The 137,716-nt window shown below is 37.5% G+C and overlaps 17 protein-coding genes and 2 pseudogenes across 36 annotated transcripts; 7 read left to right on the top strand and 12 right to left on the bottom strand.

Annotated features, from left to right (window-relative positions):
• Positions 1 to 22,005: 22,005 nt before the first annotated feature.
• LOC148692210 (uncharacterized) lies at positions 22,006 to 24,271 on the top strand. Its single transcript, XM_088681647.1, has 2 exons — positions 22,006 to 23,858; positions 24,016 to 24,271. Exons 1-2 carry the CDS (start codon positions 22,006 to 22,008, stop codon positions 24,269 to 24,271), a joined length of 2,109 nt encoding a protein of 702 aa, XP_088537773.1.
• Positions 24,272 to 27,666: 3,395 nt separating this feature from the next.
• Positions 27,667 to 29,395, top strand: LOC148692209 (uncharacterized). Its single transcript, XM_088681645.1, has 6 exons — positions 27,667 to 27,733; positions 27,867 to 28,078; positions 28,187 to 28,405; positions 28,487 to 28,579; positions 28,686 to 28,787; positions 28,895 to 29,395. Exons 1-6 carry the CDS (start codon positions 27,667 to 27,669, stop codon positions 29,393 to 29,395), a joined length of 1,194 nt encoding a protein of 397 aa, XP_088537771.1.
• Positions 29,396 to 32,469: 3,074 nt separating this feature from the next.
• On the bottom strand, positions 32,470 to 34,440 carry LOC137744231 (putative WRKY transcription factor 54; annotated as a pseudogene).
• Positions 34,441 to 36,779: 2,339 nt separating this feature from the next.
• LOC137746303 (putative WRKY transcription factor 54) lies at positions 36,780 to 39,679 on the bottom strand. The gene is made up of 3 exons (XM_068486381.2): positions 39,108 to 39,679; positions 37,610 to 37,714; positions 36,780 to 37,497 (listed from the first exon to the last, which is right to left on the bottom strand). Exons 1-3 carry the CDS (start codon positions 39,545 to 39,547, stop codon positions 36,993 to 36,995), a joined length of 1,050 nt encoding a protein of 349 aa, XP_068342482.1. The 5' UTR covers positions 39,548 to 39,679; the 3' UTR covers positions 36,780 to 36,992.
• Positions 39,680 to 50,806: 11,127 nt separating this feature from the next.
• Positions 50,807 to 53,168, bottom strand: LOC137744203 (WRKY DNA-binding transcription factor 70-like). Its single transcript, XM_068484066.2, has 3 exons — positions 52,652 to 53,168; positions 51,710 to 51,817; positions 50,807 to 51,605 (listed from the first exon to the last, which is right to left on the bottom strand). The coding sequence occupies exons 1-3, from the start codon at positions 53,086 to 53,088 to the stop codon at positions 51,149 to 51,151; spliced, it is 1,002 nt and encodes a 333-aa protein (XP_068340167.2). The 5' UTR covers positions 53,089 to 53,168; the 3' UTR covers positions 50,807 to 51,148.
• Positions 53,169 to 61,854: 8,686 nt separating this feature from the next.
• On the bottom strand, positions 61,855 to 64,015 carry LOC137744041 (WRKY DNA-binding transcription factor 70). Its single transcript, XM_068483904.2, has 3 exons — positions 63,509 to 64,015; positions 62,795 to 62,899; positions 61,855 to 62,656 (listed from the first exon to the last, which is right to left on the bottom strand). The coding sequence occupies exons 1-3, from the start codon at positions 63,916 to 63,918 to the stop codon at positions 62,185 to 62,187; spliced, it is 987 nt and encodes a 328-aa protein (XP_068340005.2). The 5' UTR covers positions 63,919 to 64,015; the 3' UTR covers positions 61,855 to 62,184.
• A 4,627-nt stretch (positions 64,016 to 68,642) lies between these two features.
• LOC137745621 (phospholipid-transporting ATPase 1) lies at positions 68,643 to 76,173 on the bottom strand. 6 transcript variants are annotated; one of them, XM_068485602.2, is made up of 11 exons: positions 75,588 to 76,135; positions 75,246 to 75,348; positions 75,027 to 75,099; positions 73,120 to 74,954; positions 72,443 to 72,782; positions 71,378 to 72,200; positions 71,066 to 71,189; positions 70,619 to 70,838; positions 69,832 to 70,290; positions 69,433 to 69,731; positions 68,643 to 69,052 (listed from the first exon to the last, which is right to left on the bottom strand). In XM_068485602.2, the coding sequence occupies exons 4-10, from the start codon at positions 74,840 to 74,842 to the stop codon at positions 69,536 to 69,538; spliced, it is 3,885 nt and encodes a 1,294-aa protein (XP_068341703.2). In that variant the 5' UTR covers positions 74,843 to 74,954; positions 75,027 to 75,099; positions 75,246 to 75,348; positions 75,588 to 76,135; the 3' UTR covers positions 68,643 to 69,052; positions 69,433 to 69,535. The 6 variants fall into 6 exon arrangements, with proteins under 6 accessions (XP_068341703.2, XP_088537552.1, XP_068341704.2 ...); XM_088681426.1 differs by lacking the exon at positions 75,246 to 75,348 and having other exon boundaries at positions 75,588 to 75,727; XM_068485603.2 differs by lacking the exon at positions 75,246 to 75,348 and having other exon boundaries at positions 75,571 to 75,692.
• Positions 76,174 to 78,933: 2,760 nt separating this feature from the next.
• LOC137744142 (uncharacterized) lies at positions 78,934 to 79,979 on the bottom strand. The gene is made up of 3 exons (XM_068484006.2): positions 79,409 to 79,979; positions 79,256 to 79,324; positions 78,934 to 79,162 (listed from the first exon to the last, which is right to left on the bottom strand). Exons 1-3 carry the CDS (start codon positions 79,907 to 79,909, stop codon positions 79,043 to 79,045), a joined length of 690 nt encoding a protein of 229 aa, XP_068340107.2. The 5' UTR covers positions 79,910 to 79,979; the 3' UTR covers positions 78,934 to 79,042.
• A 922-nt stretch (positions 79,980 to 80,901) lies between these two features.
• LOC137745878 (uncharacterized) lies at positions 80,902 to 83,469 on the bottom strand. 2 transcript variants are annotated; one of them, XM_068485912.2, is made up of 7 exons: positions 82,799 to 83,469; positions 82,606 to 82,686; positions 82,433 to 82,510; positions 82,108 to 82,152; positions 81,935 to 82,024; positions 81,689 to 81,790; positions 80,902 to 81,304 (listed from the first exon to the last, which is right to left on the bottom strand). In XM_068485912.2, exons 1-7 carry the CDS (start codon positions 83,429 to 83,431, stop codon positions 81,119 to 81,121), a joined length of 1,215 nt encoding a protein of 404 aa, XP_068342013.2. In that variant the 5' UTR covers positions 83,432 to 83,469; the 3' UTR covers positions 80,902 to 81,118. The 2 variants fall into 2 exon arrangements, with proteins under 2 accessions (XP_068342013.2, XP_088536842.1); XM_088680716.1 differs by lacking the exon at positions 82,108 to 82,152.
• Positions 83,470 to 84,562: 1,093 nt separating this feature from the next.
• On the top strand, positions 84,563 to 88,829 carry LOC137744832 (serine/threonine-protein kinase AtPK2/AtPK19). The gene is made up of 7 exons (XM_068484641.2): positions 84,563 to 84,898; positions 85,806 to 86,742; positions 86,953 to 87,035; positions 87,121 to 87,241; positions 87,328 to 87,501; positions 87,838 to 87,942; positions 88,286 to 88,829. Exons 2-7 carry the CDS (start codon positions 86,071 to 86,073, stop codon positions 88,571 to 88,573), a joined length of 1,443 nt encoding a protein of 480 aa, XP_068340742.2. The 5' UTR covers positions 84,563 to 84,898; positions 85,806 to 86,070; the 3' UTR covers positions 88,574 to 88,829.
• A 144-nt stretch (positions 88,830 to 88,973) lies between these two features.
• On the top strand, positions 88,974 to 91,580 carry LOC137744831 (serine/threonine-protein kinase STN8, chloroplastic). The gene is made up of 5 exons (XM_068484640.2): positions 88,974 to 89,697; positions 89,920 to 90,093; positions 90,242 to 90,646; positions 90,802 to 91,164; positions 91,278 to 91,580. The coding sequence occupies exons 1-4, from the start codon at positions 89,008 to 89,010 to the stop codon at positions 91,147 to 91,149; spliced, it is 1,617 nt and encodes a 538-aa protein (XP_068340741.2). The 5' UTR covers positions 88,974 to 89,007; the 3' UTR covers positions 91,150 to 91,164; positions 91,278 to 91,580.
• Positions 91,581 to 91,702: 122 nt separating this feature from the next.
• LOC137744833 (mannan endo-1,4-beta-mannosidase 6) lies at positions 91,703 to 94,419 on the bottom strand. 4 transcript variants are annotated; one of them, XM_068484642.2, is made up of 7 exons: positions 94,279 to 94,419; positions 93,547 to 93,790; positions 93,181 to 93,463; positions 92,904 to 93,098; positions 92,664 to 92,786; positions 92,355 to 92,566; positions 91,703 to 92,265 (listed from the first exon to the last, which is right to left on the bottom strand). In XM_068484642.2, the coding sequence occupies exons 2-7, from the start codon at positions 93,696 to 93,698 to the stop codon at positions 91,830 to 91,832; spliced, it is 1,401 nt and encodes a 466-aa protein (XP_068340743.2). In that variant the 5' UTR covers positions 93,699 to 93,790; positions 94,279 to 94,419; the 3' UTR covers positions 91,703 to 91,829. The 4 variants fall into 4 exon arrangements, with proteins under 4 accessions (XP_068340743.2, XP_088538165.1, XP_088538163.1 ...); XM_088682039.1 differs by having other exon boundaries at positions 92,402 to 92,566; XM_088682037.1 differs by having other exon boundaries at positions 93,547 to 93,639; positions 94,279 to 94,396.
• Positions 94,420 to 98,524: 4,105 nt separating this feature from the next.
• On the top strand, positions 98,525 to 101,946 carry LOC137744882 (receptor-like protein kinase FERONIA pseudogene; annotated as a pseudogene). The gene has a single exon (XR_015954449.1). The product of XR_015954449.1 is annotated as a receptor-like protein kinase FERONIA pseudogene (transcript).
• A 1,145-nt stretch (positions 101,947 to 103,091) lies between these two features.
• Positions 103,092 to 106,400, bottom strand: LOC137746053 (thioredoxin H9). 2 transcript variants are annotated; one of them, XM_068486106.2, is made up of 6 exons: positions 106,105 to 106,400; positions 105,659 to 105,768; positions 105,470 to 105,535; positions 104,928 to 105,050; positions 103,656 to 103,778; positions 103,092 to 103,432 (listed from the first exon to the last, which is right to left on the bottom strand). In XM_068486106.2, exons 3-6 carry the CDS (start codon positions 105,488 to 105,490, stop codon positions 103,280 to 103,282), a joined length of 420 nt encoding a protein of 139 aa, XP_068342207.1. In that variant the 5' UTR covers positions 105,491 to 105,535; positions 105,659 to 105,768; positions 106,105 to 106,400; the 3' UTR covers positions 103,092 to 103,279. The 2 variants fall into 2 exon arrangements, with proteins under 2 accessions (XP_068342207.1, XP_068342206.1); XM_068486105.2 differs by lacking the exon at positions 105,659 to 105,768 and having other exon boundaries at positions 106,105 to 106,399.
• Positions 106,401 to 112,462: 6,062 nt separating this feature from the next.
• Positions 112,463 to 114,337, bottom strand: LOC137744793 (ubiquitin-conjugating enzyme E2 28). Its single transcript, XM_068484591.2, has 5 exons — positions 114,095 to 114,337; positions 113,823 to 113,951; positions 113,344 to 113,471; positions 113,138 to 113,242; positions 112,463 to 112,882 (listed from the first exon to the last, which is right to left on the bottom strand). The coding sequence occupies exons 2-5, from the start codon at positions 113,890 to 113,892 to the stop codon at positions 112,739 to 112,741; spliced, it is 447 nt and encodes a 148-aa protein (XP_068340692.1). The 5' UTR covers positions 113,893 to 113,951; positions 114,095 to 114,337; the 3' UTR covers positions 112,463 to 112,738.
• A 1,133-nt stretch (positions 114,338 to 115,470) lies between these two features.
• Positions 115,471 to 119,386, top strand: LOC137745861 (uncharacterized). Of its 6 annotated transcripts, none has more exons than XM_088682068.1 (12): positions 115,526 to 115,995; positions 116,173 to 116,214; positions 116,303 to 116,374; positions 116,487 to 116,549; positions 116,666 to 116,728; positions 116,882 to 116,944; positions 117,129 to 117,191; positions 117,285 to 117,347; positions 117,742 to 117,801; positions 118,063 to 118,200; positions 118,482 to 118,577; positions 118,727 to 119,386. In XM_088682068.1, exons 1-12 carry the CDS (start codon positions 115,744 to 115,746, stop codon positions 119,174 to 119,176), a joined length of 1,425 nt encoding a protein of 474 aa, XP_088538194.1. In that variant the 5' UTR covers positions 115,526 to 115,743; the 3' UTR covers positions 119,177 to 119,386. The 6 variants fall into 6 exon arrangements, with proteins under 6 accessions (XP_088538193.1, XP_088538194.1, XP_068341994.2 ...); XM_068485893.2 differs by having other exon boundaries at positions 115,529 to 115,995; positions 116,312 to 116,374; positions 118,485 to 118,577; XM_068485892.2 differs by having other exon boundaries at positions 115,537 to 115,995; positions 116,312 to 116,374.
• A 593-nt stretch (positions 119,387 to 119,979) lies between these two features.
• LOC137746099 (KRR1 small subunit processome component homolog) lies at positions 119,980 to 123,096 on the top strand. Of its 4 annotated transcripts, none has more exons than XM_068486162.2 (8): positions 119,980 to 120,727; positions 121,438 to 121,651; positions 121,772 to 121,848; positions 121,925 to 122,038; positions 122,126 to 122,218; positions 122,327 to 122,371; positions 122,483 to 122,521; positions 122,640 to 123,096. In XM_068486162.2, the coding sequence occupies exons 2-8, from the start codon at positions 121,495 to 121,497 to the stop codon at positions 122,844 to 122,846; spliced, it is 732 nt and encodes a 243-aa protein (XP_068342263.2). In that variant the 5' UTR covers positions 119,980 to 120,727; positions 121,438 to 121,494; the 3' UTR covers positions 122,847 to 123,096. The 4 variants fall into 4 exon arrangements, with proteins under 4 accessions (XP_068342263.2, XP_088537712.1, XP_088537711.1 ...); XM_088681586.1 differs by having other exon boundaries at positions 120,002 to 120,545; XM_088681585.1 differs by lacking the exon at positions 119,980 to 120,727 and adding an exon at positions 121,130 to 121,288.
• A 206-nt stretch (positions 123,097 to 123,302) lies between these two features.
• On the bottom strand, positions 123,303 to 127,357 carry LOC137746098 (putative inactive receptor kinase At5g58300). Its single transcript, XM_068486161.2, has 3 exons — positions 126,939 to 127,357; positions 124,322 to 125,648; positions 123,303 to 124,156 (listed from the first exon to the last, which is right to left on the bottom strand). The coding sequence occupies exons 2-3, from the start codon at positions 125,574 to 125,576 to the stop codon at positions 123,501 to 123,503; spliced, it is 1,911 nt and encodes a 636-aa protein (XP_068342262.2). The 5' UTR covers positions 125,577 to 125,648; positions 126,939 to 127,357; the 3' UTR covers positions 123,303 to 123,500.
• A 2,083-nt stretch (positions 127,358 to 129,440) lies between these two features.
• Positions 129,441 to 133,086, bottom strand: LOC137745866 (uncharacterized). The gene is made up of 5 exons (XM_068485901.2): positions 132,466 to 133,086; positions 132,032 to 132,137; positions 131,195 to 131,315; positions 130,121 to 131,053; positions 129,441 to 130,012 (listed from the first exon to the last, which is right to left on the bottom strand). Exons 1-5 carry the CDS (start codon positions 132,644 to 132,646, stop codon positions 129,602 to 129,604), a joined length of 1,752 nt encoding a protein of 583 aa, XP_068342002.2. The 5' UTR covers positions 132,647 to 133,086; the 3' UTR covers positions 129,441 to 129,601.
• Between the last annotated feature and the right edge of the window lie 4,630 nt (positions 133,087 to 137,716).

The raw sequence follows: 137,716 nt of genomic DNA, 5'->3' as shown, positions 1-137,716 counted from the left end.
ACCAAAGGGCATTACCTTGTAGCAGTAGATACCTTTTGGAGTACGAAAGGCTGTTAGTTCCTCGTCTTTGAGGGCCATGCGAATTTGATTGTACCCAGAAGAGCCATCCATGAATGATAATGCCTCATGGCCAGTGGTTGCATCCACCATGATTTCAATGATTGGCAAGGGGAAGTCATCCTTTGGGCAAGCATCGTTGAGGTCCCGGAAGTCTACGCAAACACGTATTTGTCCTGATTTTTTAAGGACAATGACGATGTTGGAGATCCACTTGGGGTATTGCACTTCTCGAATAAAGCCTGCTTCGATTAGCTTGTCGATCTCGACCTCGATTTGTGGGATAAGCTCAGATCGATAGCGTCTTTGAGTTTGCTTTATCGGCCGTGTTCCAGGCCTGACCGCAAGATGATGAACAGCGATGATAGGGTCCAGGCCGGGCATTTCTTTGTAGGTCCAGGCAAAGACGTCTTTGTACTCTAACAACAACTGATAATACTCCTCTATCTCATATGTACTTAATAATGCACTTACGAAGATAGGTTTTGGTTCCTTGCTAGTACCTAAGTTGAGTTCCTTGAGATCATCGATTGTGGCTTGCCCCCCATCTTCGAGCTGTGGTGGTGCAGCAGTGACATCTTCCTCGGGGATTTCGTCTTCTTTACCTTCTTGAACCGTGACGTGGAAAACATCTTGGATCTCCTCTTCGGTGCTGCCTTCTCGAGCTTGTCGGCATAAGGATTGTCTGGTGTTCTGGGAGAGGCGTTCCTCGCAATCTTCATAGGAAGGAGCCTTGACCGGGTAATTGAAGAAGTCTTCTGGGAAGAGGTCGCACATTGTGATGGGGATGGACGATCTTTGTGTCGAAATTTCATTATCTCCAACACTTTCACATTGTTCTGGAGGTTGACAGGAGCTGCTTTGCCCCCTTTCCGATTGGTGAACTTGTGGACAAGATGGTTGCTGCTTGTCCAATTTCTTCGAAGCGATCTTCGAAATGCATTCCTCACAATCTTCATAACAAGGAGCCTTGATCGAGAAATTGAAGACGTCTTCGAGGAAGAAAAGATCCCGCATGAACGATCTTTGTGTTGTAATTTCATCATCCTCAACATTTTCATGTAGCTTTGAAGGTTGACGGTAGCTGCTTTGCCCCCTTTCCGATTGGTGCACTTGTGGACAAGACATATGTTTCTCGTGCAGCTTCTTCGGAGTGACATGAATCCATCCTTCATCTTCACTTGACTTGACTGACATGGTTTTGGAGCATGCCCCCAGCGGTTGAGGTGAAGACTTTGAGTCGAAAGAGCCAGAAGTGACATCTTTCTTAGGGATTTCATCTTCAGTGCCGTTCTCTTGGGTTTGTTGGCATGAAGATTTGCCAGTGTGGACGATGATGCGCCTCCTTACCTTTAATGGTCCTTTTGTGTCAACCTCTAGGATTGCTTGGCGCTTCATCCTTGAAGGAATCAAGCTTCGAACGTCGTCTTTTCCTCCTAACCCATCGAGCTTTTCTCCCTTTGGTGTTGTCTTCCTCTTTCCAAAAGGCTTCTCATTATCTTCAAATCTTTCTGAAGCTGATCGTTGCAGAGGAGAGATAACTGTGTTGCTTTGTTTCTTAAGCTTTAACAACCTTTCAAAAACAGAGCTTTGGGATGTCGGCGCTTTAAGCCTCTTGAAGACAGAGGTTCGGTCTTGACCACCAATGCGATTAAACACTGAAGTTCTGGAGCTTGACTGGCTCATCCTATCGAACACCGACGTTCGATGGGAGGGTTTAGGCTCTTCTTGGTCTTGTTCAATGCTCATGCTGACATATTGAGTGCTAGTGTTTTTCGCTTGGCTTGAAATCATCACAGGTGCATTTGGTGTGAAACCAAGTCCGGCTTTGTTGTTGTCAACTCCGTAACCATGCTCCTTCAACTTCTTTTGAGTTTTGGTGAGGTTACGTTCTTCGTCGTTGACAGTGTTTGAAACCTTCTTTCCAGCCACCGCAGAAGAAGCGAAGTCGTACCCGGCCTTTGACATGAGTTTGTAGGCGTTAGGGTCGAAACCTTCCTCGGTCCTCTTGGTTGGAAGAAAGCTTGATTCCACCTTCTTTGGTAGAGCTTTTATGAAGCCTTGTGGTAGTCTTGCGACCTTAGCACCCCCGAGCTGTGTCAAAGGCAAAACTGCATTTGTCTTGAGCAAGTTCACATTATCCGTGTGCCACTGTGTATCGGCTTTTCTAGTTTCGAATGGAGATTGACCATTCTTTCTTCTTGACATTGGGATATACCGGAATATGGGTGCGTTCGGTCCTTCTGACGGCATCCTACTCCCTTTGGTTGTTGCAGGTTTAGCAAGCTCGTCATCGTCTTTGCTTGAAGATGGCACGGCCTGCTCTTTTTGCTTTTTAGGCATGGCTTGCCACTCCTGCTTTTTAGGTGCTGCTCTGCCAGTGGATTTGATCTCTTCCGGAAGGGCTTCGGGTACCGTCTCTTCATCCATGTAGAACTTGGCATCTGCAAAGTGTGATTCGGCTTCGGTGAATGGCTTGGTATCACCTTGGATCACCTTCACTCCTTCTCGGTAAAATTTTAGGCATTGGTGAAGGGTGGACGGCACTACCCCATTTGCGTGGATCCAAGGTCTTCCTAAGAGCAAGCTATAGGAAGTTCTTGCATCAATTACGTGGAATATCGTGCTTGATTTGAGCTCACCCATGGTCATCTCTACTCGGATCATGCCTATCGCCCTTTGTCCTCCTTGGTTAAAACCCTGGATCAGCAGACGGCTCAGGGATAGTTCATTCACCTTGATGCCGATTATGGTCATTGTTGATTTTGGCATGATGTTTATGGCCGACCCACCATCCACAAGCATGCGGTTGACTTTGTATTCCTTTATGTACCCGGAGACGAAGAGGGGACGGTTGTGAGGCTTTGATCCCAACAGTAGGTCTTCGTCAGTGAAGTTAATTACGTCATGGGTGGCACAACATGTGGCACATTCATGTGGCTGAAGCTTCGAGCCTTCGTCGTTACTTTCTTGCTCTTCGTGGTCGTCGGGACCTGCCAAGACTGCTGCTAGTGCTCTTCGCATCTTTTTTGGCAATGGTAGCGCTTCCTCGATGCTAAAGTGTGTTGGCAGACCTTCTCCAGGTGTAAGGGTCTTTTCTACCTCAGTGGCGATAGCTTTGCCTTTTGAAGGCTCTTCTATTTCTACTTCAACCATGTGACAGGCCATGGTAGTGCACTGTTGGAAAAAGTCATTCGGGAAGTACTCACGCAAGGAAACGGGAATGCGTGGCTCCTGCTCCATAGGTTCCCTAGCATATGTTGTTTTATTATGCTTTATGTTTCTTTTAGGCTTCGCATTGTTGCGGCCCTGGTGATTTCTTCTTTGTTCCACCTTTGGCTGTATGACTTGTGGTCTTGGTTTCCTTGTCTTTTTGTAGGTTACCAATATCCATCCTTCTTCATCATCAGCATGTGTATCTTGGTCGCTTCTCTCCAGTGATGGTTGTGTAGGAGGTGCCGTGCAACTTAAGCATTCACGGGAACGGTCAGGTGTCATTTGGAGAGGCACAGGATTAAACGATCCAAACGCAATTGTAGTGGTATGCGTTGCGGCCGTGTCCTCAAGGTCGAGCTCAATTTGCCCTTGTTGTGCTAGCTTCATGATGAGTTCTTTGAGAACGAAGCACTTGCCAACAGGATGGCTCACAATACGATGGTACTTGCAGTACCTAGGATCGTTTGTGCGATTCATTTCTTCAGGACGCTTGCATTCGGGTAGCTCAATCACCTTTTTTTCCAGCAAGTCATCTAACATGGCAGCCATGTCAGAGTCAGGAAAAGGGTACGTTTTCTGTTCCAACTCTCTCAAGGTGCTCTTGTATCTGTCTTGGGTGTGAGAAGGCTCACTTGTCTTTATCTCCTTCGCTTTCTTCTTGGAGGAGATCTTGATGGGCGCTGAGGAGGTCTTGATGGGCGCTGAGGAGGTCTTGATGGGCGTTGAAGAGGTCTTGATGGGGGTAGTGTTGACGGTGAAAGCTTCCTTAGCGGGCTTCTTCCCGGTCTTGTCTACATTTGGGGCGAATACTTTCTCCTTATTGAAGTTAGTAATTGGCTCCTTTTTCCCATGATTAGCGATACTCAGCTCCATGTCGTGGGAACGAGTTGCTAGCTCTTCGAATGTTCTTGGTTTTATGCCTTGGAGGATGTAATGTAACCCCCAGTGCATGCCTTGAACGCACATCTCAATGGCAGAGGTTTCAGAAAGCCGATCTTTGCAATCCAGACTTAAGGAGCGCCATCTATTTATGTAGTTGACGACAGGTTCATCTCTCCACTGTTTCGTACTGGTCAGCTCTAGCATGCTTACAGTACGACGAGTGCTGTAGAAACGGTTGAGGAATTCCCTTTCTAGCTGGTCCCAACTGTTGATAGACTCAGGTTCGAGGTCAGTGTACCAGTCAAAAGCGTTACTTTTCAGCGAACGCACGAACTGTTTGACGAGGTAGTCTCCCTCTGTCCCAGCATTGTTGCAAGTTTCAATGAAATGGGCGACATGTTGCTTCGGGTTGCCTTTTCCATCGAACTGCATGAATTTTGGGGGCTGATAACCTCTTGGCATCTTCAAAGCATCAATCTTCTTGGAGTAAGGCTTTGAGTACAGTACGGAGTCATGCGAGCTTCCTTCGTACTGTGTCTTGACAGTGCTTGCGATCATCTCCTGTAGCTGCTGGATAGAGAGAGATCCCATGAATGCCGTTGATTGGTCTAGCTTCAGCTTCTCTTCAACTTTCTCCACTGGTGGCTCCTCTTCTTCGTCGTCTTCTTTCTTTAATAGGCCAATATTTGGGTCGACTTTCACGTCGGGCAGCGCATCTAGTTGGTTGACAAGTGCGGCAATCTGCAAGTCCTTCTCTTCCACAGTCCGTGTGAGCTTTGCGATTGCTTCATTCATCTGAGCTAGCTGCTCCTCGATTGAAGTTGCTCCAGTGGTCATGACTTGCATGGTTGTACTACCGCTCGAATCAGCGTCGGAGAGTAGGGACTCTGAGTATTTCCTCGGGCTTTCCCCCCTTGATGCCTTTAGCGAGGCCAGGGTGATCACAGGCTCGTACTTCAGGTGCTCTTGTTCCTTTGACAGAGTCAATGCAGGGGCAGAAGCTGCAGCAAAAAGAGCTCTTGCCTTACTTCGGGTTATGATGCCCGAAATATCACCACTTGCGGCGATGATGTTCTTGTTCTTTGCTTTGATTGCAGGAACAGCTTGATCCTTTCTTGATGCCATTTGCGTTTTTCGATGATTTGAGGATAGAGATGAGAGGTAGAGAGGTCCCACTGGGCGTGCCAAGTTTGTAAACACGAAAAGTTCCTGAAACAAGAAACAAGAATACGTGTACAAAATATATTTTATGTTTAATGATTTTGGGGTTACAATCTCTTTGTAATTTGATCCTCTGATTCTATCTTCGTAGGGTGTAGGTTTGTGGATGAGCTGTTGATCCAAAGGGCCGTCGGGGCTTGATCTAGGGATGAACAGTTGATGAACGGATCTTCGAGGGCTTTTGAGCTTGATCTTGAAGACTGGGTGTATGGATTTCTTCAAGGGGGCCGTCGGGGCTTGATCTTGAGGGTTGATGAATGAGCGGATCTTCAAGGGCTTTTGGGCCTAATCTTGAAGACTGAGTGTATGGATTTCTTCAAGAGGGCCGTCGGGGCTTGATCTTGAGGGTTGATGGATAAGCGGATCTTCAAGGGCTTTTGGGCCTAATCTTGAAGACTGAGTGTATGGATTTCTTCAAGAGGCCGTCGGGGCTTGATCTTGAGGGTTGATGGATGAGCGGATCTTCAAGGGCTTTTGGGCCTAATCTTGAAGACTGAGTGTATGGATTTGTTGAGGTTGTTGATCCAAAGGGCCGTTGGGGCTTGATCTTAGGACGAACGGATGATGAACACTTTCTTCAAGGGGCCGTCGGGGCTTGATCTTGAGTCGGTGGAAGTTCTTCAAGGGCCGTTGGGGCTTGACCTTTGAAGGAGGATTTGACGAAGAACGAAGAGTGTTTTCTTGATCCTTCGGGATTTGCTTGAGAGCTTTAGAGTTTCGAGGCTTCAAGGTTTTGGTGTGATGTAAATTCCCTTCTTTCTTTCTCTTCTTCCTTTCTTTCTTCCTTTTTTTTTTCTTCCCCCCTAAATGAATGCCTTGGCCTCCTATTTATAGAATTCCAAAACTTGATTTTTGGATTTAAATAATCAGATGAAATAAATCATTTCTGCCAGATATTGACACGTGTCCTATTTGATGACCTTTCCAATTTATTTCGATTTTTCGTTGAGTCACACGCTACATGTAAAATTTATGTGACACGTAAGCGTTGAAATTTTAATTATTGGTTAACATTCATTTCACCGAAATTTCGATGTCTACAATTCCTACCAGAAGTACTCTTCGGATCATCCTCTTTTCTGCCAGAAGTACTCTTTGGATCATGCCTTTTAAATATATATGTTCATCACTTCTTTATTGACATAAACATATATACAATCACATGACCAACTCATAATTTTCACCTAAGATTAGTTAAATTACAAATGAGAATTGTCACATAGATTACTATAAACCTCATTAATTTGCATAATGTTCTGTTTGCTGCATGCTTTCTGTTATTCTCAGTTGTTAATCAACAAGTTATGCCTCAGTTCTTCATTGTTAACTAGTCATGCATAATTAAATGACCAATGAGAAAAACAAAATTGTAGACAAAAAACCAAATTACAATTTATCTTATGCCAAGCTCACGGCAATATTAGATAAAATATATATGCCACCTTACACATGCTTGAACCAAAATAGCCATACCAATAGTGCTACACATGCCATTTGTTTAATATATATGTTGCCAAAATTTATATTGACTTACTTTCATTTATTTGGAAATATATTAAATTCATTGACATGCATGTATTGATATATAACTAGCATATGTATCATTGCAACACAATTTTAATACGTGTTATCATAATCATATATTTACACAATATCAAAAATAATTTTGAGAAATTCCATAAGAGAATCTGTTCTATCTCCAATCTCATTCAGTTAGAAATACGTCACACTATATGCGAATTCTTATGCTCATCATTTCTTAATTGCAATAATTTGGTTGCAGTCAAAATTGGGTTCTGAATAACAGCTGCTTATGTCAGTACGAAAACTTTTAAATGCCACCACCACAATAAAGAACTGAGGAACAAATAGTCAAGGTAAGAAAAAAAAGGATCGTCTTTCGTTGCTTGCTTCATCTTCACACTGCTTTAAGGTAAGAAAAAAAAATTAATTTTCCTTGTCTTCTCAATTTTTGGGAACATTAGGGCTTGAATTTGGCTCGATGGGGGTGCATGAAAAATTGGCTGGGAAGCCACAGTAAGGTTGTTGCCATGTGTGGCTTTGACTTGGGTCTGGGCACTAGCAATGGGCCAGGGAGGCGCGGGCCTCCCTTCTTTACCTTTTTTTTTTAATTTTTTTATTTGAAGGTTGGGCTCGGGCCAATGCCTGGGAGAAAAGAGCAAGGAGGTTGAGAAGCTTTTTGGGCCAAGGAATCGGACCAAGCTGCGGGGCCTGGTATGGTCACTAGGTTCTTATTGCTTAGGCCACGGCTTTGGGCCAGGGAGGCCTGGTGAGCTGGTTACTGCCTTTTTTTTTTTTTTTTTCCTTTGCTTGGGCCCGCACTGGTATAGGAAGAAGGGAAAGTGGCCGAGACTTTGGCCTGCTTGAAGCTTAGATCGCGAGCTACCTTTTTTTTTTTTTTTTTTTTTTTTTTTTTTTTTTTTTAACTAGTAGCCTTCTAATGAATTTCCTTCGCATATTCGCAGGATTTCTTCAAGCATGTCTTTCTCGAACTGCAAGAATGATGATGGTGTGCCGCCATTGTATCGTCAAGGCAAGTCTTTAAGCAAGGTTGGTTATTTCAAGGTTGCTCACTTCAAAATTAGCTCCGATGATTTGTTTAGAAACTTCCTTGAGGTATATAGGCATGTTATCCCTTCGGAAGTGCGTGTGAAGCGTGTCAAGGATGGTAGCAGCCGTGAGCCATGTGGTAGGGCTCGGAGAGTCATCAAGTTCCACCCCTACTATTTTGTGTTAAGGTTTACTTTTCCTATGCCGTGTTTCTTTCAAGAAGTGCTCTACTCCATGAGATTTGCCCCCACTTAATGTTCTCCGAATACGATCCAGGTGATGGTGAGGTTCCTTAATCTAAGCCAATTCTTTGACTTAGATCTAACTGTCAACGAATTTTGGTACTTCTTTGACATAGGCCACATCGAGGAAGTCAGGCAACTGTGATCTCACACCATAGGCTTTTCAATCATTCAAGCAAAGGAGATGATAACTGGGCCAAAGAGACTTTGGAGATAAGTGGAGAATGGAAGTCTGATTCTTCCCCCGAGCTGCGTGTTTCAACGGTCATCATATCCGGTAAATAAGCTACTTTGTATTAGTGCTAAGCTGCTCTTTAATTTTCTAATAGTATCCCGCTGCTTTTGTAGATTTGGAGTTTGGCTTAACTCCTAAGGCTTTTCCATACATGAAGAAAGTGCATGTCGCTCTGCGTATCCCTTCCGAGTACCATGAGTAGTATTGGTTGCTCAGTTCTTTTCGTTAGGAGAAATGTGGGCTACCCCCAAGAGAGGAGGTAAAAAGAATCAAGGTAGAAGCGTTGGCTCGCTTGATCACCGTTGTGGAGCCTACTGCAAATGAAGGTGGGAAAAAAAAAAATCTTCCCCACCTGCACAACCAGTTGAGAAAAAGCCTAAGACTTCTTCCGCTGCTCGCGAAGGTTCGCCGGTTGCTCCCGAGCTTGTGATTGACTTAACTTCTCCCAATGCTGAGAATGATGAAGTTGCTAGATCCGTGCCGGTGACATCTGCTGCTCCAAAGATGAATAGTTCGATTGCTGATAGGATTGCTCAGCGTAGAAGTTCCTTTGTGCCTCCAGCGTCGAAATTTGTACCAAAACGTTCGTTTGGGGTTCAGTCTGGTTTACCTTTGGAGAGGCTTGCTACTATGAAGAGTGACAATATGCCTTCGCTTACTAGAATGGTGCCAAAATATGTTCCCTCTGCTGCTAAAACTGACTCGTCTGCTAAAAAGAATGAGGCTGCTCGTGTGGACAGCTGTGAGAAATCCACCAAGTCTGTTTTCAGGGAAGCTGTTGAGATTTATGCGTTTTTTGGACCAAATATGCTCGAGGACATAGATATGTGTGCCCAATTTGTTGATGGCGTCAAATAGGTTGTTGGCCCGAGTTCTTTTACGAAGCATACGACTGTATATGAGGACTGCTCTGCTGGCTGTGATGCAGAAAATGACGATTTTGGCAGCCGAGTCTATGTTCCTTGATCAAGAAAATACCAAGGCTGCGAATGAGGTGGCAAGAACTATGGCAACTAAAGTTTACTCCTCGGTCGAGAAAGTCAAGAAGATGGAATCTAAGCTTGCTGCTTTGAAGAGGTCTAATATTTCTACCCCCACTTCTCTGCAGCTTGAGACCACTAGCCAAAAGATCATGGATTTGGAGACTAGGCTTGACGCGATCCAAGTAAGTATGAAAGTTTAGAAATGGAGATCGGGTGTTACATATCTCAGATTCAAGACCTTGAGCGTGCTGTCTTTGTGCTCCACTCCACTGCTTACGCAAAGGATGAAGAACTGATTGCTGCTTACAACCAAATGATCCACTTCAAGAAGGTTGTTGATAGGCTTGAGCCTTAAGTGTTGGAACTCCAAGGTGCTTTGAAAATCAACGATAGTCTAAAGAAAGAAGTAGAGGAGCTGCAGCGGGTCTGTGCTTGTTTGCTCGAGGAGAATGAGCAGTTGAAGAGTGAAAAGGCTGGGTTTAAGGCTTCGTTTACTCAGAGTCAAGCTAACTTCTACAAGCTGGGTTATGTAGACCATCTATTTAGGCAGCCGTTTAACTTTGAGTTTTCTGCTAAAAACTTTGAGACCTTCTCTATTTCTTCAGAAGACTTGCTCGCCTTCACTTTTGAGATTTCTATTGTAAAGTAGTCGAAGAGGTTGGTGCCTAGGCTGGGGTAGCTGAGGGTAAAGCGTTGGATGGTGTCGCTGCTGAGAGTGTCATAGCTGCTAAAGGTGTGGCGACCGAGTAGTTGAGGAATGTCTAAGCTGCTGAAGAGTAATCTTCTAGGTAGCCTTTAGGATTTTCTTTGTTTTCCTTCTTTCTTTTGCTTTGCTTGACCTTTTTCGGTCTTTTGCTAGTTGTTTATCAATTTTGCTAGAAAATTTAATAAACTTGTTTCCTTCGCTTTTCTCCATCTTTGCTTCTTTTGTTTATGCTCTAACCTTTAGACTTTATAAACCAGTGGTAGGCGTGTTACTTTTCTGTAAGCACAGTCCCACGTAGCATATGTAGTCGTAGGCGTTGGTGTAGAACCTTACAAACTTATTTGCCTTATTGACAGAAGCAGACAAGTCCGCGTAACCACTAGGCTGTTAACCTTGGTTTTCTCCAATTCCATAGGTTGTGTAGCAAGTATCACAACACTTTAGGACTTGGTGTAGGTCGTTCCACGCTTGGCAAAGGTGAAGCTTATCGACTACGTAGCATGTCGGCAGTGGATAAAGCTTCTTATATGCATGTTATCTTGTCTAACCTTTCACAAAAATATGCGGTTGTATAAGTCTAATGCGGCTTTACTGCTCAAGGGCAAGCCGTAGGCAGTCTTCCAGAAACCGTAGGCTACCTTAGTACGAAGTATTAGCTTTAGGGTTCCAGGGCAGCCGTCCATAGAGAATACTGCATTATATGCCCCCTCCGTCTCTAAGGCCCGGTTCCCCACGAATTAGACCAAGAGACCAAAATCCTTCAGTTATCTAAACCTTAAAAAAGACCATTATGGTTACTTCTAGGAATCCTAATGCAAGCCATCACACATCTAGTTACACTAGAGCAGCCCAACTCATCAATGTCTAGATATTAAGAGTGTAAAGTTTATCCTCCTGCTTTGGAGAACAGACCCATATGGGTGTCAAGGAATTGGTTTACCCTCTTGCACTAGAGAGCATGGTTGGTCCCTCGAAAGGTGCACTTCCTGCAGTAAGTCCCTAAGAAGGGTGCGGTCTTCTTTTGAAATGCAGGAGTAATCAATTGTTGTAGACATGTAGTCGAACCAAGTTGTAAATTACTTATGAATTCCTCATTCAAAAATAAGTGAAACAAACAAAAACTTAGTTGCAAAGTAGAGACTGCATAACAACTAGATAATCATAGGCTTACGAGGTGGTGCCCGTTAAGCTGCTTAAGTTCTTCGGGCTTTGATGTAGCAAGTGGTCACACATGGTACTTCCTCATATTATAGGCATTCCACTGTTTTTCAATCTCTTTCTCAGTCATGGTGGCGAGGGTGTAATTACCCTTGTCGCCTACTCTGCTGATCTTATGCGAACCTTCCCAGATGAAATCCATCTTTTTGGAGCCTTCTCTGCAAACAGTGATGAAGGCTTTTCTTAGGGCTAGATCTCTGGGTTACAACTGCCGAATCTTGGCCCTTTTGTTGTAGCTGGAAATGAGCTACTGCTAGTAGGCTGCGATGCGGATGATGGTCTGCTCTCGCTTATCCTCTGCCAGATCTAAGTTTGTGGCTATCTCCTTACTGTTCTATTCAATGCTTGGTTGTACAGTGCTAATACTTTGCATGATAATGTTGGGAGGAATGATTGCTTCCGAACCAAATGCCAAAGAGAAATGAGTCTCACCAGTTGCTTGTCTTTTGGTGGTGCGATATGCCCATAGACATCTGAGGAGTTCGTCTGGCCATTTTCCCTTTTTGTCGAAGAAGGATTTCTTGAGACAGTCGAGGATCATCTTGTTGGATGCTCTGGCCTGCCCATTGCTTTGAGGATACCTCGGCGTTGACATGTGCTGTTTGATGTCATAATTATGGAAGAACTTCACCAAATCTTTACCCACAAATTGCGGGTCGTTGTTGGTGACAATAGACTGAGGGATGCCAAATCAGCAAAAGATGTTCCTTCATATGAAGCGTTCTATGTCCATCTGAGTCATGGTTGTCATGGGCTTTACTTCTACCCATTTGGTGAAGTAATCGGTTGCCATGATCATCATGCCTCTAACTCCAGTAGCGGACGGCATTGGCCTTACCAAGTTGCTTGCCCACTGCATGAACGGTCAAGAACTCATCTACAAGTGTAGTTCGCTGGTAGGCAGTGCTGGTACCAGCTTGTAGCGTTGGCAGCAGTTGCACTTTTATACTAACACATTAGCATCTTGGTGTATGGTAGGCCAGTAGTAGCATGCGTTAAGAGCCTTCTGTGCTAAAGATCGACCTCCAGAGTGATTTCCACAAACACCTTTGTGGATTGAGCTTAGAACCTTTAGGTCATCGAGATGCGCTAGGCAGCGGAGATGTAGTCTGGTGTAGGATCATCAGACGAGAATGTCATTCCACATGTAATAGTGTGCTGCCTTTATTTGGAGCTTTCTAGGCTTAAATCTTTCAGTGGGGACTGTGTCATTGACCACATAGTCTATAATAGAAATTTGCCAATTGGGAGTTATACTAACCTGTGACACTTCAGCTGCTGGCTTAGATTCTATGCTCGGCTTATCCAGATACTCCATCATAATAGAGCGTTTGAGTTAGTGGTCGAGGGCGGAGCCTAGGCTGACTAGCGTGTCGGCATGGGTGTTGTTTGCTCGCAAAACTCAAGTGATAGTGTAAGTCTGAAATGCCTTAAGTTGCTTGCGTACCTTCTCTAGGTATTGCGTCATTGTCAGATGTTTTACCTTGTACTTCCCAGTAGTCTGGCTAGTGATTAACTAAGAATTAAAATGAATTGCAAGCTTTCTCACCACTAAGTTTTTTGCCATTCGGAGGCTTGCTAGTAGAGCCTCGTACTCTACTTCGTTGTCGGATGCTTTGAAGCCTAAAGTGATCGCCTACTTGAGCATTGAACCATCTGGGGTGACAAGGATCATGCCTACTCCTGAGCCTTTGTAGTTGGATGCGCTGTAAACATGCAAATGCTAGAAGTCTTCATCGGGTAGAGTAGGGGCAGCTAAAGTGTGCTTCGCTGCTTGCGAGGTGTCGTTGGACCACTTAGAAGTGAATTTTGCTATGAAGTTCGCTAAGGCTTGGGCTTTTATCGCCGTGCAAAGCCAAAAAACTAAACTATATTGGCCGAGTTCCAATGCCCACTTCATTAATCGTTAAGAAACGTCTAGACCATGTAATACTAACCGCAGAGGATCTTGAGTCATGACGATGACTGTATAAGGTTGAAAGTATGGTCTGAGCTTCCGAGCCGCAACAACTAGTGCCAAAATTAATTTTTCGATCCTTGGGTATCTAGTTTACTCATCGATAAGAGCTTTGGAAGTGTAGAATACCGGCAGTTGGGCCCCTAGCTTTTTTCATATGAGGGCAGAGCTTACTGCTACTTCAGAATTTGCCAAGTAAATGTATAAGTCCTCCGCTGCTTTTGGCTTGGATAATAAGGGAGGTAATGTAAGATACTTTTTTAGGTCTTGGAAGACTTTTTTGCCCTCATCATCCCATTTACCTTGTTGTGCCCTTTTGATGGCCTTGAAAAATGGCTTACATCGATCGGTGGACCGCGAAATGAAGCTGTTAAGGGCGGTTGCTCGTCCAGTCAAGCTTTAGATCTCCTTCAAGGTAGTTGGGGATTTCATCTCTATGATCGCTCATATTTACTTAGGATGTGCTTCAATTCCTCGTTGGGTTACTAGGTACCCTAAAAATATGCCTGAAGATACTCTGAATGTGCATTTGGTGGGGCTGAGCTTCATCCTGTACTTTCTGAAGATGTTGAAAGTTTCTACCAGGTTGTTGATGTGGTCTGACCGCTGCTTGCCCTTTACCATGATGTTATCGACATAGACCTCCATGGTTACCCCAATTTGCTTCTTGAACATCATGTTTACTAACCTTTGGTAAGTGGCACCCGCGTTCTTGAGGTCAAAGGGCATAACCTTGTAGCAGTAGGTGCCTCACTTGATCACGAACGTGATTTTCTCCTTGTCAGGCTCGTACATGGCTATTTGGTTGTAGCCCGAGTATACGTCCAAGAAGTTAAGCAGTTGGTTCCCAGTAGTTGAATCTACCAATAAATCGATCTGGGGAAGTAAATATGGATCTTTTTGGGTATGCTTTGTTGAGGTCAGTGTAGTCTACGCAAACCCTCCATTTACCTTTCTCTTTCTTCACAACTAGCACGACGTTGGCAAGCCATGTTGAGTGTGCTACCTTTTCTATAAATCCTGCATCCAGTAGCTTGTCAATTTCTGCTTCGTTGATCGTAACTCGCTTAGGTGCGAAATGTTTCTCTTTTGGATCACCGATTTGGCAGTAAGGTTAACGTGCAGCTTATGGCAAGCTATCTTAAGGTCGATGCTGGGCATGTTGAAAGGTGACCATGCAAAGACGTCACGATTTTCCCTAATGAAAGTCGTGAACTCTTCCTTCTCGGCAGGGCTTAGACGTGAGCCAATTCTAGCTATCTTTTCCGGCTGCTGGGGATCAAGAATGATGTCATCAGCATCTTCTTCGGGTTTCCATCCTATTTCTTCTGTTTGGGCACCATTTTCTTGATTCGCTTGTTGTAATTGTTATTGGGTAACTTGTTTGTCCATTCAGACCTCGGTAGCCTCTACAGGGGTAAAAGTTTTCTTCTTTGATTCCTTCAATACTTACACGGTGCATCGTCAAGATGTGGCCTAGTCAGACTTGATTTCTCCGACTCCTTCTCTCGGGATGCGAAATCAGATTTTTTAGTACTTGACGAAAGTGACGGCATCCAGCTTAATCAACCAAGGTCTCCTAAGAATCTCATTATAGGGAGATGGGTCGCTTACGATTGTGACCGTCTGCTTTGAAACAACTGGTGGTGTTTTCACGTCAAGTATAATGTGGCCGATGGCAGTCGAGGTGTGTTCGTTAAATCCGCTGAGTACCTTCGCTCGGCGAATGATTATGTTTTCCATGCCCATCTTTGAATTACTAAGTGCTGAAGTAAGTTGACCGCACTTCAGTTATCAACCATCATTCTGTCGACTATAGCATGGGCTAGTTAGATAGATACTACTAGTGCGTCGTCGTGTGGGAAGTCGACGTCTTCTGCATCCTGCTCGTTGAAGCCAATGATAGGTCCAGGTTGGGTGTCGACTGCTTGGACTTGTAAGACTAGTAGAACCTGGTGGATCTTTCTTTTTTTGGAGTTGCTGGTGACCCCCAAGTGCTCGAATTCGACGAATATAACATTGATTCGAATCATCTTGGTTGGTGGCTCTTCGTCATCGTCTGCGTTCCTTCTAAGCTGCGCAGCTGGCTTATCTAAGTATATGTCAACCTTGCCTTCTTTCACGAGCTTCTCTAGGTAGTTCTTCCAAGTGTAGCAGTCGCCGGTTGTGTGACCAAGACCTCGATAAAATGCACAATACTTGGTGTGATCTAACTTGGAAGTATTCCCTTTTGATTGTTTTGGCAGCTTGAACCATGGCTCGTTCTTGATGTCGCGAAGGATTTGGTTGATCAAGATTGAGAACTTAGTGTAGTTTTTTGTCGTTGGGCCTTCTTTGGTTATGGGTCAATCCCTATGCTTGGTCTCCTGCCTGCTTTTGTTGTACTATTTCCCTTTTTTTTTCTTTTTTTTTTTTTGAGTTACTGCCGAATCTTTTCAAGGCTGCTCAAGTGCCTTGTCTGTTCGTTGAGCCTCATCACAAAGTGCATGTTTCTCTGCCAGAGCGAAAGAGTCTACCAGAGTTAGATCTTCTTTCATGATCAATTCTTCGAACAATAGGTGGTCTATTGGGAGTCATTTTGAAAGGCTATACTTGCTATCTGCTGTCACATCCGACAATCTTTGCCTTTTTTGCTTTGAACCTCTTCGCGTGGTTGCGGAGCGACTCTTTTGGGTTCTTCTTCATGTTGAACAAATGGTCAGACTTTTTCTTGATCGAGCGGTAGAATGATTATTCTTTGGTGAAAACCAAGGAAAAATCATCAAAACTTCAGATGGATTGTGGCGGCAAGGTATGGAACCAATCTTGTGCCTCACCTTGCAAAAAGGTGGTGAATATCTTGCACATAAGAGCATCATTGTTCCAGTAAAAGACCATTGTGCTTTAGTAATGCTTTAAGTGCCTCTTCAGCAAGGTTCTAAAAAACGCTAGGCCTAGTCAGGCGGCAGACTGGCGCTTAGCGCCTAGGCGGCCTAGGCGGATTTGTATTTTTTTATTTATTTAATTAAATTTATTATAACAAAAACGAAGTCTACTTAATACAATGGGCTGTTTTCTTAACCCTAATTCAAAAATGAAAAAGATGATAAACATATAAAAGCTTGGCCCAGCCCAACCCACCCCACCCCATATTTTCTTTGTCACAAGTCTTCCCTCCTTTATTATAAGAATGCCTCGTTTCCATCAAATCATCCAGATACCTCTCTCACTTTTATTAAAGCCAACCTCGTTTCTAATTCCTCATTCAACCCCTCGTTTCCATCACCTTCACTATTTTTTAAACAAAGAGAAGATGTTTGCTTTCTTCTCTTAACAGGCATTTCCTGTGTCTTTTCTCTCTTTTTGTCAAATCGTAGTGAGATGGAAAATCATCGAGGTTCTCACGAGGCCGTCTACCATCGCCTACCACCGCCTAGATAGAGCCTAGGCGGCCGACTAACTCCCACCCAATTTGATGAACGATTTGGCATAAATCCCAGCGGCACTCCACCGCCTAGAGCCTAGGCGGCTGCCTAGGCCGATTTTTAGAACACTACTCTCCAGATCTTCATCTCCTTTGATAGATGTGAAATGTGTCATGCTAAACTTGCATGGAGGCTCTGCTTGCTCGATCTCGTTCGTGAAGGGTAACCTGTTCATGTTAGTTATGTCATGTCATAACGCTTCATCGACCACTTCGTTGTGTTAGAAATCACGCAATCGCTCGTTTAAGAGTCTCTCTACCTCTTCCTGAATTTGCCTTTGTTGGGGGTATCAGAGCTCTCGGCTGCCTCCAGTCTTGACCTGCTAGTCTAGGTTGCTTTTCCACTTGCTCGGCTCGTCTATGCCGCGGCAGCGGTGTATGTGGTTCGTTCCTGGCAGGCAAGGAAATCTTCATAGATTGTCGGTTGAACTTGAGCAGGATCAAGTAACTGATTCTCTCTGTCTGTCGTGCTACTTGCTCCGATGTGATGTGGAAGATGCTCCTTGCGAGCCTAGTCGCGAATAAACGCTTTGCCTGGAAGGCTGCTCATGTTGATTATCGGAATGTGGCCCCAACCGTGAGTGTATGTTTGTCCGCAGACCTAGTCAAGAGTGCACGCTCCTCCTCGCGCTAAAACGGAAATATACGTTATCTCGGGGGCCCAATCGGGATTGTACACTGCCCGAACGCTCAATTCATGGCTGGTCGAGTGGCTGCTTGCCGAGACGCTGTTGAAGAGGTTTTTGGTCTGCCCTTGTCCTACTTTGGGACACCTTGTCTAGGGCACATTGAATCTCGGTGCGTTGCAAGAGCTGATTCACCAAGGTCATCTATTGTGCAAGAGCGCTCATCAACTCTATGACTTGTCAAGACAAGTATTGTTCGCCATTTGGATTGGAAGAGCTTGGAAGGAATATACCTCCTTGAGCAGTGGAAGTATGGTAGACTCCGGGTGCGAGATTTGAATTGGGGAATGTCAGATCCACAGAGAAATATGATGAAAATGCCCCCGGTTCAATCGTAGGTCTTGAAATTTGAAGTCGGGATGGTTGAACTAATCTTAGGCCAACTTGGGCTACTTGGAAGGCCACGGGAGTGAGCTACTCGATGTGCAGAGCACGCGGGTGCGAAGCTTGGGCTCGACTTGGCAACGTTTTGAGCTCGCATTGGGTTTGGGCGGCACGGGCATGCTCGGCTAGGGCATGAGCCCTTGAAGGTTGAAATGGCACGGCTTAGGCTGTGGCCTTGGTGCCGTGGGTTTTGCCGAAGGTGGCTACCATAGTGGTTGCCACGGTGTTGCCCCGTGGGGGTTGTGCCGCTCCACTCACCGTTATGTTTAGCCTTGTAGATCTCCGCGGTCCTAATTCTTGAACGTTGGAATTTTTGTTCGTCGAGGTTTCCGGATCCCTTGCCCTTGTACTTTTCTTTTACGTTTTACCAAAGAATTTTTAGAAATAAAAATTCTAAGAATAAGAATGTATGAAAAATCTACAAATGAACAAGAAAATGAAAACCTTAGATGCGAGAGTCTTTTACGAGTGTATGACTCAACTCTCAATGAAAGCACCAATTTATGGATGCAAATTTCTTCCTTCTTGTTCTTGGACAAATTTGCACCTACGAAACAAATAACACCTTAGGTCAAGGCCGAGAGCCTCACGCGCCCACGATGAATTTTGGAGGAGGGGGGGTTTTGGCCAACGAACCTCTGATGCCAAAGTTAGAATTTTGAGGGAAAAGTGTTTGAAGAATTTAGAGAATTTAGTAAGAGGATTCAACTTGGGTATTTTGAGAAAATGGGGTGATATTTATAGGGATGTGACCGGCACCTTTGGGAGAGATATGGACCAGCCACTTTGGTGGTTTTTTTGGTGTGATTCACAATTTATTAGCTAATTAATAAATTAATTGAGTAATAAATCAATTAATTAGCTAATTAATATAATTTGAAATGAATGATTTGGGGTTACCTTGTGGAGAAGATTTGATGATGATGGATGAAATAGGTTTTGAATAATTACCTATTTTGAGCACTTTTGACCTTGATTGAGTCATGACTAGTCCACTGCTCGCGCGTAGGAGTTTCGGTATTCCTCGTGGGTAATTTTGTTCTTTTTACCCTATAATCCACATATTGCCTCCATATTTTTCTCGATTATTTTTGGCTCCACATAGCGAACCAACTATTCATGTCTTTCATTATATCAAAACTGAATACGAGAAAGAAGAATCTGAAGTCCAGGGTGTTTACTTCGAAACTCAAATAATTTTGATACAATTAACACGCCCAAAAATTATAATAGAAGGTATAATCGTTAACTACCACTCGAATTATTGACGTATTGATCAGCTTTCTTGCTTACTACCCTAAACTTGTATTGGTTTTAATCATGTTATCAAGTGCTCTGATACCACTAGCTTGTTAGCCTTATGTGGTTATAAAAAACACAAATGAAGGAAGTGATTGACCTGATCAAAGCGGCAATCAAGGAAGTCAAACATGAGAAGATGAAGGCAGTAGCAATACCAAAATTTTCTACAAACACCTAGCCAGATATAACTACTTTATGAGAAGCGTTTGTTGTGGGTTTAGAGTTTGCAGGGACCTTAGTATTTATACTAGCTAAAGCATTAGGGTTCCGTTCATAAGAGAATCCCAAATCTCCCTTTCTTAACCTACCAGTTAGGTATCATAATTACATATTTATCAATGATTCGATCAGACTTATTTGATTCCAAGACACACATTCATAAGGCTGATATAAAGGGATCAAATCACAATTTTAACATTAATCTCTATTATTTCATTCCTATTACGGTGTAGATTATTTAAAAGTTGATTTATATTGGACTTACACTACTACAAAAGGACCTAATAGTGTCAGTTGTTGCGTCGGTTTAATATTATATAGTGGCGAAAAAGAGATTTGCGACACTCACTGAAGATGACGTCGTATTTACTGTCGCTTATAAGCGCCATAAAATTTAGTGTCACTTATAACCGACATATATTTTAATATTTTTAAGTACTGGCGTCGCTTTAAATAAAACAGTGTCGCTTTTAAGCGACATGAACTATGGGTGTCGCTTCTAGGCGACACTAATTATTATTTTTAATATATGGGTGTCGCTTCTAGGCGACACTAATTATTGTTTTTAATATTTTAAATCCTGCGTCGGTTTTGAGCGACATATATTTTGAAAACCAGTGTCGCTTGTGAGCGACACATTGATGGTCTTTATATCCTCTCCCCCGTGTTTTCTTTTTCTTCTCTTGCACTCTTGTTCGTTCTTCCAATTTTTACAAAGTCTCCCGTGTTCTCTCTTTCAGCTTTCTCCTTTGGTTTTCAAACTTCATTTGTTCCTCTTCACAACAGTAAGTTTTTCTTGCTTATAATAATTTTATTTTCTCCTCTTATGTTTAATTTTTAGTTACAATTTATTTTTGTAGGAAATTTATTTGAGTTGGTTGAGTACATAAAGAATTGTTGACGTCGAAATTCTTCAACAAATCAGGTATGTATCACTAACTTCTTTAATTTTTAAATTGTATAATACACAAGTTTATTTATTTAAAAATTATAATTTAAGCACTTAGATAAAATTCTACTATTTTTGTTAAATTAATAAAAATTTAGTCGAATTAATTAATTTTGTCACTCTAATTGTTATTTTAATTTGTTGTTATTTTGATAATTTTTTGTTGTTATTTACTAGAATGGATTAGATGAACATAATTTGAATTGTTATGAGAAAATGGAATGAATAATATTTATAAGCATTTATGTTAAATTAATAATATTAAATATAACATAAACTTATAATATTGAGAGAATATATTATGTTAATTTTTTTTTTTTTTTTGCACTCTAATTGTTATTTTAATTTGTTGTTATTTTGATAATTTTTTGTTGTTATTTACTAGAATGGATTAGATGAACATAATTTGAATTGTTATGAGAAAATGGAATGAATAATATTTATAAGCATTTATGTTAAATTAACAATATTAAATATAACATAAACTTATAATATTGAGAGAATATATTATGTTAATTTTTTTTTTTTTTGCACTCTAATTGTTATTTTAATTTGTTGTTATTTTGATAATTTTTTGTTGTTATTTACTAGAATGGATTAGATGAACATAATTTGAATTGTTATGAGAAAATGGAATGAATAATATTTATAAGCATTTATGTTAAATTAACAATATTAAATATAACATAAACTTATAATATTGAGTAATATAAGAATATATTATGTTAATTTTTTTTTTTTTTTTTTGCACTCTAATTGTTATTTTAATTTGTTGTTATTTTGATAATTTTTTGTTGTTATTTACTAGAATGGATTAGATGAACATAATTTGAATTGTTATGAGAAAATGGAATGAATAATATTTATAAGCATTTATGTTAAATTAACAATATTAAATATAACATAAACTTATAATATTGAGTAATATATGAATATATTATGTTATTTTTTTTTTTTTTGCACTCTAATTGTTATTTTAATTTGTTGTTATTTTGATAATTTTTTGTTGTTATTTACTAGAATGGATTAGATGAACATAATTTGAATTGTTATGAGAAAATGGAATGAATAATATTTATAAGCATTTATGTTAAATTAACAATATTAAATATAACATAAACTTATAATATTGAGTAATATAAGAATATATTATGTTAATTTTTTTTTTTTTTGCACTCTAATAAGAATATAACCTATACTTATAATATTTAGGAATATAAGAATATAACCCTTCATAAGAATATAACCTAAACTTATAATATTTAGGAATATAAGAATATAAGAATATAACCCTTCATAAGAATATAACCTAAACTTATAATATAAGAATATCCTTTCATATAAGAATATAACCTTTCATATAAGAATATAACCTAAATTTATAATATTTAGGAATATAAGAATATATTAATTAATTTTTTTTGCACTCTAATTGTTATTTGAATTTGTTGTTATTTTGATAAGTTTGATAACTTTTGGTTGTTATTTATTAGAATGGATTAGATGAGCATAATTTTGATAACTTTTTGTTGTTATTTTAATTTGTTTTTACTATAATAGGTGTTGAAAATTAAAAGATTGCAATCGTGATAGAATTCGAGGGGTGAAAGATAGAAATTGAAAATTTTGATAGTTATGCCTACATGATAGGGATTGAAAGATTGTAGGCATCTTAGTGTCAACGTAATATTTTACCTTCGTAAAGTGGTAAAATATGGACAAGAGTTGGTTGACAATACCCCGCAATTTTGAAGCGTATACAACTGGAATTAATTTGTTTTTGGATCAAGCAGTTGCAAATGGTGTTGGTCCTGATAAGTTTAGATGTCCTTGCAAAAGATGTTGTAATCGATATACTTTTGTTAGGAACACCATTGTTGAACATCTCATATTGTATGATATGGATAAAGATTATAAAAACGCTTGTTGGCGACATCATGGCGAGCAAAACATTGGAGAGCAAAATGTGGGAATTGGAGAAGAAGAAACAGGAGATGAGGTGATTGGCATGCATGATTTTCTTAATGATGTATTTGTCCAACCATTAACAGAAGAAGGTGTTGGGCCATCTACTGAACCCCCTATTGGGGAAGGGCGTCCAGAAGAGGTGCAGACTTTTTTTAAGTTGCTTGAAGAGGCAGATCAAGATTTGTGGCCAGGTTGTAAGGAGTTTAAGAAATTGGAAGCAGTTGTAAGATTGTATCAGATCAAGTGTTTAGCGGGAATGCCTGACGAGATCTTCACCACTTTACTGGAGTTAATTAAAAGAATGTTGCCTGAAGGGGATTGTTTGCCTGAATCCTGTTATAAGGCCAAAAAACTTATAAATGACTTGGGGCTGTCGTATGTGAAAATTAATGCATGTCCCAATGATTGCATGATCTATTGGAAAGATACTTCAGATTTGACCGTGTGCTCAGTTTGTGGTAAATCAAGATATAAAATTACCAATGCAGAGGATAGCTCGAGGAAAAAGGTCGCAGCTAAGGTTATGTGGTATTTTCCTTTAAAACCACGATTGCAACGATTTTTTATGTCGAAGCATATGGCTGAACATATGAGATGGCATGCAACTGAATGTCCTAAGGATGAGTTTATGAGACATCCTTTAGATTCTCCCGCATGGAAGCATTTGGATAATTTATATCCGGATTTTATGGAAGCACAGAAAGCACCGCATGAAATTCGAAATGTCCGATTAGGGTTGGCCAGTGATGGATTTAATCCTTTTGGGAAAATGAGGAATGATCATAGCACATGGCCTGTGGTGCTTTCTGTTTATAATTTGCCACCTTGGATGTGCATGAAGCAACCAAATTTGTTATTGTCTTTGTTAATACCAGGACCGCGCAGTCCTGGTAAAGAGATTAATGTATACATGCGTCCATTGATTGACGAGCTGAATGAGTTGTGGGAGGTGGGCATTCCCACTTATGATGCGTGTTCCAACCAAAGTTTTACGATGAAGGCTGCCGTGTTATGGACTATAAGTGATTTTCCGGCTTATGGAATGTTGTCAGGATGGAGTACACATGGCTATAAAGCTTGTCCACATTGCATGCATGATAAAGAATCTATTTACTTGCCAGCGAGTCGCAAGATTTGTTATATGAGGCATCGACGTTTTCTTGAAGATAATCATAGGTTTCGAAGGCAAACCATCACTTTTAATGGTCGTCGAGAGCATCGTAGTGCACCAAGGCAGTGGACTGGTTTACAATGTCTCGAAGAACTTTCTACATTGAGATTTACTTTTGGAAAACCAAACAAAGATGCTTCAGTTGGCCAACGCAGAAGAAGAGCTTCGAGCAATACAAGTAGTAACAGTCAGTGGAAGAAGAAATCGATTTTTTATGAACTACCTTATTGGAGGCATCTGTTGATTAGACACAATCTTGATGTTATGCATATCGAGAAGAATATATGTGACAGTGTGGTGGGAACATTGCTAGATATAGAAAAGTCTAAAGATGGATTGGCGGCACGTGCAGATCTTGAATTCTTGAACAAAAGACATAGTCAACACCCACGTAGAGAAGGAAATAGAACATTTCGACCTCCAGCATTGTTCACATTGAAAAGAGAAGAAAAAACTACGTTTTGTAAAGTATTGTCTACTATTCGGGTCCCAGATGGATATTCATCAAATCTGTCGCGATGTGTGCACGTGAATGAACGAAAAATACATGGGTTGAAAAGTCATGATTGCCATGTTTTAATGCAGCAGTTACACGATTGAAAAAGATTGGCACGTAGTTGTTCGAACTCAGCCAAGAGATTTATTTGACGTATTAGAGGATAGTGATGCTATTGATGATTATGCCACGCCGAACTTGGATGATCGAATTCTTGATAATGAAAATTTCCATACAAGGGTTGGCGTGGAAGAGACTCCCTTTCTTGAATCATTAGTGTTGCCTACCGGGTTCGTTAATCATGCCAATACCGACGAAGAGCTAACAGATGATGACAGGGAATAAATATATTAATTATTTTTTGTATTAATTAGACTTTATTTTATTTTGTATGCTATGATATCGTATCATAACATATAATCCTTTTGGCTTTGTTTTATTCTGTTTTTTTTTTATTATTATTCTGTTTTATTATGTTCATCTAATTAGACTTTGTTTTATTCTGTTTTTTTTTTTTTTTTTTTCCCTTGGTTTCTGTCGCTTTTAACCGACGCAATATGATGTGTCAGACTTGGCGTCGGTTTTAACCGACACAACCCTAGCCTATTTCGACGCAATACGACATGTGTGTCAGGCTTGGCGTCGGTTTTAACCGACGCAATCGTAGCCTATTTCGACGCAATACGACATGTGTGTCAGACTTGGCGTCGGTTTTAACCGACACAACCCTAGCCTATTTCGACGCAATATGAGACTATTTCGACGCAAGGTACTTGTTGTCAATCATATGTATTACCCCTAATCTTATTTTGACGCAAGGTACATTAGGAGAAAAACGGCTGTCTCATGTGTCTGGGAGTGGAAGATTTAGGTGTCGATATGAGTTTTGGCAGAATGGATGATTCGTGCCATAAAAGGTAGGGACCTAAATATATATAAAATTCACTTTACAACATAACACGATGCCTTAAAAGAGAAGGAAAGTACGTCGTGTAAATTGTTAAATACGACACACAATGTTTACGCCGTAAATATTTTTATTTAATAACTTGCACAAAAGTGATGCCGTGAATGCTAGATTATGTGCAAGTATTATGACATGAACTTTACGAATGTTGTGAATAATATCATTTAAGGCATGCTAGTATTGTACGCCATAAATTTCAAGTCGTAAAACACCCAAACTGTTAATTAATTGACTTGATTAAAAACTGATACAACAAGTGTTTTATGATCAGTGGAGTTCTATAAGGTAAACATGTGCTTTAGGTAGACATCTTATCTTACATATATCTTATAAAATAATTAACAATAACATAATTAGTACAAATGAATAGGCTGCGTTTCCTGAATGTTACATTGCTCTTAAGTCTTAGTGAATCTATCGTTTTGATGGGATACGCATTCTACGAAACTAATTTCAACGATCCAACCGTCAAACATGTTTGTATATAATTCGAGATCGTATACGAAAAAAATCGCAAAAAACAAACATTCTGGGATGAAGTAACGGGACAAAAAATTTCAACGGTTATCAACGAAAAATGACGATTTAACGGTTATTTTAAGTCCGATTTTGATGATTTTTTGCAGCTACACTCCTTGAACCTATATGAATACAATGAATGAATTCGATCTTCAAATTAAAATATTTATACTAGTGGATACCACAAAATCTTACGTTATACTTAATGAAAGTGTGAATAAACTCTTAAGTCTTAGTGAATCTATCGTTTTGATGGGATACGCATGCTACGAAACTAATTTCAACGATCCAACCGTCAAACATGTTTGTATATAATTCGAGATCGTATACGAAAAAAATCGCAAAAAACAAACATTCTGGGATGAAGTAACGGGACAAAAAATTTCAACGGTTATCAACGAAAAATGACGATTTAACGGTTATTTTAAGTCCGATTTTGATGATTTTTTGCAGCTACACTCCTTGAACCTATATGAATACAATGAATGAATCCGATCTTCAAATTAAAATATTTATACTAGTGGATACCACAAAATCTTACGTTATACTTAATGAAAGTGTGAATAAACTCTTAAGTCTTAGTGAATCTATCGTTTTGATGGGATACGCATTCTACGAAACTAATTTCAACGATCCAACCGTCAAACATGTTTGTATATAATTCGAGATCGTATACGAAAAAAATCGCAAAAAACAAACATTCTGGGATGAAGTAACGGGCCATGCATGATCGACGGTTATCAACTAAAAATGACGATTTAACGGTTATTGTAAGCCTGATTTTGATGATTTTTTACAGCTACACTCCTTGAACCTATATGAATACAATGAATGAATTCGATCTTCAAATTAAAATATTTATACTAGTGGATACCACAAAATCTTACGTTATACTTAATGAAAGTGTGATGATCAATGAAAATTGATGATTTTGTAAAAGGAATAAAATGCAAGCTTTGAATTACATTGACAAGGTTTAAACTTTTAAGAAATGCTCATCTAATCCATTATAGTAAATAACAACCAAATGTTATCAAAGTTAAACTTTTGAGAAATGCTCATCTAATCCATAATATATACTTATATTACTAAATATTATAAGTTTATGTTATATTTAATATTGTTAATTTAACATAAATGCTTATAAATATTATTCATTCCATTTTCTCAAAACAACTCAAATTATGTTCATCTAATCCATTCTAGTAAATAACAACAAAAAATTATCAAAATAAAAACAAATTAAAATAACAATTACAGTGCAAAAAAAATTGATTCAACTTAATAAATTTATTTATTAAAATATTATATGAGATAACTGATTACTTTTTAATTTTGGATTAAAATTTTTTAATTTTTTTGTTTCTATTTTTATCCTTCTTCTCTTTTTTTTGTAACTTAAAACTTTTTTTTTTATGTTGGGAGGGAATTTTCCTGGTTTTTTTTGCACGGGGGAATGGGTTGGAAGACTTTGTCAGTCATTATCATATCAAATTATGCTTATAGTGGCTTTAACCGATGCAAAATTATACAATTTCGAGAGTATCTGCTACAATGGATTTTCTGTCAGAGACACTACACAAATTTGTTCTTTTTTCGACGCAAATTTTATCTTATTTCGACACAAACTTGTTCTTATTTCGATGTTATAAAAATCTGTCAGTCTAACGTCGGTTTTAACCGACGCAATGTGGCCTAATTTCGACGGTACTGACATAGTATGTCAGCCTATAATGATGGTTCAGTCAGACGGTACTGTCCTCAGTCAAAAGCTATAAGACATAGCGACACAATGGGTCCTTATTTCGACGCAATGGGTCTTTATTTCGACGCAATGTTTCCTTATTTCGACACTATGCCACATAACGTCGGTTTTAACCGACACAATGGTCTGAAAATTATGTCAGGCTTTCTGCCCAAAGTATGTCAAGCCCAAAGTATGTCAGGTCTGTAGTTTCTGCCCAAAGTATGTCAGGTCTGTGTAGGCTTGCTGTCAAAGTCAGACGTTGTGTCGGTTTTAACCGACGCAAAGTGTTCATATTTCGACGCTATGCAATTATCCACATTTAATCTTCTTGATTTCCTATCTCTGTCTCTCGTCTCTATCCCCCACTTCCCCACCCACTTCCCCATCTCTATCCCCACTTCTGTCTCTCATCTCTATCCCCCACTTCAGCCATATTCCTTCCAGTTCTGTCTCTCGTCTCTTTCCCCCATTTCAGCCATATTCCTTCTCCTTCCATTAAATTTTGCTATGGATAGTTCTCGTGAAGATCAACGTTCTGAAGAACGTCACTTGGAAGAGGACGAGGGTGATGCTGGTTCTTTTTTTAATTGTTATTAATCTCAGTTTTTATTTTTATTTTTGTGTGTGTGTGTTTGAACTATTATTATTGCTAAACTGAAAATATACATTTGTTTCCTGGTTTTTAATTGTGTGTTTGTATTAACAAGGTACATCTCAACGGAGGCGTGGACCCTCAATTCCTAAATGGACGAAACAGCTTTGTTCGTTTGATTCGTCCGGAAAATGCATTAGTGATAATGCTAGTGCTTTTTCAAAACATGTAGCAGCGGAGGTTAGGGACTATAGAAATCTGCCGTTGGAGAAAGATTGGCGTAAGGTTACGGAAGAAGATAAGGAAGCTTTCTGGAATAGAATAAAGGTATATATAGATGTTTTTATTTTTAGTTGAAAATAGAATAATAGGTCAATGATTGTATTAATATTTGACTAGCGTGATTTTTTTTGTTTTTTGTTTTTATGTATGTAGGGAAATATTTTTTTTGAAGATGCAGATATAGTAAAAATGCCTTTGATCCGTCATATGACGCTTAAGATTGCAGAGCATGCGCACAAAGAGTTTAGAAATAAGTTAAAAAAAAAGTATTATACTAAAAGAGCAGAAGAGGTGCGCAGCGAGCCTCCTCCTGGTGTGATTCCTGCCCAGTGGGATGATTTGTTGGCATATTGGAATAGAGACAAAACAAAGGTAAACCTTACACGATTTATTTCGTTATAACTTTAAAGTTGCCTAATATAATCTTTTTTTTTTTCGTTCGTTTTTTTTCAGGAGGTTGCTGAAAAAAATAAGATTAATCGGGGATTAAAATCAATGAACCATACTACTGGTACAAAATCCTTTGCAAGAGTGCGGGAAGAATATGTATGGATTGTACATTTTGAAGAGATGATGAATTTTAAATAATTATATTTATTTTTAGTATGAGGTTTGCTTAATTTGTTTGTGTGAAATTTTATTTTTGATAAAGCGGAAGAAGCATGGGAAAGAAGCAGATCCTGTAACCTTTTTTCGTGAATGTCATACACGAAAAGATAAAACATGGATTGATGAAACATCGGAGCATACAGGGGTAATTGATTTTTTCGTGTTAGTATTTGATTTTATTAGTATTTATTATCTATAGCTTATATTTCCGTTTTACGATTGAATTTTTGTTTTTAAAAATTGTAATGCAAGTCAACAATGGATAGCAACCTGCAAACATTGATTGAGTCGGGCCAAGACGATAATGAAGATCTTAGGACCCAAGTTTATGTTGATACTATGGGTCCTGAGAGGTATAATAGAGTCAGAGGATACGGTCATGGTGTGACTCCTGATATGGTGTCTTATGCATCTTCTTCATCTTCTACATCAATTTCCTCCAGGAGATCATCTAAGAGTTCAATGGCGTTGCTGATGACTCAAAATAATGAGTTGAAAATGAGGGACGAAAATAATAATAAACGGATTTCGGAACTAGAGAACAAGCAAAATCAGTTGTTTGCATGGTTTTTTCAAAGATTTCAGCCACAACCACCGTATAGCCCGGGAACCCAACAATTAGGCCACAGTCAACCTCCTCAACAGTCGGGCCAAAGTCAGCCTCCCCCTGCATATCCGTATGCTGGCCATAATCAGCAACCTCCATATCCTGTGTATCCGATGCCTGCGCAGCCCATGCCATACATGCAGTAGCCGCCCATGCCATACATGCAGCAGCCACTTTGTCAAGTGCCAGTATATCGACCTGAGATGGCTGCTCCTAGTGGATCTTTTCCTGAAGTTCCAGTTGGGGGGTTTTCTGGAATGCTTGCAGGTGTTGGATTTGATGTGGACTTGTCGAGGATTTTTGGATCAGATGGAGGATCTCAAGGAGGAGGATCTCAAGCAGAAGGTTCTCAAGCAGAAGGATCTGGACGACGTTCAGGCGCAGATTCGGTTGGGTAGTTTAATTGGTTCTTTTTCTTGTCGGTTAAATACGACAGTATAATTGGTCTATCTTTTTGTTTTTTTATGTTATGTTTGTAATGTCGGATTTAATGTTTGTTACGACGGACGACTTTTTGGATTTTATGTGAAATGTTAGATGTACAGTTTGGCATTATTGTTTTTGTTATTTATTTAGATCTTAAAATTTATAATTTTGATTATATAATTTACTTTAGTTGGAATTAATTGAAATTGCATGCAGTTGTCCATCTATCTTTATTATTATTAACAAATATAGTGTCGGTTAAGACCGTTACTAGATTTTATATTTTATTTATTTAATTGTTATCTAACGTCGGTTTAAGGAATATTTTATTTATTTAATTTTAATATAATGTCGCTTTAAAGCGACAGTAGACTGCATATTTATAATTAAATGGCTGATGCACGTGTAAGTATGCGTCGCTTTAAACCGACGTTAAGGTTAGTGTCGCTTTAAAGCGACACTGTGTAGTGGCGGATTAAGCTCAAAAAGCGACACTGAAGCCCTTTCGCGACGCTAGCAATAGTGTCGCTATTGAAAAGCGACATTACATTGTTTAATGTCGGATTTGTGCCAAATTTTCGACAGAAATTTGATTTCTCGTCGGTTTGTCCTCCGCCGGTGATAGCATATATTGTAGTAGTGTTAATCCAACATGCATTTCATTTCTGTTAATAAATCGTATCGAATTTTATCAAGTCTCTACATATCAGACAATTGATTTGATTAAGAAATATCATTGCATTGTGTATTAAAAGGGTATATACGTTAAACGCTCAACAAGACGAAATAGAAAAGATTGCTTCTTGTTATTTTTTTCGATAATCAACTGTTTACATTATGTTGTACACCAAGAAAGTAATAAGTTTTTCCAAAGAATCTGGACATACTATTTAGGCCCAAAATAATATTATTGGGCCAAGTGTAGGTTTATGTTCGGCCCAATGCTTTTCCAAATATACTATGGGCTGTCTGGTGGTCTCGGGCCGTTCAGTAAAGATGGTCGAGTCCTATTACAAGAAAGAGTAGTTTGGATAAGCAGATGGATCGAAGAAGTCCTAATACGATAAGGAGGCCTAGTGCAATACGGATTCTCGACCGGCAATGAATATGGCCTTAAAAGGGGGGGTGAGTTCAAATTCCTAATAGGAATAGGATTAGTCGAGATAAAGTTGGAACAAGAAGTCCTAGTCCGAAGATGGTTTCAACTTGATCTTAAGGAGGTTTTGTTGATATAAATAGAAAGCAGAGTGCATCATTCAAGCCCTCTCCAATTCAACACATAATTGCCCTGCTCAAACCTCTCAAACAACTTGAGATTTTTATTTTCTTTTCTTGTCAACACATCTTTAGTTTGGATAAACAGCACTGTGAAGGCAACCGGCAAACACCTTCAGTTTGATAAACAGCATTGTTGCCGTAGAATCAGACGACTAATGAGCACCTTCAGTTTGGATAAACAGTATTGCGTCGAGGCCGACTGGTTACCTATCCAAGTCTCGATCGAGAAGGGTTTCCGAATCCTTATTGGCAGAGGTCATCTTATTAGCCTTCTCGGCGAAGTAAGGTGTTACGAGTTATGAATTTCGGCATATTGAACGCCGAGTGATTTTACGATTGCATACTCACAAGTGAGTTTCAGAGTTCGGCATTCTGACGGATGAACCATATTTACCATCAAGACATACATCACATTTGAGTACTTGTGCCCATATAGTCTGGTGTCGATTCGGCGTGCTTGCTCTCACGAATATAATCACTATGACCGAATCCGGCACCGACGATTCGTGAACTTCGCAGAATTAGCAGCCTTGTCTTCAGGCTTGAGAATCCGTTGGCCGAGATTTGTTTTTTTCCTCGGCCGCAATTGCAAGATCAAGAAGTCAGCAACGCGCTCAACGCAACATCAACAAATTTTACTCCTCGGCCAAGCTCAGCCGACGAGTTGGCACGCCCTGCATTAACGGAATGACGTAGTTAGCTCATTAGTTAGTCGGCCTGTGTGCCATATAGGCTTTGTAATTTTTAAGGTCAACACATACATACGATTTTCCTAAATTCAATTTACTACAAGGAGTACGCTAGCTACTAAACACGTACAAATAATCAAAACTCAAATAGAAAATTAGATTTTAATCCATAAATAAGATTAAGTTTAAAAAAAAATGTCTTATACAAAGTCCATAGACTCAATTTAATGTCAGCATTCAATGCCTTTTTTTTATTATTATTATTATTATAACTTATGGTGTCCATGAATTAAATTTTAAGAAAAATGTTGTAAATTATAATACTCATTTGAATCTAAATGAATTAGCTTTTATTTGTTGACATTTTGCATCACCAATTTATGATAAGTATCTTATATAAGAAAATATTTTGGTAGAGATTTTTTGGTACACTTATCTTTTTGCATATTTTTTTATATGCCACTAATTTATTACAATATATTTAAGTATGGACATTTTGGTACATTAGTTTAGTATTATGTTTAGGTACGGATATTTATGTACACTGGTTTTGTATAACATATTTAAGTACGGACATTTTGGTTCACTAGTTTTGTATAATATGTTAAAACAAAAATAAGATATTCATGTGGATAAAAATAAATTTATGTGGAAACTTTAAATAAGATATTCATTGAATATTAAAACAAAAATATAATATAAATTTGAATTAAGAACAAATTAAAGACAAAAATCAAAATGTAATTTAACACCAATTTTTTACTAAATTTTAATCTTCTTCAAGGATTAAAGTTCAAAAATCTCAAAACTCAAAATTCAAAATCCGTTTACCAAACTTCATTATACATATCAAAGTACTCGGCAATCATCCTCGAAAACACATCGTCACCATCATACTGATCAATGCCTGATGAAAACCTGCTCATGGACCCAGAGGACTCGAATGCCATCAGATCATCATGCGACACCAGATCATCACTCGGTTGCCAATGGTTATCGTGGCTTGTCACCGTATGATCACTTGTTGCCTTAACGATCAGTTCTTCTTTAACTGATGATGAAGCGAACGATGCGAAAAATGGGTGCTCTTGTTTGTTATTCAAACAATTGGCGCTATCAAAACTAATAAATTCTGAAGAATCTCTAGGACTTGTGCAATCCAAGACCAGTTCAGAAGTTTTGAAGTAGTCTCTGCAAGTGTGGGTGCCATAACATGTGGTTCGAAACATTGGTGGATGATCCTGAACCTGCGCACGTGCTTTGTTGCTTTGCACGCTTGATCGAATTTGTGAGTGCGTCTAAAGTAGTTCCTGAATAACATATAACATAGCCACATGGTCAACTCCTTTCTTGAAATTATTACCACTTTAATTACTGAAATTTGTCACAATTTCACAAGCTAAATCGTATATATGTATGTACCTTGGATGCTTGGCATTGCGGATATTTTTTGCATATTTTCGTCATGCATGACCGTCATCAATCAAAGCAGGAGTGTCTCTAGTCCAACAGTGTGAAGTGTTTCTGTAAGGAATCAACAAGTCGTAACTCTAGTTAGAACTTTTAAATCATTAAATTAGGCAGAATTCCCATCTATTTTTGATAAAATTACAGTTAACGTTAACTGGTAATGCTAGCATTATGCTTCCACGGTAAGAAGGATAGGAATGCATATTTAGATCATTAAATATAAGGAAACTAATAGAAGCATCCAAATTTTGGCCAGAATATGGCATAACTCTGGTATGGTAGTCTTTCACTCTTTTGTCTCAATAATTTCTATGCATTATTGAATAAAATAAAAAACAATTATACTCATTCACAGGAATCTAACAGTTGTTGTAAAATGTATGGTTAACATTATGTGGATGTTTAGATCATTAGATAAGGAGCAATAGAAGCATCCAAATTTTTTCAGAATATGGCATAAACATGAATATATGACAGCACTCTTTTGTCTCAATAGAAATTTCTATTCATTATTGAATTAAAAAAAAAAAAACAATTATACTCATCCACAGGAATCTAATAGTTGTTATAAGTAAATTAATTTTAATTACAGTTGTTCACACATCCACATAAATCTAACACCTATTAGAAGCAAATTAATTACAGTTATTCATCACACATGTGGATCATTATTTAATTGTCAAAGTAAAATATTATTTAGTGTTAGGTTTATTAAACAAATGTTTGAGATTGAACAATCAATTAATCATACATGGAAAGAGCAATTAATTGGGTTAAAAAAAAATTATTTGGAACAACATGTTAGTGCAGATGTTGATGAATTATACCTAGGTAGTAATTAATTAGAGAAATATAACTAATTACCTTCCCTTGTAATAACCTCTTCGATCCTTGAAGGTTGAAGTGCTCTTCCAATTGATCTTGATCTCCCCCTCAGTATAATCTTCAGACTTAATAGCAGCTACATGATCATGATTAGCATCCCAAGATGATGAATCTGCACCACCACCACCACCACTAGCACCGTCATTAACACCACTACCACCATCACTAACATCACTACCACTGACACCACTGCTATTTCCTTGAATCTGATCAGAAACAAACTCCTGATCAGACTCCTTCCCATTCATAATCAAAAGGGTATTCACAACTGACCCCAAAATCTCATTAACAGTACCTTCAGCCGATCCCCCATCATCACCATTAACAAGTGATCTATTATCAACAGCCGTACTAAGTTGACTTGCCAGTTCACGCCCATGGATCAACTCCTCCATCACCCTCTCCCTATTTGAGAGTACACTTTCCGACCACGACCACTGCATTAATCCTAATCTCCTGATTAACAACTAACTAATGTAGCGATTAAAAAATTAATTAATCTCTCTGTAGACGGTTTGTGGTTTTCTTAGCTGTGGCCAAATTAAGTGATATGGGAGGTATCCGTTTATATCCGTCAAAAGAATGTCCTCTGACATTGTAATTAATCGTAAGCTGATGTATGACATTGCAATTAATCGTAAGTTGATATGGCCAATTGAATATAAATGTTAAATCTTTCTTCATTTTCATGGGTAGAGAAATTTTTTTAGTATGCCGTAAATGCAATCCGGTACACCAAGTGTCATAATAAAATTATTGAAAAAATTTGTTTTTAAGTTTCCAACCAATTGTATTATTACACTTAGTGTATCAGTCTATCAGACTATATGACCAACAAACTAAACTATCTTTCCAATAAATGTGTCAAATATTTATTTTATTAATATATTGGTGCTATAGTTGCAATAATTATTCAAAAATAATCAAAATTGTCAATAGGACTTATGCATTAAAAAAATTAAATTAAAAACATTTAACTTCATCTTTATTTACTGTGAAAAAAACAAATAAAAAATAAATAGTCGAATGACTTATCTATCAATTTGTACTCAACATCTCTCTCGAATACTATCTTGATATATTTTAGTTTTAGCAGGCGTGTTTGACATTTCCTTTAAAATCGCATGTTGAGGGAAGGAAAAGTGACAGCCCAAGATTCACAATCCGAAACCACGCACGCGTTTCAAGTCTATATTTGGTTGATTGTTCCACGCGCGGTTGTTGCATACTTGTTGCTATCGTACGACATGTTTACGGCGTCATTGCATGAGGTAAGCTAGTGTCGTCAGCCACATGTTCCTATTTTTTAATAATATTAGCAAACCAACAATATAAAAATCAGTAGTTGTTGGGCCATCTATATTATCAAATTTCTTCGGCTTATCTTAAGGATTTAGACTTTGAACTTGCTTTAGATTTAAGGCTTATCCATGACAACATGAATTACATAGATATATTTGTTGGTTTCAGTAGTGGTGGTTCAGTGAGATGGTGGAAGTGGTGGTAGCCATAGTAGATGTGTGATAAAGGTGGAGGATGTGGTGGTGGTGGCATAAAAGATTTTTTTTTTTCCTTAAATAAATGCTGTGCATTTTCTATTAATATAGACTCTATTCTTGAAAAACAGGATATATTAATTTGATGTTTTACAGAACTTAGGCTAAATATTGTTTTCTGTATTTTTTTTTTTTTTTTTTGAGTTTATTTTCGGATAGCAATGTTAGATCACACATCGCATAGGATAGTGGATCTTCTATGCCTTATATGTACATGCCCACCTTCATATAGCACAAGGCATTTTGGGAACTCACTGGCTTCGGCTTCCATCGGAACTCCGAAGTTAAGCGAGTTCGAGCGAGAGCTGTCCTAGGATGGGTGACCCACTGGAAAGTTCTCGTCTGAGTTCCCAGAAACAAAACCGTGAGGGGGTGGTCGGGGCCTAAAGCAGACAATATCGTGCTACGATGAAATTAAGCCCGAGATGTGGTTGAGCCCAAGACTGGGATGTGACATAATGGTATCAGAGCCACTCTGCCATTCAGTGCTAGTGTGGACGAGAACGTTGGCCCTTAAAGGGGGTGGATTGTTAGATCCCACATCATCCAAGGGAGTGGATCCTCTATGCCTTATATGTACATGCCCACCTCCATATAGCACGAGGCCTTTTGGGAACTCACTGGCTTCAAATTCCATCGGAACTCCAAAGTTAAGCGAGTTCGGGCGAGAGCGATCTTAGGATGGGTGACCCACTAGGAAGTTCTTGTCTGAGTTCCCAGAAACAAAACAGTGAGGGCATGGTCAGGGCCCAAAGCGGACAATATCGTGCTACGGTGAAGTCGAGCCCGGGATGTGGTGGAGCCCGGGTCGGGATGTGACAAATGTACCAAAGAAGCCTGTATTTTTTCTAGAGAATCTTCTAATTGTCCCCGAGAAACTAGAAATAGATTCTTTAACCATAAAAAATTCAGTTCAGATGTAGGATACCTATCCAAAAGTGGATCCGTTTTTGGTATCTTCAAAATGGAAAACTGTTTTGGAAAACGTTAAAGAACACACACTAATTGAAACAACTAAAATATAGAGGGTTCTTGTTGTAAGATCATCGTAATTGTAAAACTATACAAGGAAAATTCTAAAACTATAGGGTTCTTGTTGTTTTATAACTTTGTGCATTTCGTTTCTATTCACAGATCGTATCGAATTTTATGATCTCTACGTATTGGAGAATTGATTTGATTATGAATTGTGTCATGCATTGTATAAGAAAAAGGTTTAAGCATAATTAAGTTTCCATTAATCACTTAACAAGAAGAAATAGGAAAGACTGCTTCTTGTTTTCTTTTTATTCTTCCAATAATTAACTGTGTTTACACGATTTTATACACCGAGAAAGCAATAAGTTTCTTCAAAGAAACCGAACATACACACAATTCTCCTAAATTCAATTTACTACAAGGAGTACGCTAGCTACGTACTAATCATCAAAACTCAAAATTCAAAATCCATATTGCAAAACTTCATTATATATATCAAAGTAAGACTCGGCAATCATCCCCGAAAACACATCTTCATGATCATACTGATCAATGCTTGATGAAAACCCGCTCATGGGCCCAGAGGACTCGAACGCTGTCAGATCACGCGACACAAGATGATCGCACGGTGATGAATGGTTGTGGTCGCTTGTCACCATATGATCAGTTGTTGGCATATCTTCTCTGACGAACACTTCTTCTTCAACTGATGATGAAGTGAAGGATGCAAAAAATGGGTGCTCTTGTTTGTTTGTCAAACAATTGACGTTTTCAAAACTAATGAACTGTGAAGAATCTCTAGGACTTGTGCAATCCAAGAGCAGTTCAGAAGTTTTGAGGTAGTCTCTGCACTTGTGGGTGCCATAATATACGGTTCGAAACACTGGTGGATGATCTTGAACTTGTTGCACGTGCTTGGTTGCTTTGCAAGCTTGATCGTATTTGTATGTGCATCTAAAGTAGTTCCTGCATGTATATATAGCATAACTGTGGTTAACTTCATTTATTGATATTATTACCATTTTAATTATTGAAATTTGTTACAATTTTACAAGGTAAATCGTATATATGTATCTACCTTGGATGCTTGGCATTGTGGATAATTTTTTGTCCATACTTTCTCCATGCATGACCGTCGGCAATCAACGCAGAAGTGTCTCTAGTCCAAGAGTGTGAAGTCTTTCTGAAATGAATCAACAAGTTGAAACTCTTCGTTATTAAAACTTTTAAATCTCATTAGGCAAAATTCCCATCTATTTTCTACGAAGGATAAGGAACAAATGAAACATTCAAATTTTGTCAGAGGATGGCATAACATGAACATATGAGTGCAAGTGGGTAGTCTTCACTCTTTTGTCTTTCCAGAAATTATATGCATTATTGAATAAAAAATAATTATATTCATCCACAGGAATTTAACAGCTGTTGTCTGAGTATATTATTTCTAATTATAGTTGTTCACACATATATATAAATCTAACAGTTTTTATGTGCAAATTAATTAACAAGTTGCAACCCTTTGTTATTAAAACTTCTAAATCATTAAATCAGACAAAATTCCCATCTATTTTGTATGAAATGTACAGTTAACGTTCAGTGGTAATGCTGCCATGGTAAGAAGGATAGTAATGGATATTTAGATAATTAAATATAAGGAACAACTGGATATTTGGATAATTAAATATAAGGAACAACAGTAGCATTCAAATTTTGTCCGAATATTGCATAAAATGAACATATGAAAGCAAGTGGTAGTCTTCACTCTTTTGACTCTACAGAAATCATATGCATTATTAGGGAAAAAAAAATATATATATATATATATTTATATATTCATCCATATGAATCTAACAACTATTGTGTGAGTAAACTAATTACAATAGTTGTTCACACATCTACATAATCTAACAACTATTACGAGCAAATTAATTAACAAGTTGCAACTTTTTGTCATTAAAACTTTTAAATCATTAAACCAAACAAAATTCTCTTCTTCTTTTTTTTTTAATGAAATGTACGGTTAACGTTAAGCAGTAATGCTGCCATGGTAATAAGTATAGGAATGGATATTTAGATAAATTCAATAAATTCAATATAAGTTACAACGGTAGCTTTCAAATTTTGTCAGATATGGTATAAAATGAACATATGAGAGCAAGTGGTAGTGTTCACTCTTTTATCTCTACAAATATTCTATGCATTATTGGATAAAAAAAAATAATTATTATATTTATCCACAGGAATCTAACAGCTATTGCGTGAGCAATCTAACAACTTGTGTTAAATTAATTATAATTGTAGTCGTTCACATATCCACATAAATCTAACAACTATTATAAGCAAATTAATTATAGCTTTCCTTATCACGCACTAGTGGATGATTAATTATCAAAGTAAAAGACTCTTTAGTATCGTACATTTCATACACAAATGTTTGAGATTAACAATCAATTAATCATACATGTAAAGAATCTTTAACTGGGAAAAAGAAATCATTTTGAACAATATGCTAATTAATGCAGATGTTGACGAATATTACCTAGGTAGTAATTAATTAGAGAAATATAACTAATTACCTTCTCTTGTAAGAACCTCTACCATCCTTGAAGGTTAACGTGCTCTTACAACTGATCTCCTCCTCAGTACAATCTTCAGACTTCATAGCAGCTGCATGATCATGATTAGCATCCGCAGATGATGAATAAGCACCACCACCACCATCACTACCACCGTCACCAACACCACTACCAACACCGCTACCACCGCCACCAACACCACTACCACCGCCACTCCCACCGCCACTAACATCACCACTATTTCCTTGAATCTGATCAGAAACAAACTCCTGAACAGACTCCTTCCCATTTATAATCAAGAGGGTACCAACGAATGACCCCAAAATCTTATTAACAATACCTTCAGCCGATCCCCAATCTTCACCATTAACAAGTGACCTATTATCAAAAGCCTTACTAAGTTGACTTGCCAGTTCACGCCCTTGTATGAACTCCTCCATCACCCTCTCCCTATTTGAGAGCACAATTTCCGGCCACGACCACTCCTAATCCCCTGATTGCCAATTAATTTATAAATTGATTAAAACTTAATTAATCTCTGTGTTTGTGAGGGTTTATGGTTGCTTAGCTGTAGCCAAAGCGACGGGAGGTATCGTTTTATATCCATCAAAAGAAGCTCCTTAGGTTGAAGGAAGGAGAAGTGAAAGTCCAGGAGTCACAATCCGATACCATACACGCGATTCAGGTATATCTTTCCAACCAAAGGCCGGATGAGCCTCCACGTAATGCTATATTTGGTTGATTGTTCCACACGCGCTTGTTCTGTGCTTGTTGCTATCTGAAAATAAACTCAAAAAAAAAAAAAAAAATGCAAGAGTGCTACTAGAGAAAAATCACCAGTTGTTGGGCCATCTATATTATCGTATTGTCTCATTGTAATTCGGAAAGACTGTTACTGTATCCACTTTATTGTTTTATTTTTTGACTTATTATAAAAAGTTAAAAAATTAAAATACTATTTTTCCACCTATTATTTCTAAAATTACCTCTAATGAACTTCAATAAAAAAAAAAAAATAAAAAAAAATAAAAAAAAACCCCTTGATCTCTTTAATCGTATCGCCACACCTTCATTATAGTATAGCCGCACCAACACATGACTTTCAATGAAACTTTGGATTTGGGTGGTGGGTCGAGGTCCGGCTATTGTGGACTAGTTGGTGGTTTGTATTTTCTCTGCAGGTCGTTGGTTCTCTGAAACTTTGGATTCAAAACAACCCACCAATGACTTTCAATGAGGTTGTGACCTTCTTGGTGTTGGAAAGATGAAAGCATTTGAGGGAAAATCATGAGCTGCTTTGTTGTTGCCTCTCTTAAGTTTGAGTGCATCTTGTCGAACCCCAGCCCCATTTGACACCCAACCACACCTAAACCCCTTATATACTTGCCTCAATTTCAGGCCATACCAATATCCACTTTTGCAGATCGGTGCTGCCGAGGACGATGAGAGGTGATTACTTGTTAGTGGCAAGTCACCCGGTTTTCTCTTTTTCCCCTCTCTTATTTTGCCAGTCATACGATCAAATCCACTCAATCATGGCCATTACAAAATAGTACCGCAAACTGCTATGTAGTACCACATAGGGGTCTAAAAGTCTTTTTATAAAAGGATAAAAAATTTCATTTAACAAGTGCGTCGAGAAATAGGACAACTGAATGAGTTTTGTGAAGAATGAGTCTCATATTGATGAGAGGAGAGACATTGCATGGGTTTATAAGTTGGCTACTTCCCATATTGCCAATTTGTTTTATGGTGAAATCTCAACTTTCTTCATGGTATCAGAACAAGTTGTTTCATATGTGAAGCTCAACGGCCACACACGCTCCATGTCACCCTATTTGTGTTCACGTGTTTGGCTTGAAAAATCGTCACACGTAACATAGCGTGTTGAGAATCCCACATTGATAGAATAAGAGACCTCACACGGAACTCATTCTCAACAAGTTAACAGCATTCGTCTGAAATAATATTCGCTTCCCAGTTGGGCAAATTCCGATTGCATCCTTTATGATTGTGCTCTTTGAGCCTTTGAGAGGTGGATATTTTAGTTATATATGGCAAAAAGTGTGGCGTTAAGGTGGTAGTTTGCATCTCCAGCGTCCTTGTTCTTCTATATTTACTGTCATGATTCATATTATCATGTACCGCAATTAAATTCATCATTTCACATCTAAATGTCTCACGTGTAGTTATATAACCCTTTAATATCAAAGGATCTTTGTATTCAACAGTTTTCCCATCAAAGTGATACTACGAACTGATCTTTAAAATATGATTTCAACTTTTCCCGCGTTAGAAAACTCATGATGTTAATGTCTCTTATATTGAGTGATTTTATTATTGAATTTCACATGTAGTTAAGTTATACAGCTTTTAATAGTGCAAACGATAAATATAGTACGAATAGTTAAACTTGGTAAAAAACTTCTGAAGTTCTCGGATCAAATTTTGTTGACTTGTATTATTTTCTCTAGATGATTTTTAGCATTTTGACACAAAATAAATCTCCCCTCTTTAAGTGTTTATAGGGTGAAATAATATATGGATCCAGATTCCACTTCTTGTAACTCGTGATATTAGTCCTAACAGTAAATTAGGCAAACCCGATCTGCATCAAACTCGAGTGCTTATTGTATTATAAACCCTCCCCACCCCCCCTCCCCCCCCCCTCCCCCCCCCCCCCCCCCAACAACAAAAAATAATAAGAGCTAGAGCACTAGCTAGCCTATACTGCATGTGATTTTAAACATGGTAATATTAGAGAGATTAAATTTTTATGTCAAATAATATGGTAGTTGATGATTTATTACTCAAGTGTTGATTAACGTGCTTAATTTTTATTTATTACACATCATTTAATTTGCAAATTTGATTTTCTTAACATTATCATTTTAGACATATGTTGGAGGTCACGGCAATGTGTGCATTGTCGACCCAGATGCATCTACTCATGAGTCATGACTTCAATACTTCAATTTTTGATCCCGTAATTTTAAGTTTTCTTCTACTCTTGAGCAGGGCCGGCCCTGCCGTTCGAGGATCAAAAATTTGGGGCACCAAAAGTAGTAGGACATTTTATATAAGTTTATGTTATATTTTTATAAGGGGAATTGTTATTAGCACTTCAAAAATCATATTCTACATTCCAAACTTTCTATATTAGGAAAGAAAAATACACTTGTGAGGAGTGTAAAATGAGATTTTTGGAGTACCAATAACACTTCTCTTTATAAATAGTAAATAGTTTGATTCATCATTAAAGTGTTGTTTTATCAATTGCTGGTATGTGTTGCTTTTTGGTATGCATGAGGTTGCGTGTTCGATCCTCGTTAGTGTTTTGTAATTCAATTAGGCTTTGGTTTTAAAAATTGAATACTAAAAATCAAAGAGGAATCAATTTAGCTAATCAACGAATAGAGAAGATAGAGTACATTGCTCCTCTTGGATTGGATTACTCAGCAAATAGGAATGAGCAAGATGACCGTTGCAAACCCACCCACGCCTACAAAATGACTGAACTCACGTGCACAACACATATACAACTTAAAACACACAACTACTATAACAATTGTCGTCCATATAGCCTATGGGCTAGTTCTAATCTTAGCCGTTCATTACAAACAATAACATAAGAACAAATACACCCACAAATTCAACATTTAAATAGAGTGTAATATGCACAAGTGCTTATATCTTTTGTCCAATTTTAGGGTTTTGAGTGTTAGATGGTATTCATATAGCTTTCCAATTTATTATTATTTTGACTTTTAATCTTGGCATCGTTTATGTATTCAGTTGTGCTCTCTAGATCGCATAGGTTTCCTCCCCTCCAGCTGTAATCCTTTTTCAATCCACATATTATCTTCTATCAAGATATTAATTTTATCGTTGTTAATAAAATTAATTAGTTTGTAAAAAGAATATCTATTAGTCAATCTACAAAGAGCATCATTTGAAATTTCATCCCAACATTTGAAAACTTCGGACCGGCCGTGCTCACGAGTCATGAGTTACTTCAATGCTTCAACTTTTGGTATGAAAGCTAGGGCAAATCAATGTACATAATTTTAAGTTTTCTTCTTTTGGCAAGTTATTTAGGAAGAAATATTGGTAACATGCATGGTTATGTCACTAATCTACCTCAGTATATATGACATTATGGTGTACTATTTGTAGATATACTTAATTGATTGATAATGCTACATGTCGGTTCTACAATTACGCTGAAAGACTAATCGTCCCTCACTATTTTGTATGGATCAATAAATATGCTTGGAGTTGGATCCCACATCCATTATTAAGAGGCGGCCGGGGGCACATTTCATCCATATCACTAAAGTTTTCTACTTTCATTTAAAGAATTTAAAAACTTAGTTTATTGCTAATGCTACTCGGGAAGAAAAGGAAAAGGTAAGCTAATGGATCTAGTTTATTGCCTAGTTGTAAGAAAGATACATTATCATTGGATATATTTTATGGAGTTGGAGGAATGCGGTCAGCACCACGACGTAATCTTGAAATGGATTTCATAGTCAGCAACTCAGGAGCAATCAGCATATTAACAAAGATCTGTTCCGGTGGTGATATTACATGGGATGCGTTATAAATCTGTTCCGTCTGCCGTCTTTGTGGTGAATTTGTACTGACAATGCTTGTGCTAGTACGTGTGCAGTTGTGGTTACTAATTTGGAGGTTATTATTAACTCTAGTTTGTGCGAATTACCTTCAGATCAATTTATTTGGTCACTAAAAATTATACCCATGTGATAACTTGTAATTGTTGTGGACTCTTTGTAATTCAGTAATGAAATTTTTTCTTGTTTCAAAAAAAAAAAAAAAAGCGCCAAGAGTCGTTCACACTATGTTGCCACCCTAGCCCATAAAGGAGTCAACACACGTGTACTAATAAAATTATTTATTCATTAATTCTATTATTAACCAAGATTAATCATAAAAGAGCTGAGCACACTTGGGCTTAGCCTGTTGGTTAGGGCGTCATCTTCTTTGTCAGTATATAAGTAGGCTAAATTTGAATTTATTTTTTGTAATATAGATAAATTTAATATAAAATATAACTTGTATCAAAAGAAAAAAGAGGTGTAGCGGGATATAGAACACTACTCAAAATATTAATCAAAACTCAAGCAAGAGGTCAACAGTACTGAAAGATTGCACGTTAATTGTCATTGCTTCCACAAAATGGGTTTTTTTTTGGTAACACGCCTTGTCTTTTTTTTTTTCTGTATTTTTTCGTAAACGACACGCCTTTGTCAAAGGAAGTAGTTTTCTTGCTTTGTGAAGTGGACCAGTGTAGGGTCGACTAATCAAAGGAAGTAGTAATAATCCAATCACATACAATTTTTCTCTCCTTAAACACATTTTAATTTGTAATGTGTGCTCTTTTTATTTGATTTAATGGAGGTTATTTTTATTTAATTTATTAAATTTGTTGGTAATAAATAAAAAAAGTGTGTAGAAAGAGAAACTTTTGCAATTGATAATGTTATCGGTTTAAATTGTTAGTTGTTAGGCAGGAAGGGAACACGCACTAAAATGCATAAACATAATTACTTTCCACTATTACAGTAAAATGTCATCTGCGTAAAAAGAGAAAACTAAATTAAATGGAAAAAAAAAAAAAAAAAAAACAACAACAACAACAACCCACGCGCGTTCATTTTCGATTCAAGTTTTACCTTGAATTTTGATTGCAGCACAGTAACTCCAACAACCCTTTAACAAATTGCAATGATTGATGGTGGTTGTATTCCGTTTATTGCACGTGTAGACTGTAGAGTGTGATATTAACAAAGTTTCATGATCCTTCAATCTGAAGACAAAAACGGACTAGAAATTTGGACAAGTTGCAATTATATATTGCAATGAGAAGCCACGTTTGTTGTTGAAAATTCTGGCCACCCTTGAATCAACGTTCACATTGGGAAGATTTTATTTGGTGACCAGCAGAAGGGGATGTACCAAATGTCATAAAAGATAACAGGAGATCGAAAAAAAAAATGCACGAAAATGGGATCAAGTATATAAGTTAATCTAATCATATGAACGAGAAGAGACGAGTGGTTGCATGCCACTTGATCTATTAATATTGGAAGGAATGGTATGTGACAGAATGCCAAAAATTGGTCAATGCAACAGATCATCCAATACCGTGTCTGCTAATTTGTTTAGGAGATTTATACAAACTCACTATTAGGCTTTAGTTGTTACTACCAAGGTATGCTCGCACGATACTGCGAAATTGAAAACATACAAATTTTTTTTATATAGTATTATTTATGTACAAAAGATAATACTTGATGTGTATGTACATACTATTTACATACAACTGATTTGGTACATAGTCTAGAAAACCTTACAAAATCTGCAAACAATCAGCTTATTTTGCCCAGCCATAACCAAACTGTAAAGTTATAGCAAACCTTAAGTTGTCAATCAATGTCTCAAAAGAACCAAAACCTCTATTAATTAGTTCCATGTTAACTACATCAAAATATTTGAGAATCGAAAAGAAAATGGTGAAGAAAGAGTAACTGAGAAAGATGAGTACTAGAGAGAATTTAGAGGGAAAAATATGAAACTTGTATATTGACTTAAAAGAATGAAGATTACATACTCTATTTTTATACTAGAAAGCCGAACAACTCTAACCAAATACTAACAAACTTGCTAACTGTATTTCTAAATGTATTACTTACTTGTACCCTTAGTACTTAAGTGATCAATCAATCTCTCAAAAGAACCAAAGCCTCTATTAATTAGTTCTAGAAGTTCCCTAGATGGCTTTCCCCACCACCTGGTTTCATGGATTCCCAAAAAAAGTCATGGTTCGAGAATGCAAACAGGTATTAAAGGAGTAGTTAGTTAACATAATGGTATCAATATATAACTAAACACTGTACACTTGGAACAAATTGTCAAAGACACGTCAGGTGGATGTAATCAGTATTTACCTTAACAGTGAGATACACTTCCCCACACATCCAGAGTATTCTTGACTCAAACAATTCAAAATCGTGACAAAGAGCAGCTAAATAGAATGAAAATCATAATTCTTTAGTTAATTTCATCAGCCACATAAGCATGCACATTACAATAAATATCATTACAATCTTGCGGCAAAAATGGACAAATACTATTCACATAAGCATTTAAACAAAATATGTAGCATGCGAATAAATACAATATTCCATAAATATATAATCGACCTTTGTTTACAAAATATGTAGCATGCTACATATTGTATTTGATCTCCTCTATAGACTCTATGATCGGAGTTGGTGGGCTTTGATTGGCATTTTCTAATGAAATAATTTTAAACATAAGAATTTTAGACGATTAGACAGATTGCAATAGTAATCTGTCTTGGCCTATTTAGAAAATGCTTCCTCCACCAGTCTGAGTTAGCTACTGCTTTAACAAAAAAAGAAGCAAGCAAACTTTTGGTCCAATTGTGTACTTAAGATGATTTGCTTAGCCCATGCAATGCATATTGTTATTGGATTTGATTCCAATGGTTACTGCATTCATTTCTTCTTCGTTTTCTTTTCTTTTTGAGTAGCAGCATGTTCACTTAAAAATTTGAAGTTTAGGAAGCCTTTCAAATCACCGGATATGAGATGTAGAGCTTATTTAAGAGGGATTCGTCTATTATATGTACATGCCTTAGATTTACAAGTAATTCCTGCCAAATCAGACGTTTGATTTTCAGTGTTACTAATTCATTGCATACATGATTTCTCATCGATAACTCAATTATTTGTTAGCCTGACCATGATTCAGTTACTATTAGCTGCAAGTTATTCTAAAATTTCAGTCTTAAAATTTAGGCTAAGATTTAACATTGTAGTTTTGATCGTAAAAGACAGTAAATTGAGATGGTTTGAATCACTATTGGTAATGGTTTGGTTTTGGAAACTTTTTCACTTTGTGTCAATATACAACTGTTTATGAGTATTTAATTATTATTATTTTTGGAAAAGTATTTATGAAAGAAAAGTGTTATTAGCATTTCAAAAATCTCATTTTACATTCCTCACAAGTGTATTTTTCTTTCTAAATATAGTAAGTTTGGAGTATAGAATAAGAATTTTGGAGTGCCAATAACAATTCCCTTATGAAATTATGAGTAATTAATTTACACAGTCAATAATAGAAATAGTGATGGTATATATTCATTTCACACAAGATTACCTATTACCTGTAAGGATGAAGATTTGTAAAATCATTTTACCAACCCAAGAAACCTCTTCCTATATTGTGGAGCCTAAAATAATCCTAAAATTCTTGAGGCGACACGTGAATTTTTGCTCAAGAAAGACAAGATTGCCCTCAATAAATGGGCATGCTCCTAAGATACTCTCATGTGCAACTCACATCCTTGAAGGTCTCAGCAGCTGAATACGACTGCCCACAGCTCACCTGCCCTTGGCAAGGAAAAGTCAAAGCATTAAAGATAAGGATTAATTACCCAAATCCTATCCTTAATACATTCTCAATTGAAGATTGAGTCAAGTAAGTGATCCCAATTTAAATCAATTAGGGATAATTACTCCATTATCTCAAGATATTACTTCCTATTTAATATCTTGAGAATATTTCTCCATAAACTTTGGTCAATAGGATGCCGTGCCATGTGTAGGGTAAAACCCTAATACTATGGCCAGCCCTCTCCCCTATATATACCCCATATTCTACCAAATTTGAGAAGCTTTTGGCTACCCTAAAAAAGCCCTAAACACTTTACTCTCTCAGAGAAACTGACTTAAACATCGGAAATCCATTGGCCTAATCCCCTCACCTCATGGGCGCGTGAGGCTTAGGTCTTTGATCACAGGTGTTAATTGTTTTGCGCGTGAGGCTTAGGTCTTTGATCACATGTGTTAATTGTTTTGCAGGTGCATTTTCGTTAAGACAGACAACATAAATTTGCATCGACAATGATTTGTAACTTAACATGGCAGAAGAAAAAAATGATGATGACCTAACTGTGCCTATATGCTTATTTCTCTTTCTTAGACGAAATTATTTGTATGACAAACAAACCAATGTAAAAGCTCATTTTACCATAATATGAGTGTAGTAACATCATCAAAATAACTTTAAAACCATGAGACTTTATATCTGAAACATAGGACCAATCTGACTAAAAAGTCATTCAAAACTTGATCGAAGAACTAGCATTTGTTGAAGAAGCTATAGTAGAGCATAATTCAAATTTTATTTGTGAAAAAAAAATAATTAAAAAATAAAAAATAAAACTTACAATAATTCAGCCTCCAATCGTGAGGTACTTCTGCTCAAAAAGCCAAATCTAAATGCGAGTTTTCTGCAATTTTCCAAAAAAAAATAAAAAACAAATAAAAAGTCAAAACTCTAGTAAGAAAATTAACCGAAATTTTAGCTTTGTAAAAAACTCATATGACAAAATCAACAAAATAGAGTGGAAAATATGACCTACACTTTTAACGCCTGCTGCAGGCCCAGGACTTCCCATTTGCTTGTCATCATTTTCTAATCAAAAACTAAATTTTCGAAAACCAAACAATCTGTGAAATAATTAGAACTTAGCACAACGCACGCACAAAATTCATATTCGGAAAAACCCTTAATTCCCCATGCAACCACTTAAACCAATTAAACTAGTTCAAAAGAATCGCTTTCCACAACCACTTCAAAAATCAGCAAAAACAAAATCGAAAATTCAAAGGTATTTCTCAAAACATTAACTCCCACAACTTCAAATTATTCTGAGCCAAAAACCTTTTTCAAAACCCTAGAAATCACATATTGGAGGTACTTAATCGTCGTATGGTTTATGGTGACCCGAATTAAAGCATCAGAGAAAGGGTAGCGGTGAGGGAGTTCTAGAGAGAGAAAGTGGTTCAGAGGAGGTGAAAGAGTAGGACTTTTAGAGAGAAAACGAAAGAAACGCCGGTGAATCAGACTTCCACGTTCCCACTAGTCATCTTCCCTTCATCTCAGGAACCAAAAACACTAGTTACATGCCTCGATACGTTATAGTTCTAGCAAGGAGAGGCTTTTTGGTTGGTTTGGGGGTCCATCGTCACCAACTAAGTCGTGGGAAGAAGAGCAAGAGGGAATAGGGTGTTCGGGCAAGAAATCTCATTGGGACGGGTCCCTGGCTCGAGCACACAGCTCCTCGAGGAGTTGCCACTTTGGTTGATTGTCGGGCTCCTGCTTGCCAAGATGCTGCAAGAGGAGGACAAAGTTAGTTCTGAAATGTGCCTTTGTGGAGCCTTAGGTGTAGGCTTTGAGGCTCACAATCAAAACTAACTAAGCGTTTAGGCGTGCCACTGCCATCTCAGTATGGCAGATGTAGAACAAGTGTGTTTAAGCCGATTACTTACGCCCTAAGTTATTCTGACTTCTTGTTATCAAAGGATTGTCGTAGATGAGTTAAGTCTACATTAAGTTCTTTTCTATGCCTTGAGATCAAGGACTTTTAGTTGGTTATCTTGTATGCTTAAAGGGTGGAGGTCCAAATTTGATCAAGTCATCAATTTAATTCACATTTAGTCTTCTTATGATAGTAAAATCACTAAGTGAACTAGATCTAAGAACTAATGGAACTTTTGGTTCATCAAAAGACTGGAAATGACTTGAATGTATACTGGGGAATACATCATAATACCAGATTTATTAACTTAAAGACAAAACAAAGAGAGTTGACAAGATTTCACCTTGTTGGGCAAGGTTTAAACGTCTTGCAGTCTCTTCTCTTTGTAGTTACAGGGAGTTGAGTACTAAAGCAGGATGAGTGGCGACAAGTTTACACAAGAGAATCGATACTATAGCATTTAGAAAATGTAGCAGAGCTTTTACACTTAGACAAAAGATGTCTTTTTGAGGTGAGTCTACGGCTAAAAGGGTACAGAATCTGGACAAAGCACAACTTTTTGGGTATTTGCTTGATTGAGAGGCAAGTTGTATGTTTGTTTGATTGGTTGAGTGTCTTTGTCTCTGGGCCCTCTTCCCCCTTTTATAGGCGAATTAACCGGACTGTATTGCTTCTGCTCTTGCTTGAAAGCAACTGAAGGGTAGTGAGTCATCAGCATTTTTACATATTCTGCCATTCAGAAAGTGCTTTTGGCCCTGGAGTAGGTGAATTTCCATCGGTTGTTACTTCTCTCGTAAGCTCCTAGCCTTTGCATTAAATGGAGAGCCGTCATATTGTCTCGAGATGGGTATCTAGGCTTGACTCTGGGTCTCGAGCAAAATCTCCTTTATTGAGCTATTGTGGGGTTTCTTCCCTTGAAGTCTAACGTTAAATATTAACCCAAACAGAGAGAGAAGGGAGAAGGAAGAAAAAGAAAAAAAAAATTACAGTATATAAAAAAATTAGCATAAAAATACGAGTGCAAAATCACAAGCACATTGTGCTTATGAATAATGATTCAATTGATTTTTAGTTTTAGTAGATTGAATTTGTTAGGGTCCATTGGAATTGGAATAGTCCTTTTTCCGGAAATACCATCGACCAATTCAAAATTGAAGTTCAAATTATACAATACAGGGACTCATTTGAAAATGTTTTTGTAAGAAATATTTCTGTTTATAATAAATACTTTCGCAATAAAGGATGAAATTACATATAATTTCTCCTTTTTATTTTGTATGCAAATTAAGCTAAAGATAGATCTGATCTCTACAAAAACCTATTGCATAAACTGATTTTTCTTTTTTCTTTTTTATTTCCTATTCACTTTCCTTTGGGTTTCCCCTATCTTTGCACCACGTAATTCATGACAAAAGCAATGAACACAACGTTCTTATTTTCGCTATCGTCGATGCCCAGCGACACCTAAAAGTATCCGATAAATGGATTGAAATTCCTCAACTTGGACTTTCTGCTTGTTCTACCACTTGATTTCCCCTCCAGGCAAGCACTCTTTTGGCCTAGAGACCATCCACGTTCGTCCCCTCTCCTTATCCTTTGACAATTATGTACTTGCGTTCGTTTCGCATGTAGTCAGCTATTGCAACTAATCGGCAAAACGTCATTAAGACTCGGCAATCATCTTCAAAAACACATCACGATCAAACTGATCAATGCTTGATGAAAACTCGCTCATGGGCCAAAAGGAATCGAATGCCATCAGATCATCATGCGACAGTAGATAATCACTCGGTGACGAATGGTTGTTATGGCTTGTCACCGTATGATCACTTGTTGCCTTGACGATCAGTTCTTCTTTAACTGATGATGAAGCGAAGGATGTGAAAAATGGGTGCTCTTGTTTGTTTTCCAAACAGTTGGCGTTGTCAAAACTAATGAATTTTGAGGAATCTCTAGGACTAGTGCAATCCAAGACCAGTTCAGAAGCTTTGGGGTAGTCTCTGCACGTGTGGGTGCCATAATATGTGGTTCGAAACACTGGTGGATGATCTTGAACTTGTTGCACTTGCTTGGTTGCTTTGCACGCTTGATCGTATTTGTGAGTGCATCTAAAGTAGTTCCTGCATACATATAACATAAATATGGTCAACTTTATTTCTTGAAATTTTTACCATTTTAATTATTGAAATTTGTTACAATTTTACAAGGAAAATCGTTCATGTACCTTGGATGCTTGGTATTGTGGATAACTTTCTGTCCGTACTTTCTCCATGCATGACTGTCATCAATATTCGAAGCAGGAGTGTCTCTAGTCCAAGAGTGTGAAGCCTTTCTGGAAGGAACAAGTTGCAACTCTTTCTTAAAACTTTTAACATTAAATTAGGAAAAATTCCTATCTTTTTTTTATATATATAAAATGTACGGTTAACGTTAATACTGCCATGGTAAGAAGGATAGAAGTGAGGACATTTAGATCATTAAATATAACGAACAGTAAAAGCATCAAAATTTTGTCAGAATATGGCACAACGTGAACATATGAGAGCAAGTGGTAGTCTTCACTCTTTTGTTTCAATAGAAATTCTATGCATTATTAAATAAAAATATATTAATTATATTCATTCACAGGAATTTAACAGCGGTTGTGAGCAAATTAATTGTAATTATAGTTCTTCACACATCCACATAATCTAACAACTATTATGAACAAATCAATTAGATATAAGGAACAACATAAGCGTTCAAATTTTGTCAGAATATGGTATAAAATGACATATGAGAGCAAGTGGTGGTCTTCAATCTTTTGTCTCTACATAAATTCTATGCATTATTGAATAAAATAAATAAATAAACATATTCATCCACAGGAATCTAATAGCTATTATGTGAGTAAATGAATTATAATTATAGTTATCAATAGGAATCTAACAACTATTATGAGCAAATTAATTACAGCTTTCCTTATCACGCACAAGTGGGATGATTAATTGTCAAAGTCAAAAACTCTTACATTTCATACACAGATACTTGATATTGAACAATCAAATAATCATACATGGAAAAATTATTTAACTGAAAAAAAAAATTCATTTGCAACAATATGTTAATGAAGATGTTGATGAATATTACCTAGGTAGTAATTAATTAGAGAAATATAACTAATTACCTTCTCATGTAGGAACCTCTTCGATCCTTGAAGGTTGAAGTGCTCTTACAACAGATCTCCTCCTCATTATAATCTTCAGACTTAATATTAGCTGGATGATCATGATTAGCATCCCAAGATGATGAATATGCACCACCACGACGACCGTCACTAACACCAGTACTACCACCACTGACTCCACTACTATTTCCTTGAATCTGATCAGAAACAAACTCCTGATCAGACTCCTTCCCATTTATAATCAAAAGGGTATTCACAAATGACCCCAAAATCTTATTAACAATTCCTTCAGCCGATCCCCCATCATCACCATTAACAACAAGTGATCTATTAGCAAAAGCCTTGCTAAGTTGACTTGCCAGTTCACGCCCTTGGATCAACTCCTCCACCACCCTCTCCCTATTTGAGAGCACACTTTCCGGCCAAGACCACTCCATTTATCCTAATCTCTCCTGATTAACAAGTAACTAATATAACGATTAAAAATTAATTGATCTCTCTGTGTTTCTGTGATGGTTTGCGGTATGCTTAGCTGTAGCCAAATTTCTGGATGGGAGGTATCCTTTTATACACGTCAAAAGGAGCCCTCCTGGTCAGCTTACAATTCAAGGAAGGAGAAATGAAAGTCCATGAGACAATCCGACACACTCCCCCAGGGCCGGCCCAGGCCCAGTGAGGACAAGGCGACCGTCCGGGATCTAAAAAAATTAAGGGCACCAAAATTATTAGTGTGGTATATTTATATACGTTTTTATCAAAGTATAAATTTATAAAATTTGGTTTGATGATAAAGAAATTTAACTAGAATTGATGATTTTGTTGTTTGAAATTAATGAGGTCTTGGGTTCAAAACACCATGTGTGCTTATTTAAATTCTAATTTTTACAAATTTATTTTCATAACAGCATAAATTTATAAAATTTGGCTAAATGATTTGAAGTTTAATTAGAAGCAATGGTTTTTGTATTTAAAATTAACGATAGGTCCTAAGTTCGAAATGCTATTTGCATGTTTATTTTTTTCAATTTTTACGAATTTTTTTGTTTGGTTGTTAATTTATTTTTAATTACTAGCTAGTAACTATGTGGGTTGCTATTTTTAAAAATTTGTTCCAATTCAAGTCTAATCTTCAACAAAGGATAATGTGTAGACTAAATTTTTGATGACGTGGTTAGTAAATAAGAAAAAACATCTCACGATTTATACAAAAACACTTTAAAAGTTTATATAGAAGACAAAACTCATAAGCTATCTACTTGTAAGCTTAAAGTTTTTTTGTTTCCTTCTCTCGATACAAAATAAATTAGTTTTTCTGTGTTTCTAAATTACTGAGATTGAAGTGTTTTTCTAAATATAATTTTATCGATATCTTACATGTAAAAACAAATAATTTTTTTATATGAAATAAGGACACATTTTTTTACGTCGTCCCAGACATCAAAAATCTCTAGACCGGCCTTGCACTCCCCGCCTTTGACGTGTTTCTTCCGACCAACGGCTGGTGAGCCTCTACTTAAACGAATGTTGTATGTCGTCATTGCATGAGGTAACTCTAGCGTCATCAGCCACTGGTTCCTACTTGGCCTTGTCTAACCCTCTGGAAATTTAATCATTTTTATTTTGCTAACTTTATTAAACGAACAATTTATATGTCTCAAGTTGTTATTATTTATCTTATCCTAATCAATCCCATCTCTTCCCAGTTGGACCAGACAAAAATTATTGGCAAAAATTACGATAGTACCCTTAGGGCTTGTTGATAAGACGACACTAAGGTGGTAGTTACATCCCCAAGGTCCTTGTTCTACGGTATCTAGTCCGTCCATGCAAGTCTAAACGTGTGAATAAGCATCATTGGAGCAAAACTTTTTTTATATTATTGTCATGATTCATATACCTTATATTCATAATTTCAATTCTAAATGTGATCGTATGATAGTTATATAACCTTTTATTATATTATAACTATTTTACGAGGCATCCAATGGTAGTTTAGTTGGTATATTCAAAGTTCATATTGTCAATGTTCAATTTTAGCAGTGGAAAATAGTAATAGATGTAATGTTACGTGCATTTATTATAGAAGTGGTCATTCTCACTCCTTTAATTGGATCTCTTGTAATTAAATATTATACTGATCATCAAATTAAATTCAAATTTTAAAGTATTTCCAATCATGCTCTTTATTTTATAGCGAAGTTTTAACTAAAACTATTAAAATTTTACTTTAGGAGTTCTCTGTACTCCATTCTTTAGAAAGTTATAATGACTATGAGTCAATAATTAGCCAACAAAAATTATTTATTTATCAAATTAACTATCATTAATTATAGAGAGCCACTAGAAGCTCCTTTCCCCTCTCTGTATTTAAGAGTTCCTAAATGAATTCCTATTTTAAGACGTGGATAAAGAGCATAAGTAAAATTAATTTTTATGAAATTCTCCCTAAATTCTAGTTGGGAGCTCATTGGGGGAGATTCATATTTCATCTCTCAAACTTGAAATTAACTTGTAAGCAAGAAAGACAAAATTTCTTGGTAACCAAACCAAAACTCAGTTACAATTCTTTTCATGATCTTGTGAAAATAATCCTAATATCTAAGAACACTACTACGGTATTCCTAATATCTAGGAACACAACTTACGGTAATGTTAGGTAAATTAATGTTTTAGACTAAATTTGTAAATTATATGTTATGACACCGGTAAAAAATAAGTACGTAAATCAATAATCACGTTATATAATTTATAAAATTTGATTTAAAGAGTTGTTCTTTCTAACATTACCCTTATAATAAATGAGACAACGCCGATCTGCACCAGCTTGACTGCTTTCTTATACAGCCCTTGTCTTAGGGGTAATTGCATCGATCTTAAGCAAGATTTGTGAACTGCAATAACAAACAATTTACTAGGTTTTGTTTATGGAAAGAATAAACAATAAAATTATAATAATAGTTAGAGCACTAGCCTTTACTGCACGCATGTGAGTTTAGACAAATGTTTGAGAGATTAAGGCAATGCAACCACGTGCATTGTCGACCCAGATGCATCTACGAGTCGTGACCATTGACTTAGTTCGATAGTGCAAAAGTTCAACTTTTTGTATGAGAGCTTAGCGCAAAGCAACGTACAATTTGATTTCTTATACAAAAATACTAGGGGGATTACACTTTTGTATTATGTATTTGTGTACAATTTGATGTGATAAGTGATATGTACATGCAATGTCAATTAATGAATTTATATCACTAAATGACAATTGTATATATCACTTGTTACATGAGATGGTATACCATTATGGTATAAATATGTATGTGGTTTCTCTAGCATACTCTATCCAATAATTTTAAATTTTTCATGCCTAGTAAACACTAAACCCTTTTGTCACCTCTTTTTTCTGCTACAGTTTTTCTTTTTTTCTCCTTGAACTGAAACGATTCGAATTATCGAAAAGGTATGACAGTAGAAAGTTACCTTCGCTGGGTGAAGAAACTGATAGAAAAAGCCTGCAAAATTCAATTTCAGGTCAAGTTTTACCTAGAATTATGATTGCAGTAGAGAGAGTACGCAACTCCAACAATCCTCTTACAATAACAAAGTGTATCTGAAGCCAAAAGTCAGCTGTGTTCCCGTCCTGAACGGACTAGAAAATTGGACAAGTTGAAAATATTGCAGTTTGAGCACATTTCTGTTGTTCAACCTTCTAGTCACCCTAGATTACGTTCACACTGTTTATATTTGTTTTTTTTTTTTCTGGGAATCAAGTTAAAATAATTTAAGCATGTGTTGCAAGCCACTATATTATTTTATTATTGGAAGATATGGTTTGTGATATAATTCCAAAAATTGGTCAATGCAAGAGATCATCCATTCACTTAACCGTGTCTGCTAATTTGATTAGGAATTTTGTACAACCTCACCTTTAGGCTTTAGTTGTTAACAGGATCCTATCAGGTCCATAAAATTTTGAAATTGAAGACCCGTTTATAAATGCTTTTGTGAAAAATACTTCTACTTTTAGGATTTCTTTATTTATCAAAAGACTACTTTTAGGGCTTTTGTTAAAAGTATAGTAGAACTTTTATTAAAAATTCAACAGTAGTTTATACGCGTTAAATTCAAAAAAAATTATTAATATAGTGGTGAGTTTAATAAGTGCGGTCCTTATTTTATAAAAATCAAAATCATCACATCTATATATTATACTAATTAACAATAAGGCTCATTTCTACCGAACTCAAATTTCCCGATATCCACGCCAAAAAAAATCTCTACTCAACAAAGTAAAAGAGTTAATTCACTCTTTTTTTCCGTAAAACCAAATATCAAGGTCTTGTGTCTTTCTTTCCTCACGAAACTCATCCCCCACTAAGAACATATTATCTTAAATAAAACTCAATTTATTTGTGAAGAAAAAAAGTACTTAAAGTTAAACTCTATTCAAATTTTAAACTCAAAAATCTATTCTAAAGTACTTTTATAGTCCACTAGTAACTTTAAATTTTTCCTATCATAAACCTTTTAGTTTTTTTTTTTTTTTTGGTCAAATAAACCTTTTAGTTTTTTTTTTTTTTTTTTTGGTCAAATAAACCTTTTAGTTATCCAAAAGCATAATTTTAGTTGTTCTTATCATAAACCCTAGTCCGGACCGTTAAAGAAAAATTGCACTATGTAAGCAGAGTGAAAATTAGCAAATTAGCAAATCAGCAAAAACAAAAACTGAGATGATACAAAGGATGAAATAACATGAAATTTTCTTCCTTTTTTTTTTTATTTTTTCATTTTATACGTTAAGCTGTAAAAAAACAGTATTTATCATTTTTAGCCAAAATTTAACATCTCAATAAATAAATACCAGTTTTTATTAAAAAATTCAAATATAGTAAAAAGACCAAGTAAATAGACTCAAATGCCCTCACCATTGAAAACTGTATAAATGTAAACTAACAAGAGATGGCCTTCTTTTCGGTTTTATAGTTTGAATGTCTGATAATATCCGGATCCCAAACTCAAAAAGTAGAATTAACGAAAAAGGATTGAGCACAAACAACTGCCAAATTCATTACATACTTGATAAAGCTACAACATAGGTCATAATGATAATTTCATAGAACAAAATTTCTGCATATTTTTGTGTAACAATTAACTGGCATTTAGTATTAGGGTTTTGACGGCAATGACGAAGAATGACGAAGTTTGATCTCATTGATTGTTTATTTTCTCCCAAGAAAAGAGCTTATAAATTCGACCTTAGCATGGAGCATATACACTTTTTAATCGATTCCATGAAATAAAATAAAAATTCATATAAAAAAAGTGTCGATTTTTTCAATGCCGCAGCTGACCATATATTCCTTGTTCTATATGCCTGCAACTGGTCCCCGACCTTTTCCATCCCCATTCCTTGCTGAACAACCGTGCAAAAACTTTGAAAGGGTTTTGGGTTCTAAATGGTAATTAGAATTTAATTTAGAGGGTATATAAGCCTATTCAGTTGAGTTTTCTGCTCTAATTGAATTTTTTTATAAAAACTGACATTTATGAATTGGGTGGCCAAATTTTTTGACTATAAACGATAAAAACCCGAAGAAAAAGGACAGATCTGATCTCTACACCAACCTATTATATACCCTGGTTTTTTTTTTCTTCTGTTTTTTTTTTTCCTCCCTCTCACTCTCTTTCCTTTAGGTTTCCCCTCTCTCTGCACTACATCATGACAAAGCTATGAACGCAACCATCTTATTTATTGTCAATGCCTGACGACATCTAAAAGTATTCGACAGATTGCTTGAGATTTCTCAACTCGGGCTTTCTTTCTTCTTTTTTTCTTCCACCAGATTCCCCTTCCCGACTGTAGTTAGCCAAACAAGTTTTCTGTATCCACCACGCTCATTTGGACTAGACCATCCACCTTCCGTTCTTCTTATCTTTTGACGGGAAGACGGGATACTCCGTTCTGTTGTCAAATACTTATGATTTTTTCGCATGTAGTCAGCTATTGCAACTAATCTGCAGAACCAGAGGAAAGAAACATCAAGTGATGTTATGATTCGGATTTTACATGTACGATAACAAGTTGTTATAAAACACAACGTTGATTCGTTTGGACACAAAGACATCAACTCATGACTCATGAATAGGTTGTTAGGAGTAATAGATCCAATGGTTGTAGTCCTAAGTGTCATAAGATGTAGTAGGCAGTTAAGATTGTTGTAATAGTTGCTTATCTTGTAATCTACTGTAGTTAGCATATATACCTTGTAAGAAAACAGTTGTAACTAACAAAGAATATCAATACAGAAAATACAGTTTCTTCCTCTCTAAGTTTCTCTCAATTATCTCTCTTCTCCTTCATTGATCTCTGTCAATCTTCTTTCTCTCTCTCTACTGCATACATGATCCTTGGTTAATATAGGTTAGACACTAAATTTTCTCCCAAATACCAAATAATGAAATAAACCAGTACTGTATAATTATTAAGTTTCATACAATATTTTCAACTAGGGTACCTAGCCATGCAAATTGTTTAGAAGAATGCTCCATCAACAATATCTTATGTATCTTTGAAAAAAAAGCTCACCTTTGATACTATATAACTGCATTCCGTTGGAAAGCTGCATGACAGACAAACACAAGGGAAGCCATCTCAGAATGAACATTTGTCTCGAAGCCTGTAATACATGTCAACTTGGACTGTCATCTTGCTTTGAGCTCAAATGTTTACGTTGTCTATTTAAAATCTCATCAGCAGCTATCTGAATATCTGAAGGCCAAAAAATACGATTTACAACTTTGAAAATTAAGCGAGGGACCAACGCGACAACCGTTATAAGCAAAATGGAGATCCAATATGTGGGAAACTTTGCCAAATGGTATATAGTCCTGCACCCAAAAGAGAATGTGGGGGACAATCAGCTTAACGCAATAAAACATTATACGTTTCAAAACAGAAAAAGAAAAGCAGAAGTCAACGAATCTATCTAGTAAATAGGAAAGACGGGTAAAGAATCCAATACCACCATACAGGCATACTTGATTATTGAACCCCATACTGCAATATGAGTGATGGATACCCAACGATGAATGTCCATTGCCAAATGTATGTTGACAAGAACAACAACTGCTATTGTCCATAAACTGCCCATGCTCCATATGTCTATTGAGCTATCCTTATACGTGAAGAGGGGTACATATATAGAAGAGAACAAGCTCTGCCATAGGGTGTCAAGCATTGTGATCCAGAAGAGATGTAAATTGTATGCCTCGTGTCTATGGCCCGTACCATAGAGTTTTGGACATTGTAACAGTGTCTTGTGGCTCAAGTCTTTGTCCAGCATACCATCAACAATTGTTGGGAGTGAAGTATGAATCACAGAATAGAAAACACCACTCCAATCTGTTAATGCAGAAGTTCTTGAAAAAGCAGTGGATAATATATACCTGCACATCAACGGAAAAGAGCAAAACAATCAGCATAGTTAAATGGTGCATCATGCAACATCAAAGAGAAATGATCCCTTGACTCAAAAGAGCTTTTGATGTGCAATACATAATGTATTAATGGTTTCCTTTTTATTTTAATTATAGTGTATATTTTAGTCTTTTACGAATGGTTTTGTTTGTGTTGTCTGCATTGGTTTTGGAATGGTTTGATGAGTGTTATTGACTGGTAAATGCTTTTTATCTGAATTTTGAAGTTCATGGTTTATTTGAGTAGGGATTTGAACTTGTTTGATGGGAGGGGTAATTTGAATGAGCATAGAAAGGTGTCGTCGTTTTTTTCCCTTCCTCCTCTCTTTCCTTTCTCATCACTATCATAATATCAAACAGCTGGTGTGCAACCTTGTTATAACTGAATTTTGTTGATCATGAAAAATGGAAATTTTGACCCCAAGAGAAAAACGGAAAACTGAACTGCGACGTACGAGAAATATTTTTAAATCGAAAAAGTTAAAAAAAAAAAAATTGGTTAAACCAAAACTTAAATCCGACCTGCCGGATTCGAACCGGTAACCTAAGGATGGCTGAGAGCATGTTACCCACTACAGTCGTCGCTTTACCAACACAGGCAAGGCAAGCTCGGATTGCTGTAGATTGCATGGGATTTGGTTTCCAAATGGTGATAGAACATAATAGTGCAATGTGGCAAAAAATTAGCAAAATGGGAATTAATCGAATTAATTATTTGATTATCACCACGAAAATTTGTTACATTTCGTTGTTTAATCTTTATTTTTGTTTTTTTTTTATTTTTTATTTTGGGGTTACTGTTGACTAATTGGGATACTAATTCAATTCATATATATCTTTCGTACGCCTCTTTTGGTGACAACGGGTCAATGAGACTTTGTGATTGAACGTGCTAAATCATTAGAGCGTTCAAAAGTTTAGTTTTGGATATTTTGGAGCTTTGAATCATTTAGTATTCAAGAGAATGATTACCTTGAGTTTTTAGAAACTTTACATTGTAATCATATATATGGAATTTGATTTATTTTAACCTTAGTCTAGATGTTTTAATTGGAGACATGCTTGGTGTAACCGAAAAGTTAATTAAAAATGCATGAATTTTCCTTCCAATATGATTTAGTTTGTAAAAAAAAAAATACATTTATGGAATTTGAATAAAATTATGCAAATATATATACAACTTGTTAAAAAATGGGTAAACGAAATGAGTAAAAAAATGGTATGCGGTTACAGTTAAATGAGTACGTGGTTATGGGTATGGTTACCCATTTATAAACGGTTATGGGTATGGGGTACCCGTTTATGCAATTACCGACGGGTAAACGGTTATGCGGTAAGGACTTAAATGGTTATAGATAAATAACTGCGGTTACCCGTCCGCCATAACCGTCGCCCATTCCTACTTGCAATTTGTTAAACCTCATCTTAGTGAGCCTAATATACATTTTGGTAGTTCACCATAATTTTTTGAAACGAACATGACATATTTATTTACTAGCCAAAATTTTTGGATTTTGGGTTCGTACCAAAGAGAAGTAGAAAAAAGGAGGTCAAATGTCCAAAACCACTTTATTATTCAGCCCCCTAGTGTAAATATATACTTGTATTAAAAAACTTGTAAAAATGAGGTCAAAGTCCGAAATAATCCTAAGTACAAATGCACATGACTTATTTTGGATGTAACAAGTAGAGATGATAAATTAATAATTTCAAAAAATTAATATGATAAGTCGCTTAAAATTTTAGTTTACTGATTTCAAAAAAAAAATCCACTACAAAAACTATGAACACAACATTCTTATTTTCGCTTATTGTCGATGCCCAGCGACACCTAAAAAGTATCCCACAAATGTGACCAAAAAAAAAGTATCCGACAAATGGATTGAGATTCTTCAACTCGGACTTTTTTCTTCTTCTACCACTTGATTTCCCCACCAGGCAAGCACTCATTGGGCCTAGAGACCATCCACGTTCCCCGTCTCCTCATCCTTTGACAATTATGTTATTGCGTTCGTTTCGCGTGTAGTGATCATCTAGTGCAAATAATCTGCAAAGTTTCATTATATATCAAAGTAAGACTCGGCAATCATCCTCAAAAACACATCGTCGTGATCATACTGATCAATGCTTGATGAAAACCCGCCCATGGGCTCAGAGGACGCGAATTCCATCAGATCATCATGCAACACGAGATAATCACTGGGTAGCGAATGGTTGTGGTGGCTTGTCACCGTATGATCACTTGTTGCCTTGACGATTAGTTCTTTTTTAACTGATGATGAAGTGAAGGATGCGGGAAATGGGTGCTCTTGTTTGTTTGTAAAACAATTGGCGTTGTCAAAACTAATAAACTTTGAAGAATCTCTAGGATTTGTGCAATCCAAGACCAATTCAGAAGTTTTGAGGTAGTCTCTGCAACTGTGGGTGCCATAATATGTTGTTCGAAACACTGGTGGATGATCTTGAACTTGTTGCACGTGCTTGGTTGCTTTGCACGCTTGATCGTATTTGTGAGTGCATCTAAAGTAATTCCTGCATGTATATATATATATATATATATATATAACATAACTATGGTCAACTTCATTTTTGAAAGTATTACCATTTTAATTATTGAAATTTCTTACAATTTTACGAGGTAAATCGTGTAAATCGCATATATGCATGTACCTTGGATGCTTGGCATTGTGGATATTTTTTTGTCCATACTTTCTCCACGCATGACCGTCGGCAATCAAAGCAGGAATGTCTCTTGTCCAAGAGTGTGAAGTCTTTCTGCAAGGAATCAACAAGTTGCATATCTCTATTATTAGAACTTTTAAATTATTAAATTAGGCAAAGTTGCCATCTATTTTTCATGAAACGTACTGTTAACGTTAAGTGGTAATGCAGGCATGGTAAGAAGGATAGGAATGGATATTGAGATCATTCAATACAAGGAACAATAGAAGCATCAGCATCCAAATTTTGTCAAAGTATGGCAGAACATGAGCGTATGAAAGCAAGTGGTATAGTCTTCACTCTTGTCTCAATAAAAATTCTATGCATATTTGAATAAAAAAACGATAATAATATTTATTCACAAGAATATAACAGCTGTTGTGATCTGACAGCTGTTGTGAGTAACTTAATTATAATTATAGTTGTTCACACATCCACATAAATCTAACAACTATTATGAGCAATTAATTATAACTATTCTTATCTCACAGATGTGGATGATTAATTGGCAGAGTAAAACACTATTTACTATTGTACGTTTCATGAAATGTTTGAGATTGAACAATCAATTAATCATGCATGGAAATTTTGAACAATATGTTAATGCAGATGCTGATGAGTATTACCTAGGTAGTAATTAATTAGAGAAATATAACTAATTACCTTCTCTTATAAGAACCTCTACGATCCTTGAAGGTTGAAGTGCTCTTACAACTGATCTCCTCCTCAGTATAATCTTCAGACTTAATAGCAGCTGCATGATCATGATTACCATCCCAAGATGATGAATCTGCACCACCACCGCCACTAACATCATTACTATTTCCTTGAATCTGATCAGAAACAAACTCCTGATCAGACTCCTTCCCATTTAAAATCAGAAGGGCATTCACAAAAGACCCCAAAATCTTATTAACAGTACCCTCATCCGATCCACCATCAACACCATTAACAAGGATTGTCCTATTATCGAAACCCCTACTAAGTTGACTTGCCAGTTCACGCCCTTGGATCAACTCCTCCACCATCCTCTCCCTATTTGATAGCACACTCTCCGGCCACGACCACTCCATTAATCCTAATTTCTTGATTAACAACAAACTAATATACTGATTTTATATTGGAGAGTTTGTGGTGTGGTTAGGTTAGCTGTAGCCAAAGTGATGGATGGGAGGTGTCCTTTTATATCCGTCTAAAGGAGCTCCTCCTCAAGTTACAATTCAAGGAAGGAGAAGCGAAAGTCATGAGATAACCCGACACACTCCCCGCCTTGGACGTCTTTCTTTTCTTCCCACCGACGGCTGGATGAACCTCCACGTAATGCTACGAATGCTGTATGTCGTTGAAGAGGATCCTCTCCGGATCCACTTTGTGGGAATCCCAAGAATCCACACATTCTAACTGTTCATCGTACATCATACGTTTAGTTTTCGTCAAATACTATTTGTGTTTAATTTTAAATAAACAAAGTCAAATGATTTCTGACTGTACAATACACGATGAATAGTTAAGATGTAGAAATTCCTAACATCCTCACCAACTGGATCTGGATGGGATCCAATTCCGTATGTCGTCATTGCATGAGGTAATCCTCGTGTCGTCAGACATTGGTTACTACCTGGCTTTGTCTTGACCCTCTGGAAATTTAATCTTTTCTATTTTGCGAACTTTGTTAAACCAACAATTTAAAAGTCTCAAGTTGCTATTGTTGTATTATCTTATCCCAATTAATCTTATCTCGTCCCAGTTGGACCGGACAAAAATTATTGGCCAAAATTACGATAGTATCCTTAGGGATTGTGATACGGGCCAATCTAGAGGTAGATTGGTACGTTATAACTGGCAAAGAGAGTGGAATTAGATTGGTGGTAGTCGCATGTCCAAGGTCCTTGTTCTACGGTATCTAGTCCATCCGGGCAAGTCTAAACGTGTGGATAAGCAAGTCTAAACGTGTGGATAAGCATCATTGGAGCAAAACCTCTTGTAAATTATTTTCATGATTCATATACCTTATATTAATAATTTCACATCTAAATGTGATCATATGAGAGTTATATAACCGTTTATTATGATTAGCATTTTTTTATTACAATTTAGTTACTACTTTATGAGGCATCCAATGGATATCTAGTTGGAATATTCAACGTTCATATTGTCAACGTTCAATTTTAGTAGTGCAAAATAGAAGTTGTCATTTTCCCCTCCTTTAATTGGATCTCTAGTTATTAGTAATGTAATTTAATAAATTCGTAATAGTTAGAATTGGCTCGAGTTAGAATTGGCTCGAGTACTTGTAAAATTATTGATCAAATTTCTACTGACATATTATATACATGAATACATTCTCATTAGAGAATTTTTAGCATTAATTTGATTTGACTACAATACTTACATCTATTGATCAATAATTGTTCTAAAGGTAGCCGAAGTAAGCACCTGCTTGCCTAGGTCCCCAGTTCAGAGGGCCCCTAAACCTTATATATACAATATTCAAATTCAATAAAAATATCAAAATATGATATCATAAGCAATAATATAATTTTTCACAAATTTTTTTTCACTTATTTTCCTTTTCCTGCAACCACATGTAAGTGTAATTATAGTTTTACATGTATATGGAAATTACTATATATCCTATTCACTCTAGTATTCTTTCCAGCCGTCAGATGCAATTAATCCAACCGTTAATTCATTTACTGAATGTAATAAGTAACATTGTAACAGTAAAAAAAATGATTAAAATTTAGCATGCTAGGTAAGAACTCCTCTTTCAATTCGACTTGGTGGTGACTGGCAGGTAGGTAAGCTTGGCGAGGCGATATCCTTCCCCACTTTCAGGTCAAGTCACCTCTTCTCCAACTTCTTCGTCCTCTTCTTTTTCCTATAATTTAATTTGTAAGCTTGTTTGTAAATGGAATTAGGGTTTTCGAATCCATACTCCCTCTAGGGATTTTAGGATTTGAAAGATTTTAGGGATTCAATCTTTTAGGGGTTATGGATTCAATTTTAGGGTATTGCCGTAATGGGTGGAATAGGTTGGTTAAGGTGGTTTGATTCTTTATTATGATGAGTCTGAATATCTGATCATTTGCCTGATTACTTATGCTTTGCTTATATTAATATATTATATATGGGTTAGTGTTCTAAAAAAGGGCCTAGGCGGCGTCTAGGCATTGGGCAGTGGTGATTCGAGGCGTTTTCTTGCAAATCGGTTGGAAAAATTGGTTGGGCTCTAAGCGGCTAGGAGGCTTTTTTTTTTTTCTTTTTTTCTTTTTTTGAAATTAAAAAAAAAAATCCTATCTACATTACTATCTAAAAACGCAAGACGAGTAATATATAAGTAATATCATATATCTTTCTTCTTTTGATATTAATTTTTAATGATATTTGATGTAGAAATAGACTTTTTCATGTTTTAGTAAATTTTTTTCTTATACATATCAATGTAAAAAGGGTCGGGTCAAAGAACTCTAGGGCCCCCACTTCGAAGGCTTGCCTAGTGCCCCCAGGTTCTCAGGGTCGGTCCTAGTATTTAATATAATTACCATCTCGATGCTATTATATTAAATACAATTATTCACATGAATTATATATGACCCATCAGATGGTGATTGTATTATATACATGTAGTATTGAAGCAATCCCCAAATTAAAAATTCACATTTAGGGTATCTCCAATTATACTCTCTATTTTAGAGCAAAGTATTAACTACAACTATCGAAAGGTTATTTTAGGAGCTCTATGTACTCCTTACTTTCGAGAGTTATAACGACTATGAGTCAATAATTAGCCGATAAAAATTATTTATTTATTTAAAATAATATTAAATTAGTTAGCATTAATTATAAAGAGCCACTAGGAGCTCCCTTTTCCTCTCTATACTTAGGAGCTCCTAAATGAATCATATCTTAGAAGAAGGTAGATAGAGAGCATATATAACTAGAGAATTTTTTTTTTTTAATTCTCCGTAAATTCTAGTTAGGTGCTCATCTAAGGAGATTCATATTTCATCTCTTAGAAACTTGAAATTAACTTGCAAGCCAAAAAAATAAAAATTTCTTGGTAACCAAAACACAGTTACAATTCTTGTCATGATCTTGTGAAAATATTCCTAATATCCAAGAACACTCCTTATAATAAATTAGACAAACCCGATGTGCAGCTCGAGTGCTTCGTTATACAGCCCTTGTCTTATGGGTAATTGCATCGATCTTAAGCAAGATGTGTGAACTATGTGTGAACTGCAATAACAAATTAACAACTTACTAGGTTTTGTTGATGGAAAGAATAAACAATAAAAATATAATAATAGTTAGAGCACAAGCCTCTACTGCACGCATGTGAGTTTAGACAAATGTTTGCGAGATCAAGGCAATGCAACCGCGTGCATTGTCGACCCAGATGCATCTACGGATGAGTCATGACCATTGACTTACTTCAATAGTTCAATGGTTCCAACTTTTGGTATGAGAGCTTAGCGCAAAGCAACGTACGTGATCTTATACAAAAATGTTAATTAAGGAGTTTACACTTTTGTATTTTATATATATATATATATATATATATTTGTGGACAATTTAATATGACAAGTAATGTATATATGTTATGTCAATTAATGAATTTATATCATTGATTGTATATATTACTTGTCACATCAAATGATAATTCAATATAGTATAAATAAATGGTTTCTCTAACGTACTCCATCGTATAATTATATAGTTTTCATGCCTAGTTCTCCCCAGCCCCCAAAACATGGTTAAACTGTGTGTCTGATTTAATGGGTGTAAGAGACTCTCCTTTGGTGAAAAGAAAAAAAAAAAAAAAAAAAAAAAAAAGTAGAATTGCTTGTGGTATTCGTGTATTCTTTATGAATGTTTATACAAATTATCTCTAGATTAATGTACTGGTCATTAGATACGTACCCCTGTGGCACCCTTCGTGATAATTATTGTCCGTCAATAGCAATATTGCTATCACCTATTGTAAACAAAAAATTTCCTACTTGTGGAGGGGGAGGAGGTAGAGTGTTTCCTCCCCTTCCTCCTCTTTTAGTTTTTCCTTCGTCTGAAGCCAAAGTCAGCTGTGTGGTGCCATCCTGTACGGACTAGAAAATTGTAAGGTTGCAAATATTGCAACGTGGGCACATTTCTAGTGTTCAAAACTCTGGTCACCCTAGATTGCGTTCACACTGGTTAGATTTGTTTTATGGATATCACGTTATAATAATTTAATCACGTCGACGAGTGATTTCATAGCACTTGAATATTTTATGGTTAGAAAATATGGTTTGTGATATAATTCCAAAAATTGGTCAACGTTATGCAATATCTCGTTCTTTCATTACCGTGTGCTGATTTGATTCGGAATTTTATACACACTCACCCTTAGGCTTTAGTTGTTATCGAATCTATCGGGTCCGTAGAAAATTGAAACTTAAATACCCGTTTAAAAACGTTTTTGTGGAAAATACTTCTACTTTTAGCGCTTTTGTTAGAAGTATTATATTAAATATTCACTTGTAATTCATGCGTGTCAAATTCAAATAAAACTATTATTATAGTGGTGAGTTTAATAAGTACTGTCCTTATTTTATAAATTATCTGTTGAGAATGAATTCTATATTGATAGAAGGATGGATCTTACATGAGCTTATAAGAGATTAGACTACTTTTCCATATTGCCAATTAGTTTTACAGTGAAACCCCAACTTTCTTCATGGTATCAAAGCAGGTTGTTTCACGTGTTAAGTCAAACGGCCACATGTGCTACACATCACTGAGATGAAACAAAGAATGAAATAACATGTAATTTTCTTCTTTTTCTTAATTTTATAAGTGAACTGTAAAAGAAAAATGCCAGATCTGACCTCTACACAAACCTACTAGGTCTCTCTCTATGCACTGCATCTTGACAAACCTACGAACGCAACCATGTTATTTTTTCCGGTATTGTCAATGCCCGACGACATCTAATAGTATTCGACAAATTGCTTGAGATTCTGCAACTCGGGCTTTCTTTCTTCTTCTTCCATCTGATTCCCCTTCCCGACTATAGTTAGCCAAACAAGTTTTCTGTATCTGCCAAGCACGCTCCTTTGGCCTGGACCATCCACCTTCCGCTCTTCTTATCTTTTGATGGGATACTCCGTTCTGTTGTCAAATACTTATGGTTCTTTTCGCGTGTAGTCAGCTAAAGCAACTCATCTGCGGAACAAGAGGATAGAAACATCACGTAGGCTTAGGAGACAGTTGCGTCTAATTAAACCTAGTGTGATATGATTCGGATTTTACATGTATGATAACAAGCTGTTATAAAACACAACGTTCATTCGTTTGGACACGAAGACATCAACTCATTGCTCATGAATAGGTCTGACACTAAATTTCCTCCCAAATACCAAATATTGGAATAAACCAGTACTGACGAACAGAATTGTAACCAAAATCCAAAGTAATTAACTACCAAAATATGTGTAACCTGTATTACTCTCATACTATATTTTCAACTAGGGTACCTAGCCATGCAAATTGTTTAGAAGAATGCTCCATCAACGATATATTATGCATCTTTAAAAAAGGCTCACCTTTGATATTTTATAACCTCATTCCACTGGAAGGCTGCACGACGGACAAACACAAGGGAAGCCATCTCAGAATGAACATTTGTCTCGAAGCCTGTAATACATGTTAACTTGAACTGTCATCTTGCTTTGAGCTCAAATGTTTACGTTGTCTATTTAAAATCTCAGCAGCTATCTGGATATCTGAAGGCCAAAAAATATGATATACAACTTTGAACACAAAGCGAGGGAGCAACGCGACAACTGTTATAAGCAAAATGGCAATCCAATATGTGGGAGACTTTGCCAAATGGTATATAGTCCTGCACCCAAAAGAAAATGTGGGGGAGAATCAGCTTAACGTAATAAAGCATTATACGTTTCAAAACAGAAAAAGAAAAGCAGAAGTCGAACGAATCTAACCAGTAATTAGGAAAAACAGGTATAGAATCCAATACAATCATACAGGCATATGTGATGATTATTGAACCCCATACTGCAATGTGCGTGATGAATACCCAACGATGGATGTCCATTGCCAAATGTACGTTGACAAGAACAACAACTGCTATTGTCCATAAACTGCCCATGCTCCATATGTCTATTGAGCTATCCTTATACGTGAAGAGGGGTACATAGAAGAGAACAAGACTCTGCCATAGGGTGTCAAGCATTGTGATCCAGAAGAGATGTAAATTGTACGCCTCGTGTCTATGGCCCGCACCATAGAGTTTCGGATATTGTAACAGTGTCCTGTGGCTCAAGTCTTTGTCCAGTATACCAACAACAATTGTAGGGAGTGAAGTATAAATCACAGAATAGAAAACACTACTCCAATCTGTTAATGCAGAAGTTGTTGAAAAAGCAGTGCCTAATATATACCTGCACATCAACGGAAAAGAATAAAACAATCAGCATCATTAAATGGTGCATCATGCAACATCAAATAGAAATGATCCTTTGGCTCAAAAGAGCTTTTGATGTGCAATACATAATGTATTAATGATTTGAATGCACAATGAAAGATCTATATTAGATTTTATTGTAACAACTTATATTGGACTTTGATCTTCAAAGAGTGTTTTGCTATGTAACTAAACTTAAGATAATTTAGTCACACAAATGTTCAACTTCATGGTCATCCATCACATTTGGGTATGATGCAAGCGCAGAAAGCTTCCATGAAAATAAACCAAAGAACAAGGCATACCAAAATAGCATCATTACAAAAACTGCATTGCGGTAGAAGTTGTACAGAACCAAATAGCCAACACGCTGATAATTCCAGTGCCCATGCACCAGAAGTAATCTTTTTAAAAACCGAAACTGCCCCATAGCAAAGTCTGATGCCATCACAGCTTGACGCCCTTCCTGACCGCAAATTCCAACTCCAACATCAGCCGTTTGGATCATTGAAACATCATTTGCTCCTAAAGAAATATCAGTGATCAGAAGAAAAATTTAGAGAACTTCACACAAAATAAAGCGTAGTATAGGACAACAGGTTGCACATGGATAAGAAACAGTAGACTCAGAATATGACTTGGTTTTGCATCCAGTGTCATGCAGGATTGCATAAGAAAAAAATCAAGCCAATGTGGATCCCACCCCTCCCAAACAGGCAAATCATAACATAACTATCAATGTTTTAACTTACCATCACCTATAGCCAGTGTCATATCATCAGTACGGGTCTTAATTAGATCAACAATTCCAGCTTTCTGCAAAGGTGCAACACGACAGCATAACACAACACTACAGGAAGTGGCAAGGTTGAATAGCTGTGGAAAGAAAAGAAATTACCAAGTTAATCTTCACCATAATGTGAATTCAATTCAAAAGTACAATGTGTAAAGCTATAAAACTGTTTAGAACGAAAGCAAGCAATCAGCCACTTATAAACAAACAGCAAAACAAAAAGGCATATCAAACTGCAAGCAAATTGTTCAATAGATGGAAAGGGGCTTGCCTCTGACTCCAGATCTGGAAAGGGGCTTGCCTCTGACTCCAGATCTTTCTCCAGAATGTATACCAAACTGTTCCCATCTATTATGAGTGCTAATGGTGCATTCATCTTTCCTTCTTCCTTCCCTCCATTCCATTGGGGCACACTGGATGTCTTTGCATTGCCAGGTATCTCAAGATAGCTATTTTCAGCATTTTTTTTCAGTTTGAATCTCGGGTCAATTTTATTGGATGATTTTACACCATATTTTTCCATGGAATCGGCCAAAAGATTTCGGCATTCATCCTTAGAAGTTCCATTTATAATAATTTGTTGCATGTCTGCTGTCAAGAGTTTGCATGATATACCAATCGAAATAGCTGTCTCTTGCTTATCTCCAGTCAGAACCCAAACCTTGATTCCTGCTTGCCGGAGGGACTCGATAGCTTCTGGCACACCATCTTGTAGCTTATCCTCAATTGCAGTTGCCCCAAGAAGCTTTAAGTTGCATTCTATGAGACCTGCTGTTTGACGTAATTTCGAGGACCGATCAGTCAATGAGGTACTTGCATCTTCATACATGCTTTGCCACTGCTCAAGTTCTTCATCTGTAAGATCCCTGGAAGCAACTACAAGAGTACGTAAACCTTCTGACGAATATTCACTCAGATGGTTCTGAGTTAAACGTGTCACATGATCATCCCTTTCAGAGTCATTTGCTAAAGTGCTGAGCATTGTAGTATCAGCACCTTTCACCAACACCTTTACACTATTGTTTGGAAATCTGATAACAACGGACATCCTTTTTCGCATGCTATCAAACTCATGAAGACCCAATACATCCAACCTAGATCCACATACAAATAAATTAAAAATATAAAAATAAAGAATGAAAAACAGTAAGAAAAAAACATAGAAGGATGTTAAGGTACTGCAGCTATAGCACACTCAAATACAACTGACGTTGTCATTAACATGATTCAAACATACAATGTTACATATAATAAATTCATAATGATGTACAATGGACAGCTAAGAACAAAGAAAGGTGCAAAAAGAAAATAGAAGTAGGAGTGAGTGACTTTCTACCTTAGTTTCTCACCATTGACATCCATAACAATATGCCCAGATGTGCGCTCAAAAAGTGTATATCCATATGCAGAGGCTGCAGAAACTAATGCTTGCTCATCAGGAGATTCCCCCTGATAGTCAATAGTTTCTACATCATCCAATTCACTTTTTCCGCAACTGGAAGATGTACCATTACTGACAATAGGAACCACAGTGTTGCAAGCAGCCAATGTAAGGAAAAACTCATGCGCAGCAATCCTGTCATCTCCACTTAGGTCTTTGTGCAACAACTCCATGAGCTCATTATCTACAGAAATTTCGCTTTTGAGCTTCCATCTCTTTCTACCTAAACCTATTCCTGCCAAATATCACATAAAATGAGTGCTTGTACAAAAAGGAAATCTGGATATGCTTTATGAAAGTATCATCTACTTTCAGAAAGCAGACAATTGAAAGCAATTTGAAACAGTTTTCCTCTGAATAACAATTTTAAAAAGGAAAATACTGCTTCAAACACTAGCATACACTAAGAGCACATCAGTAATGTGTTTGTTTTATGTTTTCTCTTTTTTCATAACTAAACAAACAGAGGGGAGAGAGAGATGAAAAGGAGGAGAAAGGAGGAAGGACACATACAATGTCCAGGAAATAAAAACTGTTTTCAGTAACTAAAAGGAAAGAGTGCCATGTTATACCTGCAACATTTGCTTCCTGCAAAGATGTCCCAAAATTCCTCCCAAATATGCTTGCTCTTCGGAATTCCATTTTGTTCTCGGTAAGTGTCCCCGTTTTGTCTGAAAAAATATATCGTATTTGACCCAAATCCTCATTGATATTCAAAGATCTGCACTGGAACCTTGAGCCAGAGCTACTGTCAAACATATGCCTGTCTTCAATCATGAAATAGGACTGGCCCAATCGAACCAACTCCATTGTAATATACAGAGAGATTGGTATCATGATCTGGAAAACTATGATAGAACTCAAAAAGGAGAAAAAGATCTCCATAGATATCCCATAAAATCTATAGGTTTTTCCATTCACATTCCCATATGAGTAGTATCTTTTCCGGTAATAAGCCAAGGTATCAATCTGACCTTTATGGCGAATGAGCCACAGGCCCATACCAGTGGCCACAACTGCACACATAACAAAAAGGAAAATCGATAGCCAAAGAGTTTCCCTGTTCATGTAGCTTTCCAGTTTGCTTCTCTTGGAAGGAGAAGCTGCACTATTCAGCATTGCCTTGGTTTCCTGTCCAGCATATACCGCAACACCAACTGCCCAGTCTGTGTTCTTCAGCTGGCAACCACGCAAAACTATATTTGATTGGCTCAGGGGAAATTTATGCCCATTAAACTCCATGTTGGCAGTGAACTCATAGATGTTCCTATTAGGTTGTTCACATCTGATGAGCCCTGAAAATGTACACCCGTCACATACTGTTGAAGTTGTTTCCTGCCGAGCATACCTTGTTTTCAAGTTCGACTCACCATCCAAATTCATTGTTTGAATGTAGGCAACTCCACTAGGATCGCTTGTCCCTAACAAGACCACGTCACAAGGAATTGTGTCATCGGCACAAATCTTCAGAACCTCACCCACTTGAATATGTTTCCATTTCTTCGGTCGAAATTGGCCAGATTGAAACACCAGAGCCTCCCGGTTATTCTCATTCCTGTCTGATCTATGTCTCCGCCAATCTTCATAGCCATCTTTGATAGCTGTGACCAAGAGCACAAACAGAAGGGGAAAAAGAGACACTGTTCTTCCAAAGACTGCAAGAGGTGGAAGCTGGTTGAGGGCAGCAATTGCTAGAAAATACAAATAAGCAACCCGATGAAACTGAATGAAAAGATTCTTGGGCAAGAAGGTAATGATGGTGTACTTGCTAGTTCGAATCTCATTCCCAGTGAACTCATACTTGTCATTTGTCCTCTTCGGATCGTTAATATAGATCAACCTTGGATTGTCATCGTGCAGCAAGTTATCATCGAACTGCACAATTTTGTGACGGATCCTCTGAGACAACTTTTCCTGAACCCTAGATGAACCCTGGGAGATTTCAAGAGTTCCTGAATTTCTATTTTCATTTTGCAGTTCCATGGTACCCCACGACACCAGGCGTCTTCTATCCCGCGTGGGGTTCTCCAAAGGAGACTGCGGCAAAAACCGAGAACTGGATGGACCTGCAGGAGTAGTAAAACTCTCTAAGGGTCTCTCAGAGCAACCAGAAACAGCAACCTCGTCCTTCACTTCAGATAAATCTCTTTGAGCATCGTCACTGTTGTCAAGACTGGAAGATGAAAATGAAGCATTGGAGCAGATACGGACAAGGTTCTTAGTGAGAGAAGGGGAGGGAACCAGCGACGCTGATGGAGAATCAGATGAAGACAGCAAGGGCTGCTCAGAATTCATCCATAATTCTCCAATGTGATCATTGGAGAATTACATATACACTTCACCCCACTTCTAACCACCATGAACAAACACAGCCTCTAAATCCAGAAATCCCATTTCCCAAATCCAGCTACAGGCAAACACCAAATCAACCCGAAGAATTCCAGCACCACTTAATCAAAAACCAAGAATTCATAAATACCTCTGACCCCAAAACTAATGGTGGGTTTGCAATGTTTTCAAATTCCACACAATACAATGTGAGATTGAAGCTCCTGCAAACCGAATAAAAAACGATAATGTAGCTCAGTGACATCAACTAGAACACGCATTGCATACAAATACACTTCAGAATTTCAGAAATGCAGGGATGTAACAAAAAACAAAAAGAAGAAAAATTGCATTCAGATCAGAAACAGACCACCCTTTGATCGCCGGGAGGGAGAACCAAGAGGCCCACAGAAAACCCAAATAGCTCAAATAGCAACAGACTTCCACAGATCCCCAAGAAAGCAATGCCAAAGCTAAAAACAAAAACAAAGACGGACAAGATAACACAGTTGATGAACAATCTGAATCACTGCCCCCACAACCCTTTTAAATCCCGAAAATCAAAACCCAAATCAGAGAAATACCCAGAATTCCCAATCAACTCAGAAACCACATACACCAAAATGTGCCAAGAAATTCTGCAATATTCTCGTACCGAAAAAACAGAAAATTGAAAACCCAAAAATAAAAATTACCCAGAAAAGCGACGTACCTCTGAATCCGAATACAGACAAAAGACGGGAGCTTTATCGTCTCGGAATTGGCGAAACGAGAAGACTGAGTGAGCGAGCAGGAGTTTCAGATGTCATTCAATGCACTGAATACGAAATATCACAGCGTAAACACGAAAAGGGAAAATTGGCAGGTGTCAAAGCAGATCAGGCAATGATCTCACCCTCAGTTTTTTTCTTTTTTTAATCCAATTATTTTTTTCAAGAAATTCTCTTGGACCGGATCGGCAAAAGAAAAAACTCAGGGTTCGATGAGAAAACGAGATTTAGGAGAGCGATTCAGTTTTGTTTGGGTTGTATCGGGAGGAGGAGGAGCGAGACGAGGGGGGGGTTTTGGGACGTGTCGAATTGGAGCGAAGGAGGAGTTGGTAGGTGGGCGGCATGAAAATGGCGAGAATATCGCAGGCGGAGGAGCGAGAAAGAATGAGGGAGGGAAGAGAGAGAGATGAGCGGTAAAGCACGAATCTTGGGGCGTTACACGGTCACTACTGACGGACTCTTCCTTCCCCGTCTTGTCGAATCTGTACCTGAGCTTTTCGCCAGCCAACGTTCTGTTTAATTGGGCTCGCTTTATTTATTATTATTTTTATTATATGGTAATTACCTGGGGGTATTATTGTCAAATTGTGGTTCATTTGATTTTAGCTGTAGCCCCCCTAGGACTATACTTATTTCATCAAAGTGGTTTCGGCTGTAGTAATTTTCACACTTTAGTTTTTTTTTTCGAATTTTAACGAAATATTTCTGATATTGTTCACTTTTAACGAAAAATTACATTTTTACCTTTCTCTAGTACTATTCACTATACCTTTATTTGTCATTTTTCATTAAAACTAAAGCTTTTTGAACTTTTCGTTAGTTTTCCTCTTTTTTTAGCCTGCTCTGTTCAAGCAACTTTGATCTTTCGCACACAAAAGTCTTTAGTGCAACTGATGCACTAGGGACAACAAACTTTGTGGGTAAGGCCACATGTCAATAGATGGGACATGTTAGTGTGCCGAGAACACGGCTCTGTACATCAAGAGTCATAATACAAGTGGTTGAATACTTAAAAAAATATCAATCGTTTATATTATGACACTTGGTGTATCGAACCGTATTCTCGACACTTATACGCATTGGACACATATTTTGCCCCTTAAATCTAGTAAATTTGTAATTACCTTTCTTGTAAAAGAATATATCTTAAAAAGGATTATGCCAACTGATAAGATTGAGACCTAAACCTGATTAATGCACTTAATCTTAGGTGTTAAGCATAATCCAATGACTCATTCTATTTCCTCAATTGCAATTTTCCAAAATCTGTGTCGGATTTTGTGCAAGATATAATAATTTCTCCATAAGTAAAGGTGTATTTTCTTGATCATGATTCACCTCCCTATTCCCTTACCAAACGAAGAAAGCAAGTTAAGCAACAAACACACTCAACCGAAAGATAAGACAATGTTGGTTGCTCTATCTAATTTTCTGTATAATACTTAACTTCAAGCACACCTTGTTATAATTTTCATCCTTTTCTTTTTAAAAAGAAATCAAGCAATAGTAATATTATTTAGTGGTTGTGGGCGAATTGCAACCGCGTAGTTCACATTCTGAGTTCGTTTGTTAGCGTTGACGAATCACACGATGGTGGTTACGGAGAAATTGAAATCCCTTTGTAAGTCTTCCCAACACCTAATGTAATTTTTTCTCCTATGGTTGCTAATAAATATGGAATAAGAATATTGTCGTTTTGCATTATAATATTTAATTCAATTCTTAAAAAATAAGAAAATAGACTGACGTCCAAGGAAAAATTAAATTCATACTCATTCTTTACTTGTCTCATTTACGGGTAAAATGTTTGTGCTCAGGTTTATATACTGTTCCCAAAAACAATATAATTTTAATTTCATATTTCGAGTTTTATAATCATAGCCTTTTCCGTCATGCGTTTTCTTTTCATTTGGAATATGCGTAGTAGCCTTGAGAAATACTACACAGATGTTCCCAAAAACAAAAAAGATACTTTTGAAATAAAACTCTTGCTATAAATTCTTTGTTACTTCATCATTTCACATTAATTATCATGTCAATAATATAAAACTTCATGTCACAAATATAAAATAAAAAAAAATTTATAAATTATACTTTTAAAAGAATCTCTTTAATATTTCTTTCGTAACCTTTCCGTCGTGGTTTCAGCAGTTTCATGAGTTTGTGGGCGCCGAACCCACTGACGTAGGTACGATGGTGGTACGTATGGACGACTGCATTTTGCTTCCAGATGTATCCCAACCCCTTAACCTTTGGATAGCGTGAGGAGTAATCGACTGGAACTCGGACCACTCTGTCTGTTTGTCCCTCTCGCGGTACGGTCTGGACTTCTGTTCCAAATATACCCCTAACCCGTCGGATACACAATGACGTGTAAAGCCTGTGTGATTTTTCAGCCGTTGATGCGTTGATGGGTTGATCATCTGCTCAATGAGTCAAATCGTGCGGCCGAGATTGTCCGGCAGACATAATTGTTGCGTGGGATTCCCGTTCAATCCCACTTGTGTCAGGCACCGACATACATGTGTTGTGGTACCTACCTTCAAATTTAAGGACGACGTTTCCCCGAGCAAATGTTTGCTGCTTTTGGTCTTGTCGTTTTGGAGAAGAAGATATCTGGTTCCCATAATACCCTTGTCAAGTTGTGCCATAGTTACCAACAAGACAAGAAACAAACGTTAAAACTATGCAATGTGCCTGCCCACATTAATTTTGTTTAGTTGTGTAAGGAGTGACGCTAATTACTTCCTTTTAGTGTCGGGTTTTTCTTCCTCTTGTACTCCCAGTTTTGTTTTTTGGTTGCTTGCCTCATTGTGGGCTTTTGTTGTAATATTGGCTTTTTGGCCCTGGTTAATATATCCAGCTTTTCAAGAAAAAAAAAACAAAAAACCATGCAATGTGCCTAACAATCCTACATTGAAGCAAGATTCATGCTCTCAATGCATCGTTTAATATGTGGTATCGCTTGAGTTTAACATGTGACCAATAATGTAAATTTGAGGAGAAAATTTTGGGTAGCTAGGCATAACTAGCTAAAACTTAAATAAGGCAGTTTGACTAGTCACACCGCTTTCACAAAAAAAAAATGGCACTTGTATATATGAAGTTGTCTAATTCCATTGTGAAAGTGGCCAACTATCCAATTAGTTCAAATGTCATAATAAGGTTTTTATCCTAATTGAGATGTCATGTATTTCGTTTAAAACATTTAAACAAATTATTTAGAAGCAGTTGGATAATTATTTCGTTTTCAATAAAAACTCGTATTGTAATTACTAAACGAGAACATGAAACATAATGAGATATTATATTATTCTCTTTCTCAAAATCTTTTCAAATGCCACTACAATTTGAGGAAAATCATATAAACTTCACAGAGCAAAAATCTTGAAAAATATCACTTCTCATTTTCCTCTGTAACATTTTCGGAATTGGAAGCAGCACAACTCTCCGGCTTCTGCGGTGAGTTTTCATCCACAGATTCCTCCGTATCCTCCTCCGCTTCCACTTCCACTTCCTGATCAACAAAATAATCAAAATAAATTAAACAAAAAACACAATTAATTTCAAATCTGATCGAAGATTAAGGAAAATGGGGATTGTGATTCACCCGCGATGGCGATTCATCGGCCTTCTTTTCTTCCTCCTTCTCCCTGAGCGATCGAATCGGCGATACTCTCTGCTCCAAAACACTCAAAGCTAAATAAAAATTAAGGAACATAAAAGGGAATGGAAAAGCATTTGAAGTTAAATCGTAGCTTACAATTGATTGAACATGGAGTTGGTTCAATCGGTAAATCCGATCGAGCTCGGTCTCGAGCATCTTCTGAATCTGCCCTCTGTTTTCGAGCTCCTTCATCTGTATTTCCATCACCATATCCTTCTCCTTAAGCATCTTCTCCGTCTTCTCTCTGTCCGATTTCATCCTCTCCGTCTTCTTCCGGATCGCGCTCAGCTCCTCCGCCAGCGACACTTCCATCGCCTCAATCTTCACCGGAGTCGCATACATCGGAGGGTTCTCCTTATTTGAATCATCGACAACGCCAATCCATTGGTGAACCGGCTTGATTTTGAGATCGGAGTTCGTCGGAGTCACCGGAGTGTTCTTCGGCTGGAGCGGCGTCCGGCCACTTTTAGGCCGAACAATCTGGTTCCCGGCGATTCCGGCGACGGAAGATTGAAGCGTGTGCATTGCTTTGGTGGATGTGTGAAAGATGCTATGGCAGTTCAGGTTGTTATATTTGAGAGAGAGAAAAAAGGGCATTGTTGAGAGAGAGAGAGAGAGAGAGAGAGAGAGAGTTTGTTTGAATTTGAAAGTGGGGAGGCGTTAGGTGCTAACGGCTACATTTTTAATTTGCGTTCAGAAGGTTTATATATAAATAAGCTCCAGATTACGCTGATTAATTTATTATTTTATCAGGATATGATTGCGTGGCAATCAATTACGAAACACACGCTCATGGCGGGACCCGCACGCTCATTAGGTCCTACCACATAATGACGCGTAATTATATAGAAGGCGGTAAAATTAACTGTTTCAACAGTAATATGGATATGGCCCATACGGAGGGTAATTTTGTCATCAGAAGAAATAGAGGAGTTTGCAAAGTAATAATCACAGCCCTCATTAAGGATTTTCTCCATGTCGCGGATTTCAAGAGTAATAATCACAGTTTGACTGGTCCGAGAAATTTTCGGTGCAATAGAGAGTACACCACATGTCATTATGTAATTGGAGTGAAGTTTTTTTGTTTTCAAGTGTCGTTTCAATTATATAATAACATGCGGTGTACTGCTTTATGTTTCAGATTCATTGAAAAATCTCTCTAATTGTTCAATCAGTAAATTGCTAAAGTTCAATATTTTAAATGATCAATTTAACCACTTGGTACTACAGTTTAATAATATTCATCTTCACTAGTAAATGATAAGTCTTAAGTTCGATTCTCGTCAAAGATGAATTTTAACCGTATTATTGTGAGGCTAAACACATCTCTTTAGATAACATCGATTGTTAAAAAAAAATGATCAGTTTGAATTTCTACTAATCAGTTGATCACAAGGAAGATAAGTGGTTGGTTTTGTAGGGTCGTCCAATAACAAAGCGGTCGGGACTGTAGGACCATTCAATAAGAAAGTTGTCACAAGTGGAGCTGAATTAACCAAAATACAGGAAGGTTATGTAAGAGAGAGGAGGGCCAAGGGAGGAAGCATGTTTCTCCGTTAAGTAAGCTATTTCTACTTGTAGACAAATCATTGTTTGATACGTGTATGCTCCTCTTTTTATATTTCCAATAAGATATGTATACGTGTTAGACTGTGATTCTCATATAAATTGTGTTTGAATCGAAATATGAACATGTACAAAGCCTATGATGACTAAAACAGCATGATTCCAACATTTTATGTTGAAATCTACTCACAAGGTTCTTTAGGTTGATATCTACAAGAAGTCAACAAAACGCTATGAGGATCAGAAGTAATCCATTGGAAGGTCCCAATCATCATTGCCATTGGTCTTGCTTTTCCTGGAATTGAACTTCTGGTCACCAAAATTTCTTCTTCTTGTATACTTATCCGATCTTACGGGTCTTTCAATGTCGGAATATTCGTCGAGATCATCTACAGAGCTTGCAATATTTTGGCTGTCCAAGATACCCTGTTTTTTTACATATGGTCACATAAATCCCAACGTCAGTTTCTGTTAATTTACATGCAAACAATCTCACTGGACTAGATCCGTTCATGATTTCCTCAGAAGCCTCAATTACTGACATAGGGCCGTCGAATGGGCCAAACGGCACAATTATAGAACAAAAGTAAATGGAAACCAGAGTGCAGTAAAAAATAAATTTCTATGGTTGAACATGTCTATGCCCAAGAAAATGAGTTAAAACATCTAACACGAACGAGTGATACTCAAAAGTTAGTCGCAAATATATTATGGCGGTAAGTAAACTGTCATATGCGGGCATAAAACTTGGTAGCAAATTAAGCAAACTACAAATCAAGACTAGAGTTTTATTGTGCAGAAAAGAAGTACCTTGGTCAGCCTGTGTATGCGCGAAGCTGCAGCTTCATGCACAATGACGGCATCAGACACAACTTCCAGAACATCCTCAACAAACAGCGCATAGGTACTCACCTAAAATTAGCTGGAATTAAGCTTTGCAAGTAGAACAGTTCATAAAAAACCCCTAGACATGCAAGCCAATCTAGTTCAAATGGTAGGAACTTTTCAAATATTTAGCCTTTGTTTCATTAATCCATAAGATTTCATTTCACCTACCAAACTTGATGGAATATAGGAAATCCCAAATGAATCAAGTTCAAGGGATTCGACAGCCCCTGAATTGATGTTAAAACTGTATCCCCGCACCTAGAAATGCCGCATAAAACAAGTTAGAAGGTTGAGGAATCAGGAAATAAGTATGAAGACATTAGTGCAATATAGAGTACCACCTTTCCAATTGTTCGTCGACCTGGTGTTACAACTTGGTATCCTACCTAGCAAATCACAACTTAAGAACTCAAATTGTAAAACATTGATACTAAAAGATATTGAACAAGGTACATGATGCACCCAACACCTACATATAATGATCAAATTAGCATTTGATAAGATAAGTTATCACTAAACACCTTTACTTGAGCTTTACTGATGCAGAAAACTAAACTAACCATGCAGAAAACAAACACAGAAATAAACTCCATTTGGAAAGAAAGGGAAGAGAGTGGACGCTCTTATCAAGCATATACATATATGTCACGGGGAGACAGAACATACCAACGTTTCCAGTCCAACAATCTTAAATTCATCATCATCAATCACACTCTCGTCCTCGACAAGCACAACATCACCAACCTGCAAAGAACAATAAATTGAATACCTTTTCCATAAGAGAAGAATGTTCATAGAGTACAGGCATGAAATATATAGGTGCCCCAAGCACAATGTACCTGGGTAATATCGTCAAGAAGAAAACGTTCAAACTCTCCCGAAAGCAAGTTTCGCCTCACTTCTACAAACTTTACCATCCACTGCGAAAAGAAGAAAATAGTTCTAAGTTCAACTGACAAACTGGAAACAAAATGATCAAAGGATAGGAACTTTTTATCATAGCATACGAAAATCGAAAGTTTGATAACTTACTGAATTGGTATTCACCCAAAGCTGAGAGACAAATCCCAAGCTGAGGGCACTTTGAATACTGATAACTTGCTTTGCAAGAATATTGGACCTCCTCATTACCTGCCTCCCTTTTCTTAGTTCAACTTTTTCATCAAGGTGCTTCAAATTCTCCTCCTTCTCCAACCCATCACCGTCCGCACCCGCCATTCGGACCCGATTCTCCTCTTTTACGCTCCCATTACTCTTTCGTTTTCGGTTCTCCTCCCCCGAACCGCCCTCCCATTCCAGAAAATTTTCTGAACCCAATGAAGCATTGGATTCCTCACTGGGATCAATCCCATGTCGCGTTACTGACTCAATGGCCTCACCTTCGAGGTTGAAGAGGTTCTCCCCTTTCTCCTTAAACCCTAAATCGGCCGGAACCCCGAAATCAGCTATCGGATTCTCGCTGGCCCTTCTGCTGAGGAACAAAGACCTCCCATTTCTGGAGTTTGCGAGTTCTGAATTCGTGAAATTGGATGGTTTCGAGCAATTTGGCGGGTAAAAGTAAGGATGCGGTTGGATACGGGAGCTCCAATTGGTTCTGGTAAACCCTAATTTTGGAGATTTTGTGAGAGGAAAAGATAGGGGGATGGAGGGAAGACGGTCACACATGGTTAACTCAAAACACTCGACTGCAATGGAAGTAGTTGGTATTGAGGTGTGTGTGAGTGAATACGATGTCGCTTTGTAGGTGTAAGGAAACGCCAAGTCGTTTTTTGTGCTCTTCACTTATTTATAGACTAAAACACTTTAATCCAACCACTTCTAAGATCTAATATGATTACATCTAACTATAAAATATAAAAAAAAAATATAATCGTCCAAATTTAAATCCAACGGATAAAATAATTAAAAATTTTCTTTCATGCGTTTCATATTCTTTCGTAGTGTTTCACGAGTTTCATAGTGTCAGTTTAGTAATTTTTCAATATTTATCAAAATCTAAATATTTTTATGTTAGAATATTTCTAAAATTAAATTAGCCTACGTAATTCTTTTTCTATAAAGTTACTATAAGAAAAAATTATCTTAAATTCATTCCTTAACGATCCCAGACTAAAAGTTTAATTCAAAATAGTTAGAGTAGAAAAACTATTTTGGATTAAAACCGAATTTTTTTAGATAAAACAAAGAAAAAAAAATAGCAAAAACTTGTCTTTGTGAAATTATTTTAATGCTCATATTTTTTTCTCTCTTTTCTAATACTCTCTCATTTATGCATAAAAGGATATAATAATACTTTCCTAATCTTTTTTTTTCTGATAAAAAGGATTCTATTCTATTAATATGTCAACACAATTATAAAATAAAATCCCTATTTATTTCTCATTATTAACAAAATTATTTTTCCTTAATAACTAGCATTTACCTACACACTTTGTGTGTATGAACACATTTTTTAGAAAATGAGAAGGAGAAAGGGAGGGAGAGAGAGAGAACATGGGGAGAAGTAGGAGGTTTTTGTTTCTGGGTTTTTTTTTTAAATATTGGAGGTATTTTAACATCACTTGTAGGTGAGGTTTCAATAAAAAATAGTAAAATTTAGATATGTGAAATTACATTATTGTCTATCATTTTTTTTGTGTGATAGAAGATTAAGTAGCATTTTCATCATTTTTTTATTAACAAAGAGAATTTCATCAATTAGTAAAGATTATCTCAATTTTTCTTTGATCTTCTTTAATACATCTCATCGATCAATCAAAAATTAAAAAAATGTGTAATAAGTACAAAAGAGTACGTGGATATCCGAAACAACCAAAACCAATCGTAGACGCATGGTCAAAGCACGCATCCGAACCCACCAACCAATCGGAGAAAAGCATATTCCCATCCAGTTCCAGCACACCTTTAAAAAAGCCGAATCGCTGCAACTTGGCAGCTCGTCCGCCGACCAATCCCCACCCGCCACGTCTCCATCGTCCAAATTCCAAGAACCGAAAAGAATTGGAAGGCTGGAAAATATAAGCGGCAACGCGCCCCCTACGCTCCAGGATTCGTGAAATCAGACGTTTCCAAAAAACCTCCATTGTTTTTGTTCCCCTCTCTCTCTCGTGCTTCGTCTGCACCCTTCCCAAGGTAAGCAAATCCAAACCCTTTTGGGATTTTCGTTGTGCTTGGATTTCCGTTTTCTGTTTGGTTTCCGAGAAACGGTAGGAAAGTAACAGAAAGTTTGAGTTTTTTAGCCTGAAACAACAACAACGTGTTTTTAGATCTAAAGTTTCGTTTTTTCGGATTTGTTTGTGTAATTGCGCTGAGCTGTTTTGAGATCTGGTAATTGTTGGGATTAATTGCTTTGCTTTTGTTCTTGCCATGGCGGATTACACAATCTTAGCTTGAAATCTGAAAACTTTTGGATTCCTTGATTCAATTTCGACTTCCCCAGTTTGGAATTTCTGCGATTTCGAATTCTGGGTTGTTTTTATTGTGATGCATTTTGCTTTATGCATTAATTTTTGGTTCGTATTGTGTAATTCTTATCATATTAATATTGGTTCTGATTGTGTGTTTGAATGCACCAAATTGTATATCGAATGATTCGAATTCTCCATGAACTTTTTGACAAATCAAGTAAAGTGTTTGGGATTCCTCGATATGTTTTTGAGTCGAAATTTGGGTTATTGAGGGAACTTAATTTTGGAGGGAACAAATAGTTAATGATGTTCTTGGGATAATATGGGAATTTTCAATGAGTTTTGGATTGAAATTAAACATCAACAATAAAGTGCCATTGACCAAACTTTTGATCTTGAAACTGGAACAAGAGCTTTGTTTGACCTGATTTATGTTATAAAGCAGGTCAAACTAAAGCCATATTTGACTTTTGGATTCTTGTATAAATTTTTCTATATAGTTTTGTTGTGAAGATTGTGCTATCATGCTAGAGACGCCTCTTTGTTTTCGAGCTGTTTTTGGTCACGCAGTACAAAGTTACTAACGAACTTTTTTCTTCCTTGTGTTTGGTGTTTGAACTCAAATTTGACAGCCTGATCTTCATGAATTCAAGAACTGCTGAAGCATCCGTGTTTTCCTGTAAATCGGGAAACAAGAATAACCTCTTCTTTGTCTGGATTTTGTTCTGTCTATTGCCAAAGTTCCTAGGAACCCCTTTTGCAATCGTGAACTTGGCAATTGACAGGATTCCATCTAGAGCACTGGCCGTTGAGACTTTTGGATAGGTAAAATCGATAGCAGGGATCAATTTAAGGGTGTCTCTCTGAAGTTAGCATCCCTGCTCTCTACTTGAAAACATGGTTTCCTCTCAGCTACCTGGTTTGACCAAGGCCCACATGTGCAAACCAATTCAGATCCAGTTGCTTTTCCCCATGGAAACAGTGGATGGTGCGGTTTCAGATCACCTCGAGCTTGATTTTGATGATGTATTTGGCCCTCTACCAGTTCAGACCTCAGTAGAAGTGAATTTGGCTAATTCTACCTCGACTGAAGATGCTACTGAGCTTATTTATGACGATCCAGTGGTTATTCACAACCGATCACATTCTTTGGTTGGTCCCTCATCGTTTGTAAACCAATCATTGAAGCTCAGCAAACTGACTATAAGTGACACAGAAGATTCAGTGGAACTGGTAGAATGTGTCAAAGGAAATACCTTCAAAGAATTTCAGGAACCTTTTATTGATGGTGGTGTCAACGAAAAGCCTCTTGAAATTATTGACGAGAACCCCATGAAGATTGAGAGTGTAGGCATTGAAGATTTTGAGGTTTTGAAGGTTGTTGGGCAGGGTGCATTTGCAAAAGTATATCAGGTTAGGAAGAAGGGGACATCAGAAATATATGCAATGAAGGTCATGCGGAAGGACAAGATCATGGAGAAAAATCATGCCGAATACATGAAAGCTGAGAGGGATATTTTAACAAAAATCGATCATCCATTCATTATCCAACTTAGATACTCATTTCAGGTATTTCCTGCCCTGCTCTGGAAGTATTTGTTCGTATTTACCTTTTCTGTTCTGCCCTTCTATATCATGCTTAAGAGAATCCATGTTGGGAAAAACAGTCTTATGAACCATATCTTCAAAAGATACTGTCAATTGATATACTCAATGTGCTGATTTGGTGACTTTCTTGATGATGACTAGAGGACTAACCTAGTTTAATTTGCTATGCAGACCAAATATAGACTATATCTTGTGCTGGATTTCATTAATGGTGGTCACCTTTTCTTTCAGCTCTATCACCATGGCCTTTTTAGGTACCTTTGGTTTCAACATTCGATATTTTGTTTATTTATGAGCTCAAAGATGCAGACACTTAACTTTTCTCTTTTCTTTTTTCAGAGAGGAGTTGGGACGAATATATGCAGCTGAAATTGTTTCTGCGGTTGCTCACCTCCATGCAAATGGAATAATGCATAGGGATCTTAAACCTGAAAATATCCTATTGGACTCAGATGGCCATGTACATTCTCCCTCTCTGTTTACTGCTCTGATTAATTGCTGCCTATGAATTGTAACTGATTTCATGACCACTGGTTTATTTAACAGGCCATGTTGACCGATTTTGGTCTTGCGAAGCAACTTGAGGAGAATACAAGATCTAATTCCATGTGTGGAACTGTGGAATACATGCCACCTGAAATAGTTCTTGGAAAGGGCCACGATAAGGCTGCAGACTGGTGGAGTGTGGGAGTCCTATTGTTTGAGATGCTTACTGGAAAGGTTTGCTTTTTATTCATTTTCTTCTTGTATATCACAATGATATAGGAAAATTTTCTTGATAGTCAAGGTTATCCGGGTTTGTTTCTTATGCTACTGTAATATTGTCTGTATGTACTGTTTATGTTGGACATTTCATCCATGATGAATAAACTTCTTTTTCAAAACTGATGAAAAAATTATTTTGTTTCTCAATTAGGTAACCCAAGCACAGACGTGCACTTTAGGAATTGTGTCCATAGTTTTTATGTCAATACAGATCTTATAAGTTGGAACATATATTCTACAGCTAATATCATCTAATATGAAATTAATTTTTCCCTGCTTTTGCTTCTGCAGCCTCCTTTCACTGGGAACAGGGAGAAAATTCAGCAGAAGATTGTTAAGGAAAAGATCAAGTTGCCATCCTTTTTGTCAAGTGAAGCACATTCTCTGTTGAAAGCGGTATATATTCATTTACTCCAATCAACCTTCTTCTCTTGGATAATTTCTGCTTTTGTACGACATTACTTACTGCTACTATATGATTGAGTTTCCTTTGTATGGGATTACATTCTGGAACTATATGACAAAGTGTTCTTCTATCTTAATCTATGAACTGAATCTAGAACATTGTCAAACCACTGCGCCATCACTTCAAGTAGTCCCCAATAGATATGAAAAGACCAGCGTCTTCTATTTTTGCTTAGTGGGTGGCTGGGAACGGCAATTCTGATCCCTGAGTTTTCTTTTGAGCCTTTCTAATCCATGACTGTGAGAGAACTGACTTTGCTGGTTATGTTTTCAGCTGCTACATAAGGATCCAAGCAAGCGCCTTGGTAGTGGGCCTTTGGGGAGTGAGGACATCAAGCGCCACAAATGGTTCAAGCCAATAAATTGGAAAAAACTGGACGCTCGGCAAATCCAACCAAGCTTTCGTCCTGAAGTTGCTGGGAAGCATTGCATTGCCAATTTTGACAAGTGCTGGACTGACATGTCAGTTGTGGATTCCCCAGCCGCTAGCCCAAATGCTGCTGGAAACCCCTTCACGGGCTTCAGTTATGTTAGGCCGGCCTCCTCTTTTCTCCAGAAGTAGACTTCATTTGCTAGCATGTGTCATCCCAAGATGCAAGTTTTTCGCCATTTCATATCCTTTCCCTCATAGGATCTTCTTAACTGTGAACTTATGTAAGTTGCTTGAAAGCAGTATCCAGGAGAGAGATTTCTCTTTAGCGGTCCTCTCTTGAGATTAGACCATATGAAATTTCTGCAGACACATTTGCGTCTGTAGAAGTCTGAATGTTGTATTTCCTTTTCAAAATTACTATAATTATATCCACTTTTTATTTAAATTCGTGACATATTAATGTTATGGTAATATCACGAGAATTCTTATAAGCTCTCCAAAATAATCATTTGCCACGTCTACCAATCGTCATCAAGAACCAATTTTCTTAAAAACAATGTTATTTTCTCATGTTTTCCCTTATTTTCCATATTTTTTGTGCATTTTGGTGAAGCAAATTTCACATGTGGATAAATAAGAGGACACGTGTCAAAGTGCCAGCCTTTGCTAACACTTGTAGTAGTTCTCCCACAGAACAAAAGGTTCACACTTCACAACATAACCTCCATACAAGCATGGCCTATCTGCACTCTCCAAGTCTAACCACACTTAAACACAACCCTAAACCTGCACGCTTCCCTCCTTCAAAACCCTCTCCACTTCACAATCTCTGCTTCTTCACAACCCAACTCAAAATCCAGCCTCAGAGATGCAATGCATTCTTCGGCGAAATCTCCGATAGTATATTGGAAACCGCCCTCCATTTGGACCAATTTCCTCCTCTGCAATATGGTTTCATGCAGTTTGAGAGGATCACAGAGGAGCTATCAGAAACACAGAAGTGGGGGTTCCTTGTTTTTGCTGGCGTTACTTGGATATACTTAACCGCGAGGCCGGGGATTCTCATTGGCGCCATTGATGCGTACCTTCTTGCTCCTCTGCAGTTGGTGTTGGACAGCTTGATTGGGAGGAGGAGGTTGAAGAGGACGGACTTTGTGATCGGGGAAAAATTGGGAGAGGGGTCTTTTGGTCTGGTATATTCCGGGGCAGTTGTTCCGAAGAATGTGAATATGGAGGAGATGGTGCAGAGGAGAGGAAGGGGAAGGGCACCACAATTGGATGAGAGGTTTAAGGAGAAGGTCATCCTCAAGAAGGTAAGTAGGTAACTCTGTGATTTATCATGGTAATGATATAAGTATTTACGGTTTTGGGAAACTATGCACAAATAGAACCCCTTACAAACTTTTTTGTGTGTGCATAGTTTCTAAGGTATTACAAGATTGGCTTTGTAGATTTGATCATTTACTTTATTTATCAGTGTTTTCTGTGATGTGTAAAAAGATTGATCTGATTTTTTTTTGGAATGGAAAATGCAGGTGAAGATTGGGGTTCAAGGGGCTGAAGAATTTGGCGAATTCGAGGAGTGGTTTAATTACAGGTTGTCTAGAGCAGCACCTGAAACATGTGCTGCGTTCCTGGGAAGTTTTGTTGCTGATAAAACAACATCACAGTTTACGAAGGGTGGAAAGTGGCTCGTCTGGAAATTCGAGGTACCTACGCCATTCGTGGATCACTTGTTCGAAAATCTAAAGCATTTTGCTCTAGATTCAGATTATTTAGATCAATCCATGACAGACTGCTTTATATGATGATTACGAACTCAGTGCTATTTTACATGTGATTTTAAATCCATGACAGGGAAACCAAAACCTTGATGATTACATGAAAGATCGGAAATTCCCTTTTAACTTGGAGTCTGTCATGTTTGGACGTGTCCTGCAAGATGTAGACTCCGTCAAACGCAGTGCATTGATCATCAAGCAAATAATGCGTCAAATTATTACTTCGCTCAAGAAAATCCATGACACGGGCATTGTCCATCGGGATGTAAAGCCAGCGAACTTAGTAGTAACAAAAAAGGGACAGATCAAGCTCATAGATTTCGGGGCAGCCACTGACCTCCGGATTGGAAAGAATTATATACCAGACCGTGCCCTTCTTGACCCTAATTTTTGTCCTCCTGAACTATATGTGCTCCCAGAGGAAACACCGAATCCTCCTCCTGAGCCTATTGCGGCCTTACTTTCTCCGATTCTTTGGCAGGTACTACACTTTCAACCCTTTATTTGCGATGCCAAATATATGAAAGCTATGTTGCTTTGCAGGAGGTATTTGGATCAGAAAAAGCACGAATTCTTGTTTTAAAGCATAGAAAATCTGTTTATGAGATGAATCAGACGTTGTGATTATTGTTGCAGCTGAACAGTCCTGATCTGTTTGATATGTATTCTGCGGGAATTATACTACTGCAAATGGCAATACCATCCTTAAGGTCTTCAGCAGGCTTAAAGAATTTCAATTCAGAGATAAAAATGGTTAAATATGATTTGAATAAATGGAGGGACTACACTCGGTTGAGGCCTGACTTGTCACTTCTTGATCTTGATTCGGGTAGAGGGTGGGATCTGGCCACAAAGCTTGTTTCCGAGAGAGGTTCCCTTAGAAGAGGGCGCTTATCTGCCGCTGCTGCTCTAAGGCATCCTTATTTCTTGCTAGCTGGTGACCAGGCAGCTGCAGTTCTCTCAAAATTAAGTTTTACCAAATAGTGAGCTGCTTATGATGTGAGTTTGCCCAAGTAAATTTTCTGTGGTTTGTTTTCTTTATTTCTTCGGAAATACAAGTCAAAATCTGATTCGTCGTGCATAATAAAAGGCAACCTTTCCTTTTGTCACAGAAACTGAAGAATGGAGAGGCTCACAGACACAAGGCGTTGCCCACTTAGGTTGTGATGGTTGCCATTTTGCATCCGATGAGACCTAAGGTTCTCGCTTCCAATTTGCCACTCCATCGGATGCAATTACAAGAGTTACAGGTCTTCAATTGTTTTTCTTTACTGGTAATATTATAGCAGAGGAGGTATACACATATACTCCCCCAACCCCACTTTGTAATTCATTCTACATTTACCAGTACTCTCTGTATCGGAAAGCTCATTTATGTCATGAGAAAGTAACGAAATCAATCGGTTCATGATCAACCTAGTAATATAGTTTTTGACAATGTTTCTTTTAGTTTATCACACAAAAATTACAGCTCGCAAGTCCATATTTACAGACTGTTGGAATCGACAAAAATAGCAGTTTGTAATGATCGGGGAAGGGTTCAAAACATGTTATACTACCTTCTTGACAAAACGAACTCTCCTTATTTTTTCTATGAAGAGTAAGATCACAGACTACACATAATACATATCAATGAAGAAATGACGATTCAAAGCATACAGCATTTACAGATCATCGTGATGTAACAAGAATGCATCTAGTGGATTCTTCTTCTTACAACCCCACCGGCATTTCCAAGAACATTGAGAGTTGAATAGGCCAAGTCTTGTGGAGTGAAGGGCTATGATGCTTGATGTTGAAGGAGATTTTGAGAGAACAACTGCATACCCATCGTCCATGTAGTCCGTTCCTTCTGGGAAGAGCTGCCACAAAAGACTCCCACCTCCACTCCCTCCTTTCTTCATAGAATTGAATATGGTCTTGTACACTGTGCTGAGAAGGGTGTCTCTAAATGATGAATTGTAGCTGGGGTCTTTCGAAGATACGCCAAACTCGGAAAACATGACCGGCATTCCAAGATACTTTTCTGCATCCTCAATGTGGGCTTCCATCCATGACTCGGTAAATTGGAGATGCACATCAGAGATTGATGATGATATCCTTCGTCAACGAATTTATAAAACTTCAATCAGAAATTGTATACTCAAATACATTGTTAGGAACTAAGACAATTTATTTTCAAAAGTTACCAAGAATCTGCATAAATGTGAACAGAAGCAAAATCGACACCGAAAACCTGGTGGTTCCTTATGAAATCAGCTCCAACTTCTTGAGCATATGGATTTGGATTGAATTGAACTCGGTCAGGTGCTGAGGGACCATAAAATCCTTCCAATCCAATCTCTACCAAGTGTTTCGGATCAATGCTCTTAACATAAACTGCCATTTCTTGTATCCAATCCTAGAAGACAGAACATTACAAAAAAAAAAAAAAAAAAAAATGATAAATTCCAATAAAACACAGACACAGACAGTCATATCTGTTGAAGAGTATAAACCTGCAGTTTATCGCCCGAAGGATCTGAGGTGCATTGAGGCTCGTTCATCAGTTCCCAAGCGAAAATTGTGGGATCGTCCTTGTAAGTCATGTTTGTGAGTGTATTAACTCTATTAAGCACCGTCTACAACAACGAATATGCATGAAGAAAATCACTACAAACTTAATTAACAGGTAAATTAAGCACAAAACCGACGAGGGTAAGATGATCAAGGCTTGTAAAATAATGGTTTTGACATGCCTTAACATGGGCCTTGTAGTAGCTTTTGAGTGTTGGATGAGAGAAGAAATCGTCGTCAGAAGTCAAATTCACACCAGCTGCTTTTCCCCATTTAACATATTGTGCTTTTCCACCATATGCATCCCAGTTGTTGGTGAAAGATAATATGAGTCTGATCTTGTATTTCCTTGCTTCACTTATCACAAAATCCAATGCCTGCAACTCATCGTACGAAATTCACTTAGAATTCGGAGAGTAGTTCGAAAGCATTGAACAAACAAGTGGTTAGGGATTTTGCCTTGAAAACTTCTTCATCATAAACTGATGGGGATTTCTGAAGAGCTCGCCACTGGCCGTCGTTGAAAGCCCAAGTCCTGCAAACAGTTAGTCCGACCGAAGATGCCTGTTTAAACACATCGGTGACTTTGCCTCTTGTGGATTGATCAGCAGCAAATACCATCAGCCAGTAAGTGTTGAATCCATTCACATAGAAAGGTTGATTATTCACCACAAATTGGTTCCCTTTCTTCTGCACTAAGTGCCACTCATCGTCTTCCATTCCGCCATTCACCTCTTCAACCCTACACATATAGGAACATATACATTACGCACATAAAATAAAACTTGACATAGAAAAACAAAAGAAATACACTCTTATGGGTACCAATCATTTGGGCTCGGATACGTTAAATGATCTTCCGCTTCCTCCGCCACAGTTTCCATTTGCTCAACTCCACTGGCATCAAAGAAAGTAGAACTACAATGGTCGATGAAAATCATAAAAATGGTCACCAAAATAATGTTCTGTGGCACCATTTTTCTTTTGTGGGCATCCAGGACATGGATTTGGACTTGAGAGAATGCATTTTCTTTGGGATACGTATTTATACGTATGGATCAGATGATGTCTACACAAGAAAACGTGTTGGAATTGAAGAGATGATCACATTTCAAACTTTGAAGGGAAGGCAAAACAAATTGCTTCTTGGCTCCACAATGTGTACTGTTTCAAGGGTAGGAGTAAAGTTGCAGCTAGTATCAATCCCTAATGCACTTTCAGTTAGGTCCTACAACAAGGTGGGTTGAGCACTAGCAAACAAACATAGTTATAAAAACTGAAAAAATTGAGACGAGAAGATTAATGTGTCCGAAGAGCGAAAAACCGAAAACATTTTAGAATAATGTAAAACCGATAATCCGATGTTTATTTGTGATTATGGTTAGATAGTGTGTTGCTTTCAGTTTCAGCTCAGATGTCATGATCATCATTTACAAATGATGGAGTAGAGTGCATTTGATCATCTAGAGAACTCCTAGAAAACAAGAACTAGGCTGGTTCTATATATGCATAAAAAAACAAAGTTCAGAGAGAAAGCAAGAAAGATGGATTATTTACCTTTTTTCTGCAAAAACTTGGTTACTTTGTCAACAGCTCATGAAGAACAAGAAGAAAAGGAGGAGAGGGAAAGCTGAAAAAAGGAATGCATGTCTTTGTGTCGGTTGCACTGCATTGCGAAGGTAGGTAGCTTTTCGTTTTCCTTTGCTTTTTGCCTTTAAGCTCTTTGTGACTACACGTATCAATATTCAGTACCACAAGGATTGTCGAGTGCTGTGTTGTCTTGGCCAAAGCTTTTTGTTCTAGCTAAAGGGGTTAAGTTTTTCTTTTTGTGTTGCGGTTGCTTGGGTTTTGTCCCCCGCTTTTTTCAACCAAAAAAATGCCTAGTGTTGCCGAGTCTTACTCAAACAACCAAAGAGTCATCGGAGACACTATCAGCAACTTTCCCGGCCGCCAAGGAATCAACTGACCACGTTAACCCATGGTAGATCCGCCATTCCCGACCACTGGCTTAACCCACGTGAATGTTGTGAACTATACACAAATTGGTATGGTTTTCATATGCAAAGCTAGTGTTTGATTTACTTGTTCATAACTGAGGATGATGAGAGGATTCTAAATTTGTAAGAATTGTGTTAGGAGGACTTTTGCAGCCATTGCTTGTGACACATCCATCAGCTACCAAAATGCATCAGGGCATGATAGTAAATTACATAAGTTTGAAAACTTTCGAAAAACTTAAGAAAGCTCTTATGTAACAGATCATCAGTGAGCTTCTTCTCTCAAAAAGACGTGAAGTGGGCTCAAAACATACGTCAGAGCACACTACTCTAGAAAACTTGTCTCTTAGTCCTTAGGTAATAAGTTAACTTATATCTCACCATGTGTATCGTATGCATTATTCTCCTAGAGTTTATTATAAATGTTTAAATCTATGCACCTGCTTGGTAACCATTTCTAGTTTCAGCTCTTATCTTTTTGTGCTATAGATAAATAAAAAATATGCAGAAGAAAATATGAATGAAGAATGTGAAGGAGGATGGTGGAAGAAATGTGAAAAAAATGGCATAAAAAGTAAAGACTAAAAATCAAAAATTGAAAACAAATTTATGTTTTGTTTGATCTTTATTAATTAATGAAATCCTCTTTGTCAACCAAAAGAGGGTGAAAATATTACTTAGTCTTCTATCACACAAAACAAATGATGGGCAATAATGTAATTTCACAGGTCCAAATTTTACTATTTTTTATTGAAGCCTCACCTACAGATGATGTCAAGATACCTCCAATATATATATATATATATATATATATATATATATATAGTTAAAAAAACAAAAACCTCCCACTCCCCCCCCCCCAAGTTCTCTCTCTCTCTCTCCCTCTTTCCCTCTCTCCTTCTCATTTTCTAAAAAAATGTGTTCATACATACAAAGTGTGTAGGCTAAATGCTAGTATAAATTATAATATCATTGATTTCTCCCTAGTCACTCCACCCTTCCACCACCTCCCTTATCATTCTCCATCCCTCATGCATGTACGTTAATCTTTTCAAATGATAGAGAGAGGGAATAGGGTTTCTCCCCTCTATTTTCTCTCTCTCATTCTCTTTTCTCCTATTTGAATGGTTACGACTAATCTACATTAACATTTAGAGTTAACTTTTATATAAAGAAAGATAGACAAAGAGGAAAGTGTGAAAGGAGAAGAGAAAAGGAGATGAAATTTGGAGAGGAGACAATCCTACTCCTTCAGAGAGGGAAATGGAGTTTTTTTTTTTTCAATGGTCAAGCATTAAAAAACAAGCGAAATAATCACCAGGCAAAGGTTCTCTTTGAGTTTCCTCCCGCGTTGTCGATCGAGATGAAACAGGAGATGAACCAGTTGTGGTTGGGACATATAATGATATCATTTGTTGCTACGCAGCTCGGATCTATCAACGTGAGCACTACATCTGTAATCCGTACACCAAGCAATATTGGATTGCTCTTCCTATTCCTTCTGGATTTTACGTGAGTGTACGAGCAGAGTTAATATGCAGTCTATATGAACAGAGCTATGAGATGTTGTTTTGGTGGGGGCAAAGATTTTATCCATACTCCAACAATAATGCTAGTACTTCCTCTACTACTACCATGAACAGAGCTATGAAGGGATCAAAATGGTCCTAGGCCTACCTAATAGTTTTTCACACGGAAAAACTAGAGTTATCATTATGATTTCGAAATATTTTTGAGGGTATTAGAGCCCAACCAGAATCTTTTCCTTGTTTTCTTCACTGGGTTTGATTTAAGACTGGTGGTTCTTATGCAATTAACCGACGTCACTGTAAGTTTTAAGGAACTTAGGTGATCAGAAGAGGAGAGAGACGAAGTAAGCGAGTGAACTGATTTTTATTTTTATTTTTTAATACATTACTTGAAGTTTTTTAATACTATTAGTTCTGCGTTTTATCTTTTTTCTTATTTTTTTTCTATTTCTCTCCTCTTTCCTTCCTCCCCTCGCTTAAAGGGACTTTTATTTTGAATCTGAGTCATAATGCTAGACATGGGAGTTGAGTTGAGGAAGATGATGACAAGAAGCACATGATACTAAACACAAATGATGGTGGTTTGTAGTTAGGACACGTCAATTCCATATTTTTCTGAAATCAAAAGAGCATTTTAGGGTAAAACTTTTGACCCCTTCGGAGCCAAAATTCAGGCTCTGCCAACTACTACTAATATATTGGTGTTAGTATTGGGAATTGAAAGATGAACACGCGACAACAAATGGCATTCGGTGGATAAAGTTCTCCTCGACCAAAATGGTTACGAAAACAAGAGTCCGGATTCTCGTTGGATTTTCTTTGTGAGGATCTTGGGAATCTATGAATCATGTCTATTTATCGTACATCATACGATTAGAAATCATTTTAAATATTTTTATTTAAAAATAAATATAAACAGTACTTGACAAAAGCTGATCGCATAATGTACAATAAATAAACACGATTTACGAATCTCCATGATCTTCACCAAAAAAATACGGAGAGAATCCTACGGGACGAAAAAAAAAAAGTCTTGGCTCTCTGGGAGCACGGGGAACAGCTATGTCTGGGAAAACGCGGTCACAGTGCAAGATTTCCAACCAAAGTAATTTGGACATAAAGCTGTTTGAACACATATACATTTACAACGTTCGATTGAAAAGCTTAAATCCATCGTTTTCAATTCTGCCATTTAAAGGTAGTGTTATTATTATTTTTTTTTTTCCAAAGAAAAGGGAACCGTTGGTGGCGAAATCGCGACAATCTATCCTTTCGAAAGTCGAAAAAAATAATAAAATCATTTTAACTTCTTTATGATCATATTGTATGATTTACTAGCACCAAGAAGTTGTAACAATCTGTAATTTAAAGTAATGTTTGCAACGCGGAAAACGTGCTTTCCCATTGTTGATCCCTTCCTGGCCAACCCTTTTTTGGTCAAGAATCAAGATTAGTTTTTTATCTTTTCTACACAGTTTCGTTAAATTGTTCATTGAAGTATCAATGAGTGGGATCTTTAGCATTTGAGGTGTTTGCTACTGCACAGAGCATCGTCATCCAAAATTTTAGGGAGATAAACTTTAGTACAACACATGAGGCGAGAGATCATCGCAAGAAGTATATATTCATTGCAATGTAGATATTATTGTCACCGTATCGCAAATTAAATCTATGTAGTCGTGTGAAAAAGTTAAAATGCATGTTATTGCATCATTGGCTAAGAATATCACCATAATGTCAAATGTAAGTGTTGTTTTCTGCATTGGGCAACCTTATAGGAGGCATGAGCGAAAGAAAAACTTGAATGTAACACACGAAGAGACTTGAGTGATTCGTTACATTTAGATCACAACCTATGTGAGTGTGTTCTCGAATAAGTAGTCTCATTCAAGACGTAGCCAATAGAGACTTAAGTGCAACGACACAATGAGAAAGGCACAAGTGTATCCCAGTTACGAAAAAAATTTATGCGTGCTCGAAACAGGACCGGTTCACCAAATGTTTTATTACAAGTGATTGAAATTTTTTTTTCAAATATTCAATTACTTATATTATGATATATTGCATACCATATCATGTTCTCGACAAACTAAAGAGAAAAAAAAAAAAAAAAAAACTCTCTCATTTGGCCTAAATTTTAGCCATTGTCATTACAAGTTTACAACAAGTTTCGAATCGTTACATGCCACCTACTAAGGTATAACCCTATGGGCCCCACTTTAAACGCGTGTCCCTCCTGTCATCATCACTCAATCACTGATCTGTCATCCAGTACTCAATGAGAAGCACTGTCGAGTTTGACAAGCGGCACCTCCCAAATTCCGACCCCACACGGAAGGTCAAACCCGCCCTTTCCCAGTTCAACCCCCACTAAATCTGAGCTGGCGATGGCATCCGCCGAGAATACTCACACAACCAATGGCAATTTCCCAGAAACTCTCAGCACCACCAAGTTAAACAGCTAAGTAAACAGCAAGTTTGCCATTAAAACCAGCTTCCCTGATTTCTGTTTCTGCTATTTTCCCAACTTGCCGATTCCACAGAGCTCTCCCGAAACCCGATACTTTCTCCGGCGGTTTCTCTCCGATAAGGTATACCAAAACTCTCACCTTCTTCTTGAAAAAGCTTAAGATGTTCTGTTCTAGTCAAATTCCTTCAGTTTGATTAATTCAGCTTGATTTCTGAATTTTTTAGTCGATTTTCCGATCTGGGTTATCGAAAAAGTATAGATCTTGATCTTTTCTGGTAGTTTTCTTCTGCTGGGTTTACTTTTTCTTTCTGCTGGGTATACTCAAATCCAAAGTGGGTATGATTATGAACACTGCTGGGTTTGTAGCTGTGTTCGTCTTTGTATTTCTTTCAATCCATGTTGTTTTGTCTGCTAATTATGTCCCATCTGATAAAATCTTCCTAAACTGCGGCGGTCCTCCCGAAACCACCGATTCCGATGGCCTGAAATGGACATCGGATGTGGGCTCTAAGTTTGCATCCGGTGGAAATTCCTCCACCACTTCCGCCGCCGCCGCTCAGGACCCTGCAGTCCCTGACGTTCCCTTCATGACTGCGAGGGTCTTCCGCTCCAAATTCACCTACAAATTCCCGGTTGCATCCGGTCGAAAGTTCATCCGCCTATACTTTTACCCTGCATCCTATTCCGGACTCAATGCCTCCAATGCTGTTTTTACTGTCACTGCTCAGTCCTATACTATTCTCAAGAACTTCAGTGTTGCTCAGACAACTGAGGCTCTGGATTATGTTTATATTACCAAGGAGTTTTCTGTCAATGTCGATGGCGAGACGTTGGATGTTTCGTTTGCACCCTCTGCCGGGGTTGCGAATGCGTTTGCATTTGTGAATGGGATTGAGATTGTGTCAATGCCTGATATTTACAGTGCCACTGATGGTACTACCATGATTGTGGGTCAATCGGCTCCTTTCTACATTGATAATACCACTGCACTTGAGAATGTTTATCGGTTAAATGTGGGTGGGAATGATATCTCGCCGCCAGATGATACGGGTCTGTTCAGGTCCTGGTATGATGACACCCAGTACCTCTTAGGGGCAGCATTTGGGGTTACCGAAACTGCTGATCCAAACATGACGATTAGTTACCCTACGAGCATGCCTACATATGTTGCACCACAAGATGTCTATTCCACTGCCAGATCAATGGGGCCAAATGCACGAATCAACCTCAATTACAACTTGACTTGGATTTTCTCAATCGACTCTGGATTCTCGTACCTGGTTAGGCTACATTTCTGTGAGGTTGCCCAGAATATAACGAAGGTTAATCAACGAGTATTCGATATCTTTCTCAACAATCAAACTGCTCAGTCTGGAGCTGATGTTGTTGCCTGGGCCGGAGGCAATGGAATTCCGGTGTACAAGGATTACGTGGTGTTTGTTCCAAATGGGAGTCCACAGGTGGATCTATGGCTTGAACTGCATCCAGACACTAGTAATAAGCCAAATTACTATAATTCGATCCTAAACGGAGTTGAGATATTCAAGATTAATGATACAACCGGTAACCTTGGAGGGCTTAATCCTGTTCCTCTTCCCAAGCAGGATAACATTGATCCAGCCAAGGCTAGACTATCATCAGGTCATGGCAAGCCGAAGAGTGGTCAAAGAGCAATTATCTCTGGAGGAGTTAGTGGTGGAATTGCCGTAGCCCTCGTCCTTGGTTTCTTGGCTGTTTGTGTGTCACGCCGCCGTAGACAAGGGAAGGACGCAAGTTCAAATGATGGGCCATCTGGCTGGCTCCCTCTTTCTTTATATGGAAACTCACACTCTGCAGGTTCTGCAAAGACAAACACAACAGGAAGTTATGCTTCCTCCCTTCCTTCAAATCTTTGTCGACACTTCTCGTTTGCTGAGATCAAATCTGCCACCAACAACTTTGATGAGGCTCTAATCCTCGGGGTGGGAGGCTTTGGAAAGGTTTACAAGGGTGAAGTTGATGGTGGAACAACCAAAGTAGCAATCAAGCGTGGAAGTGCACTGTCTGACCAGGGTGTGCATGAATTCCAAACTGAGATTGAAATGCTCTCAAAGCTTCGCCATCGTCATCTCGTTTCTCTGATTGGCTATTGTGAAGAAAACTGTGAAATGATCCTTGTTTATGATTACATGGCTTACGGAACCCTGCGTGAGCATCTGTACAAAACTCAAAAGCCCCCTCTATCCTGGAAGCAAAGGCTTGAGATTTGTATTGGGGCTGCTCGCGGTTTGCATTATCTTCACACTGGTGCCAAGCACACAATCATCCACCGAGATGTGAAGACAACTAATATTCTCTTAGACGAGAAGTGGGTCGCAAAGGTTTCGGATTTTGGACTGTCAAAAACAGGTCCTACATTGGACAACACGCACGTCAGCACTGTCGTGAAAGGTAGCTTTGGGTATTTGGATCCAGAGTACTTCAGGCGGCAACAACTGACGGAAAAATCTGATGTCTACTCATTTGGGGTTGTCCTTTTCGAGATCTTATGTGCTCGCCCGGCCTTGAACCCAACGCTTCCAAAGGAGCAAGTGAGCTTAGCAGAGTGGGCTGCCCATTGCCACAAGAAAGGCATTCTGGAGCACATCCTCGACCCTCATCTCAAGGGGAAGATAACGCCAGAGTGCTTCAAGAAGTTCGCTGAGACAGCAATGAAATGCGTTTCAGACCAAAGCATCGACAGGCCATCAATGGGAGATGTTCTTTGGAACCTTGAGTTCGCTTTGCAGCTACAGCAGAGTGCAGAAGAGAGCGGCAAGGGTATCGGTGGACGAATGGACATCGAGGAAGAGGAGCCCCTCGTGGACTATAAAGGGAAGAAGGACCCCGACGCAATGCCCGGCTATGATGGTAATGTAACAGACTCAAGGAGCACCGGAATGAGCATGAGCATAGGCGGCCGGAGCCTAGCTAGCGTCGACTCTGATGGTTTGACACCAAGTGCCGTGTTCTCGCAAATCATGCAGCCTAAAGGACGTTAGGATCGAAGGCACAGTTCATCCCTCGAATCAATTCAGGCAATGAAGTTTGCTGTTTGTTTGTTTTTTTTTTTTTTTTTTTTTTTTTTTCTTCCACTTTTCATTCGTTTAAGTTACCGTTATTCTCCAAATATTATTTGAACCTTCTTATGATTTGATCACGTTTAATTGTAATTTTGTATCTATAATATTACACCAAGAGCTTGAGAATATGTTTTATTACTCCACTATACTTGCTATAGCATTACCGATTTCGCTTTCACATTTCTTTTGTCCGTCTCAACCAACTGGTCTAACCCAATTTTTCGTTTTTATAGTATAAACTGGTCTAACTCAATTTTTTTTCAGTGTACGAGTAAACCAGTTTGTTATATCAAGTGTCATAATACAAGTGATTGAATTTTTTTTTCCAAATATCAAATCACTTATGTTATGAAATTTAATGTACCGAACCGTGTTCTTGACACGTTGAAAAATTTCTTGTTGTTGGGACCATATCATGTGAGTTGGGACCATGTTTAAATGCCGCGTATTACTGTCAGTAATGCAAGACAAATGACATTTAATTTTGTTTATGATCCTTGTCCATTTAGATTCATGAAAGGGACAGAACCACAGTAGAAGAATATTTTGGCTGTCACCGCCTCACAGCAACGCTGAGCAGGCAACGTGCCTGCCTGTCTTAGTGGGATTGTGACTTTTTTGTCACACGTCCTTTATGGTTTGTGAAATGTTGACCCTTGTGACCCTAGTCAATCTTGGCTTAATTTACCGTTAGATTGTTTGATCTTTACATCTCGAGAAATTTTTTGGTATGATCTTGACATTGTCATGTGGTTATACCGTAAAATTAATTTGTCTTATTTTATAGCACATGAATCTAGTTTTCACCTAAGTCCAAGTTTTTATCAGTATATTAAGAGAAACTGTTTGAGGTACTAAAGAATTTGTGAGAGAACGTAAGGTGTAGGTAAACGAATTGGTTGACGGTATATGCTAGTGTTTGATGTTCTGCGTCGAGAAGTTATTCGATGTGATTGTAAGATACGTGTTCCATTCATTATTATTAATTTCGTCTCTAATTATATTATGACACATAAATTAGTAACATGTGACTATAATTTCATTTAAGTTTTTAACCTCGACGAGTTGTCGGGAATGGTGTAAGGAGGGTCCGCACGAGTTTGTGAGAGGAGGTTATACAACCTGGACCTACCTTGAGGAAAAAGACGATTTAAGACAGAAACGATAACATGGTTTCCAACTGCTTTGCAGCTTCATTGGTGTTGCATAGCAGAAACATGAAAATTTGGCTAAAAAAAATGAAACATAGGAAGTTTGAAATTGCTTTCTGAAGTAAAAAAAATCTTAGATTTTTAATCTTGAAAGATGTTCAGACGATTGGTCGTATTTACAATCCAAAAAAAAATTACAAAAAAAAAAAAAAAAAAAAAAAAAAAAAAAAAAAATCACGCCAAGCATATCCAGCAACCCACGACATGTAAAGGGAGGTAGTGAACAATCTTGCAAAATACATAGAAACCACTATTTTTCACACGTTTCAATCGACTCTACAACGGAAACTATCTTCTTCTGCAACTCTGGCTTGTTGGCACCCACCAGCTTGTCGATTTGCTGCCCATCCCGAAGGAAGAAGAAAGTAGGAGTGGCTTTGATGTCCCATGAAGTGCTGAAGTCCTGCACCATACAAAACCAAAGCATCAATCGACTGGAAACCTCACAAATTGTTTCGCGTGATTATAATTTTATGGCGGAATCCCGGGTACATTCATGAGTAATTTGATTACCAGGCCAGAGTTGCAGAAGCAAGGTAAAAGTTCCTGTCCTCTAACTTGCATGCAATAGCACTAATACAATTACTGATTACATTAACCATTACTCATTGCCCATTACGACTTACAGTCAATTCATCAACATCGACCACAAGGAACATTAGAGAAGTGTATTGCTCGGATAACTCGCGGTATAGTGGTGCAATTATTTTGCAAGGGCCACACCATGTTGCGCTGAAGTTTGCAATCACCTGTTGGACATAACAATTTCAATTAGATAAAGAGCTAGAAAGAAAGCTAAAACAATCATTGAAACTAAACTTGCCTACTGCATATAAACTAATATGGATGCAAACCAGATTCAAAAGACGATGAACGTGAAGACAACATCCAACGTAACCTGAATTCCGAGCAATATGTAACCATATAATGCATAACAATGGGCTCGTTTGGAAATGCTTTTTTAATGACTAAAAGCGCTTTTGGGAAAAATGTTTTTGGGTTCGAAAAGCACTTGCAGTTTTCCAGGATTCACTTGGATTTTTACTAAGGATTGGTCCCAAAAACATTTTCAACAAAAGTGCTTTCAGCTATTTTAAAAGCACATCCAAATGAGCTCAATATCATTGACCTACGATGAATGTCTACTTGGAGACAAGCTGTGGAGAGAACTTGTCCACTGACGCATTTATATCGACACTCTTAATAAATGATCAACTACTACTAGAGACAAGACTACAGCACTATTTTAGAAGTAAATCAACCAAATTTTTTAAATACAATGTTAAATGGAATCAGATACCTCACAAACTAGGAGTACATAGTCTCGTACACAAAGCAATCTTCTAAAGTTTTTTAGAGGCTGCTATAGAGGAACTGGGATTCCAGCACCCCTGATTGTACTCCCCCGGTCAAATTAAGATGAAACAAGTTCTTGTATACTGGCTTCTTTTCATCAGAGAATGACGCCAATAGTTGAGATGGTTTTCTATATAAAACTTTAAAGCAAATGGTTTCTTATTATAAATTGGAAGGCTGGAACTAGTCTTTTGCCCTTTCACTCGTGGTGTCATTTAAATTCTTTGCTATCTTTTCTTGGTCGACAAAGTTTAAATTTGACAGTAGATTAAAGAATCTATAGAGATTTGATAAGAATACTGCTCTTCCCTGTTTTATTTCTTTGACACGTGCAACTTTGTGTAGGATCCCACCCAAGATCATGGGATTTGTATCTTGTTTCGTCACTAAGCCCAAAAGTCTTAACGATTACCAGTTTTTAAATGTTACTTGTTACCAATAGCAACATACCGAATTAGGTTCAGCCGAAATACATCAAAATTTTGACAACTTAGTAATATCTATTCAACACAAATGAGAAGAAAAAGAGTGTTTAAACTTACAACTTTGCCATCCTTTTTTGCTTCTTCCATCTTTTGATCCCAAGCTTCGGTAGTGGTGATGAGGTGCACATTCGCACCAGTAAACTCAATTTTATCTTCATAATCGTCTTCTTTAGTTTCACCCTACAAGTATCATGAAAGTTATAACTTGGCAGATTACAAGAAAAGAAAAGAAAAAAGCAAGCCAAATACATGCAAGTGGACTACAAGAAATTTGAACGTTATCAACAAAACACTCAACTATTGAGAAGATCAATCATGCAGTGATAAATTTCTTCTTAGCAGGCTGCAGATATTAAATATTATAGGCTAAACGTAGAGGGGAGAATATAGACTTCTACCGCATGTATCACAGACATGGAAATTGAGTTATTGCACACTGCTTATCTATCAACTAAATAAGCTTGAACGGGCGATATGGACTTGTCCTAATCTGGCTAGGAAGATATTCTATTACTGCATTCAATACCACAGACAGGCCAAATCTCAAGCCATTCTTAAGAAAGATAAATAAAAAAACAAAGATAGAAAGAAAAACTAACCTTGCTCGCGCAAGATCCCATCTTGATGTCCAACACCAAACTAGTTACAGAGCACACCCGAAAAGCCTAAACACCACCAATTTAATTAGGACCAGTGCAAAATGAATGCCATAAATCTTCGGTGGCAAAGAAGAACGTCGAAAGATAACATATGACAGATAAATTGTTGGAAATAATCAATTTCATTACCACAAAGGGTTTAGTATTTCCATTAATTCAATGAGCCCGTGAGCATCGACAAAAACATTTTTGACAAGCATTATCCAAGTGATTATGCTCAGGTAAACAACGCCACCGCACTGAATCACAGTTGAAATATCAATAGCTAGGGCAAGTATCAAAATTTAAATACCTAAAAAAGAAAATTAAAAAAACCAAAATCGGAACATTTATCAATATAAATTCATACCCAGAATCCAGTATTCTGAAATTCAAAGGGAAAACACAAATTAAAAACAAAACTTGCAATATATAAAAGAAAAAAAATCAATTTCACCGCTAGTAAACATCTTATTATGCATTGGCTTGCAAGAATTAATACCTTTCTAAATTGAGAACTGCGAATAATAATGTGATATTTATATACACACACACACATACATGTATATGAATATGACAATATGCTCAGAAATTACCTTATGATCGAATTGCTGAAAATTGTGATACGAACCGAGTCGCCTGTAATTTGAGAGAGAGAGAGAGAGAGCAAAACGTCTGCGTTTTCCGGTTGGGGAAAAACCAAAACCCGCGTCGTTGTTGCAGGGAGAAATATGGTACGAATTATCCTAGAAGGAGAAGGAGAAGAAGAAGAAGAAGAAGAAGCTAATCTGAGAGGGTAACAGTAAACAGAGGGGCGTCGTGTTTTTCAACTTTCCCGTCGTCGTTAACTTGGTAAGTTAATTTGTTAATTCCGTTTTTCCAGAAATCGAAAACCATTTACTCGTTTGAATTATTTATTTGTTTTTAAATTATTTAATTCCGTTCTCATCATTTTTGGGATCTCTATTTTTTGATAAAAATACGATTTGGAGGGCCTTTATGTGACATCCCGTCCCGAGATTATAAAAACGTATGTGTGAATTTATCCTTTTACCCCTAGTTCGTTACATTTACGTTTAGTGTTGTTTTGTGTGGTGTGACATGTGTTGGACCACACACACACACTCACACACACTGTCTCTCACTCTCCCGTGTTTTCCTCTCCCTCTGTCTCTTTTCTGTCACTTCTCTCTCTCCCCGAGTCCTCCATCATTCTTCTTCTTCCTTCAGAAAACGTACGGACAACACCAAACTCACCCAAACCATCACTCTCCGAGGAAACTAAGGACACCATCGAACTCGTGAAGCTCGTACGAGTGCAACCATACCATTTTCAGGTGAGAAATCCTTCGTTTTCATGTCGATTCGAGGTAGTTCGATTTAGGTACTATTCATGCAAACTTAAACTAGCATGTTTTTGGGATTTTGAAGCTTGTAGATGTCTTAGTGAGGTCCCAAGGAGCCTCGGAGTACTTCGTTGGAGAAGTTTGGACGTCGGGATCATCGTGGTCAAAGTTGGCCGGAGCTTTCGAGGGTTTTTCCGGCGAATCCACGGCTAGTTAGGGGTCGAGGCAGGCATGGATGTGTTCGTCTCGTCAATACCTTCATTTTGATATATAGTACGTCGAAAATGGTTAAGAAATGAAGAAGTTATGACACTTTGAAGTTTACCCAGAAATTCCGGCAAAACACCCACCTCCGGCGAAACCAGTCCGGCGACGCGAGGAAGAAGACGCGCGCGTGGGGGCGCGTGAGAGCTCCAAATTGAGTTCTAAAAATTGTCACGCGTTCGTGACGTCGTGTAGATCACCGTGGTATATTCATACACCCAATTTGAGTAACGTATGAAAAAGTTATGGACGAATGTTTGTGTGTGCGTTTAATTGATGATTTTTATAATCATTCTTTTATAGGTGAAACTGGTACGGACGACGAATGTAACCAAACTAGGCATGAGGGTTACGAGCCGGCTACTTATCAGTGAGTGGGCAGTTATTTTTCAGTATATATATATATATATATACGTATGCTTGACGTATTTCCCAGAAAACGTATTTTAAAAGAAATACGAATTAAATATCCTGTCTTATATGCATCATATTTTAATATGTGCATTACCATAATTATGCATACTGTTGCATGGTGCTGAGGAGGCCCAGGTAAGCTACATTTAATATACGTATGAAATACCTTTGAAATACATTTGATATACGTATGAAATACGTTTGGAATACGATTGAAATACTATCATCACATGCATTAGTAGTGGCATACATTTATATATGTGTATTTGGTGATGTGGACGCACAGGTAAGTGCCAGGTAAGTGGTATTCATGTTTGTATTCAGTAGTAGCTTGAGATGCTTAGAGAGCTCATAATCTGCACCCCGGTGTTAGTGCTCCCGCCCGGGGCCAGGGCATAGTCCTTCACGTGATGTTCACCCGCACCACACGCTCAGCTTGGATCCAAGTTAGGTGCATAGGCTTGTCGTACAGACCACATTAGGTGGTTCCGACTCGTAGGTGACCCGCGATTATTCGCACAGTCTTCACGTGATCGTAGCACTATAGCGTATATATGATACACCCAGTCTTGTCGTACAGACCACGTTAGGTGGTTCCGACTCGTGTGCAGATTCAGTTATTGAGTTGGAGATTTGAGCTCTATATGCAGCCGTACAGGTCACGTTAGGTGACTCCCGGCTGCCAGATTATATGTTATTGATATGAGTTATGCCTGAGCACTTACATTTCATTATGAGTTTCCGACATGGCATATTCTTGAGCATGAATGATATACCCTTGAGCATGATTGGCATATCTATACATACGTATATATGTTTATTTTCTGGGAAACTATACTTGTTTTACGGCGAGGGGTTAGTATATTCAAAGAGAAAAGAAGGTTCTGAATAAGTTCGTTTTGCTGACCCACTCAACTTTGTTTTGCGCCCCTCCAGGTTTAAGATATCAGAGCTTGGTGGCTACGAGGAATCCAGCGGTGTTCTGACAGAATGGCCAAAAATTAGGACTCACCTTTGGGTGTTTCATCTTAGAAATTGTATCTTTAAAGCTTCCGTACTGTGTAAATGGTTACGTCACTCTCACGTGACGGCCAGCATGCCCTCCTTCGGGACGGGGTGTGTCACTTTACACTTCGAGTTCAATGATTCAGATCATCTATTTTTTAAGTCTTTATTCATAGATAATGTTTGCAAGAAATCGAAAATCATTTACTCGTTTGATTGTCGTGATGAAATTTTTACAATTTTTTAAAATATAGTGTTCGTCAGTTTCTTTGAACTCAATTAGATGTCTCAAACATTTCAATTCGGTTGATATTTTACAAGGACAGTCTATAAAGTATGACTTGCAAAATAGACGATTCACGTCGTTAAAATTCGATTAGATGTTTAGGTAAAGGGCATGTAATAAATATAATCTATGTTTGATAAAATTAAATTATTAATTAACATGATATATGTGTATATATATATATATATTATTTATCATATTAATTAATACACCAGCGTGATATCAAAATATAATTTTTATTATATTTTGCCACTTTTTGTCCTATTTATTCGTATTTATTCAATTCGTCATTTTTTTTATCTTTAAGGGCTTGTGATTTGTAAGAATGATAAAATTATTATAAAAATTTTGATACAAACCCAACTTTATGACATCGTTTATTATTTCATTTTTTATAATAATCTATGTTTGATGAAACGAATTTATTAATTAACATGATATATATATATATATATATATATTATTTGTCATATTAATTGATACACTAGTGTGATATAAAATTGTAATTTTCATATTTTGCTACTATCTGTCCTATTTATTCGTATGATTCAACTCGCCATTTTATTTTTATCTTGAGCGCTTGTAATTTGTAAGAATGATAAAATTATTATAAAAAATTTGATACAAACCCAACTTTATGACATCTTTTATTATTATTATTATTATGCCTTCATTAGTTGCACAATTCGTTCTCTTAATTACCCTCAATTCCCTCCATCAACTTGATTAATTCCATTAATTTATTTTTCTTATAAAAAACCTTGGTTAATTCCCTAATTAATAAAAAAAAAGTTAAATTTTGTAGGTCAACTTCATCAAACCTCCATCTGCAGGTTGATCATATGCTAACCACTTTTAGTGTATTTTTTAGGAAAATACCTTAAAATAGGACAATTTCTTAATATAGGGATAAAAATAGGACAAATCGGCTGTGTACACCATGCACAAAACCGAAATTACTAAAATAACTACATATAAATAAGTTATTTCCTTCCATTTTCATACTTCTCTCTCTCTACCCTCTCTCTCCTCTCACTTTCTCCCTCACGCACTCTCTCCCCTTCTCACTGTGCACACATGGTGCACTATCATCCCAACCAACACTATCCAAATCGAAGTCACCACCAATTTCATCTCGTCCTCACGAGTCCAAAATACCTAGCCTTGTCATGAATCTCATCCCCGATCGTAGGGATCGAAACTCAAGTAGGCCGCGAGTTTTCCGACCATTTTCCGGCAACATTGCAAACAACCGATGCTAGAGACCACCACCATTGGACTCGCATCGAGGGTGGGAACAAAGTCCAGTCATTAAATGTTGGTGTTTTGTTGGATGAATTTTTCAGGATTTGCTCATTGTGTGTATACTACATGCACATGATGTGCTCACATATCTGAGCCAACCCAAAAATTCAAAGCTCATAGCTTTCTTTTTTAAATCAGAAAAATGATGTCATCACATGTGATGTGACCACCATATAACTATATGCACATTATAAGTACAATACATGCACATGATATGCACAGAACTGGAGATCGAGCAACAAGCTGCTTTTCGCATTAATATGAAACTTTAACGGTAACCTATTGGTTTAGTGGATACAATTAAAACATAATTGTTACGTATATAAGGTTACAATGGCTATTAAGTCTTATTACGTACATCAATCATCGATTAACCGTGCACGTGGAAAACATGATAGTCGTTGTTATTTCATGGACATGCATGATCCTTAATGTTCTCTAAGCTTTTTCTTATTTATTTATTATTTTTTTTTTTTTTTGCTGAGGCTAATGAGGTTGTGGTCATACTCGCTGAATTTCGGGGCACAACATACGTATATCATAACTAGTGAATATTCCGACTTCTCATATTAAGATGTAGCCATACACAGCATATGCATATTACGGAAAAAATTTCACAAATTTTTGAGTTGAGCTCAAATCTGTGAGCATAACATGTGCATGTCGTGTACATACAGTGTATAAGCGAGCTTAATACGGAGAGAGTGAATGAGTACACGAAACAATTTTGTCCATATCCTTCTCTCTTCCTTCTTTCCACTCTGATTTCTCTCTTTTCTCTCAAATTTATCTCTTCTCCAAAAGGCAACTGACCTTTAATATGTTTTTTCATTTAATTGCTGCAAAAGCCAAACCCTATTTTAGTGCTTGTAAATTTGGATCGAGAGAGGGAGCAGAGGGAGGGAGAAGACATAAGAAATGAAAGCCCACATATAAATCAGAGAAATGATAAATAAATAAAAAATCAAAAAAAAAAATCAAAATTGAAGGATTTGGGTCTCCTCCAAGAAACACCAAACCAATCACTTGAACCCTAAAAATCCACCAATCAAAAAGAAAATTTAAGCAAACCCAGTTCACAAAACCTACAAATGAAAAGGTAAAGGGGTGTGCACCCTTCTAATATTTAGTCGTCGAATCGGATGATTTGAAGAAGATCAAAGGACATAAATTAACAAGGGGTGCGTGAGAAGTAAAAAGGGGTGTGTGTATAGCACACCCCAAAGGTAAAAATTGAAGAAGATGGGTGAGTTAGAGAGAGCTCTTGTGCATATTCAAAATGTAGAAAGAGAAAGAAAGAGAGAGAGCTTGGATGAAGATGATGGGTGGGCTAGAGAGAGAGCTTGGATGAAAAAGATGGGTGGGTTAGGGTTATTTGAATTGGAATTGGGCGAGAGAGATTTTCTCTCTCCTCTTTGTTTCTTTCTCTACAAAATGAGAAATGAAGGTTGAAATTTCTGGATAACCCATTTATATGGGAGGACAATTTGATCATTTCAAGGTGTATGAAAAATCATATTTATGTCAAATTGTTGTGTATGGTGCGTGCATGCCATGTGTATATTCAGAATGTCATATTTCTATCTCAAGATTAAGAAATTGTCCTATTTTCGGGTATTTCTTTATTTTTTTATGACATGTTTTAAATGGGAAAACCAAGTGTATGTTCATCATAATTTATTTATGGCATGTTTATTTGTTTTGAATAAATATGCAAAAAGTAAATTTATTTTGATTAATTTCAATACTCCTTTCATGTAAGTAAACATAAATAATAAATTAATTAACGAGCAATTGATCGGGGTTGGTCTACAAGTACAACAGACTTATTCTCTCTCCTCATTGATTAACTCATCTTGATTTTTTCTATTATTCATCTCTAGTTCTAAATAAGTAAACATTCAACGATTGGAAATATAGTGTTGTATCCTCATTTATGAAATTTCTTGAATTTCAAGATATAATCGTCGCACGACACGATCCGGTATCAAATCAGGTCGTTACAGAATTAACTGTTAAGATAATAGATTTGACACGACAAAATCTGTTAAGATAACGGATATGACACGAACACGACAAACACATCCGTTTGCCAAGCCTAGTTGCATGTCTAATTTTTAACCAAACCGTCCAAATTAAAATATTAGGAAGCATGTTACCAAATTACCAAATATCCTAACACTGAGTAGAGCTGCATAAGTCTATTACTTCGCCGGAAGAATGGTCGGAAGACGGTAATGATAGCCGCCTCCGACTGTGAAGTATATACAAAACCAGTTCTCAAAATACAACATGCAAGGTGAAGCAATCGGCAAGTTAAATTGCAAATCAAAGTTGCAATAACAGATCAATTTATTGGATGAATAAAACAGCAAACATAGCAGTTCATTGGATTTCTGTATTTCTCAATCTTTCAAAATACAACAAGAAATGGAGATGAAAAATCAACACCGATTCCTTAGTCGATGGAATTAAAACTTGAAAACTAAGTTTCTGTCTAGAAATCTGGAAGGAACAACAGAGGAAGAACAACGGTCTGTTCTTCCTAAATTGAAACGCCCCATACCTGTCCCTCCCAAAACTAAACTCTAAATCTGGAAAAAAACATCTTCAACCCATTGAATACTTCTGAGTCCAGCTACGTGCAGTGGATTCGTACTTGGCTCGATCAGTTTTGTACATGTGTGCAATCTCCGGCACAAGAGGGTCGTCGGGATTTGGGTCAGTCAACAATGAGCAGATTGAGAGCAATACCTGGTTAATGCAAAATGGGCTTGGTGAATACAATCCTAACCATCTCAGGGAAATTTTTAGAAACATAAAGGAAGACTAAGAAGTCGTGGCTGATATAAAAAACTATGAGAACTCTGTGAAGCATCGAGGCAGTGTGTATATCAATTCCAGATAAAACGAGAGTACAAAGACAAAAACAATGTTATGCAGGATTCAAGGAAATATTACAAGAAAATGAAGTCAAACAAACATAAACTTAGTCCGAAAAAGACAAACCTTAGAGATAGTAAGTGCTGGGCTCCATTGCTCTTTCAGGATATCAAGGCAAATGCTTCCATTGCTATTGATATTCGGATGGAAGACCTTAGTCCTAAATGCAACCTGAAACACGAAATCCCATTATCCTTGTCGAACAAACAATTGCCAGACCGACATCACAACAAAGCAGGACCGAATTTTTCACCTAAGATTGTACAATTTACCTTGGGGGGCTTGAAAGGATAATCTGGAGGGAAATGAATGGTGACCAGGAATACACCTCCTGCGTATGGGCTCTCAGGAGGTCCCATAATCGTTGCTTGCCAATGAAACATGTCCTCAGCCACAGGACCTAATACAAAATTAACAATGAATTTTAGGTCAATATCGACTTGGGTAATCATATAATCGATAATTATATCAACCATTCCCACAAATCATCGAAATCGACAAGCATTGACAGCCGCATCTCTACGGTAATCATCAATTTATCATAACAAAGTAACAAAGTTTTGAACTTTTGAGTCTTAAATCATAACAAAGTTTCTGCAATTATAAATTTTGAAAATAAACTTCGCGCCGAGAACCACTTCTCTATACTAATCATCAATTTACCATAACAAAATAAGAAAAGCTTTGAACTTTAAGTGCAAAATCATAACAAAACTGCACAAATTAAAACTTAAAACTCAATTAAAAGTACCTGCGCTGCAAGAAGTTGGAGGATCCTTCTGCAAATCCTTGAGCTCTTTCAAGATGCGTTTCGACGCCATGACGAATCCCAATCGCTCACAGATCACAACTCAGAACTCGTAACCCAGGACCCGAAAATCTGTAAAATCAAACAATTTAAGATCAAACCCAATAATTTCCACACCCAAATCATCAAAACCCAAAAAAAAAACTTAGCAATTCGAAATCAAACCATCATCAGATCAAATAAAAACAATTTCCAAGTTTCCATCAATCAAATACCAGATAGATCGGACAGAAATATCGGCAGCAGAGGGAATCGGGTATGAAACAGCGATCCGGAGCTCCGCCCACAAAAGCTTCCGCTACCGCCGATCGCCCGTTTCGATTGAGACCCCCTGATTTTTTTCCGAACAAGAACTCAGAGACTCTGTGGACTTCCCTTTCAACGCTTTTTATACACCGTGTTTTCACCGTCTATGAAAACTCTTCTCCATCTTTCTTATCCGTTACTTTTTCCTTCTCTTTTTAAAATTTTTTTTTTTTTTTATATTTGTAACCGTTATTTACGGCGGCTTTCTAATTTAAAATTTTTAATTTTGGTGTGAAAATTAGGGGCGTCGGCGGTTTGGACTGCGGCTCACCTAATTTGGATCGACTTATCCAATTAGGAAATTTTTGGGCGACCCAATAATTATTTGGATTACATTTGGGTTGGTCGACTTGATATAATGAAGCCGGAGAAACGAATAAGCATGGACTTTTTTATTTGAGGCTACTTCTAGTTTACTTGATTTCCACTTTGATATGTATAATTTTTTGTTATATTTTGTTTCCTTGTAATTCCATTTTGCTTTTATTTTAATTTAATCCGTCAACTGAGCTGCCATTACATTATTATTTAGTTGTATTAAAAATGAGAAATTTTAAGGTCGAGTTTTATAAATGATGAGTTTGATTTTATATTATTAAGTAGATGAAAAGGATTCGAAACTACTAGGTTAATTTATGATAGATGACAGTTTTGAACTCGTATGAGCAGAAACTTAATACTTTATCTATTAACATATTAAATCATATATAAAAGAAATAAATCTCAAATGATTAAATTGTTCATTTCAAAATTTAATTAATTTACCCCATTTGATTGATTGGAATAACGATTCTAACATAAACAAGGAAGAAGTGACAAATACAATAATAGGCACCAAAGTGAAGTTCTCAATAAACGAAACGGACCATTGATACAATTTCATTAGAATAATGAGGTTTACTTCAATGCTACTTAATATTAAATACTGTGAGCATTAGATAACCTAGATCAAAGTAAAAACAATAAATCCAAACCAATCCAAATTATCCAACATCGATAGCATGCATTTAGGTACCATATGGTACTTAGACGGGATGGAATGAAACGAGAAGGGATGGGACGGAACAAAATGAAATGGAATGGAGGTTCTGTGTCATGCTTGATACGCGCAGGTTGGAACGGAACGAAACGGAGGTTCTGCATTTTTGTCTTAAAATTTTATAATTTTATGTTCCAGGAGGAGGTGGAACGAAAATTTAACCAAAATTCGTATCCTGACACAGTGTGTCCCACTGTCTTTGACACACCAAATGTGAAACGAGTGCATTTCGTCCACTGCGTTTCTTCTCATCGCACATACCAAACTCTACTAGCATGGAAGAACTTTCCAAAATAATAAGAAAACGCGAAAAACGTACAAGAAATTATAAAAGAACGCAAAGAAGGCCCTTCCCGGCATCCTTTCTTAAAGACAAAAACAACATCCAATCGGCAAAATCTCAGTGAAGGAAAAATACAACAGCAACAAGTCGGATCCGGATTCGGGTCTGTCCGTACGATTCGATTTCATTCTCCGGTGGCGGCAGAGAAAGAGGCGGAGCATTTTGTGAGCCTAACAATGGAGGACGATAAGAAGAAGAAGAAGAGGAACAAGAAGAAGAAGAACAAGCAGAGCGAGGCCACCGACGATGTTTCTGTTTCCGGCAACGGACAAGTTTCTCAGGCAGCCGGAGATGTTCATTCCGACGATGCCTCGTCCGTCGGCAATGGCCAGGTTTCAGAGGCCTGTGCGGGTGCTCGTTCCGATGCTGTGCGAGACGGAGACGGATATGTGAATGGGAAGAGGCATGAGAGCAATGGCACGGAATCTGTAAGCTTCTATTTCATTAATCTACTGATTAGGATTAGTGATTGATGTTTATCACTAAACCTTTCGAATTTGGATTGGATCAATCACCAGCTGATTGTGCATTGCGTTTTGTGAATTTTATGTTGTGATTTTAAAGGATTTGAATTTTGTTTTTTGAATTAATTTTTACTTTTGCAGAGATTATTAGCTGAATCTGAGAAAAAATGGCTCCAAAGAGAGGTTAGTATGAAGATGGATTACCTTACAACAGAGTTTATATTTCAATTTTGTTACGAAAGTTTTCGTCTTGAGCAGAAAATAACCCTAGTTTTTACAGGCTACATTAGAAGAAACAATCAAACAATTACAAATCGAAAAGGACGGATACATACAGAAGGAGGTAAACATAATGAAAATCTGAACTTTATGAACCGTGGACCGAAGATTAGGGTCATTTATCGTCATTCATTGGGTTTAAAGTTTAAACTTTTTATGTTATTTCATATTTTCAGGCTACATTAGGGGTTACTATTAAACAATTACAGAATGAGAATGATTCGCGTATACAGAAAGAGGTACTGCATTTTACTTTTGATTTAAGATGTTGGACTGAGAGAGAGCAGTTGAAACCTTTTCTTATCTGGTATGGTTCTTTATGACCATTCCTTTTGCCTTTGTATGATTTACTCAGGCAACATTACATGATACAATTAAGAAAATGCGGGAAGAAACGGATTCACATATACAGAAAGAGGTAATGTCATCTAAATTTACTCGAGACAATTAGCTGACAAAGAGTTAGTCCATATCTGTGTTTATGATTGTGCTCTATCACATTATATATTGCAAACGTATGCTTGTTCTGCATGCATTTTGAAGACTGTGGGCCTAATCGGATGATTTACAGGCTGGTCTACAGATGGAAAATGAACATTTACAGAGCGAAAAAGTTTTGTGGCTTCAGAAAGAGGTGATATGAGTTGCATCATAGGGCTCTTTTGAATTATGGTCATCTCTCAAAGCAAGTGCACCTCTATGTTTTTTTCTTCGCCAGAATGCACATAATTATGCTTTTTTCTAGTGTTTGGTACAACATTATTGTAAACAAGATTGCAAACTAGAGGAATTGGTTGGTAATGCTGTGTTTGTTGCAGGTTGGATTAGAGGACAAAATTGGTCGGTTAGTAGATGAAAAAGGCACTTTGCATTCGGAAAAGGTTAGAGCCGCCCTCCTTTATTGTAACCGCATAACTAATACTCTGTTTGGCCTTCCTTGATTGACTTCACTCCTGTTTTGCATTGTTTGACAGAAAAGCTTACAGGAAAAGGTTAAACATCTAGAGGGAGATAGAGAGACCTGGACTCTAAAGGAGGTACTCAAATACTCTAATAAGTCTTAAATGTAAATTGTAGGTGACAAATATTTGGCAAATGAGTTTATTGCTATTTGCACCTGAAAATTTGTCGGAATGTAATTTCCATGTTTGTAAAAGTAAAGAAATAAATGAAATTTGAAATATACACCAGCGTGGTTTCATCTTCTGAAACTCTTTTGTTACTTAATATTCCTTTTTACTTAGGTAAGTGTTATTGGCACTCCAAAATTCTCGTTCTACACTCCTCACAAGTGTATTTTTCTTTCCTAATATAGAAAGTTTGGAGTGTAGAATGAGATTTTTGGAGTGCTAATAACAATTCTCTTACTTGATCTTTCTCTTATCATTTTATATTAGAGACTTAGATTCACTTAACATTTGGCTCTTATAGGATTCGTTTAAGGGAACTTTAGCAACTCTGAATGATGACATTGCTAGATTACGAGCACAGGTATGTAGCTGTATTGACCCAACCAATCAACTGGATGGATTCAAATTAAATTGTTTTTTATCTCAGTTGTCCACATGCATACCTACCTGTTTGAGTACAGAGTAGTTTGACTATTGCTGTGCTTTCTTAGAGCCTGTATGATAGGTTTGATTCGAGGCAGACCGTATTCCTTGTTGCGTGCTCTAATTTCTGTTCACAAGTAGTTCACATAAAATCTTTGTATTTTCTTCTGATATGGAAATTAAAACCAAAGTTGGGCAGGTGTCGGAATTGGAACAATCCAGGAATAATCTTGTACAAGAAAATCAACAGCTGATGGAAAACATTTCTAGTTTGCAGTTGCAAATTAAGAATCTTGAGAGTGTCTACTCTACTCCAGCATCAGACGAACTTACAAAGGTTTGCTCCTATTTGCTTACCTGATGACCAAATTTTATCAGTAGCTTTATTCATAATAAGGGATACTAAGTTTGCAGGAGTTATGTTTCTCAGAGAACGAATTCTTACAATGGTGTTTGGAAAATTTTATTAACTACTATGAGCAATAAATTTATCAGTTTTGCTGGAAATTTTTGAAAAATAAAATATCTGACAAAGGTCTTTTTTTCTTTCTATTATTGCTTTCTTGACATATTACTTGTCAAAGGACGAAACATATATCTGACTTTGTGTTAATGTAGCAGGCTTCGGAACATGAGGAATTGAACTCTCAGGTTGAAGCAGCATGTTCACTAGTTGAGAAATTAGTTGCAGAGAATGCAGAGCTTGTTGAGAAGGTGAAAGCCTGCTTCCCTCCCGTGGTTTCTATGGGAGTAATGCGTACAGTCCGTGTTATACTTTGAGACACCTGGATTAGATTTTAGCTATGACTATAAGATTTTGATGGGCTGACTAGTTGTCTGATATATCTTTTACTCTATCCTAGGTGAATGAGTTGTATGGTGAACTTGACCGACGGAGCCTCACAGTTGAACTTACTTCAACAACAGAATCTAATACACCAGTTGTACCTCCTGAAGCTGCCAGTGTCATTGATCCCGTGTCTGTATCCACTGAGGATATGTCGACATCAGACGAGAAGCTTGATTCCCCAAAAGTTGTTCCAATCAAACAGGAGATGCATAGTAATGGTAACGTGGATTCTGAACATGCTGCTTTAGTTCCAGAACTGCCAGTATCCGATGAAGTTAGTGAAATTGTTCATATTCCGTTGGATGAGAATGAAGTCAGAAATCTAGAGGTGTCTGTCGAGAATGACAAAAATGCCGGTGTGCCACTCGTAGAAGCTCCCCTGATTGGTGCTCCCTTCCGGTTGATGTCATATGTTGCTAGATATGTTAGCGGTGCTGACTTGGTTAACAAGGGATCTACTTAACTCTAGTTATTAGCTTTCTACCTCGCCATGAGCAGGGGCATAATTTCCTGAGATTTTTGTCGAAGTAAGAAATACTATTCTTTTAGAGATTAAGGACAGGCCTTTACTTTGGCCATTTACATTGTTAAAGTATCAGAAACTGTAACTTGTGTTGACGAAATACTTGTAAGCTGCGTGTTTTTCGCAACAGGACAACACTTAGCTCATCAACCGCACCTTCTTTTATACACTAAATTCTACTTTTAGGGCGGGTAGCGCTCGTGATTACAAAAAAAAAAAAATATTTGTCAATCTCCTTATTTCTCTCCTACATTTTCATTTTAGCCAATTGTCTTCTAAATTTTTATAATTAGCCGAACTACTCACCAGAACTTTTAGTAATATTATTATGTAATTGTAAATGAGAGGTTTTAGATTCAATTTTTGCTAACGACGAATTTGAACTATATTATCGCTAGCCTATTGTGAGGATTATCATATTCTTCGACTCCCTTATTGTAAATAATATCGTTTATTTAGAAATAAAAATATAAAAAATAAAATCAGTAAAGGTGAACATCAGAACATGTACTTGGCACATGCATATTTAACGGAAAATCGGATGGACGTTTCAAAACTAACAGTAAAGTACAAATTGACAAATGCTATAACGTTTAGGGAGTAAATTGGCAAAAAACTAATTCAGGGGCAAATTGGGAGAAACATACTAGTTGAGGGGGTAAACGACAGTTTACCCATAAACATAATAGACTAAACTTGTATCACCACTTACTCCAACCCCATCTGCTAGCCTCTCTTTCTGCGCATACAAATCTGGATCTAGATGCATCCGGCGCTCTCTCTTCTCCGGTAGAATTTTGCGACGGCGCTCTCTCCCACCTTCACAGACAGTCTCTCTTCTCTTTCTCTCAGTCCCTGATGCATCCGGATCTAGATGTGGGCAAAAATCAGCAGGCAACGACCTCCAGATTCAATCTCTCAGTCCCTGATGCATCCGGATCTGGATGTGGGCAAAGACACGGTGGCCCTCACTCATATCAAGCACTCGGAAACCAGGATGACTTTTTAGGCTAGGCTAAAAATGTCGTTAAAAATAAACAGTATTGTTTCATTAAGACTATCTTTAATAAATTAATTATAATGTTTAAAAAAGCAGGATATCGGTACATTTGATTGTATGGTGATTTGATTATGTCGGCACATATGGTGATTTGACTTTATACTTGTTTAAAAATCCATCAAAATCGCCAAGGAAGTCGACAGATGCTTTTTTGCCCAGTTTTCTTCAGCCTGATTGTTCAAAGTTCCGAGATCTCATAGACGTTGGAATTCTGGACATGTTGCTGGTTTTATATGCGAAGCCATACAGGTACCTCACCAGATTAACATTCAATTTTTTACCAACTCAACCCAACCCAACCCTTGAAGCGAAATGCGGAAAAAGGTAAAAACAAAAAAAAAAAATTCATGGATCCCGACCCATTTCATTACAACTTTTTGTTTATGTGACGGGGAGTAGGATGAAGCATAGAATTGTTCATCCCTGACGAGGTACAGTCTGGTTCCACACTTCTGGTGGTTTGAGGGTCATGGTGTTGTGCCTGACATTATCACAATGGCAAAGGTTAAAAAACATAAACTGGGCTGCTACTTTCAATTGGCCAGGCCAGCAGCAGCGGGACCTCCATCATCATCGTCTTTACGCTGTTTCTTATTTTCAGGACCAGCATCATCATGAGCCTCGACTTTTTTCTTTCTCTTTTTCTTTCTTGGAGGACCGCTCTTTTTTGGAATAATGGTGCTCGGCGTCTTGTCAATCCAGCGTCTCAAGGGACTGCTGAGAGTCGGAGTAGTTGGAATAATGGTGCTCGGCCTCATGCGCCTCCTGGAGTCGAGAGACTCGGGAGTCTCGGGAGCCATGAAGACCCCACTGGAGTTCTTGTATCAGATCTCAAGGATCCATTTGGGAATGGATCGAGAGAGAGAAAGGGGTTCCAGGGAGGCGGCGACTAGGGATTTGCTTTTTTCTGAAAATAAGAAACAGCGTAAAGACGATGATGATGGAGGTCCCGCTGCTGCTGCTGGCCTGGCCAATTGAAAGTAGCAGCCCAGGTGAATGCTTTTTAACCTTTGCCACTGTGACAATGTTGTTGCTACCTTTTATTTTTTTATGGTTTATGTTGTTTTTTTTTTTTTTTTTTTTTTTGTTTGGGGGCCTAATCACCTTCAGTTGACGTGAGAATTTACGATTTAAATTTTAGGAAATGAATGATTAGGAGCACGGCCTTACTGCTGTTGGTACATATGATGGTTTGGAGATGCTGAGGATGGTAGTGGAAGGCTTCCTTGTTTACAATGTTGATCCTGCAAACTTTATGGTGACAATGGAACACAAACTATCAAATGAGACTGCTAAGAGTCGCTGCAAAAGTTGTATCAGTTTTTCTTTCACTGAGCACTTTCCTGAATGTAACGGTAGCGTCATCTCTTCCTTATTATTCATTTGCTTTTCCTAAATGGTTCTCAATCTTTGGTAAAATGGACCTGTAATTTAATTTTTTTTAAGTTGAGATTTTGAAATCGTACTGGATGCAGCCTGGTTTGTGCAAGATGCTTGGCCTATGGTCAAGTCTTCTTTAGATGAGCACGGCATCTTATGCGATCTGAAAATGGTATGTTTGATGCATCGTTTGATTTCAAGGCCCGACTACTGGGCATCGTTTTATGCATCACATATGTTTCCCTCAGGCTGATCGTTCCATAACAATCTCCAAAACCGTGAAGACTAAAGACCCAGAGCTTTTTCTCAGGGCCAGGATTCTTCTTGAACTGCTAGGCAGCGCTAGTATTCCAGCTTCACTTGTATGCTACTTATCATTTCTTTGTGGGAACTGAGCTGACTTTTAATGTGAGCTACTTCCTGCTGGGCACACAACATTTTGGTTTCAGGCGATAGAAATTATGAACGGCCGCAGGCAACATATCTTCATGAGGATTGGGCATCACGAAGGTGGTCTGTGCTCAAGGTTTGAGATCAAGGAGGTTGGTATATTATAAACTCTCCTTAGTTTGGTTTGATTTTGGAAATAAGGTTTAGAGTTGATTAGTGTCTGGTGGTTAATATGATGAGCTTTTATCTACTGTTTGCAGGACGAGCACAAACAACGGTTGGTGAAATTTATGGCCGCTGATAAGGTGAATAAAACAGAAGATTATAATGCTAATGCAAAATATGTATAAGTTTGTACATACAGACTCTTTCAGTTTGCTGTTACTCTAATCTTTGACAATACAATTTTGATGTAGGATCTTTCTGACTTGACAGACACGACTGTTCGTCACGTTGTAAGTGTTGTCAGCTGTGATTTGGGTTGTTAGGGGGTTGGGTTTACTCTTTTTCCCAACGGCGGACTGAGAATTGTGAATTACTGATCATTTCATTATTTTTGTAAATGAATAACAGGGTCACGCTGTTCTTCTGTTGGGGCGAGCTGATGTTGTTGGTATCTCGGGGCGAGATGATGGGTTGGAGATGGCGAGGACTCTGGTTGAAGGCTACATTGTTCATGGCAGGGAGCATGCAGGTGTGACGGAACACCGGGAAATTAAGAAGTCCAGAAAAAGAAAGTATAGAGAAGTGACGTATTGCCTGAGGGAAAAAAACAGGTAACTCCTTTTGAGTTTGGTGCACTCAAATTTTAGGCCACTCAGAAAAAGAAGGTATAGAGAAGTGATGCATTGCCTGTTGGAAAAAAACAAGCGAAGCGGAGTCTCTCCTTTCAAATTTTAGGCCACTCAAGTAAATTCACGAACACCATCTCTTTCTTAATTTTGCTTTAATCCTTAAAGAAACCAAGGGACGGTTGGCTGTAGTCGTTTGCGGGCAAATAAAAATTGGGTGTGAAATATTTTTCCGTCTACCATATGTGTTGTGTTATATGCTATGGCTGTTTGGTGCAATCCACGCCGCAGTTGAGCTAGCACTCACCAGAGCCTCTTTTAGATGGGGGACGGGGGCGGGGCGGTTGCGGAATAGTTCCGATTGGAATTTCGAATGTATATTTGCTAGCCATCGTCTGCAATGTGGTCTACGCCGTAGATGAGTAGTGTGGACAAACTACAAATATCAGAAACGAACCAGCACGACTCGTCTTCCTGTCCGAACAATTTTTCAGTACAAACAAATCACGTTTACAATTGATAAATAACCACTTAAATCGGTCGGAGCCACATTTGTTTGGAAAAACTTGGTTGAAAAAAGGCTAAGCTTTTACAATGGAACGCTACAAACAAACACGCAAATGTTGGTATATAACAGCTTTGCTCATTCCGGCAGGTACGGCGAGGCTGGCCGTTGTGGGGTCTGGATACTCGAGGCCTTGGACTTGTCTTCTGACGATGATCGGTTCTCAGAATCCGGTGGCCGGATGTCCTCGATCATCCTAACAACTTCCTCCATGGTAGGTCTCATGTCTGGCACCGTTGCCACGCAAGTCATTGCTATTTGAAGCATTTGTACCAACTCCTCTTCGATATTTTCACACCTCATTAGCTCCACGTCAAACACCTCGGCTGTCCATTCCTCTCGAACAACAGACTGGACCCATCTTGGAAGATCAACAACGTCATCGCGTCCAGGTGATTGTACTGGTGCTTTGCCAGTCAACATCTCAAGGAGCAATACACCAAAACTGTAAACATCCGATTTTTGAAACGACTTCTTAGTTTCAATAACCTCGGGAGCTCGGTAGCCCACGCTTCTGGAAGGGATAGCTGTAAAGTTCATGAGAGGAGCTAGGCCGAAATCTGAGATGCTGCCAGTGAGGTCCTGCATGAGGAGGACATTGGTGGATTTGACGTTGCCATGGATGAATTTCCCTTCACTGGCAGAATGGATGTGGGCAAGGCCCTTGGCACATCCAAGAGAGATATTTAATCTGGTTTCCCAGTCTGGTGGATGCTGTCCGCTTTCCCTGTTTCCTGTAAAATACGAGAGGCGAAGGAGTTCATTTCTGACGGAAAATTCATACGTTTACCTTGCGAAGCATATCGTTGTTACAGCTTTGATCACAATTAGAGCAATACTTTGTCCGTGAAAGAAACTTTGTAGTCTACCATCGAAAAGCACGATGAAAAGGGGCATACCGTGCAATAATGCTGAGAAGCTACCAGCTGGAATGTAGTCATAAACCAGGAGTTTCTCATCTTTGGAGTAGTAATAAGCTCGAAGAGGAACAACGTTTGAGTGCTGACTAATCCTCCCGGCATTCTCCATTTGCTGTTCGAACTCTCTTTTCCCGACCACCACTTCTTTCATCCTTTTCACCACCACCGTCGTTCCCTCCTCCAAGATGGCCTTATAAGTAGTCCCATAACTCCCCTTTCCTAGGACTTCAGCCGAAGCTCTTAGCAGATCCTCAAGATCAAAGTTATAAGAAGAGCCTTCGAAGAAAACCAGCTTGTTCTTCTCTGCCTCTTGCACCCCACTTCCAAAGTCCTCTTTTGGCTGTTCGCCTTTTGTTTTCACTACAGCACTGCCTTGGCTGTCTTTTTTCTTCAAACAGCATAGCACTATCACCAGAACTGAGAGAAACAACACTGCAAAACCACCACTTGCAATGGCGATGATAGCCCTTATACTAAGTTTCCTCTTTGATCCATTTTTTGATTTCAAGGGGGCTGTTGGTGGAAGATTGGGGGATGGAGAAGGTGAGGGAGTGATCGAAGAACAATGGTTTAGTGGTGAGCCGCATAACTTCAAGTTTCCTTCAAAGGAGGAAGTGGGGAATTTTTTGAGGGAAAGAGGAATCGAACCATTAAGTTGGTTGTAGCTCAAATTCAAATGCATAAGCCTTGGAGTTTTGATATCAGGAATGGGTCCAGTGAGGGAATTGTTTTGGAGGTTCAGCCCCCTGAGATGCGTAAAGTTTTGGATTGTGGCTGGAATGTTGCCGGTGATGGAGTTGGACGACACATCAAGAAAGATAAGATTGGGAGTCAGAGAAGAGGGAATATTACCTGTAAGATTATTGTTTTGAAGGTATATGTAGCGTAAGGAAGGAAGTGAGAAAATATCAGATGGAAGATTCCCACTGAGGCCATTAGACCTAAGGCTAAGGATCATGAGGGCATCGAGCCTGCCAAGAGTGTTTGCTGGAATAGGACCAAACAGTCTAGCACCTGGAAGTCGGACAGAAAGCACGCGGGTGCCATCCAAGGTACAAGTGATGCCAACCCAAGACTTGCAGACTGGATTAGCAGGATCCCAGTTAACTTTTCGGCCATGAGGAACAGAAGAAATAAAATCGAGAAGGGCTTGCTTGTCTGAATAGATGTCAGCTATCGTTCGGCAAAGGAAAAGGAAGAGAATTACCGTCCCACAAAATAGATGTGGCTTCATCAGTATTGCTCGTTGAGAAATCCGTTAGCAAGTCGGACTATGAGAGTAATCTCAGCAATCTTTCTGCTTCCCCTGAAAAAATAACAAAGCCTTCAGAACAGTGCTCTTAAAGATTTCTCCTAGAAATCAACTTCCAAATCTTTCGATCAGCGCGAGCATAGACATAACTAGTTGACATCGGGAGGGCCACGTTTTTGGCCTACCATGCCATCGAATATTTGTGCAAAATGTGTAAGTTCAAGGCTGGCAAGAAAGCATTCACCACAACATCATCTAAAAGACAAACTTACCACTAAGACATTTAACAAAAGAATAGAAAACTAAAAGCGAAAGCATAAATCTTTATTCGCTAAAAAGAAAGCGAAAGGCTTAGAGCACACCACACAAAATGCTGAAAGAATACCTCTTCAGCTTTTATATTTTTTGCTTGATGGAATGTAGGGGTTTGAAAGTTCAGGGCCGAAGGGGTAAAAGAAGATCTAGGAAGACTTTGGAAGAGACTAGGAAAAGACTTAGAGTACTTGGATCTAACGGAAGAAATGACACAGAACCGAGTACAATAGCGTTCTAGAATTCATATAGCCGACCCCACTTAGTGGGAAAAGGCTTTGTTGTTTGAATGTAGGAGTTCAAGTTCATCCACTAGTTCTCGATGAGAAATACGTACAAAAAGACACCGTGCAAAGCTCTAACTAAACTAATGTCATAACAATGAAACGAAAAGTATTACATGCCGAAACTGAAAGGCACACACAACACTGCTAGAACAAACTTAGAAATTGAAATGCCAATCATACTTCACATGGCATTGGACAATAACACAGATTTTTTCGACTAATGCCAAATCGGCTTCTTAATCCTTTGTTTTTTCAGCCTGGTACAAATTCGACAAAACATTTACGAAGTCGGTTTATTTCTCAAGAGAAATAAAGGTATAGTAGTTTAAGCTTGGCTATTCAGATTAACAATGCACATCGGATTTATTTCCCCCGGAAGCCAGTGCTCAATTTCAAGGTGAAGTTCAACATAAATGCATCAAAGTCACTACTTAGCCATAGATTAGCAGAGAAGCAGAGTGAAATACATGAATTTAACGGCTAAATTTCGTCGTCAATGGAGCTCAAATTGTCCTATATTGTCCACAATACTAACTTCCCAGAACCCAACATTTGATTCTACACGAACCCCTCGATTCCAAAACCCCCAGCTTGACCAGAAAAACACCAAATTTTACCACTAAATTCTCCAAAAATTCAAAAAACATAAATGCATCACAATGATCAACAATATGCCAGCAGAACGAGCTAAACAAGTTTAAAGAAAAACCCCAGAAAAATTGAAGTACGAGGAGAGAAGACTGACCGTTGGAGCAGAAAAACGAGTCGATCCGAAGCCGGAGCTCGAACCCAGCCGGAAATGTGGAGGCTTGGAGAAGCGAGAGAGTGACGGAGTGAGTGTGTTTAGCAATTTTGGTGGGTGTGCTTTAACGGCATTTCTTCAAGAACACGCAGCAAAAAAAGGATTAAAAGATTAAAGGAGTGAAAAGTAAGAAGATGGGTTCCCAGATTCGCCAGCAACGCAGAGACTAACGTTCATTAGAGAGAGAGAGAGAGAGAGAGAGAGAGAGAGAGAGAGAGGTGCAGGTTGATGATGCTTGTTCGTGAAGGGAAAGGATTAATTGGTTTTTTGGCACGCAGATCTCGAGTCCCAAAAAAAACGTACATTTCACTTTTTTTTTTTGAAATAGTTCCGTTTTACCCTCTATTTGTTGGTTTAGAGGTGCGTTTAAGAATTCTTCTTGGCAAGGGATTTAAAACGTTTTTCTGACAACTGAAAGTGTTTGCAATTTTTGTTACGTTTTACAGAAGAAATTTAAAAGTTGATTATGAATTGTAGAAGGGGTTTTCATTAAGATGCAATAACTTTCAAGTGATATTTCATAAATAACTTTGAATTTTTAATAAACATATGGATGTGTTTCTACTTTCTAATAAAAGTACTTTTAACAAAATCGTTTATGCATTTGCTACATAGTACAAGCCGGGCATCAATAAATTCCAAGTGTTTCATGAAAGATCTCTAACACTTCCAAGTGTTTTTACAACTATGAACACTCCTAATTGTTGGTTAAGGGAAAGGATTAATTGGTTTTTTGGCACGCAGATCTCGAGTCACCAAAAAAACATACATTTCTCTTCTTTTTTTGTATTATTTCCGTTTTACCCTCTATTTGTTGGTTCAGATATGTGTTTAAGAATTCTTCTTGGCAATGGATTTAAAGCGTTTTTTCTGATAACTGAAAGCGTTCACGTTTTTTGTTACGTTTGACAGAAGAAATTTAAAAGTTGATTATGAAATGTAGAAGCTTTTTTTTATAAGAGGTAAGGAATTTTAAGTGATTTTTCATAAATAATTTTGAATTTTTAATAAAAATTTCAGCGTGTTTCTACTTTCTAAAAGTACTTTTAACAAAATCATTTATGCATATAAACATTTGCTACGTAGTGCAAACCGGACATCAATAAATTCCAAGTGTTTCACGAAAGATCTCTAACACTTCCAAGTGTTTTTACAACTATGAACACTCATAATTGATTCTCATACCCTTTTAGTTTCTTACATACCCCTTTTAATTTCTGACTGTCAAACTGAATAAATCATACGGAAACAAGGGACAAGATTTAACATAAGTGTGAGAAGTTACAAAAAGTGCGTTTGTTAACCTCCCTTTTGAAATATACTTCCAAACATGCCCCAAGTTATATCTGTCATTTGTCATGAAAAAGCAAAGGACTTGTGAACTACTAAAATTAATTAAGCAGTGAGATTTAAAAGGAGAGAAGAGTGAATTATACACTAAAATCTTGATTAACAGCAATGAAATTTGGTCAGCGGCTTTTGTCAAAGGCCATGTGTGTTCATTACGTTTGTTTATGAATTATGACACTAAAAATCCCACAAGATTTTTCACAAAACCCTCGTAGCTTAATTTTCAACTTTTCGAAAATGTTTTAGTTGATGAATTAGTAGTTATTGTTCTTGTTTCTTCTTATTATAAGTGATGTGTTTCGAACATATGTTCACGCATGAGTGAGCGGTTCCAAATACGTTGCATAAACGGTTGAGACTCACCCACTCGCACATAGGCGGCTCGCTAATAAATTGTAATGCCTTCTTGTATTCAAGTTTGAATTTTTTTACTTATAAATTAGAATAATTTTAAAATATCGCATTATCAAAGAAAATTAATTCAACGGCATGCATGATGCATTTTTTGAATCTTGAATTTTCTTTCAAGAAATAAATAAGAAGAAAGGTTCTTTGCTGTGCTCTTAATTTCCTGATCTGGTGATGCATTCCATATTTTGGTAAATTGCAAAACAAATAGTTGCTTTCATATTTATTTATAAAATTCTGGAAAAAGAAAAGAGGTCCACTCCTTTCTTTGATACTGTGGACTGTTGAATGCTCCTGATCAGTACCCTGGTTAGATGCATCATTCACTCTCCCTCTCCCTTGGATCGAGATTCACTCTAGATTACTGTATCCGGAGCATACAAACTAAGAGATTTGAACGACTCAATTTCAATCATTCGCCCCTATTAGCCCATTCTACAGACCTAATTCTCAAAAATCCAAAAACATGTTTTGGCCCAGATGAGCCTGTAGACAAACCCACAATTCCAAAAGCTTCAGTTTTGGGCTTTAAATCAAACCACAATTTGAGTCTTCAATTTTGGCCCACTTAAGTCCCTAGTTAAGCTGTATTATACAGTGTGCCCATCCCTTTGCACCAGTAACGACATGATCGATTAACTATGGCTCCATAAGGGCTTTCAATTTAGGAAGCTAATTGCAAATACATTGAAGACCAACAATAATAAAATGCATTGATTTCACTGCAAAAAGCAAGTAAATGGCTCTTCATGCTTCTGTTTTACAGAGGATTCATCCCATATTAAGAAACCATATAACTTAAAACAAGAAGAAAAAAAAAAATTAACACCACTTGCTCAAGTCATGTGTTACAAGAGCCCGTAGGGTTCAGGCAGATGCTCGAATCCACTATCAAAGATCGGTCCTTGATCGAGTTTATCATCCACACTGTGCAGCCAGTTCGTGTTCTTCAAGTCTTCTTTCAGCAATATGGCATCATAACGCGAGCTCTCGTAGATGTCCACTTCACTCAGTTTTGCAGAGTATCGTCCGCTGTCTACTTCACTCCCGTTTTCTACAAGCCTATTAATTATGTGTCCATTCTCTGAGGTGAATCCGTTACCGTTGGTTTGGTGGCTTCCGTTAATGTGGGCAGATATTGGAGTGCTCAATGGGCGTGCAGACTGGGCATTGGGAGTGGAAGTGGATGATCGAATGCTCTGAGGAAAGAGGGTGCTGCCTGAAAGCTGACGAGCATTTGCTGATCCATTTCTTATATCCTACATCAGATAGTAGATCAAGCATTAGAATTTATTGTTAACTCGTTCCAAAATTCTCTAATAAATTTGAACAAGTTATCATATGATGCCAAGGAAAGCGATTTATACCATATGTCGGATTGCCATGTCGAGGGATTTCTTTGAGATAGACCTCCCAAATCCAGTGCTGTCTGCAGGTGGTGTTGAAGTCTTCACAGGCTTCCGCATACCCAGATCAGGGATATGTGTAGACTTCCGAGGAGGCTCATGAACATCAGGAAGGCGTCCATTGGAATGTACACGTCCCCTGGAAGGGGACTCTGTGAGTCTTCCCCTTGAGACAATGGGTGATGACTGTCTTCTTGGCACAATCGTGGCAGCTGGGGGTTCTGGTTTCCCCTTCATTGTGGAAGCAGCACCTGGACGGGACCTACCAGCAGATATTGGCCTGTCTGGTAATGTTGTTCTAAGGTTTGGTGGTGTGTCAAGAGGAAAATCAGGAGGAACGATTGGCTGTGGTGGGGGACGGACCCGTGGACTAGGGGAGCTTGGTCGGGATGAGGGTGCTGAACTGCGCCCATTTGACAGAACACCACGACCAGCTGAAGGTGAAGGACTTGATGCTCGAGACAAGGAAGGCAACGAACTCCGGCGAGTGGGAGTAGATGGACGAGAGTTTGGTCGTGAACCATGTGAAATCAAGTTTGCAGGAATTTGTGGCCTGGAACTACTCGGAGTTGAGGGCCTTGATGAGCTTTGCATTGGTCGAGGTTTCTCAACGGAAGAAGTGGTCGAAACTGTACGGGTTCTAGAAGGAGTTGTGGTTCGTGACAGCGATGGGCGAGAGGTTGGAGTGGAAGGTCTTGCTGTAGACGGAGAGCGGGTAATGGGGGAGGAGGGTCTGGTGTAAGACGAGACTGAAGCTGAGCTCGTGTTAAGGATATTCGAGGATCTGTTGGAGGAATAGTTGTTGTATACTGAGGCAGAGGTCGCAGAGCGAGTCACCGAACTGCTTCTAGCAGGTCTGGACGAATGGTTACTCTCGGATTGCGAAACTGAAAGCTGCAACAGAAATACAAATTAAGAAAACAATGAAGTAAACTTCCTCAGCATAAAGTTTTCTTGCTCATCTGGACGAAGCTATCTAATCTCTTAACAGAAATTCACGATTTACGCGGATGAAGTCAGCTGGCAAAGACATACCCTTGAAGGCCTAGCTGCAGAACTGGGTCTACTTAAACTTTTTCTTGGAGGAGCTAAGGTCTGTTGAGATTCACTTCCATCTGACGAAGGAAAAAGCGGAGTTTCAGGAGGAGTGAGAAGCCTGATAACACAAAAATGTAATGAAAATCAGATACGAGCATAACAATTTAAACCAACAATATTTGACATCATACAAAACTTTCAATCGAACTATTGCGCATCTGTTTATCGGAAAGCTTGTTGATTAGAGCCTAGAAAGCATACTTCACCGAAAAATCGGACTAATCCAAACCCATTGGTTAAAATCGGCAACTGACTGATATAATAGAATTAAACAGACAGACATTTCATTCAATCCATTTATCAAGACTCAAAACAAAAGAATGGTAAATGTTTGGAGTTCTGGCTCGAAGTATATGCCGCAAAAAACCAGACCGGATTATAATGTGGACGGTTTCAGGTAAACTTTGAAATGCTGACATTACAAAATGCACTGAGAATTCACAAGATTTGATATCATCCTCCTTATGTGATCCTTTTTCTGACGAGACAATATTCTAAACTATCCTAATTTACGGGGAGGGGGATTCGAACATGGGTGCAAGGGGATGGGCACATTGTCCTGACCAACTAATCAAGCAAGGAATTATTTTGAATCTGACATCTCCGCCGCGAAAAAATAATAGAATGTGAACTAAAATTAAATCTAACAACACATTATTTGGGTCATGATGCAGTGGAAGAGATGTACAGAGACATATAAATCAGAAAACAAATAAATATATCTTCTTTTATTCGAGCGATATTCTAAACTAATCTAAACGGTTTTAGACTTACCAGTCGTAATCGTGCTTTCCGCCGTCTGTAGATGACAACAGGTCATCAATGCCAGTTCTTCCCACCTTGGCCGATCCAACTGACAGCCTCCCCAATTTCACCGAAACTGTTTTTGCAAAAAATCAAATCAATTAAAACAAATTAATCCAAAATTCAACTCAATTGTCGAAAATAAATCTTCCACTCAAAACGGCGCCGTTTGATCGGTTAACTACCAACGGCGACGGTGCCGTTGGGCGGTTAACAAAATCGAGAATCTACATCCTCAGGGACAAGATCCCGACAAATCCTATAGGCTCGTTGTCGGTTCAGGCACTTATCATTCACTAAAATGACCGAACTGCCCTCCGCATCATAACCGATTATACGGCCTACTTAGCGAAACGGACATTTCTGTCCAAGAAGAAAACGGTTAACTAGCACGAGAAATGTACCGTCGGAAGACTCGTCGGAGGAAGTTACAGAGAGAGTGCGGCGGTTCTTCGAGAAGAGATCCAAGCCGCCGTCGTCGGAGTCCTTGGCCGCCAAGTGTAAGCTCTGACCGCGCCGGTGCTGCGACCCCATTGGAAAATTCCTCCCTCCGGCCAGAGATTCCCTCACATTCCTGTTCATCATCGCTCCCCGGCCAATTCCTCTATGCCTCTCACACCATATCTCTCTGATTCTTCAGCAAATTGTATGCAGTGGAAGGGCGAGAGAGAATGAGAGAGTGAGTGTGAGATCTAATGGTGCAGAGAGAGAGTGTGGTAGATGCAAGGAGAGACAGCGAGTCATCGAGCTGCTGTTATTTGTTTCACCTTTACGTCGTACGTGAGAGAAAGTTAGAGAGAGAGAGGGAGAGAGAGGAAGCTGGAGCTTTTTTCAGATCTGTCGAATTGCAACTAGAATTGCAATACTGCAGTTAAAGATTCGAGCTTTTCTCTGAATATTTTATTTTGGGGGTCATTGGAGCATTGGGTAATTGGGAAGCTCCTCCTTCTGCTTTTTCTTTTTCTTTTTTTTTTTTTTTTTTTTTTTTTTTTTTTTTTGTGGGGGTTTAGGTTTTCTTTTAACTCAAGGGTATAGGTTACACATGATGAGTTGATCAAGCAACACTCGGTTTTTACTTGAAATTTAGTAGTCAGATCGATATTAAGTTGCAGTTTATCACGAGTGAATTAACGATTATATGTAAAAACGTTTTATGCTAATTACATTTTTAATACAATGTTATATTACATCAAGGGTAAAAAAATAAGTTAATTTCAAACTCGTTATCTATCAAATTTGAACTTAAGATCTGTCATTTACATGTGTAAAAAAAAAAAATATATATATATTTATAAAAGAGGGACAACGAGTACAATTTTAACTTATTTTTGTAAAAAAAAATATTATTAAAACGTAGTACAATTTTAACTCGTATTGGTATACGATATTTCAAGTTAATACGTCTAACAGTATATGATTAGAGAATTTGTTTTTTAAGTGTTCGGTATTCATGTTGATACCTCACATGTCATAAAACAAGTCAAGATACATAAAAAATGTATATTATTTTTCTCATTTATATTACCTATAGAGTACTATTTGAATGAATCCGGACCCTCGTCGAATTCTTTTTGTGAGGATTTCAGGGATTCGTTGTGTTCGTTTATTGTACATTGTGCAGTTAGAAATCATTTTAAATATTTTTATTTAAAATTAAACACAAACATTACATGACAAAAATTGAACACACGATATACGATAAACGAACACGATTCAAGGATCCCCATGATCTTCACCAAAAGGATCTGGAGATGATCCTTTTGGTGTTTGAATACCCAATACTTTAAAGGGGATTTTAACGAAATACTCTCAGTACTATTCAATTTTAACGAAATACTCTCAGTACTATTCAATTTTAACGAAAAATCATATTTTTATTTTTTTCTGATACTGTTCACTACACCTTTATTTATCATTTTTCATTAAAACTAAAGTATTTTTAAATTTTTGTTAGTTTTCCTTAAAAGTCCCTCCGTGAAGAGGCATCCGAGTATAATATCTATCCTCTCAAGGGGAGAGGTGGAATAATAATACACAAAATGTGGCCAATAGATGCTCATTCCCATTCATGGTGGTGTGTGTCAGGGACTGATGAACAAATTACAAGCACAAGGAGAGTCACTTTTCACCTTGGTGTGGGGCCCAACATAATGTTCAGGGCATGTGAGTGGACCAAAGGCAAAAGCCATCAACAAAGACCTGGTTTGATACTCATGTGATTTTGAAAAAAATTGGTATTAAAAAAAGTTGGGAGCTATTTTTGTGTTTGGTAAACATTTATCTTCAACTTTTTTTCACAGTTTTGGGTAAAAAAAATCCAAAAACCAGCTTTTTTTCACATCTGTTTTACATAAAAGTTTACCAAATATTATAATACTGCTTTTTTTTTTTTTCAAAAGCACTTTTACAAAAAAAAAATTATCAAACACTTTGCTGCTTTATTTCACAACTGCTTATTCTCACAGCACAACAGAAGCATTTTTTTTATCAAAGCACAACAATACCAAATCAGCCTAACCTAAACCTCATGTGCCATTCCCACAACACACCAAACAACAACAAAACTAGCCACATGATTTTACTCCATTAGTCATCAACTCATCATCATGTTCATCTTCTTCTATCCTCAAGAAATTTTATAGAGTACCATAAACATCAGTATATTAAGTATCATAATATAAGTAGTTGAATTTTTTTTTTTGTTTTTTGAACACAGTGAAAATTCTGCTCTTCCTCCAACTTGGTCATGATTTTTGTGGCAAAAAAATTGGGCTTTTTTTAATTATTTTGTTAATTACTTGAGTTTTACTATAAATGATGTTTATGGAAAGCTTTAAAGGGTCTTTGAGAATGAATCTGGATCCTCGCCTAATCCTCTTTGTAAGAATCCTAAAGATACGTGAATTATATCCGTTTATCGTATATTATGCAGTTAGAAATTATTTTAAATATTTTTATTTAAAATTAAATACAAACAATATCTAATAAAAACTAATTGCATAATATACGATGAACGAACATGATTTACGAATTTCTATAATCCTCGTCAAAATGATCCGGAAGGGATGGTGTTGGATTGAGAATTGGTTTATCTAATTATTGGACCCACCTCTATTGACTTTCTTGGTAATTGCATACCCTTCAAGGAAGATCAAGGGTTAAATCCCCAACCTACCGAATGATGACTTGGATCACGTTGACAATTATTTAGACTAATATTTATTGAGCTAGTAGCTTCTAGCTTTCTAATATCATTATCTAGAGGTCTTAGGTTTGATATCACTTGATACTACGGTTTAATAATATTTTTCTTTATTTATAAGTGAGAGGTTTTAAATTCTACTCTCACTAAAGACGAATTTGAATCACATATTGCTAACTCATTATAAGACTAAGCACACCCCTTCTCCTTAGCTTAAATAATTTCGTTTGTTAAAAAAATATATTATTATCTTACCGCCACTTAATACTAGGTCTAATAATATTCATCTTCACTTGTAAGTGAAAGATCTTAGGTTCGATTCTCACCAAATACGAATTTAAACTACATTATTACTAGATCATTATGAGACTAAGCCTACTCCCTCCCCTTAGTGTAAATAATATCATTTGTTAAAAAAAAAAAATCATTATCTTTACCATAACAATATAAGTTTCTATTTTCCATTTTTGTATTTTGTAACCTATTATTAAACAAAGACGTGACATTTTGCCAACTTGAGGAGGTGTCAAATAAAGTCCATGTTTTATATTATGCGTGCAACTTAGTCATTGTTACACATGGACTTTATTTGTGGATCTTACCTTCAAATTAATAGCTGACAATTATCTTTAAATGTTATTTTATTTATTTTATTTTAAAAAGTGTGCATCGTTTGATGCATCTTATACTCCACAAAACGTATGACAAGTTTCGTTTCCAATCACTACCGTTGAATTAACATTGTAGGCCAGAGAAAAAAAAAGAAAAAAAAAAGCTAGGACATTTTAAGATCTAAACCTAAAATGTCTTTAGCATTTTTTTTCAATCAATTACCATACAATTTAACAGTAAAATTGTTATAAAATTGTTATGATTTTTTTTTTTTTTTTGGTGTTATTGTAGCGAATAAAATAAACATGAGCATACTGAAGTTTTCGGTCTGGTTAAATATAAACATGACGTGACACCTTATTTTAATTTAATTAATTTATTTATAAAAGGGCCGTGACACAGTATTTTGCAGGAGACCAACCATGATACTATATGACAATCATAATATTTTCTTTAGTCAAATATCACAATCATAATATTATGCAATCACAAATCCTCAATGGGCCAGGTGTGGCCCATGGTCATCAGAAGCTCCCAATACTGCTGGACCATTTAAGAAAATGATGGGTGCAACTGTATGGCCCAACATACTAAGCCCAGGATGACTTAGCCACGTGATGCTTCCGCATGTAGAAACACTCGAAAATTCGAAACGAATAATCCGACAAAAACCAACCACATGACATAAAGCAATAAGCTGATATATATATATATATATATATATATTTTTTTTTTTTTTTTTTTTTTGAAATAATCCACATCGATTTTGAGAAAATAAAAGTTTAAATATTCTAAACTCATTTCAACTAATACCGAGTCATTTTGTAATGAAATTCTACGCTTTATCGATTGTGCAGATAATAATTAACAAGTTTAAGACAATATTAATGTTGTTAGAACACGTCTCTTTGATAATTTGACATTTGACTCTATGCTTTGCAACTTAAAAAAATTTCTATTTAACTTTTTAGTGAGAAAATTAATGTTGTAGTGTATTTATTTATTAATATCATAGTTTAAAATATAAAATTGTTTTGTTATATTGTAACATATGATAGTAAGTTGGATAAAATTTTTAATGTTTTTCCTTTTAAATTTCATTATTTGTATGTACATTGTCTTGTGGGACACTCATGAACATACACATACATGTTTTGTATATGAATCTTTATAAACAAAGCTAAGTAGGTGCTCAACATTAGAAGAAATTTATCGGTTAATTTTTCGAACAGTATAAACTTAAATGAAATGAGTTTATACATCAATAATAATAGGCAAGTACAACATACAATGTTAGTCTTCAGGAATGTTCACATGCGCACCTAAATTATGTGCATGATTCATTTTAACAACGTATATTAACCATATTCACAATGTAATAACAATACAATATCTACATATATATTCTTAATTTAGTGGAGATAGTCAATACACTATCTATTCAAGCCATGCACATAATTCAGGTGCGCGGGTGAACAAACCTGTGCGAGTCATTGAACTAGCTGCGTGGTCCATGTGCGACCCATAAAATGGTTGCGTAGCTCAGAGAAGCACAATGCCGAAATAAGGTATCATGTGGACGAAGAGATACAAACCCTAAGTTTGGTTCAAGCATTGTTCTAAAAATTCTCGTCTAGGTACCACTTAGGAGTTAGGTGGATGACCATCGTCTCAATTAATGTCTAAACGTTTGAAAATTAAGAAAGGACGCCTAGACCTGATGAGGCACCCGTCTAGACCGCCTAGGCACCTACTTAGGTTGCGACTCACTTAGACAGAGAATAGATAACTTTCATTTTGTATTTTATTTTTTTCAATAAATTGTAGGAGACTTGCTGAAT

This window comes from Pyrus communis, chromosome 12 (assembly GCF_041283825.1).
Source record: "Pyrus communis isolate YQ-2024b chromosome 12, ASM4128382v1, whole genome shotgun sequence".
NCBI classification, from domain to species: Eukaryota; Viridiplantae; Streptophyta; class Magnoliopsida; order Rosales; family Rosaceae; genus Pyrus; species Pyrus communis.
This window is presented reverse-complemented; position numbering and strand designations above follow the sequence as displayed.

Bases quoted from the DNA above. Each gene is read 5' to 3' on its own strand.
- LOC148692210 (XM_088681647.1), top strand. From the start codon at position 22,006: ATGGACAAGAGTTGGTTGACAATACCCCGCAATTTTGAAGCGTATACA. The intron at 23,859-24,015 runs GTTCACATTGAA...GTTTTAATGCAG, and splicing joins ACATTTCGACCTCCAGCATT to CAGTTACACGATTGAAAAAG.
- LOC148692209 (XM_088681645.1), top strand. From the start codon at position 27,667: ATGGATAGTTCTCGTGAAGATCAACGTTCTGAAGAACGTCACTTGGAA. The intron at 28,079-28,186 runs GTATATATAGAT...TTATGTATGTAG, and splicing joins CTTTCTGGAATAGAATAAAG to GGAAATATTTTTTTTGAAGA. The intron at 28,580-28,685 runs GTATGGATTGTA...TTTTTGATAAAG, and splicing joins CAAGAGTGCGGGAAGAATAT to CGGAAGAAGCATGGGAAAGA.
- LOC137746303 (XM_068486381.2), bottom strand. From the start codon at position 39,547: ATGGAGGAGTTCATACAAGGGCGTGAACTGGCAAGTCAACTTAGTAAG. The intron at 37,715-39,107 runs GTAATTAGTTAT...GATTCATTTCAG, and splicing joins AGAGGTTCTTACAAGAGAAG to AAAGACTTCACACTCTTGGA. The intron at 37,498-37,609 runs GTAGATACATAT...ATATACATGCAG, and splicing joins CACAATGCCAAGCATCCAAG to GAACTACTTTAGATGCACAT.
- LOC137744203 (XM_068484066.2), bottom strand. From the start codon at position 53,088: ATGGAGTGGTCTTGGCCGGAAAGTGTGCTCTCAAATAGGGAGAGGGTG. The intron at 51,818-52,651 runs GTAATTAGTTAT...TGTTCCTTCCAG, and splicing joins AGAGGTTCCTACATGAGAAG to AAAGGCTTCACACTCTTGGA. The intron at 51,606-51,709 runs GTACATGAACGA...ATATGTATGCAG, and splicing joins CACAATACCAAGCATCCAAG to GAACTACTTTAGATGCACTC.
- LOC137744041 (XM_068483904.2), bottom strand. From the start codon at position 63,918: ATGGAGTGGTCGTGGCCGGAGAGTGTGCTATCAAATAGGGAGAGGATG. The intron at 62,900-63,508 runs GTAATTAGTTAT...GATTCCTTGCAG, and splicing joins AGAGGTTCTTATAAGAGAAG to AAAGACTTCACACTCTTGGA. The intron at 62,657-62,794 runs GTACATGCATAT...ATATACATGCAG, and splicing joins CACAATGCCAAGCATCCAAG to GAATTACTTTAGATGCACTC.
- LOC137745621 (XM_068485600.2), bottom strand. From the start codon at position 74,842: ATGAATTCTGAGCAGCCCTTGCTGTCTTCATCTGATTCTCCATCAGCG. The intron at 71,190-71,377 runs GCAAGCCCCTTT...TTCTTTCCACAG, and splicing joins TTCCAGATCTGGAGTCAGAG to CTATTCAACCTTGCCACTTC. The intron at 70,291-70,618 runs GTATGCCTTGTT...GTTGATGTGCAG, and splicing joins TTTGTAATGATGCTATTTTG to GTATATATTAGGCACTGCTT.
- LOC137744142 (XM_068484006.2), bottom strand. From the start codon at position 79,909: ATGCCCTTTTTTCTCTCTCTCAAATATAACAACCTGAACTGCCATAGC. The intron at 79,325-79,408 runs GTAAGCTACGAT...GTTTTGGAGCAG, and splicing joins AACTCCATGTTCAATCAATT to AGAGTATCGCCGATTCGATC. The intron at 79,163-79,255 runs GTGAATCACAAT...TTTGTTGATCAG, and splicing joins CCGATGAATCGCCATCGCGG to GAAGTGGAAGTGGAAGCGGA.
- LOC137745878 (XM_068485912.2), bottom strand. From the start codon at position 83,431: ATGTGTGACCGTCTTCCCTCCATCCCCCTATCTTTTCCTCTCACAAAA. The intron at 82,687-82,798 runs GTAAGTTATCAA...TTCTTTTCGCAG, and splicing joins TTTGGGTGAATACCAATTCA to TGGATGGTAAAGTTTGTAGA. The intron at 82,153-82,432 runs GTATGTTCTGTC...GTGATTTGCTAG, and splicing joins TTGTTGGACTGGAAACGTTG to GTAGGATACCAAGTTGTAAC.
- LOC137744832 (XM_068484641.2), top strand. From the start codon at position 86,071: ATGGTTTCCTCTCAGCTACCTGGTTTGACCAAGGCCCACATGTGCAAA. The intron at 87,242-87,327 runs GTACATTCTCCC...TTTATTTAACAG, and splicing joins TATTGGACTCAGATGGCCAT to GCCATGTTGACCGATTTTGG. The intron at 87,502-87,837 runs GTTTGCTTTTTA...TTGCTTCTGCAG, and splicing joins TTGAGATGCTTACTGGAAAG to CCTCCTTTCACTGGGAACAG.
- LOC137744831 (XM_068484640.2), top strand. From the start codon at position 89,008: ATGTGGATAAATAAGAGGACACGTGTCAAAGTGCCAGCCTTTGCTAAC. The intron at 89,698-89,919 runs GTAAGTAGGTAA...TGGAAAATGCAG, and splicing joins AGAAGGTCATCCTCAAGAAG to GTGAAGATTGGGGTTCAAGG. The intron at 90,647-90,801 runs GTACTACACTTT...TTATTGTTGCAG, and splicing joins TTTCTCCGATTCTTTGGCAG to CTGAACAGTCCTGATCTGTT.
- LOC137744833 (XM_068484642.2), bottom strand. From the start codon at position 93,698: ATGGTGCCACAGAACATTATTTTGGTGACCATTTTTATGATTTTCATC. The intron at 93,464-93,546 runs GTACCCATAAGA...CTATATGTGTAG, and splicing joins TATCCGAGCCCAAATGATTG to GGTTGAAGAGGTGAATGGCG. The intron at 92,266-92,354 runs GTAACTTTTGAA...TCGTTGACGAAG, and splicing joins CACATTTATGCAGATTCTTG to GATATCATCATCAATCTCTG.
- LOC137746053 (XM_068486106.2), bottom strand. From the start codon at position 105,490: ATGGGATCTTGCGCGAGCAAG. The intron at 105,051-105,469 runs GTTAGTTTTTCT...TGATACTTGTAG, and splicing joins TGGGATCTTGCGCGAGCAAG to GGTGAAACTAAAGAAGACGA. The intron at 103,779-104,927 runs GTAAGTTTAAAC...TATGTCCAACAG, and splicing joins CAAAAAAGGATGGCAAAGTT to GTGATTGCAAACTTCAGCGC.
- LOC137744793 (XM_068484591.2), bottom strand. From the start codon at position 113,892: ATGGCGTCGAAACGCATCTTGAAAGAGCTCAAGGATTTGCAGAAGGAT. The intron at 113,472-113,822 runs GTACTTTTAATT...ATTTTGTATTAG, and splicing joins TCCAACTTCTTGCAGCGCAG to GTCCTGTGGCTGAGGACATG. The intron at 113,243-113,343 runs GTAAATTGTACA...TTCGTGTTTCAG, and splicing joins ATCCTTTCAAGCCCCCCAAG to GTTGCATTTAGGACTAAGGT.
- LOC137745861 (XM_088682068.1), top strand. From the start codon at position 115,744: ATGGAGGACGATAAGAAGAAGAAGAAGAGGAACAAGAAGAAGAAGAAC. The intron at 116,550-116,665 runs GTACTGCATTTT...TGATTTACTCAG, and splicing joins ATTCGCGTATACAGAAAGAG to GCAACATTACATGATACAAT. The intron at 116,729-116,881 runs GTAATGTCATCT...GATGATTTACAG, and splicing joins ATTCACATATACAGAAAGAG to GCTGGTCTACAGATGGAAAA.
- LOC137746099 (XM_068486162.2), top strand. From the start codon at position 121,495: ATGCTGAGGATGGTAGTGGAAGGCTTCCTTGTTTACAATGTTGATCCT. The intron at 122,219-122,326 runs GTTGGTATATTA...TACTGTTTGCAG, and splicing joins CAAGGTTTGAGATCAAGGAG to GACGAGCACAAACAACGGTT. The intron at 122,522-122,639 runs GTAAGTGTTGTC...AATGAATAACAG, and splicing joins ACACGACTGTTCGTCACGTT to GGTCACGCTGTTCTTCTGTT.
- LOC137746098 (XM_068486161.2), bottom strand. From the start codon at position 125,576: ATGAAGCCACATCTATTTTGTGGGACGGTAATTCTCTTCCTTTTCCTT. The intron at 124,157-124,321 runs GTATGCCCCTTT...CGTATTTTACAG, and splicing joins CTTCTCAGCATTATTGCACG to GAAACAGGGAAAGCGGACAG.
- LOC137745866 (XM_068485901.2), bottom strand. From the start codon at position 132,646: ATGATGAACAGGAATGTGAGGGAATCTCTGGCCGGAGGGAGGAATTTT. The intron at 131,316-132,031 runs GTAAGTCTAAAA...TTGTGTTATCAG, and splicing joins GGAAAGCACGATTACGACTG to GCTTCTCACTCCTCCTGAAA. The intron at 130,013-130,120 runs GTATAAATCGCT...TATCTGATGTAG, and splicing joins ACATGGCAATCCGACATATG to GATATAAGAAATGGATCAGC.